The following is a 144,179-nucleotide window of genomic DNA, read 5'->3' on the forward strand; positions in this document are numbered from 1 at the left end:
CCCGACTTCCTGAGTGAAGTCAGATTTGACATTGCAATTCTGAAAATACTACTTTTAGGAAGTTGACATTTTCTTGCTTTAGACATTTGGGCCCATATTTATACTTTTTTAGCTCCGTTTTTGCGCCGCTTTTTGACACAAAAATGGCACAAACTTACAAAATACAATTGTATTTTGTTAGTTTGCACCGCTTTTGCATCAAAAAGTGGTGCACATAAGGCGCTAAAAAAGTATAAATATGGGCCTTGGTGCCTGCAGACTGTCTCTAGTACTTTGACTGGATGTAGTTGGTAGTTGAGCTTTGTGTAATACTCCTAGGCAGCCACACACAATGGGAACTTAGGTGTGACCTAATTGGTCTTCCTGGGCAGGGCAAAATGGGAGGGTGGCGCTAGACACAGCCTCACTTACACCTGCATAGGCTATGTCTTATCCACCCAGCAAGGGCTTAATGACCTTATTTTGTCACTCCATCCAGCTTGGGGCCAAAGCAGGGGAAGAAGGGAATTCCTTATACTTTAAGGCCACTATCTAGAAGCTTCTCCCACCTTTCAGAACCAGGGCACCAACTTATAAATACCTGACCTCAGACACCGCTTCAGGACACTTTTGGACCTGTGGATCCTCTGCCAGGAAAAAGGACTGGTGTGCTGCTGAAGGCCTGCCACTCTACTGGACGTCTGCTTGCTGGATTCCTTCTTCGCTGTGTTGACCTGTACCTGCTGTCTTTTTGCCTGGGAGTGAGAAGGACCGGGCTTGAATCTCCCAGAGCCCAGAGTGACTCCAAGGACTAGTTGGCTGACCGTCTGATGTAAAGTCTTAGGAACATAACAGACTTCCAACCACACTGCACCGGAACTCTGTCAACAATAAGTATGTTCAACCAAGTGATCCCACATCAGTTTGGACATTAGAAGTGGGTCTAAGGAGCTTGCTCCAGTGGAAGCGGTGCATCCTCTGCTGAGGGAGCAGAATCAACGCATTGCATCTGCTGCATGGAGAAAATTGAAGCATCCTCTCTAATGTGTGAGTCAGAAACAGTGCAACCAGAATCTCATCACTGCAGTATCTCACATCTCAAAACCAGGGCATCAACTTTGGAACCAAGCATTTTTCTTGGGGACCAGGTCCTTGCATTCTCATCAACAACAGCCTCGAAGGGGGATGCCAAATTCCTGCATTGCAGCCCCTGTACTCATCACAACTGATGCTTTGTCTAGAAGCTTCTCCCACCTTCTAGAACTAGGGCACCAAACTATAAATCCTGGAGCTCAGAAACCACCACCTCAGTATACTTCTGGACCTGTGAATCCTTTACCGGGAAGAAGGACTGCTGTGCTGCTGAAGGCCTGCCACTCTACTGGACTGCTGTTTGTTGGATTCCTGCTTTGCTGTATTGACTTGAGTGACTCCAAGGACTAGTTGGCTGACCTCCTGATCTGAATTTTCGAGGACACAACCGAATTTCAATCATTGTGCTATTGCACCTGGACTTTGTCATCTGTGGGTGTATCCTGAAAAGTGGTGCCACCCCAGTCCTGAACCTTGGAAGTGGGCCTAAAGTGCTTGCTTCAGCAGATCAACACATTTTCTGCTGAGGGAGCAGAATCAATACATTGTCTCTAGTGCATGGAGAAAATCGATGCATCACCTTTACTGAGTGAGTCAGAACCAACACAACCAGAATCTGATCTCCACTGTACCTGGCATCTTGAAACCAGTGCATCACTTTCGGAACCAACACAGCAATATTTTTCTCAGTGCAAGACCCTCACATACTCATGACGCCAGCCTCAATGGCGATGCCAAGACTGCACATCACAGCCTCTGATGTTATTGGAACTGATGCATCGCCTTGACTGCCTAACTGATCTTGACGTCAAGCGATTGGAAACTCGCACCACACCCTCAATGCATCTCAGAACCGACACACCACCTCTGTTGCATGGATAAAAGTGATACATACCCTTCACTGCACCATTTGGAGCTGACACTTTGCTCTGCAACACGGATTTAAGGCACTTTGGTTCAGCTGTCCCAAATGGGTCCATGTAGCCAAACTGCCCTCCAACACAGTCGGCCTAAATGTTTGACTTTACCACAGTCTGGCGTGATCAGATATCCCCGGTTGGAGCATTGGCTTGTAAGCACTGTTTTTTTCTTGAACAGTTTCTACATCAAGTTCTGCTTATTGGATTTGTGCTGTTTTGGTCTTGTTTCATTTATTAAATTCAAGCTATATTTTTATAGCCTGATGTGTGATCTTTATTGTGTGTTTTCTCACTATTTTGCTGTTTGAAGTGTTTCACAAGTACTTTACATGTTGCCTTCAAGTTAAGTCTAAGCTGCTGTGTGCTAAGCTATCTGAGGATGAACATAGGTTTATTTTGTGGTTTGCTTGTGCCGTACTCTGACAAGAATTATGATTGCTGCTTGACCAGGGTTCACAGTCCGATCAGACAGCAGCCCAATTTCTCAGAGTATTGTTATTGTTACAAAATAGTATATATTCCTCCTATGAAAATCAGACATGGATGAAATAAGGTCAGAGGTGTTTTGATACCTGGGCCCGTATTTATACTCCGTTTGCGCCGAATTAGCGTCGTTTTTTTCGACGCAAATTCGGCGCAAAACTAACGCCATATTTATACTTTGGCGTTAGACGCGTCTAGCGCCAAAGTATGGGCAAATAGCATCATTTTTTTGCGTGAACGCCTTCCTTGCGTTAATGAGATGCAAGGAAGGCGTTCCCGTCTAAAAAAATGACGGCGACGCAAATGCGTCGTATTTATACTCCTGGGCAAAAATCACGCCCGGGAGTTGGCGGGTCAAAAAACCCTGCATTTGCGCCACTATTTAACGCCTGGGTCAGGGTAGGCGTTAAGGGGCCTGTGGGCTCAAAATGAGCCCACAGGTGCCCTCCCCTGCCCCCAGGGACCCCCCCCTGCCACCCCTGCCCACCCCAGGAGGACACCCAAGGATGGAGGGACCCACCCCAGGGACATTCAGGTAAGTTCAGGTAAGTATAATTTTTTATATTTTTAATTTTTTTTGGTGGCATAGGGGGGCCTTATTTGTGCCCCCCTACATGCCACTATGCCCAATGACCATGCCCAGGGGACATAAGTCCCCTGGGCATGGCCATTGGGCAAGGGGGCATGACTCCTGTCTTTACTAAGACAGGAGTCATTTAAATGGCGTCTGGGCGTCGAACAAAATGGCGCAAATCGGGTTGAGGCGATTTTTTTGCCTCAACCTGACTTGCCCCATTTTAAGACGCCCTAACGCCATTTTCCCCCTACGCCGGCGCTGCCTGGTCTACGTGGTTTTTTTCCACGCACACCAGGCAGCGCCGGTCTGCTAGCGCCAGCTAACGCCATTCCATAAATACGGCGCCCGCATGGCGCTTCAGAATGGCGTTAGACGGCGCGAAATTTTTTGACGCTAAACTGCGTTAGCGCAGTTTAGCGTCAAAAAGTATAAATATGGGCCCTGGTATCTAACCACAATATCATCTCATCGGCATGAAGGAATCAATTGCAGGTGCTGTGGACTCTTAATCACTTCAAAACAGCATTTATGTGCCTTTGCTTCACATGAGTAGTGAGAAGAGGGTAAGGAACCATAATGCTGTTAATTATTCAAATGTCCAAGGGGTCGCACTGTGAACATTTACAAATATAACACAACAAAAAGAAATGGGTGGATTGACTGAATTAATCTTAGCCACCGTACTCTGGGCTGCATCACAGATCATTTGTTCCTGCCCCCATCCTACCTTGGACAAGAACCTGAGCCAGGTCTCTTCTGAACCAAAACACAAGCAACTGCAGACTGCAGAGCAGTTGCTTATATTTCCATAAGAAGAGAACTTTGCCTGCTATTTTTACCGGTGTGACTGGATTGAGGTCTTCAGGCTCACTCATGTAAGGTTCTGCTGCTGTTTGCTTACCTCATTCTTGGCCTACATCAAGTTAATACGTAGTGTTCCTCAGTATGTGTGTGTTTTATGCAAATGCTTGTAGAGTGTGTTCTTCTGAATGATACAATACGTTGAAGATTCTCAGTTTCACTACGGGAGACCCAGGGCTGACTGGAGGAGCCTGAAGACAGATTTGTGAATTGCTGCATTCCTGTGAGCTGGGTGGGACACACAAAGGAGAAAGGAATGCTAGGCTGTCCTACTCACTTCAAAGGGTGCTCTTTTATTCAGAGAAAGGTCACTGGAAGGGGGCCAGGGCACTTCTCAGGAAGGAGATGTGGCTAAGAAAAGAATCATAAAGTGTAGGGCCAGGACCCTGCTCTAACCTTTTGACACACATATCACTGTGGCTGACGTACAGGTGCACTTCTAGTTACTCCCATGTTCTGTGATGTGGGACTATCAGATTCAGAGGCACTCTTGCCATGAAAGAATGCTTTCTGGTGGAAGGCATGGCAGAGGAGAGGGCATTTCAAAAGGATTCAGGCCCCCAGTACAAACTTTAAGGACTCACTCTAAATTGCATTTGGGTTCTGATTGAAATGGCTCAAAAGTGTGCAAGCGCAGTTTTGCACCAAAAATAATAGCGCCTTGCTAAGAGATTTCTGAGTGCCATGTTTGCACCAATATGGTACAACATGATGGTAAGAAAAGCTTAGTGCCCCCACAAATGTTGCTAATCTTTGCTACGTGCAGCAAAGGAAATGGCACTATTGCCCAAAAAGTGGCACTAACATGTTTTGGAACATTTTATGTGACGCAAATCACATTTGTTTCACTGTCCAGCTAAAAGAGTCCAGAAAAAGCCTGCAAAACACCAAACAGAAGCCTTCAGCACATCCAAATGGAGAATTCTGGACAGGTGAGACCACAGAGTGACCTCAATGAGCCAGGTACCAGCCAGGATGTCCAAGCAGAATACCAGGAGAAGGAGAAAAGGAAAATGAAGTGTTGCTTCAGTCAGTAGGAAAAAAATATCTTGATCAAAGAGGTGACAGAGCACCACCACCAGCTCTTTGTCACCTCTAAATTGCCATTCGGTAGGAAAGAGGCAATTTGGCAGTCCATAGTAGATAAAGTCAGCACAGTAGCAGAGGTCAGAACCACTGTGGTAGACTGTAAAAAGCACTAGTATGTTTGCAAGCGCAGAACAAAAGAGAAACTGTCCAGCAACCGAAAGACAGCACTACAGACCGGAGGTGAAAGTCACGCACCCCAGGAGCAGGTAGGTGAGCTAGTGGAGATGGTGTCAGCGGCCATCCCTGATGAGTTGGTGGAAGGAGTCCAGGGACACCACAGTGCAGCATCAGAGGAGCAACAACAAACACAGAGTAAGCTGCAGCCGGGACAATGTTGTAACTCACAAATGACATAAGGGGGAGGCACATTGGAGGCACTGTATGCATGTCAGCGGGTTGCATGGGGGCACACCAATGGCTAAACACATGTAATGTGCAGTGACCTCCCCCACATATGCACAGACCATTTTTCAACCCTCACACCTCTCCCTTTACTGTGGCAAATGCACCATCTGACCATGTTAAACTCCCATTGGGCATCATGTACAATGCCTGTTGCGCGGTGGGGGGTACCAAAGGCTGGGATATGCCTGCCTGCACCACTGGGTAAGGTCACTTATGCAACATACTCACAGCAGATGGGGCTTTACTGTTATCATCATCTGTGCTGCTGTGCATTTTGCTGACGTGCCTACAAAATCAGATCTGCACCATACTGCAAGGGGGCCTGTGTTGTGGGGATGATTTTAGTGTTGCGCGAAGGGACCCCTTCATGCATAACATCAGGCACAAGTGATGGTTTATTCCCACTATATGTGATAGACATAGCACCACAAATGGTAACTGTAAGTCAAAGGAACAAGAAATTATGTCAGACTTCCCTGTTACCTTCACATCACCCCTGAGGTGGTGCAATGACATGCAGCAATCCCAGTCATGTACATCTGTGAAGACATCAGAAGCAGGGTAGCCTTCATCTGTGTTTTGTGGAAATGCTCCCAGCAACACAAGTGGAATGCACCGACATGCAGGGCCAAGTGTCATATGTGCACATTACCAGACCAGGAAAAGACAAGCAAGGTGTCTATCTTGGTGTGGCAAATATGGGCTGGCACACTGCACCACTGGAGTGTCATGTAAACACAATGCTCTGGTGGGGCAGTGTGCTATTAATGTGTGGGAGATGTGGGCCATTGTTAACCATGTATGGTGAAATGATTCAGTGCTGTGATGCATCATTTTGAATGTGCAGGGATGCGTAGTTGTCTCCAACATATGCTGCATCCCTGTAGTACCATTGGTGATGGGCCACAAAGTGCTGTCCAACACCAAAACAGGCACACAAGGGGCATGGTGTAGGGGTGCCTCTGTAGCAGGGCCGTTGCAGCTCTGATTCCACATGTGCAGAAAGGGACCTATCCTGCAACAACAACAATCAAGAATTCTGTCTGCCACCTCCAATGTCTTTTGCTGATTGTAACACGCATGGAAGATGCAAAATATAGGACTACAACAATGTCAGTCATGTGTAGCACCACTACATTGCCACCCCTGAGGAAGTGTTGTTATCTGATACATTCATTCATTGACAAGTTTGGGAATGTGTCAGGTCCCTGTGCCACCCCATGTGTGTTGTAAGAGTAATGCAAGGAGGGTAATTGTCCATGTGCATCCTACATATCACCTCTTGTTTAGTGTGCTTCACCCTGCACCACCCATAATAAGAAGCACCCACCTTGTGTGTTTGTGTCAATACAAGGGGGTGTCCCTTCATGCCCAACTACAATCAGCCCAACAATGCATACAACCATACAGCATGGGAGCAAGGCTGCCTAGAATTAATTCTAGATTTAGGGGGAGTGTATTGACAAACATTCAATGGACAATGCAGGTCACATAACTTCATGACACAGAAATATGCATCTAGATTACCTGTGTTATGATGTGTGTCAATGCACAACCAGAGTGCCACGTACCTTACAGAAATTCATCTTGATTTGCTGATGTGACTCCATTGCCAACCAGACAGGAACTTCAGCATATTAGGTACATTATGTCACACATGTCATGCAGTACTGCTGTTCGAGCCACTGTAATTTGTTCAACATGGCCTGCAGAGACATACTATTACCTAAACAATAGACATGATGGAGACTAAGCTGTATGGTTCAACAAGATTTATTTGTCTATAAACTTAACCCTAATAAACCTATCACTAAATAACCTAATTATACGAATCTATCCTACACTAGCTTATCCTAACTAATCACTAATCACTTCATCTAACTTAGCTTATTTTAACCCATCCTAAACATCAGATGCCACAATTAAACATCAACCCACCACCCCCATTAAAACACTTTCATAGACAAGGGCAATAGTGACTACAGCTAGACATTGACTAACTAAGCATATAGGATAAAAAAACATGTACCTTATGTGTATTGTATGACAATATTTATATTTTTTTAATTTCTTTTTATTTGTAATACAACATATGCCTTGAACACCTAAAACCCGCCCCCCACTATACAACTACTATGGCCTAAGACTAGCTACACCATGGTAACTAATCTATCCTAACCTATCTAATAACCCCACATATAAAAACAGTACGTACAAGGGGAAGGGAATAAATGTCAAAAGTGGAAAATGTTCACCTCAACACCTTCTCTGGTCAGCCTGGATATACCTTAGTACCTTGAAAATTTGTTCAAGCCTGTGCTGCACCGGAGCAATTTTGTACTTTTGATCTGCAAGTTCACTCCTGAATTCTTGTACATATGGGGGCTCCACTTATTGCTGGCCTGGCTGGAATCCTCCAGGTGCTGGGTGAACAGAAGGTGACATAGATCCTGTAGATGGTCCTGTTCTCCCTGTCCTGCCTGATGATTGGGTTGTGGAAGTCAATTTACCCCTTGATGGTCCCCAGTGTGGGAATGCCCCCCAGGTCCATGAAGACTTTTCCCTGTCACAAAGGTGCTCCATCAGCCTCTACCCCTTTTTGATGTGCCAGTAGCGTTTGGCACACTGGGGGAACTCATGTTTTGCGGCTGGGGTCTTGTTGACAGCTGCAGGAAAAATAGTACATTAGCCAACTGTCTATTAAGCAAAAGAGCAACAGGCATGCAACAAAAACACTAACTGCAAACCTCAGACATTGCAATGCACAATTCACAATGTTGCACTGATGGCCAAAGTGAATACACATCGGCACATCTTCAGTCATCTCAAAAAGGCATATCTGCAATGTTTTACAGCTATCCACTGTAGCACAATACCAAAACACCATGCTTGAACATCTTCTAATGACCATGACACCATTGACAACTATAGTCATATACATCATTTATGTGACCATGGTATGTTACTATCATCATGTTGCATTGCTCATCTATGTCCCTCAATCATGCGCCATTGACCCATGCTCTGATTGCATGTACCAAAATCATCTAAGCAAGGACCACTACTGAAAGGTAGGACCACAACAGTTTGTGCCTCTATTTGTAAGGATAGGGTCTGAAAACATTGGTATATGGGAAGTGGATGTTACACACATTAAATGTGAGAATGATGGGAACAGCAGTCACCCATGTCACACATAAGTTGGTGACCCAATTCTTATATCCACACAGCTCAGTACCAGGTTAATTGCGCCATAACTGGAGGCAGAGTCCAAGAGTTTCTTGATGTGTGGCACTGTGGTGGTCATTACAACCCTGGCGGACGGTGTTAAAGGTGGGGTAATACCGCAAACAGGCCGGCGGACAAAAAAAGGGAATTATGACCCTGGCGGAAACCGCCAACAAAGACAGCCACTTTAACACACCGCCCGCCACGGCGGTACAGACAAGCAGCACGGCGGTTACCGCCAACAGATAGGCGGCGGACAATGTACCGCCCACACTATTACAACCCGCCAATCTGCCACCTTTTCCGGGGCGGATTCACCGTGGATAAAAACACGGCGGAAACAGTTTCTGCAATGGTAAAAATGCTCACCTTAGCACATCCCACGAGGAAGGAGGACACCATGGAGCCGGAATTACAAATCCTACCTGCCCTTGTTTTTATTCTCCTTTACGACCAACAGCTACGTAGGCGCAGAAGATACTGGTGAGTACTGCATCTACGACATGGGGGAGGGGGAGACAAAAGTCAGGGCGACACCCACCAAACACCCCCACCCTCGCATTATACAACATACACACCAATGCAGTCACAAAAATCACAGTAACAACCCACAATCCCCCCCGGAAGAATGCAAAGACAATGCGAAATTCAGGCAAACATTGTAATGTGGCAATATACATGTCATACAAAAATATACAGATAAATATCTCAAAATCACTCTTATTTACACATACAATCCGAGAAGTAGTGCAGATATGTACACAACAATGTCCGTGCACCAACAGTCCAAAAAAGCATGGGCAAGGCCCACAATAGATACCTGACCAAAATCGGAGAGAACACTGCCGGGGCATCAGATAGAAACACTACAGGCACCTCAGGGGGAAGGGAAGGGGGGCACCTCAGCCAGATGAATGCGAAGCCAGATCCACGACGGGGCTCCATGCCCATTGATGTATCCTGGGGAGTGCAAAGCCACAGTCTCTCAAGTCTCTACAGTGGGTGGGTTGCCCACTGTGCCATCCTGGGGAGTGCAAAGCCACAGTCTCTCAAGTCTCTACAGTGGGTGGCTTGCCCACTGTTCAATCCTGGGGAGTGCAAAGCCACAGTCTCTCAAGTCTCTACAGTGGGTGGTTTGCCCACTGTGCCATCCTGGGGAGTGCAAAGCCACAGTCTCTCAAGTCTCTACAGTGGGTGGGTTGCCCACTGTTCAATCCTGGGGAGTGCAAAGCCACAGTCTCTCAAGTCTCTACAGTGGGTGGGTTGCCCACTGTGCCATCCTGGGGAGTGCAAAGCCACAGTCTTTCAAGTCTCTACAGTGGGTGGGTTGCCCACTGTACCATCCTGGGGAGTGCAAAGCCACAGTCTCTCAAGTCTCTACAGTGGGTGGGTTGCCCACTGTACCATCCTGGGGAGTGCAAAGCCACAGTCTCTCAAGTAGATGCAGGTCTCCTCTGGTTCTGGAGGGGGACTGGTGCCCAGACTGGATGAGTCTCCCCGTGAAAGTACCTGTCCTGTGACTGTCCCAGCTGCACATGGGATAAGGATGCCTGATGTGGCAGTCCATTCAGTCCTACACAGTGCATGCCCTGTTCAGTGGTGCTTTGCCATGGCGGTCTTTGCCCATTTCAGCGGTGCTTTGCCATGGCGGTCTTTGCCCTGTTCAGCGGTGCTTGCCTTTGCTCTGTCTGACCTGTTCAGCGGTGCTTTGCCATGGCGGTCTTTGCGCTGTTCAGCGGTGCTTTGCCATGGCGGTCTTTGCCCTGTTCAGCGGTGCTTGCCTTTGCTCTGTCTGACTTGTTCAGCGGTGCTTTGCCATGGCGGTCTTTGGCCTGTTCAGCGATGCTTGCCTTTGCTCTGTCTGACCTGTTCATCGGTGCTTTGCCATGGCGGTCTTTGGCCTGTTCAGCGGTGCTTGCCTTTGCTCTGTCTGACCTGTTCAGCTGTGCTTTGCCATGGCGGTCTTTGCTCTGTTCAGCGGTGCTTTGCCATGGCGGTCTTTGCCCTGTTCAGCGGTGCTTTGCCATGGCGGTCTCTGCCCAGTTCAGCGGTGCTTGCCTTTGCTCTCTCTGACCTGTTCAGTGGTGCTTTGCCATGGCGGTTCTCATACGGACATTGGTGTGTGGCATGACGATCTTTACACTGGGCATTGGTGTGTGGCATGACGATCTCTACACTGGGCATTGGTGTGTGGCATGACGTTCCATCATTGCCCAGCGGGGTTGTGGCATCCTGGCCCTTTATGGGCTGTGACTCCGGCGGTGGTTTCTGGACCAGTGACGATACTTGTGCCCTCCTGGGCTGTGACTCCGGCGGTGGTCTCTGGACCAGTGATGATACTTGTGCCCTCCTGGGCTGTGACTCCGGTGGTGGTCTTCGGACCAGTGATGATACTTGTGCCCTCCTGGGCTGTGACTCCGGCGGTGGTCTCTGGACCAGTGACGATACTTGTGCCCTCCTGGGCTGTGACTCCGGCGGTGGTCTCCTGACCAGTGACAATACTTGTGCCCTCCTGGGCTGTGACTCCGGCGGTGGTCTCTGGACCAGTGATGATACTTTTGCCCTCCTAGGCTGTGACTCCGGCGGTGGTCTCCTGACCAGTGACGATACTTGTGCCCTCCTGGGCTGTGCTCTGGCGATGGTTTCCGGACCAGTGACGATACTTGTGCCCTCCTGTGCTGTGACTCTGGCGGTGGTTTCCAGACCAGTGACGATACTTGTGCCCTCCTGGGCTGTGACTCTGGCGGCGGTCTCTGGACCAGTGACGACGGTGCTGGCGGTTGGGTCTGGACCGCCGGTAATGATGGCGCACTTCTCCGCCGTGACACTCACAACAGGCTGGGCAGACTTCCTCTGGACCTTCCCCACCTTTGTTGGAGTTACAGCTGACTCACCAATCCCCTTCGATCCCATGTCACTTGTTGTCCCACCAGGAGTCTTAAGACGGTCCCGTCGTCCACTCTCCAATCTCAGAGCCTTTACAGGGGGTGGGCTGCCAGTGCCTTGGCTCCGGGTCATACTGCCTGCCCTGGTGGCCGGTGCACTCCAAAAACCTGGAACACGCACCACTGGTACTGGAGGCTTTTTGGCTGAGGCGCTACAACGGGACTGATGAATTGGAGGGGGGGTGGGGGCAAAAAGGTCAATTTGACATACGGACAGTTTCTGACAGACACTGGGATGGGTAGCTGGAGGGGGTCTGGGAGTGGAGGAAGAGGAGGTGGTTGTAGGAGGTGTCACTTTAGGTGTTTTGGGTGCAGGTGCAGGTACTGGAGGCTGTCGTGAGGTGAATGGATGTTGGGTGAGTGATTGCCGCCGTTTGTGAACTTTGGGAGGGGGCGTCACAGACACACTGGGAGAGGACACAGGGGACGTGTAAATGGCAGTGGAGGTGGTGAGTGCAGGTGAGCGGCTTGTGGTGCTGGGTGTCCTGGTGCGAGTCCTAGTGTCTGTAGATGTGGTGCATGCAGGTGTGTGTGTAGACGACACTGGGAGGGAGGAGGGAGAAGAGGAGGAGGGGGACACAGTGGAGACAGTGGATGTTGCTGTGTCTGTTTGTGGGTGAGGCTTGCGTGAGTGCCTGTGGTGTGTGTGGTGCCTATGTTTGCTTGAGCTACTTGTGTGTGCTGACTTGTGTGCATGCTGGTCTGTAGGTGTGCTTGGGATGGGCTGGGGTACAGGAGATTGGGTCTGGGTGGAGGAAGTTGGAGGGGGGAGGCTAGACACAGGGACAATGGCTGCCATCAGTGCTGAGGCCAGAGATTGCAGGGTTCGCTGAAGGACAGTCTGACCAGAATGAATGCCCTCCAGGAATGCATTACCATGTTGCAACTGTCTTTCTACACCCTGGATGGCATTCACAATGGTAGACTGCCCAACAGTGAGTGACCTGAGGAGGTCAATGGCCTCCTCACTGAGGGCAGCAGAGGTGACTGGGGCAGGGCCTGAGGTGCCTGGGGTGAAGGTGATGCCCACCCTCCTGGGTGAGCGGGCACAGGGGGAACGCTGAGGGGCTGCTGGGAGGGTGGTGCTGGTAGGGGAGGTGGCGGCTGTACCTGTAGAAGTGGGGCGCACAGATGGTGCCGCCACCACAGGGGAGCTCTCATCGGCGGATGAGTCCGTGTCGCTGGTTGGTGATCCGGTGGCCGACGTGAAGCTCCCCTCGCCCTCCGTCCCACTGGTGCATTCAGAGTCTGTGGTGTGGCCCTCCATGGCCATGTGGAATGAAGATCCCTCGTGCCACAGTGCCTCCACCTGATGATGCTGATGTACAAAAGGACAGGTAGAGCAGGAAAAGGGGGGGAGACAGAACAAAGAGAGTTTTAGTGCATGGCATGCCGCTACCGTTGGCGGGCAAGACAGACGCAGCAGCCCCCTCGTGCTCCTGACCTCTGCACATGCAATTTCTGGGAAATGGCCTACATGGCAATGGTGGACATCTGCGCACATGGATGCCACAGGGGCAACTATACCTCAACTTGGCACTCTGCTGAGGTGGGGTTGAGTGCCACATGGCCTACATTACGGAGGGGTCTTGCCTACCTAAGTCGCCCTGGCATAGGGACACCCACAGCCCACCTCCCCCACCAAGACCCCTCCACTGCACGCAAAGTCCGCAGAATGAGGTTGTACTCACCCCCTTGTGTCTGCTGTGATGTCCTCAAGTGCCCATCCAACTCCGGGTAGGCCACCGCCAGGATCCGGAACATCAGGGGGGTCATGGTGCGACGGGAGGCGCCGTCGTCTTCTTGCTGCAGCAGCGAATGTCCTTCCATCTCTTACGGCAGTGGGTGCCCCGTCTCTTGTGGGCCCCCAGGGTCCGGACCTCCTTGGCGATGGCACGTCAAATGTCCCTCTTCTGGTGGGCGCTGACCTACATGACATGCACAAGGGAAGAGGAACAGTCATTACCAACTGCACCGTCAATGTGAGTGGCCCCCTCCCTACTCTGGCCATGTGGCCCATTCATTCTCATGCATTAATGTTCTATGAACTCTAGCCCCTTCCCTCTTCCACCCAGCCCTTTCCACCCAGGCCTAGCTGTAGGAGGCTGGACTGGCTTGTAGTGAGTACCAAGGGGTACTTGCACCTTGCACCAGGCCCAGTTATCCCTTATTAGTGTATAGGGTGTCTAGCAGCTTAGGCTGATAGATAATGGTAGCTTAGCAAAGCAGCTCAGGCTGAACTAGGAGACGTGTGAAGCTACTACAGTACCACTTAGTGTCATATGCACAATATCATAAGAAAACACAATACACAGTTATACTAAAAATAAAGGTACTTTATTTTTATGACAATATGCCAAAGTATCTTAGAGTGTACCCTCAGTGAGAGGATAGGAAATATACACAAGATATATATACACAATAGCAAAAATATGCAGTATAGTCTTAGAAAACAGTGCAAACAATGTATAGTTACAATAGGATGCAATGGGGAAACATAGGGATAGGGGCAACACAAACCATATACTCCAGAAGTGGAATGCGAACCACGAATGGACCCCAAACCTATGTGACCTTGTAGAGGGTCGCTGGGACTATTAGAAAATAGTGAGAGTTAGCAAAATAACCCTCCCCAAGACCCTGAAAAGTGAGTGCAAAGTGCACCAAAGTTCCCCTAAGGACAAAATAGTCGTGTTAGAGGGAGAATGCAAGGAAAACACAAATCAGCAATGCAACAGCGATGGATTCCTGTCTGAGGGTACCTGTGGAACAAGGGGACCAAGTCCAAAAGTCACAAGCAGCTCGTAGCTGGGCAGATGCCCAAGAAATGCCAGCGGTTGGTGCAAAGAAGCTCTTACTAGGCTGAAGAACTGTGAATACTGCAGGAACGACAAGGGCTAGAGACTTCCCCTTTGGAGGATGGATCCTCCACGCCTTGGAGAGTCGTGCAGAAGTGTTTTCCCGCCGGATGGACGCCAACAAGCCTTGCTACACGCAAATCGTGCGTTTGGCGTTTTTGGACGCTACTGGGGCCCAGGAGGGACCAGAAGGTCGCAAATTGGACCTGCAGAGAGAGGGGACGTCGAGCAAGACAAAGAGCCCTCACTGAAGCAGGTAGCACCCAGAGAAGTGCCAGAAACAGGCACTACGAGGATGCGTGAAACGGTGCTCGCCGAAGTTGCACAAAGGAGTCCCACGTCGCCGGAGACCAACTTAGAAAGTCGTGCAATGCAGGTTAGAGTGCCGTGGATCCAGGCTTGGCTGTGCACACAGGATTTCCGCCGGAAGTGCACAGAGGCCGGAGAAGCTTGCAAAGTCGCGGTTCCCAGCAATGCAGCCCAGCGAGGTGAGGCAAGGACTTACCTCCACCAAACTTGGGCTGAAGAGTCACTGGACTGTGGGAGTCACTTGGACGGTGTCGCTGGATTTCGAGGGACCTCGCTCGTCGTGCTGAGAGGAGACCCAAGGGACCGGTAATGCAGCTTTTTGGTGCCTGCGGTTGCAGGGGGAAGATTCCGTCGACCCACGGGAGATTTCTTCGGAGCTTCTGGTGCAGAGAGGAGGCAGACTACCCCCACAGCATGCAAAAGCAGGAAAACAGTCGAGAAGGCGGCAGGATCAGCGTTACAGAGTTGCAGTAGTCGTCTTTGCTACTATGTTGCAGGTTTGCAGGCTTCCAGCGCGGTCAGCGGTCGATTCCTTATCAGAAGGTGAAGAGGGAGATGCAGAGGAACTCGGCTGAGCTCATGCATTCGTTATCTAAAGTTTCCCCAGAGACAGAGACCCTAAATAGCCAAAAAAGAGGGTTTGGCTACCTAGGAGAGAGGAAAGGCTACTAACACCTGAAGGAGCCTATCAGCAGGAGTCTCTGACGTCACCTGGTGGCACTGGCCACTCAGAGCAGTCCAGTGTGCCAGCAGCACCTCTGTTTCCAAGATGGCAGAGGTCTGGAGCACACTGGAGGAGCTCTGGACACCTCCCAGGGGAGGTGCAGGTCAGGGGAGTGGTCACTCCCCTTTCCTTTGTCCAGTTTCGCGCCAGAGCAGGGGCTAAGGGGTCCCTGAACCGGTGTAGACTGGCTTATGCAGAATTGGGCACCTCTGTGCCCAACAAAGCATTTCCAGAGGCTGGGGGAGGCTACTCCTCCCCTGCCTTCACACCATTTTCCAAAGGGAGAGGGTGTCACACCCTCTCTCAGAGGAAGTTCTTTGTTCTGCCATCCTGGGCCAGGCCTGGCTGGACCCCAGGAGGGCAGCTGCCTGTCTGAGGGGTTGGCAGCAGCAGCAGCTACAGTGAAACCCCAGGAAGGGCAGTTTGGCAGTACCAGGGTCTGTGCTACAGACCACTGGGATCATGGGATTGTGCCAACTATGCCAGGATGGCATAGAGGGGGCAATTCCATGATCATAGACATGTTACATGGCCATATTAGGAGTTACCATGGTGAAGCTACATATAGGTAGTGACCTATATGTAGTGCACGCGTGTAATGGTGTCCCCGCACTCACAAAGTTCAGTGAATTGGCTCTGAACAATGTGGGGGCACCTTGGCTAGTGCCAGGGTGCCCACACACTAAGTAACTTTGCACCTAACCTTTACCAGGTAAAGGTTAGACATATAGGTGACTTATAAGTTACTTAAGTGCAGTGTAAAATGGCTGTGAAATAACGTGGACGTTATTTCACTCAGGCTGCAGTGGCAGGCCTGTGTAATAATTGTCAGAGCTCCCTATGGGTGGCAAAAGAAATGCTGCAGCCCATAGGGATCTCCTGGAACCCCAATACCCTGGGTACCTTAGTACCATATACTAGGGAATTATAAGGGTGTTCCAGTAAGCCAATGTAAATTGGTAAAAAATGGTCACTAGCCTGTCAGTGACAATTTGGAAGTAATGAGAGAGCATAACCACTGAGGTTCTGGTTAGCAGAGCCTCAGTGAGACAGTTAGGCACCACACAGGGAACATATACATGCACACCTATGAGCACTGGGGCCCTGTGTGACAGGGTCCCAGTGACACATACATATAGGCCACAAACTTATGAGCACTGGGGTCCTGACCAGCAGGATCCCAGTGACACATAACAAACATACTGAAAACATAGTGTTTTCACTATGAGCACTGAGGCCTGGCTATCAGGATTCCAGTGAGACAGTGAAAACAGTGACAAAACCCTGACATACACTCACAAACAGGCCAAAAGTGGGGGTAACAAGGCTAGAAAGAGGCTACCTTCTCACACAACCCCCCCCCCCAAACGAAGGACAATAAGGCTAACCTTGGCCAGTTGAGACTTTATTGTCTAAGTGGTGATAAGTAGAGAGTAGCTCTGCAATAGACTGGTTACTCCCTTTATCATCCACTATATGGTTACTTCCCTGTGGGGATGTAAACCACCCTGTTTGAAGTTTTTTAGCTAACCAACAATGTGAAGATGTATTTTCAGAGTTTCTATCAGTAAGTTTTAGTTTAGAGCAGTGGGAATTATCCACTGAACCTATTTGTAATGATGGAAATGCCAGACAGGGATGCTGTCTCAGTAAAGCCATAGCTGGGCAAAAACTTTGTCCATTTGGCTGGAAGAGAGAACAGGGATGCTGTTTCTCTTGGGTTGGAGCGGGGCAGGGATGCTGTCCTATCAGCTCCACACTAGGGCAGGGATGCTGTCCTAAGTGTTGTGAGGCAGTGCAGAGTTTCTGCACTAAAGTTTCTCTGGGAGGGTTGGAGGGATGCTCCATGTTAACTAAAATGGTGCTCTTTTTCTCACCAATGTTAGTTATCCCACAGAGAGGTACTTCCACCTCAGGGAGTACAGTTTTGCCAACTGATGATTCCCTTGGAACAGGTGCCACCCCAGGAGAGGTTTCTCCCACCACAGGAATGGTATCCTGAATGGTAGGGTGGTTAGGGGATACTGTGATACCCTTTTTACCTGTTGATGGAGAGGGTTCCTGAGTTTTCAGGCCTTCTCTCCTTTGCTTTTTCATTTCAGTAGAAATGAGAGGGAACAATTCCTCAGGGATGCCCAGCATGGCTGCATGGGCATAAAACTCTACATCAGCCCAACCTGAGGCCTCTAGGTCATTACCTAAGAGACAGTCTACAGGTAAGCTAGGTGATACCACCACCTGCTTAGGGCCAGTAACTCCACCCCAACTAAACTGAATTATAGCTAAGGGAAGAAACTTAGTGGAGTTATGGACATCAATAATCTTATACTGTTGTCCAATGATGTGTTGTTCAGGAGGCACTAGGTTTTCAGTCACCAAAGTGAAACTGGCACCTGTGTCCCTGTAGGCCAAGGCCTCAACACCATTTATTGAAACTGTCTGCCTGTACTTATCCATTGTAAGGGGACAAGCAGCCAGTGTGGCAAGGCCAATGCCACTAGGTGTGACAGAAACTGTCTTGGGACTGATTACATCAGTTTCCACTATGGACCCATAAGTGAACCCAACTACACCCTTTGCTTGACTGTTGCCAGCAGTCCCACCACTAGTACCACTACTGCTAGGGGCACTAGAGCTTGATGTATTAGTGGTGGTAGGCTCAGGGGGTTTACCTGGACAGGACTTATCCCCTGGCCTATGGCCTCTGTTTTTACACACAAAGCACCAAGGCTTTTTAATGTGTGCAGGTTGGGAAGAAGAGGAAGAATTTGTTTTATCCCCACCCTCTGAAGAGTGTTTAAGATTTGAAGTGGGATCTTTGGTTTTACCTTTATCCCCATGCTTATCTTGAGATTTTTCACCATCTTTCTTCTTATTGCCATCTTTGTCACCCCCTGTATGAACTTTTCTGTTCACCCTTGTTCTGACCCATTTGTCTGCCTTCTTTCCCAATTCTTGGGGAGAGGTCAGATCAGAGTCTACCAGGTACTGGTGCAACAAATCAGACACACAATTATTAAGTATATGCTCTCTCAGGATTGTGTTATACAGGCTTTCATAATCAGTAACTTTACTGCCATGTAACCACCCCTCCAAGGCCTTCACTGAATGGTCAATGAAATCAACCCAGTCTTGTGAAGACTCCTTTTTGGTCTCTCTGAACTTTATCCTGTACTGTTCAGTGGTTAAGCCATAACCATCCAGGAGTGCATTCTTAAGAACTTGGAAATTATTAGCATAATTTTCTTTTACAGTAAGGAGCCTATCCCTACCTTTTCCAGTGAATGATAGCCATAGGATAGCAGCCCACTGCTTTTGAGGGACATCCTGTACAGCACAGGCCCTCTCAAGTGCAGCAAACCACTTGTTAATGTCATCCCCCTCCTTGTAAGGGGGAACTATCTTGTGCAGATTCCTGGAATCATGCTCTTTTGCAGGATGACTATGGGGAATACTGCTGCTGCCACCATGGGTATCTAAACCCAACTTCTGTCTTTCCCTCTCTACTTCTAAAGACTGTCTATTCAAATCCAGCTGTTGCTTCTTGAGCTTCAGTCTGGTTTGTTCCACTCTCAATCTATTGAGCTCCCTTTCTAACAATCTGTCATCAGGGTGGGTGGGAGGGACATTTCTAGATACAGAGGTATGATGGGAATGAACAGAAGGAGACCTGTCCCTTACAGAGGGCACCCTAACAGCTTGGCTACCAGTATAATGTGAGAGCACACCATTAGTATGGTGTGATTCAACCTCTGTACCAACTATGCTAGACTGTCTAGTAATGGGCAGGCTGAGAAGTTTCTTTCCTGAACCTTTTCCTGGGGGAGTCCCTGGATCAGATTGAGAACCATTAGCTACTTTTTCTACAGATTGGGCACTTATGGCCTTATCCTGTACTCTAAGCATATTAATTAACAGTTCTAAGGAAGGATTCTTCCCTACACTCAAACCTCTCTCTATGCAGAGACTCCTTGCTCCTTTCCAGCTAAGGTGATCATATGCAAGTTTGGACAGTTCAACATTTTTTCCTGTGCCAGACATTTTTTAGAGAGAGTTAAAGTGATAGAAAAAGAGAAAAAAGTTTTCAGAACTTTTTGGAAAGACAGAAAAAATCTTTTTAAACTTTTAAGAACTTTTTGAAAGTTTTTGAAGTACTTTTCAGCACTTAGAAAAGAGTGAAAAGAGGAAATGCAAAACTTTTTGGCTATGTGTATATACACTGACCTTGTTTTGTATATTTTTCTCTTATGAAAAGTACAATGACAAGAGTGGTAAGTAGTCTCAAGCACTTATCCCACCACTGCACAACCAATGTAGGAGGCTGGACTGGCTTGTAGTGAGTACCAAGGGGTACTTGCACCTTGCACCAGGCCCAGTTATCCCTTATTAGTGTATAGGGTGTCTAGCAGCTTAGGCTGATAGATAATGGTAGCTTAGCAAAGCAGCTCAGGCTGAACTAGGAGACGTGTGAAGCTACTACAGTACCACTTAGTGTCATATGCACAATATCATAAGAAAACACAATACACAGTTATACTAAAAATAAAGGTACTTTATTTTTATGACAATATGCCAAAGTATCTTAGAGTGTACCCTCAGTGAGAGGATAGGAAATATACACAAGATATATATACACAATAGCAAAAATATGCAGTATAGTCTTAGAAAACAGTGCAAACAATGTATAGTTACAATAGGATGCAATGGGGAAACATAGGGATAGGGGCAACACAAACCATATACTCCAGAAGTGGAATGCGAACCACGAATGGACCCCAAACCTATGTGACCTTGTAGAGGGTCGCTGGGACTATTAGAAAATAAAGAGAGTTAGCAAAATAACCCTCCCCAAGACCCTGAAAAGTGAGTGCAAAGTGCACCAAAGTTCCCCTAAGGACAAAATAGTCGTGTTAGAGGGAGAATGCAAGGAAAACACAAATCAGCAATGCAACAGCGATGGATTCCTGTCTGAGGGTACCTGTGGAACAAGGGGACCAAGTCCAAAAGTCACAAGCAGCTCGTAGCTGGGCAGATGCCCAAGAAATGCCAGCGGTTGGTGCAAAGAAGCTCTTACTAGGCTGAAGAACTGTGAATACTGCAGGAACGACAAGGGCTAGAGACTTCCCCTTTGGAGGATGGATCCCCCACGCCTTGGAGAGTCGTGCAGAAGTGTTTTCCCGCCGGATGGACGCCAACAAGCCTTGCTACACGCAAATCGTGCGTTTGGCGTTTTTGGACGCTGCTGGGGCCCAGGAGGGACCAGAAGGTCGCAAATTGGACCTGCAGAGAGAGGGGACGTCGAGCAAGACAAAGAGCCCTCACTGAAGCAGGTAGCACCCGGAGAAGTGCCAGAAACAGGCACTACGAGGATGCGTGAAACGGTGCTCGCCGAAGTTGCACAAAGGAGTCCCACGTCGCCGGAGACCAACTTAGAAAGTCGTGCAATGCAGGTTAGAGTGCCGTGGACCCAGGCTTGGCTGTGCACACAGGATTTCCGCCGGAAGTGCACAGGGGCCGGAGAAGCTTGCAAAGTCGCGGTTCCCAGCAATGCAGCCCAGCGAGGTGAGGCAAGGACTTACCTCCACCAAACTTGGGCTGAAGAGTCACTGGACTGTGGGAGTCACTTGGACGGTGTCGCTGGATTCGAGGGACCTCGCTCGTCGTGCTGAGAGGAGACCCAAGGGACCGGTAATGCAGCTTTTTGGTGCCTGCGGTTGCAGGGGGAAGATTCCGTCGACCCACGGGAGATTTCTTCGGAGCTTCTGGTGCAGAGAGGAGGCAGACTACCCCCACAGCATGCACAAGCAGGAAAACAGTCGAGAAGGCGGCAGGATCAGCGTTACAGAGTTGCAGTAGTCGTCTTTGCTACTATGTTGCAGGTTTGCAGGCTTCCAGCGCGGTCAGCGGTCGATTCCTTATCAGAAGGTGAAGAGGGAGATGCAGAGGAACTCGGCTGAGCTCATGCATTCGTTATCTAAAGTTTCCCCAGAGACAGAGACCCTAAATAGCCAAAAAAGAGGGTTTGGCTACCTAGGAGAGAGGAAAGGCTACTAACACCTGAAGGAGCCTATCAGCAGGAGTCTCTGACGTCACCTGGTGGCACTGGCCACTCAGAGCAGTCCAGTGTGCCAGCAGCACCTCTGTTTCCAAGATGGCAGAGGTCTGGAGCACACTGGAGGAGCTCTGGACACCTCCCAGGGGAGGTGCAGGTCAGGGGAGTGGTCACTCCCCTTTCCTTTGTCCAGTTTCGCGCCAGAGCAGGGGCTAAGGGGTCCCTGAACCGGTGTAGACTGGCTTATGCAGAATTGGGCACCTCTGTGCCCAACAAAGCATTTCCAGAGGCTGGGGGAGGCTACTCCTCCCCTGCCTTCACACCATTTCCCAAAGGGAGAGGGTGTCACACCCTCTCTCAGAGGAAGTTCTTTGTTCTGCCATCCTGGGCCAGGCCTGGCTGGACCCCAGGAGGGCAGCTGCCTGTCTGAGGGGTTGGCAGCAGCAGCAGCTACAGTGAAACCCCAGGAAGGGCAGTTTGGCAGTACCAGGGTCTGTGCTACAGACCACTGGGATCATGGGATTGTGCCAACTATGCCAGGATGGCATAGAGGGGGCAATTCCATGATCATAGACATGTTACATGGCCATATTCGGAGTTACCATGGTGAAGCTACATATAGGTAGTGACCTATATGTAGTGCACGCGTGTAATGGTGTCCCCGCACTCACAAAGTTCAGTGAATTGGCTCTAAACAATGTGGGGGCACCTTGGCTAGTGCCAGGGTGCCCACACACTAAGTAACTTTGCACCTAACCTTTACCAGGTAAAGGTTAGACATATAGGTGACTTATAAGTTACTTAAGTGCAGTGTAAAATGGCTGTGAAATAACGTGGACGTTATTTCACGCAGGCTGCAGTGGCAGGCCTGTGTAATAATTGTCAGAGCTCCCTATGGGTGGCAAAAGAAATGCTGCAGCCCATAGGGATCTCCTGGAACCCCAATACCCTGGGTACCTTAGTACCATATACTAGGGAATTATAAGGGTGTTCCAGTAAGCCAATGTAAATTGGTAAAAAATGGTCACTAGCCTGTCAGTGACAATTTGGAAGTAATGAGAGAGCATAACCACTGAGGTTCTGGTTAGCAGAGCCTCAGTGAGACAGTTAGGCACCACACAGGGAACATATACAAGCACACCTATGAGCACTGGGGCCCTGTGTGACAGGGTCCCAGTGACACATACATATAGGCCACAAACTTATGAGCACTGGGGTCCTGACCAGCAGGATCCCAGTGACACATAACAAACATACTGAAAACATAGTGTTTTCACTATGAGCACTGAGGCCTGGCTATCAGGATCCCAGTGAGACAGTGAAAACAGTGACAAAACCCTGACATACACTCACAAACAGGCCAAAAGTGGGGGTAACAAGGCTAGAAAGAGGCTACCTTCTCACACTAGCCCATACAAAGTGCTCCCTGTGTACTAACCTGTTGGTCTGGAGGACCGTAGAGTAGCATGTACTGGGGGAGGACCCCATCCACAAGTTTCTCCAACTCCTGTGCATTGAAGGCAGAGGCCCTTTCCCCAGAGGCAGCAGCCATCATCGCTTCCAGACCGAGGTCGCAGCAGCACTAGCAGTGTAGGTCCTCTCCTGTCGAAGGTCAGGTATCTAGTGATTGAAGAGATAGAAAATGGCGGTGACGTCCGCGGCGGTGATGTCCGCGGCGGGGCGCATCATCACCGCCAGCGCACCTCTTCATTGGCTCCTGGGACCCATAGGGTCCAATGTTAACCAATGCAGCATTGCGCTGTGGTCTACGACCACCTACCGCGACGGTGTGCAACGCCAGCGCAGTTACCCCACAATCCCATTGTCCCAGTTTAGAGGTCAGGCAGCCGCCATTTCAGGGGCCCACATGGCTTCATTTACTACTGCGTCACACATAGCTAGGCCTATACTCAACACACATACAGGAAGGGTTTATTGTCTGGTGTATTCTTGTGTGTAACTGTGGGTACATACCTGGAGGAATAGTGGCTGGTTCTTCGCTGTTGTCCTTCTTAGGCACCGTCAGCTGGGACATATGAGAAGATGACAGAATCCTCTGGTTTACCGACCGCTGGTGGATCTGTTGACAATGGAAGAAAGACATGTCATCGTCACCTACAGGTTTGACCGTGCCACAATCCAGGAACTATGTACCCAGTTGGAGCCAGACCTGATGTCACCAATCTGCCATCCGACTTGAATCCCCCCTGACGTGCAGGTGCTGTCAGTGCTCCATTTCCTTGCAGGTGGCTCTTTTCAGACAACAGTGGCCATGGCATCAGGAGTGGCCCAGCCTATGTTTTCCAACGTGCTGTCCAGAGTGTTGGCTGCCCTGCTGAAGCACGTAAGGAGATACATCATATTCCCTCAGGTGGACGATTTGCCTACAGTGAAAGGTGACTTCTATGCCCTTGGACGTATCCCCAACATCATAGGTGCCATTGATGGGACCCATGTAGCTCTGCCCCCCCCCCCCACCGAAGTGAACAGGTGTACAGGAACAGGAAGAGTTATCATTCGATGAATGTCCAGATGGTCTGTTTGGCAGACCAGTACATCTCCCAGGTAAATGCTATGTTCCCTGGCTCAGTGCATGACGCCTACATCCTGCGGAATAGCAGCATCCCTGATATGATGGGTCAACTCCAGAGGCACCGTGTATGGCTATTGGGGGACTCTGGTTACCCCAACCTGTCCTGGCTATTGACCCCAGTGAGGAATCCCAGGACCAGGGCAGAGGAACGCTACAATGAGGCCCATGGGCGGACTAGGAGGGTTATTGAACGCAGCTTCGGCCTTCTTAAGGCCAGGTTCAGGTGCCTCCATATGACAGGTGGATCCCTATTCTACTCACGAAGAAGGTGTGCGACATCATCGTCGCCTGCTCCATGCTTCATAATTTGGCATTGCGACGCCAGGTGCCTTTTATGCAGGAGGATGATCCAGATGACGGTGTTGTGGCATCTGTGGAGCCTATGGAGCCTGTGAACAGTGATGAGGATGAAGCTGAGGAAGAAGAAAATGACAACAGGGATTCAGTCATACAGCAATATTTCCAGTGACACACAGGTGAGAACATTTTCAGGTTTAACATTACATTATTTTTCACACGTCTACCTCTATCCTGTACCTCCATTTCACTCACTATTTGTTAATTGAGTTGTACCCTTCCATTTCAGTTTCACAAGTGTGGTAACCTACGTGTCAACTGCTTGCATCCTTGAAGGGATTGTGATGTGTGACATTGGTATGTTAGCCTTACAATGGGTAACCCATTATGACACTGTAATTGATAATCCAAAATTCCAAATAATAGACTGACTGCTGAATTTTTTGTGTTTCAAGGGTGTTTATTTAAGTGCTCAAAAAAGTGAAGGGGGTTTGTAAACTGGGGATGGGTGATGGTGGAGGAATGTCCATGGCAGAGTCCAGTCTATTAGTCTCACAGGTGCACTGCCCATCTGGGCATTGGAAGTGGAGCTGGGGCAGTTGGACAGGGTGACAAAGTGGGACAGTGGGGGGACAATCAGGGTGGTCTCATTTCCTGGCGGGGGTCTTGCCATCTTGCTCTGTCCTGTTCCTGGATCTCAGGGCCCGCTTGCATGGTGGTTGTCCGTCTGCAGGGGGTGGGGTGCTGGTGTGGTGGTCCTGTGGTGGGCGTCCTGTTCACTAGCGCCTGCGGAGGTGGTGGGCAGTTCGTCATCCTGACTAGTGTCAGGGGCCCCTTGGAGTGCCACGGTGTCCCTCAAGGTCTTTTGAATGTCCGTTAGCACCCCTACGATGGTGCCCAGGGCAGAGCCGATGGTCCTGAGCTCCTCCCTGAACCCCAAATACTGCTCCTCCTGCAGACGCAGGGTCTCCTGCAACTTGTCCAGTACCGTCGCCATCGTCTCCTGGGAGTGGTGGTATGCTCCCATGATGGAGGAGAGGGCCTTGTGGAGAGTTGGTTCCCTTGGCCTTTCCTCCCTCTGTTGCACAGCTGCCCTCCCAGTTCCCCGGTGTTCCTGTGCCTCCGTCCCCTGGACCGTGTGCCCACTACCACTGCCCCCAGGTCCCTGTTGTTGTTGGGGTGGTGGGTTACCCTGGGTGCCCTGTAGTGGTGGACACACCGCTGATTGACCTCTCCTGGGTACGGACGTTTGGGCCCGCAGGGTGGGTGCTGTGCTGGTGTTACCAGAGGGTGGCAGCTCGGTGTTGGGCTGTGGTTGGGCAAGGGGAACCGACTGTCCTGAGGCCCACGATGGTCCGGGCTGGTCATCAGGATCCAGTGGGGCAGAGCTGCTGTCGTCACTGTGGGCCTCTTCTGGGGATGGAGTGGTGTTGTCTGGACCCTCTGGTGTTGTGACGTTCCTTCGGGTTCCTGCAGGGGTATAGGAACATGATTATTGCATGTGTGTGTTTCATGGTGTGCAATGGTTGGGTGTGCGTGAACCCCAGTGCAGGCATTCCTGTGTGGGGGCTTGTGTGATGATGGTTTGGGGGGTGTTCTGGGTATGTGCAGTGAGCATGCTTTGGTGAGGGGTGACCATGCTTAGTTGTGTCATGCAGGGCTTGGTGTTGGGATGGGTGGTTGGTGTCATGGGTAGATTAGTGAGGATTTGGGGTGATAGGGGAAGGTGTGAGGGTGGGGGGGTGTGATAGCATGCAGGTAGGGTGGGGGATGTGATAGTTGAGATTTGACTTACCAGTGTCCCATCCTCCACCGACTCAGGATGCATAATGGTCAAGACTTGCTCCTCCCATGTTGTTAGTTGTGGGGGAGGAGGTGGGGGTCCGCCGCCAGTCCGCTGCACCGTGATGTTGTGCCTGGAGACCGTGGAACGCACCTTCCCCCGTAGGTCGTTCCACCTCTTCCTGATGTCCTCCCTATTTCTTGGGTGCTGTCCCACGGCGTTCACCCTGTCGACTATTCTGCGCCATAACTCCATCTTCCTGGCTATTGATGTGTGCTGTACCTGTGAACCAAATAGCTGTGGCTCTACCCGTACGATTTCCTCCACCATGACCCTGAGCTCCTCCTTAGAGAAGCGGGGCTGTCTTTGGAGTGACATGGGGTGGTGTGTGTGATGTGTGGGGTGGTGTATGTGTTGATGAGTGTGGTGAGTGTAGTGGTGTGTGGTGTTTTGTGCGTGGATTTTGTGTGGGTGATGGTGTTGTGTGCCTCTGTGTGATGGGGTTGTCAATAGCTGTGCTCTCTTTCTCGCCTTCTCTCAGAATTTGGACGTCTGCTTGCTGGATTCCTTCTTCGCTGTGTTGACCTGTACCTGCTGTCTTTTTGCCTGGGAGTGAGAAGGACCGGGCTTGAATCTCCCAGAGCCCAGAGTGACTCCAAGGACTAGTTGGCTGACCGTCTGATGTAAAGTCTTAGGAACATAACAGACTTCCAACCACACTGCACCGGAACTCTGTCAACAATAAGTATGTTCAACCAAGTGATCCCACATCAGTTTGGACATTAGAAGTGGGTCTAAGGAGCTTGCTCCAGTGGAAGCGGTGCATCCTCTGCTGAGGGAGCAGAATCAACGCATTGCATCTGCTGCATGGAGAAAATTGAAGCATCCTCTCTAATGTGTGAGTCAGAAACAGTGCAACCAGAATCTCATCACTGCAGTATCTCACATCTCAAAACCAGGGCATCAACTTTGGAACCAAGCATTTTTCTTGGGGACCAGGTCCTTGCATTCTCATCAACAACAGCCTCAAAGGGGGATGCCAAATTCCTGCATTGCAGCCCCTGTACTCATCACAACTGATGCTTTGTCTAGAAGCTTCTCCCACCTTCTAGAACTAGGGCACCAAACTATAAATCCTGGAGCTCAGAAACCACCACCTCAGTATACTTCTGGACCTGTGAATCCTTTACCGGGAAGAAGGACTGCTGTGCTGCTGAAGGCCTGCCACTCTACTGGACTGCTGTTTGTTGGATTCCTGCTTTGCTGTATTGACTTGAGTGACTCCAAGGACTAGTTGGCTGACCTCCTGATCTGAATTTTCGAGGACACAACCGAATTTCAATCATTGTGCTATTGCACCTGGACTTTGTCATCTGTGGGTGTATCCTGAAAAGTGGTGCCACCCCAGTCCTGAACCTTGGAAGTGGGCCTAAAGTGCTTGCTTCAGCAGATCAACACATTTTCTGCTGAGGGAGCAGAATCAATACATTGTCTCTAGTGCATGGAGAAAATCGATGCATCACCTTTACTGAGTGAGTCAGAACCAACACAACCAGAATCTGATCTCCACTGTACCTGGCATCTTGAAACCAGTGCATCACTTTCGGAACCAACACAGCAATATTTTTCTCAGTGCAAGACCCTCACATACTCATGACGGCAGCCTCAATGGCGATGCCAAGACTGCACATCACAGCCTCTGATGTTATTGGAACTGATGCATCGCCTTGACTGCCTAACTGATCTTGACGTCAAGCGATTGGGAACTCGCACCACACCCTCAATGCATCTCAGAACCGACACACCACCTCTGTTGCATGGATAAAAGTGATACATACCCTTCACTGCACCATTTGGAGCTGACACTTTGCTCTGCAACACGGATTTAAGGCACTTTGGTTCAGCTGTCCCAAATGGGTCCATGTAGCCAAACTGCCCTCCAACACAGTCGGCCTAAATGTTTGACTTTACCACAGTCTGGCGTGATCAGATATCCCCGGTTGGAGCATTGGCTTGTAAGCACTGTTTTTTTCTTGAACAGTTTCTACATCAAGTTCTGCTTATTGGATTTGTGCTGTTTTGGTCTTGTTTCATTTATTAAATTCAAGCTATATTTTTATAGCCTGGTGTGTGATCTTTATTGTGTGTTTTCTCACTATTTTGCTGTTTGAAGTGTTTCACAAGTACTTTACATGTTGCCTTCAAGTTAAGTCTAAGCTGCTGTGTGCTAAGCTATCTGAGGATGAACATAGGTTTATTTTGTGGTTTGCTTGTGCCGTACTCTGACAAGAATTATGATTGCTGCTTGACCAGGGTTCACAGTCCAATCAGACAGCAGCCCAATTTCTCAGAGTATTGTTATTGTTACAAAATAGTATATATTCCTCCTATGAAAATCAGACATGGATGAAATAAGGTCAGAGGTGTTTTGATACCTGGGCCCGTATTTATACTCCGTTTGCGCCGAATTAGCGTCGTTTTTTTTTTACGCAAATTTGGCGCAAAACTAACGCCATATTTATACTTTGGCGTTAGACGCGTCTAGCGCCAAAGTATGGGCAAATAGCATCATTTTTTTGCGTGAACGCCTTCCTTGCGTTAATGAGATGCAAGGAAGGCGTTCCCGTCTAAAAAAATGACGGCGACGCAAATGCGTCGTATTTATACTCCTGGGCAAAAATCACGCCCGGGAGTTGGCGGGTCAAAAAACCCTGCATTTGCGCCACTATTTAACGCCTGGGTCAGGGTAGGCGTTAAGGGGCCTGTGGGCTCAAAATGAGCCCACAGGTGCCCTCCCCTGCCCCCAGGGACCCCCCCCTGCCACCCCTGCCCACCCCAGGAGGACACCCAAGGATGGAGGGACCCACCCCAGGGACATTCAGGTAAGTTCAGGTAAGTATAATTTTTTATATTTTTAATTTTTTTGGGTGGCATAGGGGGGCCTTATTTGTGCCCCCCTACATGCCACTATGCCCAATGACCATGCCCAGGGGACATAAGTCCCCTGGGCATGGCCATTGGGCAAGGGGGCATGACTCCTGTCTTTACTAAGACAGGAGTCATTTAAATGGCGTCTGGGCGTCGAAAAAAATGGCGCAAATCGGGTTGAGGCGATTTTTTTGCCTCAACCTGACTTGCCCCATTTTAAGACGCCCTAACGCCATTTTCCCCCTACGCCGGCGCTGCCTGGTCTACGTGTTTTTTTTCCACGCACACCAGGCAGCGCCGGTCTGCTAGCGCCGGCTAACGCCATTCCATAAATACGGCGCCCGCATGGCGCTTCAGAATGGCGTTAGACGGCGCGAAATTTTTTGACGCTAAACTGCGTTAGCGCAGTTTAGCGTCAAAAAGTATAAATATGGGCCCTGGTATCTAACCACAATATCATCTCATCGGCATGAAGGAATCAATTGCAGGTGCTGTGGACTCTTAATCACTTCAAAACAGCATTTATGTGCCTTTGCTTCACATGAGTAGTGAGAAGAGGGTAAGGAACCATAATGCTGTTAATTATTCAAATGTCCAAGGGGTCGCACTGTGAACATTTACAAATATAACACAACAAAAAGAAATGGGTGGATTGACTGAATTAATCTTAGCCACCGTACTCTGGGCTGCATCACAGATCATTTGTTCCTGCCCCCATCCTACCTTGGACAAGAACCTGAGCCAGGTCTCTTCTGAACCAAAACACAAGCAACTGCAGACTGCAGAGCAGTTGCTTATATTTCCATAAGAAGAGAACTTTGCCTGCTATTTTTAGCTGTGTGACTGGATTGAGGTCTTCAGGCTCACTCATGTAAGGTTCTGCTGCTGTGTGCTTACCTCATTCTTGGCCTACATCAAGTTAATACGTAGTGTTCCTCAGTATGTGTGTGTTTTATGCAAATGCTTGTAGAGTGTGTTCTTCTGAATGATACAATACGTTGAAGATTCTCAGTTTCACTACGGGAGACCCAGGGCTGACTGGAGGAGCCTGAAGACAGATTTGTGAATTGCTGCATTCCTGTGAGCTGGGTGGGACACACAAAGGAGAAAGGAATGCTAGGCTGTCCTACTCACTTCAAAGGGTGCTCTTTTATTCAGAGAAAGGTCACTGGAAGGGGGCCAGGGCACTTCTCAGGAAGGAGATGTGGCTAAGAAAAGAATCATAAAGTGTAGGGCCAGGACCCTGCTCTAACCTTTTGACACACATATCACTGTGGCTGACGTACAGGTGCACTTCTAGTTACTCCCATGTTCTGTGATGTGGGACTATCAGATTCAGAGGCACTCTTGCCATGAAAGAATGCTTTCTGGTGGAAGGCATGGCAGAGGAGAGGGCATTTCAAAAGGATTCAGGCCTCCAGTACAAACTTTAAGGACTCACTCTAAATTGCATTTGGGTTCTGATTGAAATGGCTCAAAAGTGTGCAAGCGCAGTTTTGCACCAAAAATAATAGCGCCTTGCTAAGAGATTTCTGAGTGCCATGTTTGCACCAATATGGTACAACATGATGGTAAGAAAAGCTTAGTGCCCCCACAAATGTTGCTAATCTTTGCTACGTGCAGCAAAGGAAATGGCACTATTGCCCAAAAAGTGGCACTAACATGTTTTGGAACATTTTATGTGACGCAAATCACATTTGTTTCACTGTCCAGCTAAAAGAGTCCAGAAAAAGCCTGCAAAACACCAAACAGAAGCCTTCAGCACATCCAAATGGAGAATTCTGGACAGGTGAGACCCCAGAGTGACCTCAATGAGCCACGTACCAGCCAGGATGTCCAAGCAGAATACCAGGAGAAGGAGAAAAGGAAAATGAAGTGTTGCTTCAGTCAGTAGGAAAAAAATATCTTGATCAAAGAGGTGACAGAGCACCACCACCAGCTCTTTGTCACCTCTAAATTGCCATTCGGTAGGAAAGAGGCAATTTGGCAGTCCATAGTAGATAAAGTCAGCACAGTAGCAGAGGTCAGAACCACTGTGGTAGACTGTAAAAAGCACTAGTATGTTTGCAAGCGCAGAACAAAAGAGAAACTGTCCAGCAACCGAAAGACAGCACTACAGACCGGAGGTGAAAGTCACGCACCCCAGGAGCAGGTAGGTGAGCTAGTGGAGATGGTGTCAGCGGCCATCCCTGATGAGTTGGTGGAAGGAGTCCAGGGACACCACAGTGCAGCATCAGAGGAGCAACAACAAACACAGAGTAAGCTGCAGCCGGGACAATGTTGTAACTCACAAATGACATAAGGGGGAGGCACATTGGAGGCACTGTATGCATGTCAGCGGGTTGCATGGGGGCACACCAATGGCTAAACACATGTAATGTGTAGTGACCTCCCCCCCATATGCACAGACCATTTTTCAACCCTCACACCTCTCCCTTTACTGTGGCAAATGCACCATCTGACCATGTTAAACTCCCATTGGGCATCATGTACAAGGCCTGTTGCGCGGTGGGGGGTACCAAAGGCTGGGATATGCCTGCCTGCACCACTGGGTAAGGGCACTTATGCAACATACTCACAGCAGATGGGGCTTTACTGTTATCATCATCTGTGCTGCTGTGCATTTTGCTGACATGTGCCTACAAAATCAGATCTGCACCATACTGCAAGGGGGCCTGTGTTGTGGGGATGATTTTAGTGTTGCGCGAAGGGACCCCTTCATGCATAACATCAGGCACAAGTGATGGTTTATTCCCACTATATGTGATAGACATAGCACCACAAATGGTAACTGTAAGTCAAAGGAACAAGAAATTATGTCAGACTTCCCTGTTACCTTCACATCACCCCTGAGGTGGTGCAATGACATGCAGCAATCCCAGTCATGTACATCTGTGAAGACATCAGAAGTAGGGTAGCCTTCATCTGTGTTTTGTGGAAATGCTCCCAGCAACACAAGTGGAATGCACCGACATGCAGGGCCAAGTGTCATATGTGCACATTACCAGACCAGGAAAAGACAAGCAAGGTGTCTATCTTGGTGTGGCAAATATGGGCTGGCACACTGCACCACTGGAGTGTCATGTAAACACAATGCTCTGGTGGGGCAGTGTGCTATTAATGTGTGGGAGATGTGGGCCATTGTTAACCATGTATGGTGAAATGATTCAGTGCTGTGATGCATCATTTTGAATGTGCAGGGATGCGTAGTTGTCTCAAACATATGCTGCATCCCTGTAGTACCATTGGTGATGGGCCACAAAGTGCTGTCCAACACCAAAACAGGCACACAAGGGGCATGGTGTAGGGGTGCCTCTGTAGCAGGGCCGTTGCAGCTCTGATTCCACATGTGCAGAAAGGGACCTATCCTGCAACAACAACAATCAAGAATTCTGTCTGCCACCTCCAATGTCTTTTGCTGATTGTAACACGCATGGAAGATGCAAAATATAGGACTACAACAATGTCAGTCATGTGTAGCACCACTACATTGCCACCCCTGAGGAAGTCTTGTTATCTGATACATTCATTCATTGACAAGTTTGGGAATGTGTCAGGTCCCTGTGCCACCCCATGTGTGTTGTAAGAGTAATGCAAGGAGGGTAATTGTCCATGTGCATCCTACATATCACCTCTTGTTTAGTGTGCTTCACCCTGCACCACCCATAATAAGAAGCACCCACCTTGTGTGTTTGTGTCAATACAAGGGGGTGTCCCTTCATGCCCAACTACAATCAGCCCAACAATGCATACAACCATACAGCATGGGAGCAAGGCTGCCTAGAATTAATTCTAGATTTAGGGGGAGTGTATTGACAAACATTCAATGGACAATGCAGGTCACATAACTTCATGACACAGAAATATGCATCTAGATTACCTGTGTTATGATGTGTGTCAATGCAAAACCAGAGTGCCACGTACCTTACAGAAATTCATCTTGATTTGCTGATGTGACACCATTGCCAACCAGACAGGAACTTCAGCATATTAGGTACATTATGTCACACATGTCATGCAGTACTGCTGTTCGAGCCACTGTAATTTGTTCAACATGGCCTGCAGAGACATACTATTACCTAAACAATAGACATGATGGAGACTAAGCTGTATGGTTCAACAAGATTTATTTGTCTATAAACTTAACCCTAATAAACCTATCACTAAATAACCTAATTATACGAATCTATCCTACACTAGCTTATCCTAACTAATCACTAATCACTTCATCTAACTTAGCTTATTTTAACCCATCCTAAACATCAGATGCCACAATTAAACATCAACCCACCACCCCCATTAAAACACTTTCATAGACAAGGGCAATAGTGACTACAGCTAGACATTGACTAACTAAGCATATAGGATAAAAAAACATGTACCTTATGTGTATTGTATGACAATATTTATATTTTTTTAATTTCTTTTTATTTGTAATATAACATATGCCTTGAACACCTAAAACCCGCCCCCCACTATACAACTACTATGGCCTAAGACTAGCTACACCATGGGAACTAATCTATCCTAACCTATCTAATAACCCCACATATAAAAACAGTACGTACAAGGGGAAGGGAATAAATGTCCAAAGAGGAAAATGTTCACCTCAACGCCTTCTCTGGTCAGCCTGGATATACCTTAGTACCTTGAAAATTTGTTCAAGCCTGTGCTGCACCGGAGCAATTTTGTACTTTTGATCTGCAAGTTCACTCCTGAATTCTTGTACATATGGGGGCTCCACTTATTGCTGGCCTGGCTGGAATCCTCCAGGTGCTGGGTGAACAGAAGGTGACATAGGTCCTGTAGATGGTCCTGTTCTCCCTGTCCTGCCTGATGATTGGGTGGTGGAAGTCAATTCACCCCTTGATGGTCCCCAGTGTGGGAATGCCCCCCAGGTCCATGAAGACTTTTCCCTGTCACAAAGGTGCTCCATCAGCCTCTACCCCTTTTTGATGTGCCAGTAGCGTTTGGCACACTGGGGGAACTCATGTTTTGCGGCTGGGGTCTTGTTGACAGCTGCAGGAAAAATAGTACATTAGCCAACTGCCTATTAGGCAAAAGAGCAACAGGCATGCAACAAAAACACTAACTGCAAACCTCAGACATTGCAATGCACAATTCACAATGTTGCACTGATGGCCAAAGTGAATACACATCGGCACATCTTCAGTCATCTCAAAAAGGCATATCTGCAATGTTTTACAGCTATCCACTGTAGCACAATACCAAAACACCATGCTTGAACATCTTCTAATGACCATGACACCATTGACAACTATAGTCATATACATCATTTATGTGACCATGGTATGTTACTATCATCATGTTGCATTGCTCATCTATGTCCCTCAATCATGCGCCATTGACCCATGCTCTGATTGCATGTACCAAAATCATCTAAGCAAGGACCACTACTGAAAGGTAGGACCACAACAGTTTGTGCCTCTATTTGTAAGGATAGGGTCTGAAAACATTGGTATATGGGAAGTGGATGTTACACACATTAAATGTGAGAATGATGGGAACAGCAGTCACCCATGTCACACATAAGTTGGTGACCCAATTCTTATATCCACACAGCTCAGTACCAGGTTAATTGCGCCATAACTGGAGGCAGAGTCCAAGAGTTTCTTGATGTGTGGCACTGTGGTGGTCATTACAACCCTGGCGGACGGTGTTAAAGGTGCGGTAATACCGCAAACAGGCCGGCGGACAAAAAAAGGGAATTATGACCCTGGCGGAAACCGCCAACAAAGACAGCCACTTTAACACACCGCCCGCCACGGCGGTACAGACAAGCAGCACGGCGGTTACCGCCAACAGATAGGCGGCGGACAATGTACCGCCCACACTATTACAACCCGCCAATCTGCCACCTTTTCCGGGGCGGATTCACCGTGGATAAAAACACGGCGGAAACAGTTTCTGCAATGGTAAAAACGCTCACCTTAGCACATCCCACGAGGAAGGAGGACACCATGGAGCCGGAATTACAAATCCTACCTGCCCTTGTTTTTATTCTCCTTTACGACCAACAGCTACGTAGGCGCAGAAGATACTGGTGAGTACTGCATCTACGACATGGGGGAGGGGGAGACAAAAGTCAGGGGGACACCCACCAAACACCCCCACCCCCACCCTCGCATTATACAACATACACACCAATGCAGTCACAAAAATCACAGTAACAACCCACAATCCCCCCCGGAAGAATGCAAAGACAATGCGAAATTCAGGCAAACATTGTAATGTGGCAATATACATGTCATACAAAAATATACAGATAAATATCTCAAAATCACTCTTATTTACACATACAATCCGAGAAGTAGTGCAGATATGTACACAACAATGTCCGTGCACCAACAGTCCAAAAAAGCATGGGCAAGGCCCACAATAGATAAGCAAAACACAAACGCTGTGGGATAGCGTAACTGGATGGACGGAATGCGGAACCAATCAAACATTCACCCCCAGTCACAGATCTGGGTTTAATCCATCCATTATTTTGCTCACCATGCCACCCCAGTTTGAACCCAGCCATATGCAAATCAGTCTTGACCCTGTTCCTCATGGGAACAGTCCAGCCCGAACTGCCAGGCCAGGTTCTCCCTGGACCAGAAACAAGCATCCTGGGACCGGTTTCGGGGTTTCACCCCTCATCAGCCAGGCTAGCTTGAATCCAGTGGCACAGTGAGCCCGGGACCCACGTCTGGGCATACCCGGCGCACTTAGGGCGGCAAAAGCAAAGCAAAACACAAACGCTGTGGGATAGCGTAACTGGATGGACGGAATGCGGAACCAATCAAACATTCACCCCCAGTCACAGATCTGGGTTTAATCCATCCATTATTTTGCTCACCATGCCACCCCAGTTTGAACCCAGCCATATGCAAATCAGTCTTGACCCTGTTCCTCATGGGAACAGTCCAGCCCGAACTGCCAGGCCAGGTTCTCCCTGGACCAGAAACAAGCATCCTGGGACCGGTTTCGGGGTTTCACCCCTCATCAGCCAGGCTAGCTTGAATCCAGTGGCACAGTGAGCCCGGGACCCACGTCTGGGCATACCCGGCGCACTTAGGGCGGCAAAAGCAAAGCAAAACACAAACGCTGTGGGATAGCGTAACTGGATGGACGGAATGCGGAACCAATCAAACATTCACCCCCAGTCACAGATCTGGGTTTAATCCATCCATTATTTTGCTCACCATGCCACCCCAGTTTGAACCCAGCCATATGCAAATCAGTCTTGACCCTGTTCCTCATGGGAACAGTCCAGCCCGAACTGCCAGGCCAGGTTCTCCCTGGACCAGAAACAAGCATCCTGGGACCGGTTTCGGGGTTTCACCCCTCATCAGCCAGGCTAGCTTGAATCCAGTGGCACAGTGAGCCCGGGACCCACGTCTGGGCATACCCGGCGCACTTAGGGCGGCAAAAGCAAAGCAAAACACAAACGCTGTGGGATAGCGTAACTGGATGGACGGAATGCGGAACCAATCAAACATTCACCCCCAGTCACAGATCTGGGTTTAATCCATCCATTATTTTGCTCACCATGCCACCCCAGTTTGAACCCAGCCATATGCAAATCAGTCTTGACCCTGTTCCTCATGGGAACAGTCCAGCCCGAACTGCCAGGCCAGGTTCTCCCTGGACCAGAAACAAGGCCCACAATAGATACCTGACCAAAATCGGAGAGAACACTGCCGGGGCATCAGATAGAAACACTACAGGCACCTCAGGGGGAAGGGAAGGGGGGCACCTCAGCCAGATGAATGCGAAGCCAGATCCACGACGGGGCTCCATGCCCATTAATGTATCCTGGGGAGTGCAAAGCCACAGTCTCTCAAGTCTCTACAGTGGGTGGGTTGCCCACTGTGCCATCCTGGGGAGTGCAAAGCCACAGTCTCTCAAGTCTCTACAGTGGGTGGCTTGCCACTGTTCAATCCTGGGGAGTGCAAAGCCACAGTCTCTCAAGTCTCTACAGTGGGTGGGTTGCCCACTGTGCCATCCTGGGGAGTGCAAAGCCACAGTCTCTCAAGTCTCTACAGTGGGTGGGTTGCCCACTGTTCAATCCTGGGGAGTGCAAAGCCACAGTCTCTCAAGTCTCTACAGTGGGTGGGTTGCCCACTGTGCCATCCTGGGGAGTGCAAAGCCACAGTCTTTCAAGTCTCTACAGTGGGTGGGTTGCCCACTGTACCATCCTGGGGAGTGCAAAGCCACAGTCTCTCAAGTCTCTACAGTGGGTGGGTTGCCCACTGTACCATCCTGGGGAGTGCAAAGCCACAGTCTCTCAAGTAGATGCAGGTCTCTTCTGGTTCTGGAGGGGGACTGGTGCCCAGACTGGATGAGTCTCCCCGTGAAAGTACCTGTCCTGTGACTGTCCCAGCTGCACATGGGATAAGGATGCCTGATGTGGCGGTCCATTCAGTCCTACACAGTGCATGCCCTGTTCAGTGGTGCTTTGCCATGGCGGTCTTTGCCCATTTCAGCGGTGCTTTGCCATGGCGGTCTTTGCCCTGTTCAGCGGTGCTTGCCTTTGCTCTGTCTGACCTGTTCAGCGGTGCTTTGCCATGGCGGTCTTTGCGCTGTTCAGCGGTGCTTTGCCATGGCGGTCTTTGCCCTGTTCAGCGGTGCTTGCCTTTGCTCTGTCTGACCTGTTCAGCGGTGCTTTGCCATGGCGGTCTTTGGCCTGTTCAGCGATGCTTGCCTTTGCTCTGTCTGACCTGTTCAGCGGTGCTTTGCCATGGCGGTCTTTGGCCTGTTCAGCGGTGCTTGCCTTTGCTCTGTCTGACCTGTTCAGCTGTGCTTTGCCATGGCGGTCTTTGCTCTGTTCAGCGGTGCTTTGCCATGGCGGTCTTTGCCCTGTTCAGCGGTGCTTTGCCATGGCGGTCTCTGCCCAGTTCAGCGGTGCTTGCCTTTGCTCTCTCTGACCTGTTCAGCGGTGCTTTGCCATGGCGGTTCTCATACGGACATTGGTGTGTGGCATGACGATCTTTACACTGGGCATTGGTGTGTGGCATGACGATCTCTACACTGGGCATTGGTGTGTGGCATGACGTTCCATCATTGCCCAGCGGGGTTGTGGCATCCTGGCCCTTTATGGGCTGTGACTCCGGCGGTGGTTTCTGGACCAGTGACGATACTTGTGCCCTCCTGGGCTGTGACTCCGGCGGTGGTCTCTGGACCAGTGATGATACTTGTGCCCTCCTGGGCTGTGACTCCGGCGGTGGTCTTCGGTCCAGTGATGATACTTGTGCCCTCCTGGGCTGTGACTCTGGCGGTGGTCTCTGGACCAGTGACAATACTTGTGCCCTCCTGGGCTGTGACTCCGGCGGTGGTCTCCTGACCAGTGACAATACTTGTGCCCTCCTGGGCTGTGACTCCGGCGGTGGTCTCTGGACCAGTGATGATACTTTTGCCCTCCTAGGCTGTGACTCCGGCGGTGGTCTCCTGACCAGTGACGATACTTGTGCCCTCCTGGGCTGTGACTCTGGCGATGGTTTCCGGACCAGTGACGATACTTGTGCCCTCCTGTGCTGTGACTCTGGCGGTGGTTTCCAGACTAGTGACGATACTTGTGCCCTTCTTGGCTGTGACTCTGGCGGCGGTCTCTGGACCAGTGACGACGGTGCTGGCGGTTGTGTCTGGACCGCCGGTAATGATGGCGCACTTCTCCGCCGTGACACTCACAACAGGCTGGGCAGACTTCCTCTGGACCTTCCCCACCTTTGTTGGAGTTACAGCTGACTCACCAATCCCCTTCGATCCCATGTCACTTGTTGTCCCACCAGGAGTCTTAAGACGGTCCCGTCGTCCACTCTCCAATCTCAGAGCCTTTACAGGGGGTGGGCTGCCAGTGCCTTGGCTCCGGGTCATACTGCCTGCCCTGGTGGCCGGTGCACTCCAAAAACCTGGAACACGCACCACTGGTACTGGAGGTTTTTTGGCTGAGGCGCTACAACGGGACTGATGAATTGGAGGGGGGGTGGGGGCAAAAAGGTCAATTTGACACACGGACAGTTTCTGACAGACACTGGGATGGGTAGCTGGAGGGGGTCTGGGAGTGGAGGAAGAGGAGGTGGTTGTAGGAGGTGTCACTTTAGGTGTTTTGGGTGCAGGTGCAGGTACTGGAGGCTGTCGTGAGGTGAATGGATGTTGGGTGAGTGATTGCCGCCGTTTGTGAACTTTGGGAGGGGGCGTCACAGACACACTGGGAGAGGACACAGGGGACGTGTAAATGGCAGTGGAGGTGGTGAGTGCAGGTGAGCGGCTTGTGGTGCTGGGTGTCCTGGTGCGAGTCCTAGTGTCTGTAGATGTGGTGCATGCAGGTGTGTGTGTAGACGACACTGGGAGGGAGGAGGGAGAAGAGGAGGAGGGGGACACAGTGGAGACAGTGGATGTTGCTGTGTCTGTTTGTGGGTGAGGCTTGCGTGAGTGCCTGTGGTGTGTGGTGCCTATGTTTGCTTGAGCTACTTGTGTGTGCTGACTTGTGTGCATGCTGGTCTGTAGGTGTGCTTGGGATGGGCTGGGGTACAGGAGATTGGGTCTGGGTGGAGGAAGTTGGAGGGGGGAGGCTAGACACAGGGACAATGGCTGCCATCAGTGCTGAGGCCAGAGATTGCAGGGTTCGCTGAAGGACAGTCTGACCAGAATGAATGCCCTCCAGGAATGCATTACCATGTTGCAACTGTCTTTCTACACCCTGGATGGCATTCACAATGGTAGACTGCCCAACAGTGAGTGACCTGAGGAGGTCAATGGCCTCCTCACTGAGGGCAGCAGAGGTGACTGGGGCAGGGCCTGAGGTGCCTGGGGTGAAGGTGATGCCCACTCTCCTGGGTGAGCGGGCACAGGGGGAACGCTGAGGGGCTGATGGGAGGGTGGTGCTGGTAGGGGAGGTGGCGGCTGTACCTGTAGAAGTGGGGCGCACAGATGGTGCCGCCACCACAGGGGAGCTCTCATCGGTGGATGAGTCCGTGTCGCTGGTTGGTGATCCGGTGGCCGACGTGAAGCTCCCCTCGCCCTCCGTCCCACTGGTGCATTCAGAGTCTGTGGTGTGGCCCTCCATGGCCATGTGGAATGCAGATCCCTCGTGCCACAGTGCCTCCACCTGATGATGCTGATGTACAAAAGGACAGGTAGAGCAGGAAAAGGGGGGGAGACAGAACAAAGAGAGTTTTAGTGCATGGCATGCCGCTACCGTTGGCGGGCAAGACAGACGCAGCAGCCCCCTCGTGCTCCTGACCTCTGCACATGCAATTTCTGGGAAATGGCCTACATGGCAATGGTGGACATCTGCGCACATGGATGCCACAGGGGCAACTATACCTCAACTTGGCACTCTGCTGAGGTGGGGTTGAGTGCCACATGGCCTACATTACGGAGGGGTCTTGCCTACCTAAGTCGCCCTGGCATAGGGACACCCACAGCCCACCTCCCCCACCAAGACCCCTCCACTGCACGCAAAGTCCGCAGAATGAGGTTGTACTCACCCCCTTGTGTCTGCTGTGATGTCCTCAAGTGCCCATCCAACTCCGGGTAGGCCACCGCCAGGATCCAGAACATCAGGGGGGTCATGGTGCGACGGGAGGCGCCGTCGTCTTCTTGCTGCAGCAGCGAATGTCCTTCCATCTCTTACGGCAGTGGGTGCCCCGTCTCTTGTGGGCCCCCAGGGTCCGAACCTCCTTGGTGATGGCACGTCAAATGTCCCTCTTCTGGTGGGCGCTGACCTACATGACATGCACAAGGGAAGAGGAACAGTCATTACCAACTGCACCGTCAATGTGAGTGGCCCCCTCCCTACTCTGGCCATGTGGCCCATTCATTCTCATGCATTAATGTTCTATGAACTCTAGCCCCTTCCCTCTTCCACCCAGCCCTCTCCACCCAGGCCTAGCCCATACAAAGTGCTCCCTGTGTACTAACCTGTTGGTCTGGAGGACCGTAGAGTAGCATGTACTGGGGGAGGACCCCATCCACAAGTTTCTCCAACTCCTGTGCATTGAAGGCAGGGGCCCTTTCCCCAGAGGCAGCAGCCATCGTCGCTTCCAGACCGAGGTCGCAGCAGCACTAGCAGTGTAGGTCCTCTCCTGTCGAAGGTCAGGTATCTAGTGATTGAAGAGATAGAAAATGGCGGTGACGTCCGCGGCGGTGATGTCCGCGGCGGGGCGCATCATCACCGCCAGCGCACCTCTTCATTGGCTCCTGGGACCCATAGGGTCCAATGTTAACCAATGCAGCATTGCGCTGTGGTCTACGACCACCTACCGCGACGGTGTGCAACGCCAGCGCAGTTACCCCACAATCCCATTGTCCCAGTTTAGAGGTCAGGCAGCCGCCATTTCAGGGGCCCACATGGCTTCATTTACTACTGCGTCACACATAGCTAGGCCTATACTCAACACACATACAGGAAGGGTTTATTGTCTGGTGTATTCTTGTGTGTAACTGTGGGTACATACCTGAAGGAATAGTGGCTGGTTCTTCGCTGTTGTCCTTCTTAGGCACCGTCAGCTGGGACATATGAGAAGATGACAGAATCCTCTGGTTTACCGACCGCTGGTGGATCTGTTGACAATGGAAGAAAGACATGTCATCGTCACCTACAGGTTTGACCGTGCCACAATCCAGGAACTATGTACCCAGTTGGAGCCAGACCTGATGTCACCAATCTGCCATCCGACTTGAATCCCCCCTGACGTGCAGGTGCTGTCAGTGCTCCATTTCCTTGCAGGTGGCTCTTTTCAGACAACAGTGGCCATGGCATCAGGAGTTGCCCAGCCTATGTTTTCCAACGTGCTGTCCAGAGTGTTGGCTGCCCTGCTGAAGCACGTAAGGAGATACATCATATTCCCTCAGGTGGACGATTTGCCTACAGTGAAAGGTGACTTCTATGCCCTTGGACGTATCCCCAACATCATAGGTGCCATTGATGGGACCCATGTAGCTCTGCCCCCCCCCCCCCACAGAAGTGAACAGGTGTACAGGAACAGGAAGAGTTATCATTCGATGAATGTCCAGATGGTCTGTTTGGCAGACCAGTACATCTCCCAGGTAAATGCTATGTTCCCTGGCTCAGTGCATGACGCCTACATCCTGCGGAATAGCAGCATCCCTGATATGATGGGTCAACTCCAGAGGCACCGTGTATGGCTATTGGGGGACTCTGGTTACCCCAACCTGTCCTGGCTATTGACCCCAGTGAGGAATCCCAGGACCAGGGCAGAGGAACGCTACAATGAGGCCCATGGGCGGACTAGGAGGGTTATTGAACGCAGCTTCGGCCTTCTTAAGGCCAGGTTCAGGTGCCTCCATATGACAGGTGGATCCCTATTCTACTCACGAAGAAGGTGTGCGACATCATCGTCGCCTGCTCCATGCTTCATAATTTGGCATTGCGACGCCAGGTGCCTTTTCTGCAGGAGGATGATCCAGATGACGGTGTTGTGGCATCTGTGGAGCCTATGGAGCCTGTGGACAGTGATGAGGATGAAGCTGAGGAAGAAGAAAACGACAACAGGGATTCAGTCATACAGCAATATTTCCAGTGACACACAGGTGAGAACATTTTCAGGTTTAACATTACATTAACTTTCACACGTCTACCTCTATCCTGTACCTCCATTTCACTCACTATTTGTTAATTGAGTTGTACCCTTCCATTTCAGTTTCACAAGTGTGGTAACCTACGTGTCAACTGCTTGCATCCTTGAAGGGATTGTGATGTGTGACATTGGTATGTTAGCCTTACAATGGGTAACCCATTATGACACTGTAATTGATAATCCAAAGTTCCAAATAATAGACTGACTGCTGAATTTTTTGTGTTTCAAGGGTGTTTATTTAAGTGCTCAAAAAAGTGAAGGGGGTTTGTAAACTGGGGATGGGTGATGGTGGAAGAATGTCCATGGCAGAGTCCAGTCTATTAGTCTCACAGGTGCACTGCCCATCTGGGCATTGGAATTGGAGCTGGGGCAGTTGGACAGGGTGACAAAGTGGGACAGTGGGGGGACAATCAGGGTGGTCTCATTTCCTGGCGGGGGTCTTGCCATCTTGCTCTGTCCTGTTCCTGGATCTCAGGGCCCGCTTGCATGGTGGTTGTCCGTCTGCAGGGGGTGGGGTGCTGGTGTGGTGGTCCTGTGGCGGACGTCCTGTTCACTAGCGCCCGCAGAGGTGGTGGGCAGTTCGTCATCCTGACTAGTGTCAGGGGCCCCTTGGAGTGCCACGGTGTCCCTCAAGGTCTTTTGAATGTCCGTCAGCACCCCTACGATGGTGCCCAGGGCAGAGCCGATGGTCCTGAGCTCCTCCCTGAACCCCAAATATTGCTCCTCCTGCAGACGCAGGGTCTCCTGCAACTTGTCCAGTACCGTCGCCATCGTCTCCTGGGAGTGGTGGTATGCTCCCATGATGGAGGAGAGGGCCTTGTGGAGAGTTGGTTCCCTTGGCCTTTCCTCCCTCTGTTGCACAGCTGCCCTCCCAGTTCCCCGGTGTTCCTGTGCCTCCGTCCCCTGGACCGTGTGCCCACTACCACTGCCCCCAGGTCCCTGTTGTTGTTGGGGTGGTGGGTTACCCTGGGTGCCCTGTAGTGGTGGACACACCGCTGATTGACCTCTCCTGGGTACGGACGTTTGGGCCCGCAGGGTGGGTGCTGTGCTGGTGTTACCAGAGGGTGGCAGCTCGGTGTTGGGCTGTGGTTGGGCAAGGGGAACCGACTGTCCTGAGGCCCACGATGGTCCGGGCTGGTCATCAGGATCCAGTGGGGCAGAGCTGCTGTCGTCACTGTGGGCCTCTTCTGGGGATGGATTGGTGTTGTCTGGACCCTCTGGTGTTGTGACGTTCCTTCGGGTTCCTGCAGGGGTATAGAAACATGATTATTGCATGTGTGTGTTTCATGGTGTGCAATGGTTGGGTGTGCGTGAACCCCAGTGCAGGCATTCCTGTGTGGGGGCTTGTGTGATGATGGTTTGGGGGGGTGTTCTGGGTATGTGCAGTGAGCATGCTTTGGTGAGGGGTGACCATGCTTAGTTGTGTCATGCAGGGCTTGGTGTTGGGATGGGTGGTTGGTGTCATGGGTAGATTAGTGAGGATTTGGGGTGATAGGGGAAGGTGTGAGGGTGGGGGGGTGTGATAGCATGCAGGTAGGGTGGGGGATGTGATAGTTGAGATTTGACTTACCAGTGTCCCATCCTCCACCGACTCAGGATGCATAATGGTCAAGACTTGCTCCTCCCATGTTGTTAGTTGTGGGGGAGGAGGTGGGGGTCCGCCGCCAGTCCGCTGCACCGTGATGTTGTGCCTGGAGACCGTGGAACGCACCTTCCCCCGTAGGTCGTTCCACCTCTTCCTGATGTCCTCCCTATTTCTTGGGTGCTGTCCCACGGCGTTCACCCTGTCGACTATTCTGCGCCATAACTCCATCTTCCTGGCTATTGATGTGTGCTGTACCTGTGAGCCAAATAGCTGTGGCTCTACCCGTACGATTTCCTCCACCATGACCCTGAGCTCCTCCTTAGAGAAGCGGGGCTGGCTTTGGAGTGACATGGGGTGGTGTGTGTGATGTGTGGGGTGGTGTATGTGTTGATGAGTGTGGTGAGTGTAGTGGTGTGTGGTGTTTTGTGCGTGGATTTTGTGTGGGTAATGGTGTTGTGTGCCTCTGTGTGATGGGGTTGTCAATAGCTGTGCTCTCTTTCTCGCCTTCTCTCAGAATTTGTGGTTGTAGGAGTTTGTGGGTGCTGTGGGTGTGTATTTTATATTGTGTTGGGTGTGTGGGAGTGGTGTGTGTATGTGTATCAGGTGTGTGTATTTTGAATTGTCCAATGTGGCGGTGTTTTGGAGATGTGTGTGTATTTTAGGCACGACGGTGTGTACCGCCAAAGGAATACCGCGGTTGAAAGACCACTGCGTGGATTCGTGGGTCGTAATAGCATGGGCGTGTTTCTGTTGGTGTAGAGGATTTGTTTCGCATGTTTATCGCTGACCTTTGTTGTGCGGAGTTGTGTGGGTGTCTGAATTTCGGCGGATTCCGTGATGTGTGTGTCATAATAGCTGTGGCGGTCTACCACGGCCGCGGCGGTGTATTAGCGGTCTTCTGCACGGCGGAAAGCGCCTTATACCGCCAATGTTGTAATGACCCCCTATGTTGCCCTTAGTCTGTATACATGTCAAGAACGTATGTGTTGCATGTAGCACTACAGCACACAGCACCACCATCTCAGAAGTGAGCAGGTGTACAGGAACAGGAAGAGTTATCATTCGATGAATGTCCAGATGGTCTGTTTGGCAGACCAGTACATCTCCCAGGTAAATGCTATGTTCCCTGGCTCAGTGCATGACGCCTACATCCTGCAGAATAGCAGCATCCCTGATATGATGGGTCAACTCCAGAGGCACCGTGTATGGCTATTGGGGGACTCTGGTTACCCCAACCTGTCCTGGCTATTGACCCCAGTGAGGAATCCCAGGACCAGGGCAGAGGAACGCTACAATGAGGCCCATGGGCGGACTAGGAGGGTTATTGAACGCAGCTTCGGCCTTCTTAAGGCCAGGTTCAGGTGCCTCCATATGACAGGTGGATCCCTATTCTACTCACGAAGAAGGTGTGCGACATCATCGTCGCCTGCTCCATGCTTCATAATTTGGCATTGCGACGCCAGGTGCCTTTTCTGCAGGAGGATGATCCAGATGACGGTGTTGTGGCATCTGTGGAGCCTATGGAGCCTGTGGACAGTGATGAGGATGAAGCTGAGGAAGAAGAAAACGACAACAGGGATTCAGTCATACAGCAATATTTCCAGTGACACACAGGTGAGAACATTTTCAGGTTTAACATTACATTAACTTTCACACGTCTACCTCTATCCTGTACCTCCATTTCACTCACTATTTGTTAATTGAGTTGTACCCTTCCATTTCAGTTTCACAAGTGTGGTAACCTACGTGTCAACTGCTTGCATCCTTGAAGGGATTGTGATGTGTGACATTGGTATGTTAGCCTTACAATGGGTAACCCATTATGACACTGTAATTGATAATCCAAAGTTCCAAATAATAGACTGACTGCTGAATTTTTTGTGTTTCAAGGGTGTTTATTTAAGTGCTCAAAAAAGTGAAGGGGGTTTGTAAACTGGGGATGGGTGATGGTGGAGGAATGTCCATGGCAGAGTCCAGTCTATTAGTCTCACAGGTGCACTGCCCATCTGGGCATTGGAAGTGGAGCTGGGGCAGTTGAACAGGGTGACAAAGTGGGACAGTGGGGGGACAATCAGGGTGGTCTCATTTCCTGGCGGGGGTCTTGCCATCTTGCTCTGTCCTGTTCCTGGATCTCAGGGCCCGCTTGCATGGTGGTTGTCCGTCTGCAGGGGGTGGGGTGCTGGTGTGGTGGTCCTGTGGCGGGCGTCCTGTTCACTAGCGCCCGCGGAGGTGGTGGGCAGTTCGTCATCCTGACTAGTGTCAGGGGCCCTTTGGAGTGCCACGGTGTCCCTCAAGGTCTTTTGAATGTCCGTCAGCACCCCTACGATGGTGCCCAGGGCAGAGCCGATGGTCCTGAGCTCCTCCCTGAACCCCAAATACTGCTCCTCCTGCAGACGCAGGGTCTCCTGCAACTTGTCCAGTACCGTCGCCATCGTCTCCTGGGAGTGGTGGTATGCTCCCATGATGGAGGAGAGGGCCTTGTGGAGAGTTGGTTCCCTTGGCCTTTCCTCCCTCTGTTGCACAGCTGCCCTCCCAGTTCCCCGGTGTTCCTGTGCCTCCGTCCCCTGGACCGTGTGCCCACTACCACTGCCCCCAGGTCCCTGTTGTTGTTGGGGTGGTGGGTTACCCTGGGTGCCCTGTAGTGGTGTACACACTGCTGATTGACCTCTCCTGGGTACGGACGTTTGGGCCCGCAGGGTGGGTGCTGTGCTGGTGTTACCAGAGGGTGGCAGCTCGGTGTTGGGCTGTGGTTGGGCAAGGGGAACCGACTGTCCTGAGGCCCACGATGGTCCGGGCTGGTCATCAGGATCCAGTGGGGCAGAGCTGCTGTCGTCACTGTGGGCCTCTTCTGGGGATGGAGTGGTGTTGTCTGGACCCTCTGGTGTTGTGACGTTCCTTCGGGTTCCTGCAGGGGTATAGGAACATGATTATTGCATGTGTGTGTTTCATGGTGTGCAATGGTTGGGTGTGCGTGAACCCCAGTGCAGGCATTCCTGTGTGGGGCTTGTGTGATGATGGTTTGGGGGGTGTTCTGGGTATGTGCAGTGAGCATGCTTTGGTGAGGGGTGACCATGCTTAGTTGTGTCATGCAGGGCTTGGTGTTGGGATGGGTGGTTGGTGTCATGGGTAGATTAGTGAGGATTTGGGGTGATAGGGGAAGGTGTGAGGGTGGGGGGGTGTGATAGCATGCAGGTAGGGTGGGGGATGTGATAGTTGAGATTTGACTTACCAGTGTCCCATCCTCCACCGACTCAGGATGCATAATGGTCAAGACTTGCTCCTCCCATGTTGTTAGTTGTGGGAGAGGAGGTGGGGGTCCGCCGCCAGTCCGCTGCACCGTGATGTTGTGCCTGGAGACCGTGGAACGCACCTTCCCCCGTAGGTCGTTCCACATCTTCCTGATGTCCTCCCTATTTCTTGGGTGCTGTCCCACGGCGTTCACCCTGTCGACTATTCTGCGCCATAACTCCATCTTCCTGGCTATTGATGTGTGCTGTACCTGTGAGCCAAATAGCTGTGGCTCTACCCGTACGATTTCCTCCACCATGACCCTGAGCTCCTCCTTAGAGAAGCGGGGCTGTCTTTGGAGTGACATGGGGTGGTGTGTGTGATGTGTGGGGTGGTGTATGTGTTGATGAGTGTGGTGAGTGTAGTGGTGTGTGGTGTTTTGTGCGTGGATTTTGTGTGGGTGATGGTGTTGTGTGCCTCTGTGTGATGGGGTTGTCAATAGCTGTGCTCTCTTTCTCGCCTTCTCTCAGAATTTGTGGTTGTAGGAGTTTGTGGGTGCTGTGGGTGTGTATTTTATATTGTGTTGGGTGTGTGGGAGTGGTGTGTGTATGTGTATCAGGTGTGTGTATTTTGAATTGTCCAATGTGGCGGTGTTTTGGAGATGTGTGTGTATTTTAGGCACGACGGTGTGTACCGCCAAAGGAATACCGCGGTTGAAAGACCACTGCGTGGATTCGTGGGTCGTAATAGCATGGGCGTGTTTCTGTTGGTGTAGAGGATTTGTTTTGCAAGTTTATCGCTGACCTTTGTGGTGCGGAGTTGTGTGGGTGTCTGAATTTCGGCGGATTCCGTGATGTGTGTGTCATAATAGCTGTGGCGGTCTACCACGGCCGCGGCGGTGTATTAGCGGTCTTCTGCACGGCGGTAAGCGCCTTATACCGCCAATGTTGTAATGACCCCCTATGTTGCCCTTAGTCTGTATACATGTCAAGAACGTATGTGTTGCATGTAGCACTACAGCACACAGCACCACCATCTCATATGTGGGTGCATACATGCCAAACACCTAATCTGCGCAAGGAATTTGGAGCAGCACTGACTAATGGTGTGAATCTGTTTGCATCACATCATGGTCACTATCAGGACCACCCCAATCTGAGGATGTTTGGAATGATGGCATGTCATCTGACAATGTAGGATGGACATCCCTCAGCCCATACACACATATCAAGATCTTTGACGATGGCCTGGGTTGGCAATGTAATGACTCATGACACAGAATATGGAATATAACACCTCCATGATGGTTAAGCTGTAAGCATTTCTCAATTGCTGTAGATTCTTCACTACACAGCATATAGAAGAAAGTAATTACTTTGTAACAGATCTCACCATGACCTGAGTTGACTTGTGCTACATGGGATGCACAGTGTAGTCACATGTTTAGCAACATTTTCACAAAGTCTATGCATATGTTTGAACCTCTAGCAAATTCCCCAACTATCAACACTGTTTTTGGACTCACATGTTATGTCAAATATCTACAAGGCTCTTTCTGTACATGTTGACACCAGGGTATTGTTTACTTGGGATTCACATCCTAAACATGTGCAACAATCCATCCACGTCCATATATAGCATATGAGGACTGTAAAGGCACACATGCAATTGTTACATGACATCACACATAACCATACCACATCTCACACCATACTTGCACCATATATTATGTATACAGATTGATACTCACTGGGAGTTTAGGGGTTGGCAAAAGTGGACACCTCATTGATGGTTTAAGGAAGGAGTCTACCTACAAGAAAAAACATGTGACATTGCAATGTGAATGTTGAACAATGAACAGCATGGATATGTTTTGCACATCACACTCATGTTAGTGATTACTTAAAAAGGCCAGTCTTTGTGACATACACTGGTAGGCCAGCTTGACATGTTGACTTGTGTGCTGGGACAATACATACATGTCTCAGCAACATTGTTCACACATTGCAAATTACTCACTACTGTATCCTTTTTTGAGCAAATGTTGTAAGTCAGTAGCGATTAGATTAAGCATTAGCAGAAGACATCTTGTATTTAGCAACTATTGTGAACATTTCGCGGAATCCATTTTGTATTCATGGCAGCCATTTTCTCTGCCATGTGCTCGCCATGTGCTCTGTCCTACCTTTCTGTTAACTACTCTTGAAAATCTGTCTAGTGACAAGTTATATTTGGCATCTCCCACTTTCGCACATGCCCAGTCAGATCTGCAGCTGTTAGTAATCAGTAACAGACAGTAATGTGTCAACTAGTCCTTAAAAACTGTTAGCCCCTCCTACCTGTCGACTGTGCATTTCCATATGACCTTATATGTATCTAAGTCTTGCTTCTATAATTGTACCACCTTCTTTTAGCCCCTGCGTGGGTATAAAAGGACCATGCTCTCTTAGTTCAGTGTGCTACTTCAAACATTACCAAAGTTTGAACTGTTGTACCACCTCATGAGATTTAATAAACTTTGTCTTTTATTTCAGTTTCTGTGCCAACTTCTTCCGATATGGTCTGAGGACTTTGTGCAGAGAAGGGCGAACCCCTTGCACTAGTAGGCCTTGCTGAGGCTTACTTTGACAAATTGGCGCCCGAACAGGGACTCATCGGCGACTCGGACACCCGACGGATTGGTCGCAACGAAGGATTGGGATCTCGCTGTGGACGATCAATGCCTGAGGAAGCCCGAGTCTTGGCAACCACTGCGTTTTTCCCTTCCTTCTGATTTGACCATCCAGGTAGCGCCGGTCCTCGACTGAGATCCTTTTTGTTCATTCGTCATGCAGTGACCATTTGGTCGATTTTAGAACTTGGTAGTTGGAACCTGGACGCCCTGTGATTGGTAAGAGCTGTTTTATGGCACTTGCTGTGGGTTTTGATGCCTTTGTTAGCCCAATGAAGTTTAGCACCACTTACTCTGGCTCTCGTGTTTTGGGTGACTAGTCAATTTGTGTCCTTTCAATTGATATATAAATAGCAATTTATATAGGCAGGTAATGAGGAGAATTTTCTCCAATTTAATTTTGATTTGAACGGCACCCTAAGTGCTACTTTGATTATAATATTGCATATTCTGCACTTTTTTTGGCATGCCTGTTTTTAGCGCATTTCGTAGGATGTGTTGCTTTTGTAATGGTACCAATTTGAGACTGGAAGAATCGCAACCGGCACCCCCGGGCAGGACGCCCAATAGAGATATGTATGTTAAACATGGTCTTTCTTCTATAATGTACAGCAGATTATGGAATAAATACACTCATGCGGATCCTGAGTTACGTTGGCCTATGCATGGGTCATTTGATTTGCGAACAATCGAGTATGTGGAACAATGTATGTGTAAGCGACGGTCTTGGCAAGAGATGTTTGACAATGTACAAATGTGGGAGAAAGAAGTGCATGGGCGAGTGAAGCGTGAGCAAGCCTTGCTTGACAAAGAGCAGCGGAAGAATGTATATGTGAAAGCATTGGAAATGAGAAAGAAAGAAATGAATGACTTAAAGGAGCTAGAAGAGAAAGAACGTAAATAACAGGTAACTGGCCAATACACTGTTAGGCAACCTCTCTATCCTATCCATAATAAACCACACGATGATTTTTTGTCACTAGATCGCCCTCCACCTCTGTATGTTGTTCCTTCTGCCCCTCATGAGTTAGCTGAGGTCTCTGGTTCGGACCAACAGAAGATACGAGATAGTCGCTCTATGTTGCCTGCTGACCGTGCGCCTGAGCTTAGATCTATTGCTCGTAAAACAATTTGTAGCGTTGTCTCTGCTTCTGAACTTTTAGACAACATGAAAGGGTGGACGGAAAAGGAGCAGCTATATTTTACTGAGGCATTTGGCACAGAAATTATTGAACTATTTAAGAAATATTCTGATAATTTAGAGACCAACGATGTAGCAGCTGATCATCAGCAAATGCGTGATGGTCTTTTTGTTTTCTCCCAGGTGGCTGATGCAATCAGGCGTTTGGTGAAATTATGTGTTGTGGCAGTCCGTTTGCAAGAGGAGAAAAGGACCATGGACGTAGTTGCGCGGACATCTCAGACCGGCGGGGTGCAAGCTTCCATCTTCGGAACAGATAAGACTATGATAGTTCACGCGAAACCAATGCAGGAGGCCGCACCTTTGTATGTTCCTCCTAAAGGATTGGGTACAAGTGATGATAAAACTTCTGTTGGTGCTAAGGGTTATTTTATTTATAATTGGGTGTATACTCCTTGGAATAGGGCAGATGTAATGGCACTTAAAACAGCATTACCTGACCCGCGGAAAAATTCAGCCGCCTTTTATGAGGAAGTTGAGGGAGCTATTAGTTCTTGTACTATGACTTTGGCTGACATTGATTTATTTTTCGGATTGATATTACCGCCAGATATGTGGAGAAGTGTTCGTAAAGTTGATGATCGTGTAGTTTTTGGGGCATCATGGAAAGAATTAGAACAGATGGACGGGGATAGGGAACCTGCAAAAAAACCATATCAGTTGATTCTAGATCTTCCCGCAGCCATATCAGTTAAGTTAAAAACGATTAGTCCCCCTAAAAAGATAGATTGGACTGTTTTAGCGTCTTGTAAGCAAAAGGCAGATGAATCGGTCTCTGATTTCTTTATACGCTTTGAAGAAGCATTTCATGATTTTAGCGGCCAGTTATTGTCAGATGATACGGGCAGACATTTGTTTGTCGATAAATATGTCGCAAATCTGTTACCAGGAATAGCTAGTCATCTAAAAGCTAGTGAAAGTTCATGGACTACCTCTACTCCGGTTTCTCTTTTGACTATGGCTCAGTATTATGAACGTCAGGAATTAGAAGCAAAAGGTAGCGAGGATAAAAAGATTAAAGAATTAAAGACAAAGGTTATGTTGGCTCAAGCTTATGGTCTGCCTTTTAGAGGTAGTGATAGAGTGGACGTGGATCTTATGGTTCTTCTTACACTCCTTCAAATTTATCTGTTGATCAGTGTGAGTATTGTGAGAAATTTGGGCATAGGGCAGCCGATTGTCCAGCACTACGTGTTCAGCAGTGTTCACGTGGTCGGGGACAAATGAGAAATCGCTAGGGTTGATGCTAATGTACGAGGGAAGGATGGGTTTAACACTTTTGATAGACGGAACCAATACCAGAAGTCTAACTATGTGCAGCCTGATTTCCAAGATTCTGCTTATGCATAGGATTGCCTAGGATGGGGTAAGGAATCAGTTGAAGTTTCAGTAGATGAGAGGGGTCCCTATGTTACAGCACATGTTTTGGGTTCTACTGATCAGTTTCTGGTTGATACAGGAGCTACTTGTAGCGCCTTGTCTAAACAATTGATTCCAATGGCTCCCCTGTCTGGCTTAACCATTACATCGATAGGTTTAGATGGAACACCTTCCCCTAGCCCATTGTCACAACGACGTGCATTCCATGTTGTGATAAATTTGCTGCTCCATGGCCATTTTTGCTTTCTCCAAATACACCAGACCATATTGTGGGTCTTGATATGCTCAAGTATTTCAGGGCTACAATACGATGCTCTCCTGAAGGGGTGCATGTTATTTTGAATGATAATCATCCTGTGGTGGAAAGAGTTTGTCTTGTTAACCCCTTAGCTGCTGGGCCTTTCCCCCCCCAGTGCTGAGCCCTTTTTTGGCTATTTGAGGTAGTTCGCGCTTAGGGCTTCATAACTTTTTGTCCACATAAGCTAACCACGCCAAATTTGCGTCCTTTTTTTCCAACATCCTAGGGATTCTAATGGTACCCAGAGTTGGTGGTTTCCCCTGGAGGAGACCAAGAAAATAGCCAAAATACAGTGAAAATTTATTTTTTTCCAAACAAATTGGAAAAAAGGGCTGCCGAAGAAGGCTTGTGGTTTTTTCCCTGAAAATGCCATCAACAAAGGGTTTCTGGTGCTGAAATCACTATCTTCCCACCTTTCAGGAACGGGCAGACTTGAATCAGAAAACCAAATTTTTCAACACAAATTTGGCATTTTACTGGGACATACCCCATTTCTACTATATTTGGTGCTTTCAGCCTCCTTCCAGTTAGTGACAGGAATGGGTGTGAAACCAATACTGGATCCCGGAATGCTAAACATTTCTGAAAACTAGACAAAATTCTGAATTCAGAAAGGGGTCATTTGTGTAGATCCTACAAGGTTTTCCTACAGAAAATAACAGCTGAAATAAAAAAATATTGAAATTGAGCTGAAAACAACAGCCATTTTTCTTTATGTTTTACTCTGTAACTTTTTCCTGCGATGTCAGATTTCTGAAAGCAATATACCGTTTTGTCTGCTGGACTCTTCTGGTTGCGGGGATATAAAGGGCTTGTAGGTTCATCAAGAACCCTAGGTACCCAGAGCCAATAAATGAGCTGCACCCTGCAGTTGGTTTTCATTCTATACTGGGTATACAGCAATTCATTTGCTGAAATATGAAGAGTGAAAAAGAGGTATCAAGAAAACCTTTGCATTTCCAAAATGGGATCAAGATAAGGTTTTGAGGAGCAGTGGTTATTTGCACATCGCTGAATTCCGAGGTGCCCATACTAGCATGTGAATTGCAGGGCATTTCTCAAATAGACGTCTTTTTTACACACTCTCTTATATTTGGAAGGAAAAAATGTAGAGAAAGATAAGGGGCAATAACACTTGTTTTGCTATTCTGTGTTCCCCCAAGTCTCCCGATAAAAATGATACCTCACTTGTGTGGGTAGGCCTAGTGCCCGCGACAGGAAATGCCCCAAAACACAACATGGACACATCCTATTTTTTTTATAGAAAACACAGCTGTTTTTTCCAAAGTGCCTACCTGTAGATTTTGGCCTCTAGCTCAGCCGGCACATAGGGAAACCTACCAAACCTGTGCATTTCTGAAAACTAGAGACCTAGGGGAATCCAAGGAGGGGTGACTTGCGGGGCTCGGACCAGGTTCTGTTACCCAGAATCCTTTGCAAACCTCAAAAAGTGGCTAAAAAAACAAGTTTGCCTCACATTTCGGTGACAGAAAGTTCTGGAATCTGAGAGGAGCCACAAATTTCCTTCCACCCGGCGTTCCCCCAAGTCTCCCGATAAAAATGATACCTCACTTGTGTGGGTAGGCCTAGCGCCCGCGACAGGAAACGCCCCAAAGCGCAACGTGGACACATCAAAATTTTTGGAAGAAAACAGAGGTGTTTTTTGAGAAGTGCCTACCTGTAGATTTTGGCCTCTAGCTCAGCCGGCACCTAGGGAAACCTACCAAACCTGTGCATTTCTGAAAACTAGACACCTAGGGCAATCCAAGGAGGGGTGACTCGCGGGGCTCGGACCAGGTTCTGTTACCCAGAATCCTTTGCAAACCTCAAAAAGTGGCTAAAAAAACAAGTTTTCCTCACATTTCGGTGACAGAAAGTTCTGGAATCTGAGAGGAGCCACAAATTTCCTTCCACCTGGCGTTCCCCCAAGTCTCCCGATAAAAATGATACCTCACTTGTGTGGGTAGGCCTAGCGCCCGCGACAGGAAACGCCCCAAAGCGCAACGTGGACACATCAAAATTTTTGGAAGAAAACAGAGGTGTTTTTTGAGAAGTGCCTACCTGTAGATTTTGGCCTCTAGCTCAGCCGGCACCTAGGGAAACCTACCAAACCTGTGCATTTCTGAAAACTTGAGACCTAGGGCAATCCAAGGAGGGGTGACTCGCGGGGCTCGGACCAGGTTCTGTTACCCAGAATCCTTTGCAAACCTCAAAAAGTGGCTAAAAAAACAAGTTTTCCTCACATTTCGGTGACAGAAAGTTCTGGAATCTGAGAGGAGCCACAAATTTTCTTTCACCCAGCGTTCCCCCAAGTCTCCCGATAAAAATGATACCTCACTTGTGTGGGTAGGCCTAGCGCCCGCGACAGGAAACGCCCCAAAGCGCAACGTGGACACATCCACATTTTTGGAAGAAAACAGAGGTGTTTTTTGCGAAGTGCCTACCTGTAGGTTTTGGCCTCTAGCTCAGCCGGCACATAGGGAAACCTACCAATCCTGTGCATTTCTGAAAACTAGAGACCTAGGGGAATCCAAGGAGGGGTGACTTGCGGGGCTCGGACCAGGTTCTGTTACCCAGAATCCTTTGCAAACCTCAAAAAGTGGCCAAAAAAACAAGTTTTCCTCACATTTCGGTGACAGAAAGTTCTGGAATCTGAGAGGAGCCACAAATGTCCTTCCACCCGGCGTTCCCCTAAGTCTCCCGATAAAAATGATACCTCACTTGTGTGGGTAGGCCTAGAGCCCGCGACAGGAAATGCCCCAAAACAGAACGTGTACACATCAAATTTTTTCATAGAAAACAGTGCCTACCTGTGGATTTTGGCCTCTAGCTCAGCCGGCACCTGGGGAAACCTAGCAAACCAGCACATTTTTGAAAACTAGAAACCCAGGGGAATCCAAGATGAGGTGACTTGTGGGGCTCGGACCAGGTTCTGTTACCCAGAATCCTTTGCAAACCTCAAAATGTGGGTAAAATACCACGTTTTCCACACATTTCGGTGACAGAAAGTTCTGGAATCTGAGGGGAGCCACAAATTTCCTTCCACCCAGCGTTCCCCCAAGTCTCCCGATAAATATGATACCTCACTTGTGTGGTTAGGCCTGGTGCCTGCGACAGGAATAGATCACACAACGGTCAATGTTGGTCCTTACGTGAGGCAGCTGTTGACCCTGGGGTGATCCATTCCTGACACAGGCACTAGGTGTAGGCACTCAAGTGGGGTAGTGTTTTTATCAGGACAGGTGAGGAGTCACTGGGTGGTAGGAATGTTGTGGATCCCAGCATATTCCTGTAGTTTGTGTGACAGAAATGCGAGAAAAATAGAGTTTTTTTTCAACATTTCAGCTTTGCAGGGTATTCTGGGTAAGAAAACTTTGGGGAATCCACACAAGTCACACCTCTGTGGACTCCCCCGAATGTCTAGTTTCCAGAAATGTTTGGGTTTAGTGTGTTTCTCTATTTGGCCGCCGAATCCAGGACCAAAAACACAGGTGCCTGCCTTACAAAACCAGTTTGTTTTGCCATAGACAATTTTGATGTCTCCACAATATGATTTGGGTGGTGGAATTTGGGGCTGAACTAAATTGGTGAGCTCCCAAGAGAGCACTCTCTCTCTGCTTGCCGCTGCATTCACCTGCTCTCTGGGTTGGCCTAACCCACTATTACCCAGTTGCACGAACAGCTTGCGAAGGGACAGCAGGACTGTCCTCATCACCTCCCTCATAATGTACTGGAAGAGGAGTTTTCGAATGGGACTCCTCTGACTGAAAAATCACTCCCAGAGTCTGCGCCATTGTCCTATCCCTCAGATGCTGTCTCAGTATCTGATGTCTCAGTCTCTGATCCTATGTCAGAGCGGTCCTCTATAACCCGAGTGCAGGCAGCAGTCATCCATCAAGATGTCATCTCTGCTATTGGCTAAACTGTTGCTCTAAAACACTAGCCTACGTAGACAGTCACAAAATCGATGGTGTGTGTGAGATACGTGCAACAGTAGAGGCCACCTTACCTGCGCTTCTTCCCTCAATCAGCACGTACTTTCAAGACACTCAAAAAACACCTTGTCACATACCATTCGTCACAGTCTTTAGCACCTCCTGCGCCCAGTCCAACAATCATTATTGGTGCTCCCACTCCCTCCTCCTCGGATTCCCTCATTACCACCCAGCAAAAGTGCCCTTCATCTCTCCATAGACTTTACTAATGTACTCAGCTATTTACATAAAATACAGATGTGCTCTTTGCAGTAGGCATATAAACCTTCTGCGCTTCTTTATGGCACTATAACTGCCACTAGACAAGTCGGACCCTTTTCCCCCCAGGGAAACCACACACATATTGACAAAAGTGATGTATATATGACAGCCAACCACCTGAAACTCAACTGAAGCAAAACTGAAATAATCCTCTTTGGCCCTCACCAAAAAAACCTGGGACCCCCCATGGTGGCCCACCACGCTAGGCCCTGCACCCACCCCCGCCAACTACGCACGCAACCTCAGCATCATCCTAGACTCCTCCCTCTCTATGACCCAACAAATCAACGCTCTTACCTCCTCATGCTTCAACAAACTCCGTATACTGAAAAACATTCAAATGGATCCCCACAGAGACCAGAAAAACTGTCACTCACGCACTCATCAGCAGCAGGCTTGATTACAGAAACGCCCTCTACGCCGGCACCAATCTAAAACTCAAGTGCAAACTACACGCATCCAGAACTCAGCAGCACGACTCATCCTTGACCTCCACCGACACGAACACATCTCTCCACACCTCAAATCCCTCCACTGGCTCCCCATTGACAAAAGGATCACCTTCAAGATCCTCATCCTCACACACAAATCACTCCACAACACAGGCCCTGCCTACCTCAACGAGAGTCACCTTCCACACCCCCACACGAAACGTCCGTTCAGCTGACCTCTCTCTCGCCTCTGACCCCCGCATCAAACACACCACCACTGGGGGCAGATCCTTCTCCTACATTGCACCCAAAACATGGAACGCACTCACAACCCACATTCGCAAGACCCAAAACCTACTTCTTTTCAGGAAGGGCCTCAAAACCTGGCTTTTTTAACAGTGAACCTCCTAGCCCCTTTCCCTCCCCCCCGCCCCCCACCCAGCGCCTTGAGACCCTCACAGGTGAGTAGCGCGCTTTATAAATCTCTTTGATACAGATCTACCTATATATATATATATATATATAAATATATATCTACATAGATATATCTATAGATATATCCATGTACCTAGATATATCTATCTACATAGATATATATATATAGATATATACACATATTTTTTTTTAGTTGTTGTATGGTTTCCTTGGGGACCAAAATGGCCCCCAGGGAAACCCTACAACATCTAAAAAAAAAATTGCCCCCACAGGGGGTCACCCTGCCCACGGGCGACCCCCTGTCATTTCATTTTTTTTTTTTGTATTTTTTTTTTTTGAAAAAAAAAAAATCCCCTGGGGGCACCTACCTTTTTTTTTTTTAAAGAAAATTATGCCGGGAGGGGGGGCGGCCCGTTTTCCGGGGGGGGGCCGCCCCCCAAAAGTGAAATCCCTGGTGTCTAGTGGGGTTTCCTTGCCCCCGATCGCAGCTGTGCTGCGATCGGGGGCCAGGAAACCGTTTCAGAAGGCCTCATAAGAAAGGGGAGACTCTCCCCTTTCTTACGAGGCCTTCTGAAACTGGGGGCCAGAAACAGTTTCAGAAGGCCTCGTAAGAAAGGGGAGAGTCTCCCCTTTCTTACGAGGCCTTTTCAAAATGTTTCCTGACCCCCCCGATCGCAGCTGTGCTGCGATCGGGGGAGCCAGGAAACCTGAAAGTGTTTCCTGGCCCCCGATCGCAGCACAGCTGCGACCGGGGGCCAGGAAACACTTTCAGGAAGGTCTCGTAAGAAAGGGGAGTGTCTCCCCTTTCTTACGAGGCCTTCCTGAAAGTGTTTCCTGGCCCCCGATCGCAGCTGTGCTGCGATCGGGGGCCAGGAAACACTTTCAGTAAGGCCTCGTAAGAAAGGGGAGACTCTCCCCTTTCTTACGAGGCCTTCCCGAACGTGTAAAAGGCCATTTTCCCCATGAAAGCAGGAAGCGGCCGCAAGGCTGCTTCCTGCTTTCATGGGGAAAACACCTTTGCAACGTCAGCGCGCCTCGCGGCGCGCTGACGTCACAAAGGGGCGGGTGGGGGGCGGGGGGAGACACGGTAGCTTCCGTGTCTCCCGGGGGGGAAAAAAAAATTAAAAAAAAATCCTCGGGTGCGACGCACCCGAGGATTTATTAATGCCCTTCCTGGTGTCGGCCACTGGTCGTGACCCGCACCAGGGAGGGTGTGTGGGCGTCGGCCACTGGCCGACGCCCGCACTTAAGAGGTTAAAGAGGATATTGCATTAGCTTCACTCCATAGTACTTTGTGGGCTACTTCAGATACTGATGGGGGACAAATGATTATTCCACCTGTACATATTAGTGTCAAGGAGGGAGCTGTATTGCCACGTTTGCCTCAATACAAAATTTCACAGGAGGGCGAAGAAGCACTCACAAGAATTGTGCATGATCTTATTGCAGTTGGAGTTGTTGAGGAAGTTCTGTATAAAGTTTGTAACAGTCCGATTCTTCCTATTCTGAAAAAGGATACTGATACTAGGATTTACCGATTCAGTATTGATTTACGAGAAGTCAATAAGATTGTGGTACCACAATATCCTGTGGTATCTGACATCACATCACTTCTTACTTTGGTTCCCCCGACAGCAACTACGTTCTCTGTGATAGACTTGAAGAATGCTTTCTTTTCAATCTGTATTCATCCTGACAGCCGATATTTGTTTGGTTTTACTTTGAATAAACGATCATATAGATTTTGCAGAGTTCCTCAAGGCTATACTGAGAGTCCTAGTATTTATAGTCAAGTGTTAAAATGACAACTTGATTCTTTTGTTTTGCCTGAAGGTGTGGCTCTCATACAATATGTTGATGATATTTTGTTGGCAGGTGATACCCATGAGCAATGTGAAAAGTGCACTTTGTCCTTACTTTCTTTTCTTGCTTCACACCATCATAAAGTGTCACGAAAGAAATTGCAATATTGTAGACCAAAGGTAACCTATTTAGGTCACCTTTTAAGGAGGACCGTGCACTTACATCAGATCGTATTCAATCAATTTTAGACACACCAGTACCCTCTACTCAGAAATATGTTTGTGCATTCCTTGGTCTTGCTTCTTTTTGTAGGCAATGGATATTAGGGTTTTCACACATTGTCAAACCTTTGCTAGCACTTTTGACTAAAGATACTCCAATGCCCTCCCATGGACAGATGAATGTGAGACTGCTTTCCGGCAGCTATGACAAGCCCTTTGTTCAGCACCAGTGTTATGTACTCCAGATTACACGAAGCCTTTGAACTTTATGTACATGAAAAAGATGGATGTGCATTGTCAGTTTTAGTACAGACACATGGCGATAAGCAGCGTCCCTGTGCATACTTTTCAGCAGTACTTGATCCTGTCGCTCAAGCGTTGCCTGGGTGTTTTCGTTCAGTTGCCGCAACAGCTGTGTCAATACGTCAGAGTGAAGGGATAGTTTTGTCACATAAGCTGTTGGTGTTAATACCCCATGCGGTTGATACTCTTTTAAATCAAACAAAGACACAACATTTAACTAGCGCTCGCCTGACAGGATATGAATTGACATTGCTGGCTACTCACATTACACTGAAGAGATGTGCAACACTAAATCCAGCCACTTTGTTGCCATATCAGGTGACTCAGCCTCAGTCACAAGAAACACATGATTGTATATTCCTTACCAAAGAACAGACAAAGGGTCGTATTGATTAACAAGATACGCCCCTTCCAAATGTAGACGGGGAATTGTGGGTTGATGGGTCTTGTTTGAAGTTGCCAGATGGTACGACCTCAGCTGCATATGCAACTACCACAATACACACGGTAGTGGAGACAGCTCGTATACCACAGAAGTCAGCTCAAGCAGCTGAACTAATAGCTTTGATACGAGAATGTGAGCTTACTACTGACTTATGTGTGAACATTTATACAGACAGCCGCTATGCTTTTGGAGTGGCTCATGATTTTGGTTTGGTTTGGAAGGAGAAAGGCTTTCTCACATTCCAAGGGATGCAGATAATGCACGGAGAATTAATGCATAACCTCTTCACTGCATTGACATATGCAAAGAAACTAGCTATTGTGAATTGTAGTGCACACAAGAAAGTGACCGATAACATAGGGCAAGGTAATGCCCTTACGGACTGCGTAGCACGTGAGACTGCGATGCAGCGAAGTACTACTTCTATGTATGTAGTGAAGTCACAAGCTGAACATTGGCATAATGCTAGACAAGACGTATTAGATATACAGAAATCTGCTTCTGTGAAAGAACGGGAGCAATGATCTGAAGAAGGAGAATTGGATGATGAGGGCTGTTGGCGGAATAAGCAGATGGATAAACGGAAATTGCCTATAGCTTTTGTACAACCTATGGTTCAGATGGCACATGGGCTGGCACATGTTGGAGCTTCAACAATAACGAAGTTTCTTACTCAAGTTTGGGAGCATCCAGAAATTTCCAGTACAGCTAAGAGAGTAGTGCAGTCTTGTTTGATCTGTTTACAATACAATCCTGGAAAAGGGACACAAACTCCTGCAGGAGGGTTTGCTACACCAACTGCACCTTTTGAAGTTTTACAAATAGATTATATTCAGCTTGAACGCTGCAACAATTTAAAGTATGTCTTGGTGGTGGTATGTGCCTTCAGTAAATGGATAGAGGCGTACCCCACAAAGGATAATACTGCCATTACCACAGCGAAGGTGCTTTTAAAATAATTTTTTTCTAGGTTTGGTGTTTGCAGACTTTTATGGAATGATAACGGACCTCATTTTGTTGGGGAAGTTATTAAGTATGTCCTGAAAGGATTAGGGATCAAACAGAAGTTCCATGCGGTTTTCCACCCACAATCAGCAGGGTTGGTGGAAAGGTATAATGCTACTTTGAAGCTGAAGTTAGCGAAGATACAGGCTTCCACATCTTTAACTTGGCCGGATGCATTACCGTTGGCATTATTGTCTATTAGGTCAGTGCCACACTCTCGAATAGGCCTTAACCCCTATGAAAAAGTATTTGGAAGGCCAATGAACATTTGGGGAGTTCCTAAGCCAAATTCTGTATATGATGTACCTTGTGTCCTGATGAATGATTATTTGGCACAGTTAACCAACAATTCGGTTTCTATTCATCAACAGGTTTGAGAAGCACTTCCTGACAGATCTACAGGTCAAGGCCATGAACTCCGACCTGGTGACCAGGTGATGATTAAGTCCTTTGAAAGATCAAGCAGCTTGGAACCAAGGTGGCGAGGCCCAGAGCAGGTGTTCCTTGCGACAAGGACAGCAGTTCGAGTGACGAACCGAAATAATTGGGTCCATAGTACTCACTGCAGGAGAGTGCTACCTACCTTGGTGGAACCTGCTGTGCTGACCGATCATCAAGAGATTTCGACTACGGAGAAAGGCTGTGCTATATCACCTGACGAATCTGCAGAGTTCTTCCCGGACCATACGATTTCTAGAGTGTCGCAATATAATTTGAGACCGAGGAAAGACCCTGTAGTGCTGGAGAAAACTGGTTGAGCTACCGCCCTGGGTTAGTGAAACGGAGAACCAATGTGGCAAGGGTGGGGATCAGCCATGCATTAGAGTAGTGACACCCGTCTTGGCCTGTGGTGAAGAAATAAGCAGCTACCCAGGAATAAGAGCTCCAACTATTGTTTTTAATTAATTTCTGAAAGGGTTGATTATCACTGTTGCTAAAATGAATAACAAACTGATCATTAGTACAATGGGGTTAGTTGTTGTTTTGGTGGTTATAGCAATAATCACCTGGTTTGTTGAAAAGAAGGCTCCTGCTCATGAGTTTTTTGTTGCCACTACTCCAGTACCAGAGGATCACTATTACTTTACGCTTCCCTATCAGGAGCAGAAGCACCGTCAATCGTACTTCAATAATACTTTCATTCAGATTTTGCATCACACTCATAATGCTACAAATACTATTAACTGTTGGGTATGTGGAATGATACCTGTGCATCAAAATAAAGGAGGAACACCTTTCATTCCTCTTCCTTTTTCACACAATGGTTCTTGTCAAGCTTGGTATACGCTTTTGTTTGCATCTGGAAAACGTACAGAGGGCGGACTTCTTTTTCGCCTTAATAAAGTATGCTACCAAGACAAAGATGGGTATCCCCAAGCCAAAGGAACTAAATGGGAATGGGAAGAGTATCAACCGGACAATGTTTCAATACCATATGTCTTCATAAATATAAGAGACTCTGACAAGAAAAAACAATTTGTGATTTCTGTTAAAAAAACTAAAGCAGATTTATGTATACGTAGCATTGGGCGAATTCCAGTGGGGATAAGTGATTGTACCTTGATTTTAACTATTGAGGGTGTAAATAATAGTAGTTTTACAGCTTCACATAATACATATTTTGTTTGTGGTAACTATGGATATTACCAACTACATGTTGGGTGGTCAGGTGTGTGTTATGTATCTTTTCTGTTACCCCCTGTGTTTTTGCCCCCTGCATCATATCACCGAGATTTTAAACTGTTCAATGACATCATTAAAAATAGATATAAAAGGACAATAAGTACAACTGAGGTAGACCAAACGGACACTAGCCTGCAACAATATGTTGATTTTAATTTAGGGTTGTTCTCCTTTGTGGGTGCTGCGTTAAACAGTAGGAAAGTGAGACGATTGACTAGGGTTGTGGAAGCTGTTACCAATCAGGCAGCTCTGGCACTTGTCAATATTACAGAGGAGCTCCAAATTGCGAGGATTGTAGCGCTCCAAAATCGTATGGTACTAGATGTGATATTAGCTGATCGAGGTGGTGCATCTTGCATCATTGGTAGTAGTTGCTGCATTTTCATTCCAGATCACTCACCTTCAGTATATGATGCAATATCTAAATTGCATAAAATTGCTGCAGAAATCCATGGACTTTTTCTGGATGGTTTTGGGCTCTTGTTTCTGCTTGGGGCTGTAAACTACTGAGTATCCTGTGTGTAATGATTGCAATATTTTTCACATGCTGTATCTGTATTCAGTGTGGTCCAGTGTTCTGTTCCATGTGTATCACTGCTTGTATGCCTACCAAAATAAATATTACAGAAATGAAAGCACAACACATGTTAGATAAGGAAATAGCTGAAATGATGAGCATAAATATACAAGATGAATATTTAGGTTATCCCAGAAAGACGAATGTCTTCAGCTAATGCTGAAACGGTCATCTGTTGTAAGTCAGTAGCGATTAGATTAAGCATTAGCAGAAGACATCTTGTATTTAGCAACTATTGTGAACATTTCGCAGAATCCATTTTGTATTCATGGCAGCCATTTTCTCTGCCATGTGCTCTGTCCTACCTTTCTGTTAACTACTCTTGAAAATCTGTCTAGTGACAAGTTATATTTAGCATCTCCCACTTTTGCACATGCACAGTAAGATCTGCAGCTGTTAGTAATCAGTAACAGACAGTAATGTGTCAACTAGTCCTTGAAAACTGTTAACACCTCCTACCTATCGACTGTGCATTTCCATATGACCTTATATGTATGTAAGTCTTGCTTCTATAATTGTACCACCTTCTTTTAGCCCCTGTGTGGGTATAAAAGGACCATGCTCTCTTAGTTCAGTGTGCTACTTCAAACATTACCGAAGGGTGCTGTTTGAACTGTAGTACCACCTCATGAGGTTTAATAAACTTTGTCTTTTATTTCAGTTTCTGTGCCAACTTCTTCCTATATGGTCTGAGGACTTTGAGCAGAGAAGGGCGAACCCCTTGCACTAGTAGGCCTTGCTGAGCCTTACTTCGACACAAAGACAATTGTTATCTCACTCTGCAAATACATGACTCACAGAACACACATAGGCATAATTCCTTTACTCCTGCATCACTTCTGTCATCACATGTACATGACTAAGCAACATATGACATCTGTCAATCCCTTAGCTGACATGGACATATCTTAATTTGAAATGTTTTCAATAGAACCATGACACAGTTGTAACAACATTGCTGCACATCATGGCCCGTATTTATACTTTTTGACGCTAAACTGCGCTAACGCAGTTTAGCGTCAAAAAATTTTGCGCCGGCTAACGCCATTCTGAAGCGCCATGCGGGCGCCATATTTATTGAATGGCGTTAGCCGGCGCAAGCAGACCGGCGCTGCCTGGTGTGCGTGGAAAAAAACCACGTACACCAGGCAGCGCCGGCGTAGGGAAAAATGGCGCTAGGGCGTCTTAAAAATGGTGCAAGTCAGGTTGACGCAAAAAATCGCCTACACCCGATTTGCGCCATTTTTAACGACGCCCAGACGCCATTTACATGACTCCTGTCTTAGTAAAGACAGGAGTCATGCCCCCTTGCCGAATGGCCATGCCCAGGGGACTTATGTCCCCTGGGCATGGTCATTGGGCATTGAGGCATGTAGGGGGGCACAAATCAAACCCCCTATGCCACAAAAAAAAAAAAAAAAAAAATATATTTATACTTACCTGAACTTACCTGAATGTCCCTGGGGTGGGTCCCTCCATCCTTGGGTGTCCTCCTGGGGTGGGCAAGGGTGGCAGGGGGGGTCCCTGGGGGCATGGGAGGGCAGCTGTGGGCTCATTTTGAGCCCACAAGTCCCTTAACGCCTGCCCTGACCCAGGCGTTAAAAAGTGGCGCAAATGCAGGGTTTTCTGCCCCGCCAACTCCCGGGCGTGATTTTTGCCCGGGAGTATAAATACGACGCATTTGCGTCGCAGTCATTTTTTTGGACGGGAACGCCTACCTTGCATCTCATTAACGCAAGGAAGGCGTTCACGCTAAAAAATGACGCTCTTTACTCATACTTTGGCGCTAGACGCGTCTAGCGCCAAAGTATAAATATGGCGTTAGTTTTGCGCCGAATTTGCGTCGAAAAAAACGATGCTAATTCGGCGCAAACGGAGTATAAATATGCCCCCATATTTCTGTCAAAAAACATACTATAGTGGGCATATTGTGAGGAATGTGCTATTTGTATTCAGTGTGGTTCTTTACTGGCCTTTTCATGGATGTGTTTTTGCAATTACAGACTACCCACTAGCCTGTCCTGAAACTTCACTTTGTAAATGCGGGCCTATGTCATATAGACATGAACTTCAATTTGCACAACAGGAGTGACCCGCAAAGATTTTGTACTCACAAACAGTTGTGCTGGCCACGATATCGAGAAAGTCTAGCAGGTCTCTCGCCCATGCAATTAGATCTGCCCAATGATGTTTATGTTGCCGGACAGTCCTCTTCACCTTTTAGTTCCTATTCATGTAGTTAAGGATCTTGCCCCAATTCAGCTTTCTAGCATTGGTTCTGTACCTTTGAATGACCCTCCCACCCATGGCAACCATGTGGTGAGGTAGTGCATTATCAACCAAATTCAACCCCCACCTCCTCCGGTCCTACCCTTCCTCAACATCCTAATATCCCAAACCACAGTAAACTCCCCCCAAAAAACCCTGAACTAACCACAACCAACCCAACTACCTTACTACCCCAATGATAGACACCCCACAATACAATGACCAAACAATACAGTAAACAATTATTAAACACAAAATAGACACAACGGACAGTACAGGGTCACAAGACAGCATAATACACCACTCCACAAGCACTCCAAGTCACATCTCTAACCAACACAATCTTTTACCAAGACAGAAAAAAGTGTGTGGTTTGAATGAGATTTGAATGTAAACAAAATAAATGTAACTTTGTTCTTCTTGGTTTGCAGTATGGCATATCCATTACCTCATTTCCTGTGCACATGAAGCACGTTTTTGGCAAAGAGTTTTTGTTTTTTTGCTGCTATGCTCTAAAGTGTCATTGGTCTATGTTGCCCCAATATCAAAACATGGGGCCGATCACATGCATTGCATGGTTTGCACCATTTTTTTAGGCACAACAACAAAAAAAAGTTTTTTTGCCATGCATCATTTTTTAAATTCAAATGAGTGTAATATGTGTTTGAGGATTTATGGAGTCATGTTTTACACATGTTAACATTTTACGACACAGGGGAGGGGGGAGGCAAAAGTTAGGGGGACACCCACGAAATACCCCCACCCCCACCCTCGCATATTACAACATACACACCAATGCATTCCCAAAAATCAGAGTAACAACCCACAATCCCCCCGGAAGAATGAAAAGACAAAGCGAAATTCGATCAAACATTGTAATGTGGCAATATTCATGTCATACAAAAATATACAGATATATATGAAAATCAGTCATAATTATATACAATACAAGAAGTAGTGCAGATATGTACATAACAATGTCCGTGCACCAACAGTCCAAAAAAGCATGGGCGAGGCCCACAAAGGATACCTGACCACAATCGGAGAGAACACTGCCGGGGCATCAGATAGAAATACTACAGGCATCTCAGGGGGAAGGGAAGGTGGCACCTCAGCCGGATGACTGCAAAGCCAGATCCACGACGGGGCTCCATGCCCATTGATGTATCCTGGGGAGTGCAAAGCCACAGTCTCTCAAGTCTCTACAGTGGGTGGCTTGCCCCCTGTGCCATCCTGGTGAGTGCAAAGCCACAGTCTCTCAAGTCTCTACAGTGGGTGGCTTGCCCACTGTGCCATCCTGGGGAGTGCAAAGCCACAGTCTCTCAAGTCTCTACAGTGGGTGGGTTGCCCACTGTGCCATCCTGGGGAGTGCAAAGCCACAGTCTCTCAAGTAGATGCAGGTCTCCACTGGTACTGGGGGGGACTGGTGCCCAGACTGGATGAGTCTCCCCGTGAAAGTTCCTGTCCTGTCACTGTCCCAGCTGCACATGGGATAAGGATGCCTGATGTGGCGGTCCATTCATTCCTACCCGGTGCTTGCCCTGTTCAGCTGTGTTTTGCCATGGTGGTTCAGGACTGTTCAGCGGTGCTTTGCCATGGCGGTCTTTGACCTGTCAGCGGTGCTTTGCCATGGCGGTCTTTGACCTGTTCAGCGGTGCTTTGACATGGCGGTTCAGGACTGTTCAGCGGTGCTTTGCCATGGCGGTCTTTGCCCTGTTCAGCAGTGTTCTGCCATGGCGGTTCAGGACTGTTCAGCGGTGCTTTACCATGGTGGTCTTTGCCATGTTCAGCGGTGCTTTGCCATGGCGGTTCAGGACTGTTCAGCGGTGCTTTGCCATGGGGCTCTTTGCCCTGTTCAGCGGTGCTTTGACATGGCGGTTCAGGACTGTTCAGCAGTGATTTGCCATGGCGGTCTTTGTCCTGTTCAGCGGTGCTTTGACATGGCGGTTCAGGACTGTTCAGCGGTGCTTTGCCATGGTGGTCTTTGCCCTGTTCAGCGGTGCTTTGACATGGCGGTTCAGGACTGTTCAGCGGTGCTTTGCCATGGCGGTCTTTGCCCTGTTCAGCGGTGCTTTGACATGGCGGTTCAGGACTGTTCAGCGGTGCTTTGCCATGGCGGTCTTTGCCCTGTTCAGCGGTGCTTTGACATGGCGGTTCAGGACTGTTCAGCGGTGCTTTGCCATGGCGGTCTTTGCCCTGTTCAGCGGTGCTTTGACATGGCGGTTCAGGACTGTTCAGCTGTGCTTTGCCATGGCGGCCTTTGACGTGTTCAGCGGTGCTTTGACATGGCGGTTCAGGACTGTTCAGCGGTGCTTTGCCATGGCGGTCTTTGACCTGTTCAGCGGTGCTTTGCCATGGCGGTCTTTGCCCTGTTCAGCAGTGTTTTGCCATGGCGGTTCAGGACTGTTCAGCGGTGCTTTGCCATGGTGGTCTTTGCCCTGTTCAGCGGTGCTTTGACATGGCGGTTTCAGAACTGTTCAGCGGTGCTTTGCCATGGGGCTCTTTGCCCTGTTCAGCGGTGCTTTGACATGGCGGTTCAGGACTGTTCAGCGGTGATTTGCCATGGCGGTCTTTGTCCTGTTCAGCGGTGCTTTGACATGGCGGTTCAGGACTGTTCAGCGGTGCTTTGCCATGGCGGTCTTTGCCCTGTTCAGCGGTGCTTTGACATGGCGGTTCAGGACTGTTCAGCGGTGCTTTGCCATGGCGGTCTTTGCCCTGTTCAGCGGTGCTTTGACATGGCGGTTCAGCCCTGTTCAGCGGTGCTTTGACATGGCGGTTCAGGACTGTTCAGCAGTGCATTGCCATGGCGGTCTTTGCCCTGTTCAGCGGTGCTTTGACATGGCGGTTCTGGTACGGACATTGGTGTGTGGCATGACGTTCCCTATACCGGGCATTGGTGTGTGGCATGACGTTCTCTACACTGGGCATTGGTGTGTGGCATGACGTTCTCTACAATGGGCATTGGCGTTCCATCATTGCCCAGCGGGGCTTTGGCAGCCGGGGCCCTCCAGGGCACTGACTCCGGCGGTGGCGGTGGTCTCCTGACCAGTGACGATACTTGTGCCCTCCTGGGCTGTGACTCCGGCGGTGATCTCCTGACCAGTGACGATACTTGTGCCCTCCTGGGCTGTGACTCCGGCGGTGGTCTCCTGACCACTGAGGATACTTGGGCTCTCCTGGGCTGTGACTCCGGTGGTGGTCTCCTGACCAGTGAGGATACTTGGGCCCTCCTGGGCTGTGACTCCGGCAGTGGTCTCCTGACCAGTGACAATACTTGGGCCCTCCTGGGCTGTGACTCCGGCGGTGGTCTCCTGACCAGTGACGATACTTGGGCCCTCCTGGGCTGTGACTCGTGACGATACTAGGGCCCTCCTGGGCTGTGACTCTGGCGGTGGTCTACTGACCAGTGACGATACTTGGGCCCTCCTGCGCAATGACTCCGGCGGTGGTCTCTGGACCAGTGACATCGGTGCTGGAGGTTGTGTCTCGACCGCCGGAAATGATGGCGCACTTCTCAACTGTGACATTCACAACAGGCTGGGCAGACTTCCTCTGGCCCTTCCCCACCTTTGGTGGAGTCACAGCTGACTCTCCAATCCCCTTGGAACCCATGTGAGTTGTTTTCCCACCAGAAGTCTTCACACGGTCCCGTCGTCCACTCTCCAATTTTAGAGCCTTTACAGGGGGTGGGCTGCCAGTGCCTTGGCTCCGGGTCACACTGCCTGCCCTGGTGGCTGGTGCACTCCACAAACCTTGAACAGGCACCACTGGTACTGGAGGCTTTTTGGCTGAGGCGCTACGACGGGACTGATGAATTGGAGGGGGGGTGGGGGCAAAAAGGTCAACTTTACAGAGGGACAGTTTCTGACGAACACTGGGATGGGTAGTTGGAGGGGGCCTGGGAGTGGAGAAAGAGGAGGTGGTTGTCGGATGTGTCACTTTAGCTGTTTTGGGTGCAGGTGCAGGTACTGGAGGCTGTCGTGAGGTGGATGGATGTTGGGTGAGGGATTGCCGGCGTTTGTGTACTTTGGGAGGGGGCGTCACAGACACACTGGGAGAGGACACAGGGGACGTGTAAACGGCAGTGGAGGTGGTGAGTGCAGGTGAGCGGCTTGTGGTGCTGGGTGTCCTTGTGCGATTCATGGTGCCTGTAGATGTGGTGCATGCAGGTGTGTGTGTAGACGAGACTGGGAGGGAGAAGAGGAGGAGGGGGACACAGTGGAGGCAGTGGATGTTGCTGTGTCTGTACGTGGGTGAGGCTTGCGTGAGTGCCTGGTGTGTGTGTGGTGCCTATGTTTGCTTGAGCTACTTGTGTGTGCTGACTTGTGTGCATGCTGGTCTGTAGGCGTGCTTGGGATGGGCTGGGGTACAGGAGATTGGGTCTGGGTGGAGGAAGTTGGAGGGGGGAGGCTAGACACAGGGACAATGGCTGCCATCAGTGCTGAGGCCAGAGATTGCAGGGTTCGCTGAAGGACAGCCTGACCAGAATGAATGCCCTCCAGGAATGCATTACCGTGTTGCAACTCTCGTTCTATACCCTGGATGGCATTCACAATGGTAGACTGCCCAACAGTGAGTGACCTGAGGAGGTCAATGGCCTCCTCACTGAGGGCAGCAGGGGTGACTGGGGCAGGGCCTGAGGTGCCTGGGGCGAAGGTGATGCCCACCCTCCTGGGTGAGCGGGCACGGGGGAACGCTGAGGGGCTGCTGGGAGGGTGGTGCTGGTAGGGGAGGTGGCGGCTGTACCTGTAGAAGTGGGGCGCACAGATGGTGCCGCCACCACAGGGGAGCTCTCATCGGCGGACGAGTCCGTGACGCTGGTTGGTGATCCGGTGGCCGACGTGAAGCTCCCCTCGCCCTCCGTCCCACTGGTGCATTCAGAGTCTGTGGTGTGGCCCTCCATGGCCATGTGGAATGCAGCTCCCTCGTGCTCTGGTGCCACAGTGCCTCCACCTGATGATGCTGATATACAAAAGGACAGGCAGAGCAGGAAAAGGGGGGTGAGACAGAAGAAAGAGAGGTTTAGTGCATGGCATACCGCTACAGTTGGCGGACAAGACAGACACAGAAGCCCCCTGCATTATGCCATGCTCCTGCCCTCTGCACATGTAATTTCTGGGATATGGCCTACATGGCAATGGTGGACATCTGCGCACATGGATTCCACAGGGACAACTGTACCTCGACTTGGCACTCTGCTGAGGTGGGGTAGAGTGCCACATGGCCTACATTACGGAGGGGCCTTGCCTACTGAACTCGCCCTGGCATAGGGACACCCACAGCCCACCTCCCCCACCCAGACACCTCCACTGCACGCAAAGTCAGCAGAATGAGAGTGTACTCACCTCCTTGTGTCTGCTGTGATGCCCTCAAGCACGCATCTAACTCCGGGTAGGCCACCGCCAGGATCTGGAACATCAGGGGGGTCATGGTGCGATGGGCACCCCTCCCACGTTGGGAGGCCATCCCCAGCTGAGCCTCCGCCGTCTTCTTGCTGCAGCGGCGAATGTCCTCCCATCTCTTACGGCAGTGGTGCCCCGTCTCTGGTGGGCCCCCAGGGTCCGGACCTCCTTGGTGATGGCACGCCAAATGTCCCTCTTCTGGTGGGCGCTGACCTACATGACATGCACAAGGAAAGAGGAACAGTCATTACCAACTGCACCGTCGTTGTGAGTGGCCCCCTCCCTACTCTGGCCATGTGGCCCATTCATTCTCATGCATTAATGTTCTATGAACTCTGCCCCCTTCCGTCTTCCAACCAGCCCTCTCCACCCAGGCCTAGCCCATACAACGTGCTCCCTGTGTACTAACCTGTTGGTCTGGAGGACCGTAGAGTAGCGTGTACTGGGGGAGGACCCCGTCTACCAGTTTCTCCAACTCCTGTGCAATGAAGGCAGGGGCCCTTTCCCCAGACGCAGCAGCCATCGTCGCTTCCAGACCGAGGTCACAGCAGCACTTGCAGTGTAGGTCCTCTCCTGTCGAAGGTCAGGTATCTAGTGATTGAACAGATAGAAAATGGTGGTGACGTCCGCGGCAGTGACGTCCGCGGCGGTGCGCATCATCACCGCCAGCGCACCTGTTCATTGGCTCCTGGGACCCATAGGGTCCAATGTTCTCCAATGCAGCATTGTGCCGCGGTCTATTACCGCCTACCGTGCCGGTGTGCAACGCCAGCGCAGTTACCCCACAATCCCATTGTCCCAGTTTAGAGGTCAGACAGCCACATGGCTTAATTTACCTCTGCGTCACACATAGCTAGGCCTTCACTCAACACACATACAGGAAGGGTTTTGTGAGTGGTGTAGTCTTCTGTGTAACTGTGGGTACATCCCTGGAGGAATAATGACTGATTCTTCCCTGTTGTCCTACGTAGGCACCGTCAGCTGGGACATGTGAGAAGATGGCGGAATCCTCTGGTGTACCGACCGCTGGTGGACCTGTTGACAATGGAAGAGAGACATGTCATCGTCACCTACCGGTTTGACGGTGCCACAATCCAGGAACTATTTACCCAGTTGGAGCCAGACCTGATGTCACCAATCCGCCATCCGACTGGAATACCCCCTGACATGCAGGTGCTATCAGTGCTCCATTTCCTTGCAAGTGGGTCTTTTCAGACAACAGTGGCCATGGCATCAGGGGTGTCCCAGCCTATGTTTTCCAGCGTCTTGTCCAGAGTGTTGTCTGCCCTGCTGAAACACGTAAGGAGATACATAATTTTCCCTGAGGTGGCAGATTTGCCTACAGTGAAAGGTGACTTCTATGCCCTTGGACATATCCCCAACATCATAGGTGCCATTGATGGGACCCATGTAGCTCTGGTCCCCCCCCACAGGAGTGAACAGGTGTACAGGAACAGGAAGAGTTATCATTCAATGAATGTCCAGATGGTCTGTTTGGCAGACCAGTACATCTCCCAGGTAAATGCTATGTTCCCTGGCTCAGTGCATGACGCCTACATCCTGCGGAATAGCAGCATCCCTGATATGATGGGTCAACTCCAGAGGCACCGTGTATGGCTATTGGGGGACTCTGGTTACCCCAACCTTTCCTGGCTATTGACCCCAGTGAGGAATCCCAGGACCAGGGCAGAGGAACGGTACAATGAGGCCCATGGGTAGACTAGGAGGGTGATCGAACGCACCTTCGGCCTCCTGAAGGCCAGGTTTAGGTGCCTCCATATGACTGGTGGATCCCTATACATCTCACCGAAGAAGGTGTGCGAGATCATCATCGCCTGCTCCATGCTTCATAATTTGGCTTTGCGACGCCAGGTGCCTTTTCTGCAGGAGGATGATCCAGATGACGGTTTTGTAGCAGCTGTGGAGTCTGTGGAGCCTGTGGACAGTGATGAGGAGGAAGCTGAGGAAGAAGACAACGACAACAGGGAGTCAGTCATACAGCAATATTTCCAGTGAGACACAGGTGAGAACATTTTCATGTTTAACATTACATTAACTTTCATACGTCTACCTCTATCCTGTTTGTCGATTTCAATCACTATTTGGTAACTGAGTTGTACCCTTCCATTACGGTTTCACAGGTGTGGTTACCAACGTGTCATCTGCTTGCATCCTTCAAGGACTTGTGATGTGTGACATAGGTATGTTAGCCTTACAATGGGAAACCCATTATGACACTGTCATTGATAATAGATATTTACTAAATCACAGACTGACTCCAGATTGTTTTGTGTTTCAAGGGTGTTTATTGAAGTGCTCAGAAATGTGAGGGGTTTGTAAAATGAGGATGGGTGATGGTGGAGGAATGTCCATGGCAGAGTCCAGTCTATTAGTCTCACAGTTGCACTGCCCCTCTGGGCATAGGAAGTGGAGCTGGGGCAGTTTAAGTATGGACATGGTAACAAGGTGGTACAGTGGGAGGATAAACAGGGTGGTCTCATTTCCTGGCGGGGGTCTTGCCATCTTGCTCTGTCCTGTTCCTGGATCTCAGGGACCGCTTGCGTGGTGGTTTTCCGTCTGCAGGGGGTGGGGTGCTGGTGTGTTGGTCCTGTGGCGGGCGGCCTGTCCACTAGCACCGGCGGAGGTGGTGGGAAGTTCATCGTCCTGGCTAGTGTCAGGGGCCCCTTGGAGTGCCACGGTGTCCCTCATGGTGTGCTGTATGTCCTTCAGCACCCCTACGATGGTGCCCAAGGCAGAGCTGATGGTCCTGAGCTCCTCCCTGAACCCCAAATACTGTTCCTCCTGCAGGCGCAGGGTCTCCTGCAACTTGTCCAGGACCGTCACCATCATCTCCTGGGAGTGGTGGTATCCTCCCATGATGGAGGATAGGGCCTCGTGGAGAGTGGGTTCCCTTGGCCTGTCCGCCCCCTGTCGCACAGCAGCCCTCCCAGTTCCCCTGTGTTCCTGTGCCTCCGTCCCCTGGACCGTGTGCCCACTACCACTGCCCCCAGGTCCCTGTTGTTGTTGGGGTGGTGGGTTACCCTGGGTTGCCTGTAGGGGTGGACACACTGCTGATTGACCTGTCCTGGGTAGGGAGGTTTGGGCCCGCTGGGTGGGTGCTGTGCTGGTGTTACCAGAGGGTGGAAGGTCAGCGTTGGGCTGTGCCTGTGCAAGGGGAACCGAATGTCCCGAGGCCCACGATGGTCCGGGCTGGTCATCAGGATCCAGTAGGGCAGAGCTGCTATCGTCACTGTGGGCCTCTTCTGGGGGTGGAGTGGTGTTGTCTGGACCCTCTGGTGTGGTGATGGTCCTTCGGGTTCCTGCAGGGGCATAAGAGCATGATTATTGCATGTGTGTGTGTAATGGTGTGCAATGGGTGGGTGTTTGTGTACACCAGTGCAAGCATTCCTGTGTGTGGGTTTGTGTGATGATGGTTGTTGGGTGTTCTGGGTATGTGCAGTGGGCATGCTTTAGTGAGGGGTGCCCATGCTTAGTTGTGTCATGCAGGGCTTGGTGTTGGGATGGGTGGTTTGTGTTATGGGTACATTAGTGAGGATTTGGAGTGATAGGGGAGGGTGTGAGGGTGGGGATGTGTGAGATCATGCAGGTAGGGTGGGGGATATGATAGTTAAGATTTGACTTACCAGTGTCCCATCCTCCGTCGACTCCTCCGAGGCCCTCAGGATGCATGATGGTCAAGACTTGCTCCTCCCAAGTTGTGAGGGAGGAGGTGGGGGTCCGCCGCCAGTCTGCTGCACCGCAATGTTGTGCCTGGAGACCGTTGAACGCACCTTCCCCCGTAGGTCGTTCCACCTCTTCCTGATGTCCTCCCTATTTCTTGGGTGCTGTCCCACGGCGTTCACCCTGTCGACTATTCTGCACCATAACTCCATCTTCCTTGCTATTGATGTGTGCTGTACCTGTGAGCCAAATAGCTGTGGCTCTACCCAGATTATTTCCTCCACCATGACCCTGAGCTCCTCCTCGGAGAAGATGTCGTGTCTTTGGCGTGACATGGGGTGGTGTGTGTGATGTGTGGGGTGGGGTATGTGGTGATGAGTGTGGTGAGTGGAATATGACACTAAACCACTACTACCTAAACAACTACTACTTAAACAACGACTTCCCACACTGAAAAAACCTATAAAACGAATTATTTTACAACGAAGTCTAAACAATGAAAAAAAACATTAACTAAATTATTCCTAAACAACGAACACCTATTTAACGACTACGAAAACCACTAAATCACGAATCTTCCATTAAACGCCTACTATTTAAACCACGACTACCTAAACAACGACTCCACAAATAACTACTACCTAAACAACGACTATCCAAAAAACAAAATTACCTAAATAACGACTCCCCAAATAACTAATAACCAAACAAACTACTACCCAAACAAGGAATACTTAAACAACGTATCCTAAAATAACTACTACCCAAACAAACGACTAGCCAAACAACGAATACACAAACAAATACTAACCAACACCGAAAACGCCTAAACACCGAATATATTTAAAACGAACTCCAAACAACGAAAAATATTAATAATTAATACCACAACTAAACAATAACCATTAATAAATAAAATATTAAAACCACTACAGTACTACGTAAAAAAAAAAACGAAATCGAAAATAATATATTTCCTACATACAAAAACACAAAACATCACAAAAATCCAAAATATATAAACACCGTTTTAAAACAAAATAAATAATACTTAAATAATTATAAAACAAACACTAAAAAAAAAACTACATAAAACGACAGTTCTACAACACTTTCTACATGATCCAGGAAGTACTTCCTCTACTGAACAAACGAGAACGAACATAAAACAAAATACAAACTACAAAACAAATACACTCCACAATTATATAAATCTTACATCACAAATGAATTCACAATAAAAAAACACATTCAACTTACAAATAAAACGATAGTTACAAAAACACATATAAATACCAACTACCTCCATTTTCTACTCATCACTACACCGAACAACTTACAGAGAAGACGAGCATATCACTACGGAAAAGAATTAAAGTATAATTTATCCAACATCGCCATCTACTGAGATAACAAGATAAAATATCCATAAATAAATATAAAGAAATTTACTAACCTATACCACAGCTAAAATAATATATAATTAACATACCTTTCGTACTATTTTGTTACAGGCATAAATATCAAGAATCTGACCAAAAAAATAAACACAAAACCTTCATCATCAAAGGTAAACCATTACCATTATTCAAAAACAATTTCACTAAACCATAAACAATTGCATTAAAAAAATTGTTAAATAACGAATACCATAATATAATTGAAATATATATATTAAATATAAAAACTACAAATTAGTTTAAAAAAAGAAATAATTCACCTAATAAATTTAACCAAAAACCAAATATTATTCACCAAATTTGAAACCTACTAAAAAAATTACTTCTAAATCAAAATAACGAAATAATTAATAAAACAAAAGAATAAACTAAATAATACACTTTTTTTTATTTCTTACAGACTCCAAGAACCCAACAAAACACCAGAAGACATAAAAAATTGAAAGAAATCATTTTTTTTTAAATAACATCTGAAATAAGAAAAAAACACTCAAAGTAAGTATAATATTTTCATTATAACATACAACCAGATTTTCTAGTTTAATAAAACTAAAGAAACATTCTTATTCAAATACCCCTTAACATAACACCAAACACACATAAATTCTATAAAATTAGAAACACTTCACAAACACAGTACAAATATTATATAAAACAAATAACTATAACAACTCCACCAAACACCTACCTCTAAACAGCTGCTTCACAATAAACATAAATAAATTTTACAACAAAACACAAACTTCCAAAACAACTAGACCCTTAACAACAAGGACAGACTACCAACCTTCTTCTTACTACTAACAAACTTACCACAAATACCTTAACAACAATATTTCATTCTAAAACCATACTTGAATTTTTTTTTACTAATAAGCACCATTCACCCTACATCCCTCACACCACCCCCCAACCACACCCCAAAACCTAAAACACCCTGACCCCCCACCCCCTCCCCAAAACCAAAAACGTCCCACCCCCCAACCCCACCCCAAAACCTAAAACCCCCTAACCCCGCACCTCCTCCCCAAAACCAAAAACGCCCAACCCCCCAAAACCCACCCAAAAACCTAAAACCCATTGACCCACCACCCCCTCCCCAAAACCAAAAACACCCCACCCCCAACCCCAAAACCTAAAACCCCTCACCCCAACCCCCTCCCCAAAACCAAAAACGCCCCACCCCCCAACCCCACCACAAAACCAAAAACCCACTACCCCCTCCCCAAAACTAAAAACGCACCACCCCCAACCCAACCCCAAAACCTAAAATCCCCTGACCCCACACCCACTCCCCAAAACCAAAAACGCCCCACCACCCAACCCCACCCCAAAACCTAAAACCCCCTAACCCCGCACCTCCTCCCCAAAACCAAAAATGCCCCACCCCCCCAAACCCACCCAAAAACCTAAAACCCACTGACCCACCACCGCCTCCCCAAAACCAAAAACACCCCAACCCCACCCCAAAACTTAAAACCCCCACACCCCAACCCCCTCCTCAAACGCCCCACCCTCCAACCCCACCACAAAACCAAAAAACCCCTACCCCCACCCCTCCCCAAAACTAAAAACGCAAAACCCCCCAACCCCACCCCAAAACCTAAAATCCCCTGGCCCCACACCCACTCCCCAAAACCAAAAACGCCCCACACCCCAACCCCACCCCAAAACCTTAAACCACCTCACCCTCCACCACTTCCCCAAAACCAAAAACGCCCCACCCCCCCAACCCTACCCCAAAACCTAAAACCCCCTGACCCTCCACCCCCTCCCCAAAACCAAAACACTCCACCCCCCAAACCCACCCCAAAACCTAAAACCCCCTGACCCTCCACCCCTTCCCCAAAACCAAAAACACTCCACCCCCCCAAACCCAACCCAAAACCTAAAACCCCCTAACCCCCACCTTCTCGCCAACAACCTAAAACCCCACACTAACCTAATTAAACCCCTTGTCATCTACATCGTCCGCCTTCACCAACTCCCTTCTTTATACCTTAACCACACATATTCATAATTCAATACATACATACTTAAGTCACAAAATAACATATTCATTGTTAAAAAAAAACATTGTTACACTTTCATTAAACACAACTTCGTAAATAAAACATCATAATAAATGATGTTTCCCAAAATTTACTATAACAACTCCACCACATACTTACGTCACAGCAGCTGCTACACAGTAAATAGGACTAAAATTACTATTCCTACTCCACCAAGTACTTACCTCATATAACATTACAAATACTCAAAACATTATAAAATAATCAAAGCAACTTCACTAGATACTTACATTAACATAAGTGCTACAGAATAATTATTAAATAATATACTATAACAACTCCACCAACTACTTACCTCATAACAAAAACTATGAACACAATAGACCCACAAATACAAATCTAAAAGCAAAAATGACGTACCTCAATAAATAACACACAATCACCAAATATAAAAGATAACATACCAACTACACCAAATACTTACAAATAGAATACATTATATATTAATTAGCTTACTAAATGGTAAACTAAATTCACCACAAATTTACTAATAAAAACTGCATACTTCTTTTAACCTATTTATTTTATATTATTTACAGATATTTCACCAATGGCATCGCAAGGAGAAGCAAGTTACATAACCTCAAGAACCGGAAACCAGCTACTAAAGTATAAAGGTTATCTTTATTGCAGAGACAAGGTTGTCAACCTCAGGAGCCATTGGAGATGTGTACAATACTACTCTTCACATTGCAGAGGCAGAGCTGTAACACTAGAAAACACTGTTGTTAAGACAACAGTTCACAACCACTCTGCCTCTGCAATAGAAATTGAAATAAGAGAAAACATACAAAAAATAAAAGACATTGCACATACCTCCAATGACTCCTGCGGACAGGTTATAAGGGAGGTAGTACAAAATATTCCAATACAGATTTCCGGTAGCATGCCTTCTGTACCAAACCTTAGGAGAATATTTCAACGAGAAAGACTGGCAAGTAATCCCCAACATATAACACCACAAACCTATGAAGACATTAACATCCCCCCAGAACTAACAATTACCTTCTCCAAAGAAACTTTCCTCATTCACGACAACGAAAACCCTCAAAAAAGAATACTAATATTCAGCACAACATCCAACTTACTAATCCTACATAATAGTGAAATTTGGATGATGGATGGAACCTTTAAATCTACACCCCATCCATTCACTCAAATTTACACCATACATGCCACAAACAATAACAATACAATCCCCCTAGTGTGTGCATTACTGCCTGATAAAAATTCCTCTACTTACAGTGAATTTTTATCAACAATCAAAAACAAAACATTAAATAAAACACCGAGAAAAGTAATACTAGATTTCGAATTATCAATGATAAATACAATACTAAAAATATATCCACAAACCCAAATTCAAGGATGCTTTTTCCACTTTTCACAAGCATATTGGCGTAGAATACAAAAATCATCTCTAAGTAGAGAATATTTCTCAGATTGCATACTACAATTTGAATTAAAAAAACTCACAGCATTATGCTTTGTACCACCTACAAAAGTAGATGAGTATTACACCACAATAACAGAGTCTAACTATTATACACAAAATGAAGACAAATTAGAACCCTTACTAAATTATTTTGAAGAAACCTGGATTGGACACCTAAACAGATCTGGTCGCAGGTGAAAGCCTAGATTTCCAATCGAATGGTGGAACTGCTACCAAACCTGTTTAGAAGGTGGTGGGAAAGACTAATAATGCTATAGAAGGATGGCACAACACCTTCAATAAAGTAATAGGTAAACCCCACCCAAACCTGTATCATTTCATCGAAATTTTGAAAAAGGAACAAAGTTTCCATGAAATGAGACTTGCTCAATCACTGTCAGGTAGCCTGAATCCACGCACAAGTAAAAAAAGCAAAGAAATGACCGAAAGAATTTTGGCAAAAATACAACAATTTGATACAATAACACCATCAGACTACCTCAACAGACTAGCATATATTCTACATTACTAACAACAACTAACCTACTGAATAAATTACTTGCCAGTTAAAAAAAAATCAAACACCATGAATTAAATTGCCATTTTTCAAATTTTTTTACACTAAATTTGCACAACAAAAATTATTCCTACCTTTGAAGTTTTCATGTCTTTATCCAAACACATGACACTGAATAAATCTTCTTCATTAATTAGAAAGAAGCGTCTCATACTGAAAAGAAAAAAAAAAACATTAATCATCCAAAAACAATTAAAAAATATTCATATTAAATGGATGATAAAAAAACCCAACTCTATATACTATAATAACAATCAAAGAAATAAAATATAATACTTTACCAAACCCAAAATTTGAAAATTATATAAAAAACGTAAAATACCAAATATAGTTTTTTTTTACCCAAAAAATTAAAAAAATTCATCACACACTAACCAAAGCCACATCATTAATTAAAACATTAACTATCAAGAAAAAGACATGAAATCGATAAAAAGGATGCTACTAACACAAAAAAATAATAATCACAAAACCTATTACTATTAACTAAAAAAAAAAATCATAAACCGAACAACTGACTCCCTCAAAAATCCCAAAACTAAATTTATCAAAAAAATATTCAATTCTTTCCAACTACTACAAAAGCAGTATAATCATTTATAAGATATAGCACTTCTAAACAAATTTGTTTACTTTTACAAAACCACTATTGTATACAAAAATATACGGAAAGAAATAATTAAAGATAACAAACATAACAAACACCGAAAATCTACCGCCTACCTTATAACTACCTCCGACAACTATTTCTGTAATAAAAATACCCGACTACATACTATCAAAAAAATTATAATCCCACTTACCTGAACGAGGTCTCCGCTTCCGTCCTATCTTGACCCCGACACTCCTTCGACTGAATACAGAAGACGTGAAACAACGCAAACATGGAAGAGCACTAAAAATAGAAAACGGACTATTTCGCACATGGACTATAATAGGGAAAATAAGAAAATAACACAAAAAATAGATAAAGAAATATAAATAAATAAGTAAAAAAAATCTATAAATATGTAAATATCAAATAATACTTTAAAAAAATTTATTTTGCATTTTTTAAACTTGCTTATGTTCAAAATAAAAAATATTTTTAAAAAAATGAATGGTATTTTTTAAAAAAAATATATATATTTGCATGAGAAAATAACATAATTGCAAAGGCAAAAATTTGTAACACCTAAAAAAAAAAAAAAACATTTCTATATATAATCTACAAATAATTATTTAACTAATTAATTTTTAGAAATAATATTAAGACTAATTAATATATATAAAAAATTATACATCCTAAAAAATAATTAAAAAATATGAAGAATATTAATTACATCACATCAAAAAAAAAAAAAAAAAAAACATTTTAAAAATCACACAAAAAAAGGAAAATCTAATAAATATTACAAATAGAAAAATGTAAAATTATTATATTACAAAATCTACTATACCAACTACTATACTATTAAAAAATCAAATATAAATTTTTAAACATAACTATTTTTAAACTAATTTATTTTTACACCTTCAATAACAACAACAAAAAAATACAAAACCTAAAAATATAACACAAAAAAATAATTCACCCATAATAACAAATTATAAACTATCAATACATGTCCAAAACATAATCTACCAATAAAGCAAATTGCATCCCAAAAAAAAAATAACATACATTTAAAAAAACTCATAGAAAAAAAAAAACTTAATCATAAAAACAATACCCCAGCCATAAACCCTACATCCCCTATATCCCACCCCTGATTCTAAATACACTTTCAATAAAAATAAATAAACAATTAATCAAATACAATAAATAATACCAAACCACTAATATACTGCCAACCAATAACTCCTAGATCCCATATATCTCACCCCTAAACCCACAAAATAAAAGCCAAATTTTAATAAAATACAACTACTTAAATTAATACTCAAATATTAATACACTTCCCCACCTATAACCCCTACATCCCATATATACCACACCAAAACCCACATCAAAATTTACAACAAATAAAAAAACACAAGTACTTAAATTAATACCTGAGTATTAATACACTTCCCCACCCATAACCCCTACATCCCACATATCCCGCCCCTATACCCACAACATAAATTACAAGATATAAAAAAACACAAGTACTTAAATGAATACCTGAGTATTAATGCACTTCCCCACCCACAACCCCTACATCCCACATATCCCGCCCCTAAACCCACAACAAAAATTACAACATACAAAAAGACACAAGTACATAAATTAATACCTAATTATTAAAACACTTCCCCACCCATAACCCCTACATCCCACATATCCCGCCCCTAAACCCACAACAAAAATTACAACATATAAAAAAACACAAATACTTAAATTAATACCTAATTATTAAAACACTTTCCCACCCATAACCCATACATCCCAAATATCCCACCCCTAAACCCACAACATAAATTACAACATATAAAAAGACACAAGTACATAAATGAATACCTGAGTATTAATACACTTCCCCACCCATAACCCCCTACATCCCATATATCCCACCCCTAAACCCACAACATAAATTACAACATAGAAAAAAAACACAAGTACTTAAATTAATACCTGAGTATTAATACACTTCCCCACCCATAACCCCAACATCCCATATATCCCACACCTAAACCCACAACATAAATTACAACATATACAAAAACACATGTACTTAAATTAATACCTGAGTATTGATACACTTCCCCACCCATAACCCCTACATCCCATATATCCCACACCTAAACCCACAACATAAATTACAACATATACAAAAACACAAGTACTTAAATTAATACCTGAGTATTGATACACTTCCCCACCCATAACCCCTACATCCCATATATCCCGCCCCTAAACCCACAACATAAATTACAACATATAAAAAAACACAAGTACTTAAATTAATTCCTGAGTATTAATACACTTCCCCACCCATAACCCCAACATCCCATATATCCCACACCTAAACCCACAACATAAATTACAACATATACAAAAACACATGTACTTAAATTAATACCTGAGTATTAATACACTTCCCCACCCATAACCCCTACATCCCATATATCCCACACCTAAACCCACAACATAAATTACAACATATACAAAAACACAAGTACTTAAATTAATACCTGAGTATTAATACACTTCCCCACCCATAACCCCTACATCCCACATATCCCGCCCCTATACCCACAACATAAATTACAAGATATAAAAAAACACAAGTACTTAAATGAATACCTGAGTATAAATACACTTCCCCACCCATAAACCCTACAACCCACATATCCCACCCCTAAACCCACAACATAAATTACAACATACAAAAAAACACAAATACTTAAATTAATACCTGAGTATTAATGCACTTCCCCACCCATAACCCCTACATCCCACATATCCCGCCCCTAAACCCACAACAAAAATTACAACATACAAAAAGACACACGTACATAAATTAATACCTAATTATTAAAACACCTCCCCACCCATAACCCCTACATCCCACATATCCCGCCCCTAAACCCACAACAAAAATTACAACATAGAAAAAAACACAAGTACTTAAATTAATACCTGAGTATTAATACACTTCCCCACCCATAACCCCAACATCCCATATATCCACACCTAAACCCACAACATAAATTACAACATATAAAAAAATACAACTACTTAAATTAATACCTGAGTATTAATACACTTCCCCACCCATAACACCAACACCCCATATATCCCACCCCGCCCCTAAACCCACAACATAAATTACCACATAAAAAAAAAACACAAGTACTCAAATTAATTCCTGAGTATTAATACACTTCCCCACCCATAACCCCAACATCCCATATATCCCACACCTAAACCCACAACATAAATTACAACATATACAAAAACACAAGTACTTAAATTAATACCTGAGTATTGATACACTTCCCCACCCATAACCCCTACATCCCATATATCCCGCCCCTAAACCCACAACATAAATTACAAGATATAAAAAAACACAAGTACTTAAATTAATACCTGAGTATTAATACACTTCCCCACCCATAACCCCTACATCCCATATATCCCACACCTAAACCCACAACATAAATTACAACATATAAAAAAACAAAACTACTTAAAATAATACCTAAGTATTAATACAATACCCAACCCACAACACCCACAACCCATAAAATCCATTACTTAATCCGCACAATATACTTAAAAAAATTGAACATATAATAATTAAACCCTAAACAAATAAAAAACAAAACACAAAACTCACCTTAAAATTCATCAAAAAATAATTCACTTACCTTAAAATGAGTTGTTCTGGCATTAGTTGTTAAAGTAAAATCGTTGTTAAACCAGTAGTTGTTCAAAACTTCGTTGTAAAGACCCAGTAGTTCTTCAAGATTCGTTGTTAAAGCAAGTAGTAATTCAAACGTAGTTGTTCATGTTGTTTCCCTGGTGAGTGTAGTGGTGTGTGGTGTTTTGTGCGTGGATGTTGTGTGGGTGATGGTGTTGTGTGCCTCTGTGTGATGGGGTTGTCTATTCTGTGCTCTCTCTCTGGCCTTCGTTCGTGATGTTTTGGTCGTAGGGGTTTGTGGGTGTGTGTTTTATATAGTATTGGGTGTGTGGGAGTGGTGTGTGTACGTGTATCAGGTGTGTGTATTTTGAAATGTCCAATGTGGCGGTGTTTTGTAGAAGTGTGTGTATTTTGAGCGCGGCAGTGTGTACCGCCAATGGAATACCGCGGTTGAAAGACCGCTGCATGGATTCGTGGGTCGTAATAGCATGGACATGTTTCTGTTGGCGTGGAGGTGGAGGTTTTGTTATCGCCAGTTTATCACTGACCTTTGGTGTGGCGGAGTTGTGTGGGTGTCTGAATTTTGGCGGATTCCGAGATGTGTGTCATAATAGCTGTGGCGGAATTCCGCGGCGGTGTATTGGCGGTCTTCTGCACGGCAGTAGGCGCCTTTTACCGCCAATGTTGTAATGACCCCCTTTGATTCATCTACAGGAACATACCTGTTTGCTGTGGCATATCCATTGTATGCAGGATTAGTGGCTGACTCCCACACATTTACAGACTTCAGAAACAACACTTGTACAGTCTGTGAGTGACCTCCTCAAAGTGGCTGGGCCATTTGAGTACAGGAGTGTTGCAGACGTTCTTCAAATGAATGCGTTTCACATGAATCCTCACTCACAGCTGTAGCCAACATTCTTTGTCAGATGCACAAGTGTGGGTTAATTGTATGAAATGTTCTACCAGTTATGAATACAACATGCCTGTGTTAATATGCCTGTGTCATGATTACCATATTTTTTTTCCAAGGTTTTGAGACATGCTAAGTCATTGATAGACATACATGCAAGATGACAACTGATTTGAATGAGATAGCCCTAGACAGAAAGGTGAAGTGTCCTCTGTAATCCACTCCCTCTTTGTCATACATGTGAGTATCACTGAGGGGTGTGTAGATAGTTTTCACCTGTGATTGTGCCAGTCAGACATTGACTTGTCACACAGCTCACACCGACCTACTGATGCAAGCACTGCTTACTGCTGTCCTACCTATGCCTAACCTATGGATGGCAGTCATCAATCGGATATTAATTGTGTCTGCTGTCATATTTCATTCTGACAGACTTGTGTGATATGAGTGTTGCTATGTGAGATGTAAGTACCACTGGCAATGCACATGTTTCACCTGCACATTCCTTTATCATGCATTGTGTGTGGTTGTTAAGACTTCTAAGATGTGTTAATAATTGTAATCCAACTGTTGCGGTCTAGTCATGGTTTAATAAATGTAGTTGATTTGCTGTCCCATCCGCATGTGAGAGATACTCCAAGACAGATGTTCGATTAAGTGATTATTTTCAACAATGGTGCACAGGGGGGGAAAAAGAGATCATTGTTAATGTAAAAAAAGGTATTATATTGGCTCTTCTACATGCTCCAGCAGTAGTACTGAGCAGTCCTCTTTCATCTGATTGGCCACCATTGTCCTCATCCTCCCCACTGGGGGCCTCCACCTGTTCATACAAGGGGACATGGGTCCTCACACAAATGTTGTGCACTATAGCAGAGACAAGGATGATCTTGCACAAATGGGATGGATAATATAACAGTGTTCCACCAGATAAATTAAGGCATCTGAACTGGGCCTTGAGAATTCCAAATGTCCTTTCAACCACGTTCCTGGTCTTTTTCAGTGCCTCATTATATGCCTTCTCTGGGTCAGTCTGTGAGTTTGCAATTGGTGTCTTCACCTTGGCTGAATGCCATATCTTTGGTCCTCTGCAATTGAAAAGGAGAGACAGTGTCAGCTTGTCCTTGTGTATCTTTTCGACTGGCCTGGCACAGTATATGTCTTTGAAGTAAGAATTCAGACTTTTATGTTGTGCTGTGGGGGTTCCTGTTTATATGCATGAATATATTGGTGTATTGTGGCACACCTTCAGACAAGTGTGCAGCCTCAGGGGCATGGTGATTGTATGATTTGAATTGCAAAACAGTTCACCCGTGAAGGATATGTGTGTGATGTTGATACATGTGGAAGGAATTCCTTGTAACACATGACCTGCCAAAGAACCATGTTTTGTGAGTATGATCCTTCTTTATGTGTTCTGTGTCATGATATAGGTGTTGTGCCCTATGTGTTGCCTATACACCACCCCAAACAGGATGATACCCCTCCCTTGTACACATGGCTATTTGACTGGAAATCATATATTGGTACAATTGAATATATTTTGCATTGTGAGCTTGTGCTCTCCCCCTTGTGAGAAACCTTGGACTACTTGACATGTGCTACCACTGAGAGGCAAGTGCTGAAGCGGTACTTGGCCCAGTTGCTCAAAGCCCATAGTATGTCCGGCCCCTTGACTCCAGGAGTAAAAGTCCTCAATCCTCACAGTTGGACTCCCTAGCCCCTGCTTATTCTGTGATGCTCTGCATGTGTTTAGGCGTGTTGCATTTTTCCAGAACTGTATTCTTGACACTGGCTAACTATGTTGAAATCACTGAAGTTTAGTTATTTCTGCCTCACAAACAGAGCCTTTCACAGAAATGGATTTGCACTCACACGTTTAGGCCCTCATTACAACCCTGGCAGTCAGTGATAAAGTGGCGGTAATACAGCCAACAAGCTGGCGGTAACTACCACCAAATTATGACCATAATGAGTGAGAACTCCCATAGAAAGCCACTTCACCACACTGATCGACAGGGCGGAAACAACAGGCACCACGGCGGTAGCCGTCTACTGCCAGGCTGTAGTCAATGTTCTGCCCACCATATTAAAACCCTTCAATCCGCCACTTTTTCCAGGGCGGTACCAACAACATCAAAAGCCTGGCGGAAACATACCTCAGAAGGGAAAGGACTCACGTTTGGAGACACAGGGAACAACCACGCTGCCATGGAGCCCAAACTTCAGATCTTACCAATAATTCTCTACGTCCTGCTCCACCATGAACACCAACGACAGCGAAGACGACCACGGTGAGTACAGCCGCCTAGCACACAGGGGAGGGAGGGAGGAAAAAGAGAGTAACACACACACGTACAACACACACCCCCAACACCATACACACAATCAGATGTAGAAATAAAACATATTTACCTCGTACCCCTTAGGAATAATGCAAGGACAGCAGGAATGTGATAAAGTGAGTGTAATAATATAAATACAGTAGAAATACAAAAATTAATTTGACTGGTATATACATAAATTCTAATTAAATGTGGGTGTACTTCTTTGGGAGAACAAAAAGGCGCTCTGGGTAATCAGGTAATTGGTTATGAAAAATAATATCTTATAATGGTGCACCCTTGAAAGACCCCACCCCTAGGTCTAAATAAGTGTTAAACACTCGAAAAAGGCAGTTAATTACAAGAGGCACACAAGATAAATTTCAATCTTTTCTTTTCTTTTACAGTAATATAAAAATGTACTCATGATTGAATGATTACTTGTGTATGAGCACTGTTGTATTTGAATCTATAACTATTGTATAAGTACGGAAGACCGTTCTATGTGTGCCTCTTGTAATTAACTGGTATATACATATGTACAGTTCAAGGGACACTGCCCAGTCCTCAATGTGCGTGGGCTACAGGGCCACAGACCAAAGTCCAAGGCCCCACTTTTCATCTGCAACAACACAGAGAGAACACTGCAGGGGGATCAGTTGGAAAATAGGCAGGCACCTCAGGGGGACGGGGAATGGGAATGGGGTACACCTCAGCTGGCAGATGGAACAACACCACTGGTCCTGGAGGGGGCAACATGCCCTGTGCTTGGTCCTGGGGAGTGCAAGGCCACAGTCTCTCAAGTGGGTGACTTGCCCACATGCTCTGGAAGGGGCAACATGCCCTGTGCCTGGTCCTGGGGAGTGCAAGGCCACAGTCTCTCAAGCGGTTGACTTGCCCACATGCTCTGGAGGGGGCAACATGCCCTGTGCTTGGTCCTGGGGAGTGCAAGGCCACAGTCTCTCAGGTGGGGGTCTTCCCAACTGGTTCTGGAGGGGGCATTGTGCCCTGTACTTCTGATCCTGGGGAGTGCAAGGTCACTGTCTCTCATCTGGGTGTCATTCCCACAAGATTTGCAGGGGCCGGGCTGCACAGCAACCCATGGAGGCAGGACCACATACAGTCCACCACCGGAGATGGCTGGTCAGTGGTGGTGCTGCTGCTAGTTGTGGTGGGAGGAGGCTCCATCCCATCCCCTGCAGCCTCGGACGGCTGCCTACTGACGGTAGTGGTGCTGCTGCTGCGGCTGGTGGGGTGGGGGGAGGCTCCAGCCCATCTCCTGTAGCCTTGGACAGCTGACCACTGGTGGTAGTGGTGCTGCTGCTGGTGGTGATGGTGGGAGGCTCCAGCCAATCCCCTGCAGCCTTGGACGGCTGTCCACTGGTGGTAGTGGTGCTGCTGCTGATGATTGGGGGAGGCAACAGCCCATCCCCTGCAGCCTCGGATGGCTGCACAACCATGGTTGGTGGTAGGGGCTCCGACTGAGTCCCTGCACCAGGCCCCTTGTCCTTCCTGCCTGCTGGTGCAGGCCTCTTGCCCTTCCTGGCAGCAGCTGGTGATGGCTCCTTGCCCTTTCTGGCAGCAATTGGTGCAGGCTCCTTGCCCTTCCGTGCAGCACTTGGAGCAGGCTCCTTGCCTTTCTGGGCAGCAGCTGGGGTTGGCTCCTTGCCCTTCCTGGCAGCACTTGGTGCAGGCACCCTTTCCTTGAGGCTTTGTGGTGCCCTGGATCCTTTCCCACCACAAGTGGGTGTGGAGACTTCTGGGCCCGTAGATTGGGTGGCTGAGGTGCTTGCCTGGGTTTTTGCCACCCTGCCCAGATGTGAAGGGCGGGCGGGAGGGGTAGGGATGAGATCAATGGTGGATAGGAAAAGCTTCTTAGGAACATTGGGGTGGGAAGAGGGAGAAGGTTGGGGAGAGGCAGAAGAGGGAGTGGTTGTGGGAGGTGTCTATTTACTGATTTTGGGTGCAGGTGCATGGGCTGGATGCTGTTGTGAGGTGGATGGCTGTTGGGTGTCTGGTTGCTTGCTTTTGTGTACCTCGGGATGGGGGGACAGACACAGTGGGAGAGGACACAGGGGACATGTGCATAGCTGTTGTGGTGGTGTCTGACAGTGAGGTGTGTACTCTGCTAGGTGTGGTGGTGATGCTGGTAGTGGATGAGGATGTAGTGCATGCAGGTGTGAGTGTAGATGCAACCAGGAGGGAGGTGAGGCAGAGGAGGAGGGGGCCACAGTGGAGGAAGTGGATGTTGGTATGTCTGCATCTGGATGGTGTTTGTCTGAGTGCCTGTGGGATGATGTGTGGTGCTTGTGTTTGCCTGTGCCATTCTTGTGTGTTGTCCTGTGTGCATGCTCGTCTGTCTTTGTGCTTGGGATAAATTGGGGTTGAGGGGAATGGGATTGGGAAGAGGAAGTTGGAGGGTGGAAACAGGGACAATGGCTGCCATCAGATAGGAGGCCATCTCTGTTGGGCCACCAAGCCAGTGTGAATGCCCTCAAGGAGTGCATTAGTCTGTTGCATTTGGGCTGCCAGCCCCTGGATGGCCATCACAATGGTTGACTTCCTTACAGAGATGGATCACAGAAGGTCAATAGCCTCCTCACTCAGGGTATCAGGGCTCACTGGGGCAGGGCCCAAGGTGCCTAGGGCAAAGGAGATGCCCACCCTCTGGGGTGAGCAGGCACAAGCAACTCGCTGATTTGCTGGTGGGAGGGCGGTGCTGGCACGGGGGTGGTGCCTGTACCTGTAGCCGGGGTTGTCACAGAAGTGTCCGCCACCACCAGGGAGCTCCCACTGGAGGAGGTATCTGTTTCTGAACTGTCCCCTCCAGTCTCCGCCTTGGTTCTCCCCTCGCCCTCTGTCCCATTGGTGTCCTCAGCGTCGGTGGACCTTGCCTCCTGGGTCCTGTGGCATGCAGCTCCCTCCGTTGCCAAGGACTCTGCTCCTCCACCAGATGATGCTAATGCACACAAGGACAGGATGACAAAACAAAACAAAAAGGGGGGGAGACACTGGGGGGGAGACACTGGGTCAATGGCTGCACCAACACCACTGTTGGCATACACAGCACACTCACACACAGTGAACAGCCCTACACACTATGCAATGCACTACCAGTAATAATGCTAGTCAATAGGGCATGGACCTACTCTGCAATGTCAGGTGTGGCCTAGTGGCAACCACTGACACATAACCCCCCACCCGGGTACCACCCTACCAAGCGTAAGTTGTAATGATGGGAACTGTACTCACCCCCTTGTTCCTGCTGTGATGCCCTCAAGCGCCCATCCAGCTCTGGATAGGCCACCACCAGTATGCAGGCCATCAGAGGGGTCAGGTTTCGACGAGCACCCATTCCTCGTTGGGAGGCCATCCCCAGCTGGCCCTCTGCCATCTTCTATGCCCAGCGTTTCAGGTCCTCCCACCGTTTCCGTGCGTGCTCCACCTGCCATAGACCCCCAGGGTCCACACGTCCTTGGCGATGGCACGCCATATACCCTTCTTTTGATGGACGCTGACCTTCAGAGAAATACACACAGGAAAAGGTATAAGTCAGACAGTCTTGCCTGTTACACTTATGCCCAACCATACCCCTTCACCTCGCCATTTGCACACACAGGGCCCAGCACACAAGCTGCACGTCACCCAGGGGACACCCACCAACCCCTCCACACATGGCCTTCACGCACACTACTCCATGCATTCATGCCCCATGCATCATGTTCACAGTGTACTCACCTGTTGGTCTGGAGGCCGATACAGCAGTCTGTACTGGGGTAGGACCCCATCCACCAGTCGCTCCAACTCCGCTGAGGTGAAGCCCTGGGCCCTTTCCCCAGTCACATGAGCCATGGTAGGTTCCAGACACAGGTCACAGCAGCACTTGCAGTGTAGGTCCTCTCCTGTTGAAAGTCAGGTAGCAAGTGGGTGACACAGGACAGGCGGACAACATTTTGGGGGGTAGGCCCTGGATAACAACAGCGTCACAGTTCATAATTGGGCATACAGGACACATACCACTTATACATTAAAATTAACATCATGCATTGTACTGCTGTGGCTATCATGTTCAGTTTATGACTGGCTCCTCACTATTTTGCACCATAGATTGCTACTGCTGCGAATGAATAGGAGATGGAGACATACCCCTGTGCACAGACCCTTGGTGGACTTGGGAACAATGGAGGACAGGCACATTATCCTCACCTATAGACTTGAAAGGGCCACAATCATGGAGCTGTGTGCCCAATTGGAGTCTGACCTAATATCTGCTTCCATCACCCCACTGGGATCCCCCCTCTTGTTCAAGTCCTATCTGTGGTCCATTTCTTGGCAACTGGTTCTTTCCAAGTGACAGTGGGCTTGGCATCTGGAATGTCACAGCCAATGTTCTCAATAGTGCTGAACAGAGTGTTGTGTGCCCTGATTAAACACATGTGCAGCTGCATTGTTTTTCCCCAGGTGGAGGATTTGGCCACTGTGAAAGCTGACTTCTATGCAATGGGACATATTCCCAACATAATTGGGGCAATAGGTGGAACACATATTGCATTTGCCCCCCCTGGCAAAATGAACAGGTGTTCAGAAATTGAAAGAGTTGTTACTTCATGAATGTGCAGATGGTGTGCTTGCCGGACCAGTATATCTTCCATGTCAATGCTAAGTATCCTGGGTCGGTGCATGATGCCTTTATCCTGAGGAACAGAAGCATCCCAAATGTGATGTCCCAACTACAGAGGCACAGGGTGTGGCTAATAGGTGAGCCCTGGTTCCCACCCTGTATATGTTGGTTTATGGGTATGGTGTGGGCCATATGGGATAGTTTGTGCCTAAATGTTGTACCTCAATATTTGCAGGTTACTCAGGTTACCCCAACCTATCATGTCTACTGACCCCTGTGAGGAATCCCAGGACAAGGGCAGAGGAACATAACAATGAGGCACATGGGCGAACAAGAAGGATTATCATATGTAAATTTGGCCTCCTGAAGGCCAGATTTCGGGGCCTCCATCTGACAGGTGGATCACTGTGCTACTCACCCAAGACCGTCTGCCAGATAGGCGTGGCATGATGCATGTTGCACAACCTTGCCTTGAGGCTCCATGTGCCTTTTCTGCAGGAGGAAGAGGCTGGAGATGGCCGTGTGGCCCCAGTGGACCCTGTGGACAGTGAGGATGAGGAGGCAGAGGAGGAGGACAACAGAACTGCAGTGATTCAACAGTACTTCCAGACAGTGTTACTTCACATTTCATTGTAATTTTTTGGTTTATCTTTGTCACTGGCATGCTGTTATTTCCCACTTCTATGCCCACTCACTGTTCCCTTTGGCAACTCATTTTACAGATGTTGGCACCCCACTATCACTCCTGGTGTGATCACTGCAGCCAAAGACAGGTCTTTCCTATGTGAACTTTACTGTACAGTTGAATTGCAATGTTTGAACCTGGTTAAAACGAATACATCCTCAAAACATTTGACATACTCCATACTTTTATTTTTTCAAAAGGCATTTATTGAAGTGCTATGAAGGAGAGGGGGCAAGTGCATTGGGGCGGGGTGATGATAGAGGAAAGTCCAGGGTAGTGTTCCAGTCTATTTGTAGCATAGGTGCATTATCCAAGGGGACAAAGGAAGTGGAGAAATGGCAGTTCAAGTTGGACAGGGTGACAGAGTGGGACACAAGGGTGACAATAAGGAGAGTCTCATTTCCTGGTGGGGGTCGTGGCAATAGTCTATGGCTTCTGCCTGGATCACAGGGAATGTTTGCATGGTGATTCTCCTTCTGCAGGGGGAGGGGTTCTAGTGGCCTGTTGGTCCTGTGGCAGGGCCTCCAGTCCACTAGCGACAGTGGAGGTGGAATGCAGTTCAGGTGTCTGGCTAGTGGCAGGGGCCTTCTGTTGTAAGACTGCCTCCCTCGTAATATTGGCCAAGTCTGCCAGCACCCCTGCTTTGAGACCAGGGTGGTGTTAATGGCCTGCAAGTCCTCCCTGATCCCCTGGTACTGTCCCTCCTGCAGCCACCTGTTGTCCTGTAACTTGGTCAGGATCTGGCCCAGTGTATCCTGGGAATGCTGGTATGCTCCCAGGATCTCAGTAAGTGCCTGCTGGAGAGTTGGTTCCCTGGGCCTGTTCTCCCCCTGGCGCACAGCAGTCCTCATAGTGTCCCTGTTGTCCTGTGCCTCTGTTCCCTGAACTGTGTACCCACTGCCACTGACCCCAGGTCCCTGATTGTCTTGGGGGTGTGGTGTGCCCTGGGGTCCCTGTAGTGGTGGACTCACTGGGTGAGTGCTGTGGTGTTGTTTCCAGATGGGGAGGCTCTGTGGTTGTCTGTGACTGTGCCTGGGTAACTGACTGTCCAGAGGTCCCTGATGGGCCATGTTAGTCATCCAGATCCAGCCGACCAGAGTTGCTATCATCACTGTAGGCCTCTTCTGTGGGGGAACTGGATACTGCTGGCACCTCCTATCCACTGACATTGGCTGGGGTACCTGTGGGGATGTAAATGCAGTGTTATTGTTTCTCTGTGTGACATATTGTGCATCGGTCGGTTGCGCTCTTTGGTTGTATTTGCCCTGGCAGCTTTCACTTGTGTATGTTGGTGTGTGGTTGGATGTATAGTTCTCTTTTGTGTGCATGCTTTGGTGATAGGTGTCCATGCAGATCTGTGAGTGGTATCCATGCATTGGTATGGCATTCAGGGATTGGCATTGGGAGGAGTGATATCTGATGATGAGGTGTGTGGGAGGTGGTGGAGTGATGAGAGTGAGGGTGAGGGTTGGGGTATGTGATGGCATCTAGGTAGCAGGGATGATAGTAATAGTGAGTTGACTTACCAGAGTCCAGTCCTCCTGCTACTCCTGCCAGGCCCTCAGGATGCAGTATTGCCAAGACCTACTCTTCCCATGTTATTAGTTGTGGGGGCAAGGTGGGGGTCCACTGCCAGTCCTCTGTACAGCGAGTTGGTGTCTTGCTGCAATGGAACGTACCTTCCCCTGTAGGTCCTTCCACCTCTTCCTGAAGTCATCCCCAGTTCTGGGTGCTGTCCCACGGCTTTGACCCTGTCCACGATCCTCTACCATAGCTCCATCTTCCTAGCAATGGATATCTGCTGCACCTGTGCTGCAAATAGCAGTGGATCTACTCTGATGATTTCCTCCACCATGACCTTTAGCTCCACCTCTGAGAATCGGGGGTGTCTTTGTGTTGCCATGGGTGTTGTGTGAGTTGTGCAGGTGAGGGTGTGTAGGGTGATGTGTTGGGGTGTGTGATGTGGGGTGCATGAGTGGTGTATGGGTGTGAGTGGTGTGGCTCAGTTCTTGTCTGTGGTTGTGGTGTCTGTTTCTTGCCAATTGTTTGTAATGGTAAAGGATTGTGGGTAATGTGGGTGTGTGTTATATAGTGGTGTGAGTGTGTGGATGTGGTGTATGTATGGGTGTCAGGTGTGTGTTGTTTGAATTGTACAATGTGGTGTTGTTTTGTTTGTGTGTGTCCATTTCGAGCGCTGCAGTATGTACCACCAATATTTTACCATTGTTGAATGTCCGCCGTGGTGATTCGTGGGTCATAATGTGGTGGGTGTTGTTCTGTTGGCGTAATGGTATAGGTTTGGATACCGCCAGTTTATCACTGACCTTTGGTGTGGCGGACTTGTGTGTGTGGCTGAATAGCAACAGACTGGTGTGTGTGTGTTTCATAATATGGTGAATGGATATCCTCTGTGGCGGCGGTATGTTGTCGGCCGTCAGAGTGGCGGTAAGTGGGATTTACCACCAATGTCATAATGAGGGCCTTAATCATTATGTCAAAGGCATACCAATATTCAGTAAACTCTAACTAAATTTAACACTAATTAAGTAAGACTTAACATTTTCACCAGTCATTAGCTAGTGTGCTAATTAAAAAAGTAGCTGCCTTGCCACCAGCCACTGAGAAAGTCACAGGGCCACATAAAGCAACGAAATAAGGGAAGTCTGCCTGGCTCTTCCTAAGGGGATGACTAAGGTGTGACCTATTCTTAACTTGCATTCACTAACTAAAAATTCTCTGAACTGGCCATTTAGAAAGTCCTCCAATAGCCTAAGAAAATGTTGAAAATGGCTCTGGAAGTGTGTAAACTCCAGGTAGCACTTTGGGAGTGGACTGCACAGTGGAAAATGTACTGGAATGAAATTGTGCCCAATAAGCCTTCTCTGGAACTTTAGTAGCTGGAATAGAGACCAGGACGACATTGTCAGTACTTATGGAAAAGCAAGCCTTACTGAATTTTGAATCCTGGATAAGCACAAAAAGAAGCACTGGATACCCAAGAAAGCCATGTCCTTGAAAGGCAAGGCACACTATGAGTTTTTTTTTGCCAATTTCAGTTGGACATCATAGCAAACATCTAACCTTGTCTTGTTCTGCTGGTGGAAACCCTGCAGTTATCTACCCCGTATTGGGACAAGGAAACCATAGGTTTGGTTTATATGGGCATTTATTTTGTTGATTAGTGCACCACTTCCATTCACCTTTATGTTTTGCCCCAAGACCCAAGGTAAAACAGTTAACCAGACTGTCCCCCTATTACTACCCAAACACAGTCTATTGTGGTCATCCTGAAATCATATCTAGGTCCCAGCTCACCACAGAAAATGTCTTGTGTTGGTGCTTCATGATTTTATGTAGGTTTTTGAGGGATTCTAAAAAACATTTCTCAGGTTTCCTATATCCGTATTTGACAATTTTGATGCAAATTGGCAGGAAACTCCCTCATTCAAACCTTAGCCATGTTTAAAAATGTCAAGTACATTGGCATTTACAATGTTAATAGCACTGCAACTTCCTTTCGACTTGCTGCCAGCACCCCTTTGCGGGTCCAGTGATACCGCTGTTATTTTTGGTAGTTAAGTATGCCTTAGATGAACCCAAAATGTCCCCACCAATCATGACCTCACCCATCACAGGCCAGCATAGTTCACTACTATCCGGGCCCCCCACCATACTGTGGGTGTTGACACAACTATGCAAGCAAATACTCATTCCCTTCCTTTGACAAGTGGGCCCCATCCTACAAGAAAAAATGTTCACCTTTGAAGCACTCATGAGGTATAAATGACAACCAACTCACCCTAAATAACTTACCAACCTTTCTGTGCAACCGATTAACAGAGTTGTTGAGGGCTCTGGCTGCCTTACCACCTCTCCAATACAACTTGGGATCAATATTGGACCACAGGATCACAGTCTCAGGAAATCTTTATGCGAGCCAACCAATCTTGGAGACAACCAGTTCAAAAAGTCCTACCTTCCGAGCTCATTCAAATAATTGCCTCCCAGATACATGATTATAATCCCTGGGAGGGGACCCCCCCGAGGCAAGATTTTGTCCAATGTAATCCTCAAGCGGGCCAAATGCAGCTCTCTTTGACAACAGAAAGAGAACTGATATCCTGCTTTCCTTGCTGCATAATCATCTGTGGAACTGAAATCCTTTGTACACCTCACGTAAGAGTTACCCAAACCAGCTCTTCTGTAACGCGATGACAGGAGATGATGAAGTATCAAATGGGCGCATCAACTCCGCATGTCCTCCACCTGCATTAACAGGAGAATACAGGAAAGTAATGAAAAATTAGTGGCAGAAGATCTACAACAGGTTCAATCTCACATAGTTCTTCTAGCAGTCAGCTTTCCACCCGCCTATGCTTGGCACTGCTTGTCCCACCAGCCAATATCTGCAGCAGCGGTGGTTGCCCCAATCCTAAATTAATGTGAGCTGTACTCAGCAGAGTTCACCCTTGCTGCCCCCAGGACACAGCTAAACACTCTAGAAAATTAAAGCCTTGTGAGTGGTGTCCCGTCCTCATAAATCAAAAGGAGGCCAATAGCCCCTTGTGGCTGATGGGCCTGAAAGGCTTCCAAATACCTTAGCAGACAGCACTCATTCCTCGGGGCCATGGGCAGCAATATGTGGTCGCCCCTACCCAGTTGGACAGTCTTAGAACAGGTAATAGTAATTGTCAAGGAGCCATTTGGCCACTGAATAGCTGTTTGTTGCATACCACCACTTTTATATACTATTCCTGTCAACCAGATAACCTACCCTTAATGCACTGCAAAATGCCAGGGAAAAAGCTGCCCAGAGAAGTCAGACCTCAACCTGCGATCTACAAGTGATCTCCAAGCTGGCCATGATAGCTCCTAGCTTTACTGCATCTATAGGATTCCTAGAGCCTGACCTGCCTCCCTCCAACCGCCACCAACCTTTCAGTGCCCTCTGAACCAGGAAAGTTTTTGCCCCATCTGTGTACCTCAGTATGTTTGAAAAGAAGGATATAGCAGCAACATGGCGCTTTATGTAGGAGACTGGTCATCCCTACTCCCTCAAGGATCCCAGAAATACTATTACCAACTCGGGCAACAACCATTTCCTGATGCCAGTGCTCTCCTGAAACTTGCAATATGTGCAATATGCCCGTTTGTAGGAATGCTTTGTCCTGAGCGTTAAACTGGAAGCCATGGGTTCTGGTAGACTGGGGCACCAAGCCGCCACAGTTGCTCCAAGAACAGTGTGGGGAACTCTGCTGTTTCTGGGTGAAGGTACCTAAAGGCCTTCTTAAAATGAGACAAAGCATCTGCTGCATAGTTCAATAAACCAGGCACATGTTTGGATTTAAAAATGACTTTAAACACAGAAGTGTAATTTCTTTTAACAGCTCAGGATCATTTTGCAGTTGTCTGTTTGCTGCCTGCTGCATTCTACCACATTGTCAGAGGGGGATTGGTCACCTAAAGATGTATGGATGTATGAGGAGGGGCTTCTGACGTCACCTGCTGGCACTGGCCACTCAGATGGTTCCAGAGTTGGATGACCATCCTGAAAACAAGATGGCAGAACCCAGGGCACTCTGAAGGAGCTTAGGGCACCAGGGTGGTGACTGACAGGGGAGTGGTCACTCCCCTTTCCTTTGTCCAGTTCCGTGCAAGAGCAGGGACTGGGGGTCCCGGGGTAGACTGGATTATGCAAGGAGGGCACTATCTGTGCCATTCAAAGCACTTACAGAGGCTCTGGGAGGAAACCCCTCCCATGCCGGTAACACCTAATTCCAAAGGGAGAGGGTGTAACACCCCTCTCCTAAAGGAAATGCATTGTTCTGCCTTCCAGGGATTGAGCTGCTCAAGCCGAGGAGGTCAGTAGTCTTTCTGTGATGTGGAAGCAGCTGGGGCTGCAGTGAAAACCTCAGAAGTCTGGTATGGTCCATGGTGGAGCCCCCAGAGTGCATGGAACCCCCCCCCCCCAATACCAGAATCAGATTGGGGGTAAAATTTCTCAATCCTAGACACCTCTCATGGCCATATTCAGAGTTATCTTTGTGAAGCTACATATATGAATTGACCTATATGTAGTGCACACTTTTAATGCCATCCCGCACTCACAAAGTCCGGGAAAATGGTCCTGGACAATGTGTGGCACCTCTTCTAGTGCAGGGGTGCCCTCACACACAGTAACTTTACACCTAGCCTTTAGGAACTGATGGTTAGGCATATAGGTGACTTATGAGTTACCTGGTGCAGTGAAAATGGCTGTGAAATAGTGCTTGCACTATTTAACTCAGGCTGCACTGGCAGTCCTGAAGAAGTGTTTGTATGAGCTCCTTATAGGTGGCAAAAGAAATGCTGCAGCCCATAAGGATCTCCTGGAACCCCAGTGCCCTGGATACCTAGGTACCATATACTAGGGATTGATAAGGGGGGTCAATTTGAAGTGGAATACTGGGTTACCAGTAGGTAAGGTCAAATTTGGAATCATAGAGAGCGTAAGTACTGAAGTTCTGGTTAGCAGGACTCCAGTGATATCGTCAAGCATACTGCCAAAACAGTAAAACATACTGACATGTAGGCCACAAACTATGAGCACTGGGGTCAATACTAGCAGGATCACAGTGAGACAGTAAAAGCTGACAAACAACCCAAAAATGTGGGTTACCATGCTAGAAAGAGGCTACTTTCTCACATGACCCTCCCCCCAAAACGAAGGACAACAAGGCTAACCTTGGCCAGATGAGATTTTATTGTCTAAGTGGTGATAAGTGGAGAGTAGATCTGCAATAGAATGGTTACTCCCTTTATCATCCACTGTATGGTTACTTACCTGTGGGGATGTAAACCTCACTGTTTGGAGATTTTTACCTGGAAAACAGTGCAAGTGCATATTCTCGGATTCTCTATTTTTAAGGTTTAAAGTGGGGCAGTGGGACTGTTCTACTGTTCTATGTCAAGACAGGGCTGCTGTCTTAAGGATGAGAATGCTAGACAGGGATGCTGTCTCAGCAAGGCCATAGCTGGCAAAACGTTTGTCCAAGTGACTGAAAGAGAGAACAGGGTTGCTGTTTCTCTTGGGTTCAAGCAGGACAGGGCCTACTGTCCTATAGGCTCCACACAAGGACAGGGCTGCTGTCCTATGTTGTTAAAGGTAGTGCAGGGCTGCTGCACTAAAGTTTCTCTGGGAGGGCTGGAGGGTTGCTCGACATTTACAAAAATAGTACAGTTTTGCTTATTGGGTTTAGTGGTTCCATAGAGGGGGAAGTTTACCTCTGGGAGTTCAGCTGTGCAGCTGTGGGCTCCCTTTGTAGATGTTTCACCCCAGGAGAGGTTTTTCCTACCACAGGAATGGTATCCTTAGTAGCAGAGTGGGGAAGGGATACTTTGGTACCCTTTTTACCAGTGGGATGAAAAGGATCCTGAGGCTTCAGGGCTCCTTTTCTTCTTTACTTTTTCATTTCACTGGAAATGAGCGGAAGCAATTCCTCAGGGATTCCCATCACGGATGCATGGGTCCTAAACTCTACCTCAACCCAACCTGAGGTCTCTAGGTCATAACCTAAGAGACAGTCTACAGGTAAGCTAGGTGATACCACCAACTGCTTTCGGCCAGTAACTTCACCCCAACTAAGGTGCACTACAGCCAAAGGGAGAGACTGAATGGAGTTATCAGTAACCTTGTACTTCTGTCCAAGGAGGCGGTGGGCAGGTGACACCAGGTTTTCATTCGCCTCAACACAATTTATTAGAATTGACTTCTCGTACTTGTACTTGTCCATGTTAAGGGGACAAGCAGCCAAGGTGGCAAGGCCAATGCCACCAGATTTGAAAGAAACTGTCTTTGAAGTTTTTATACCTACCCCAGTTTCCATAATGGACCCAAAAGTGAACCCAACTACACCTTTTGTTTGACTTTTGCCAGAAGTCCCATCACTATTACTACTACTTCTAGGGGCAGTAGAGTTTGAAGTGGATGTATTAGTGGTGGTAGGCTCAGTGGCTTTGCCTGGGCAGAATGTATCCCCTGGCCTATGGCCTTTACCTCTGCATAAATAGCACCAGGGCTTTTTATTGTGTGCAAAGTGTGTAGAAGAGGAAGATGATTTATTCCCACCCCCAAAGGAGTGTTTTAGACCTGAAGAAGGTTCTTTATGTTTATTTTTATCCCTATGTTTATCCTGAGATTTTTCATCATCTTTCTTCTTTTCTTTGCCACTGCCTGTATGAGCTTTTCTGCTCACCAGTGTTCTGACCCATTTGTCTGCCTTCTTTCCCAATTCTTAGGGAGAGGTCAGATCTGAGTCCACAAGATACTGGTATAACAAATCAGACACAAAATTGTTAAGAATATGCTCTCTCAAGATTTTATAAGCTTTCATAATCAGACACCTTCTAAAGCCTTCACTGAACTGTCCACAAAGTCTATCCAATCTTCTGAAGACTTTTTTCTGGTTCCTCTGAAGTTAATCCTATATTGTTCAGTGGTTAAGCCAAATCCATCCAAGAGTGCTGTCTTCAAAACATTGTATTATCTCACTCATTTTCTCTGACAGTAAGGAGTCTACCTCTCCCCTTACCAGAGAAGGAAAACCACAGAATAGCAGCCCACTGTACCTGATGGACCCGCTGAACTTTACAGGCCCTCTCAAGTGCAGCAAACCACTTATAGATGTCATCCCCTTCATTGTAAGGGGGAACAATTTTATGCAGGTTTCTAGAATCAAAAGTATGTTCTTTGACATTGTAACTTCTAAAACTGCTGTTGCTGGTGCCACCATGGGGAACTAACCACAAACCCTTCCTTTCCCTTTCGCACAGCTGGGAATTCCCTATCTTAGGCCAAGTGTTGCTGCTGTAGTCTCAGTATGGCCTCCTCCAACCTCAGCTTTCTGAGTTCCCTATCTAGGGCCTGGTCTTCAGGATTGGATGCGTGGGACACTTCTGACACAGAAGTGACATGAGAGTGGGCAGAGGTTGATCTTTCCCTAACTTGTGTAACCCTAGTGACCTTGCCTCTAGGTGTGAAGGGTGTCCTACTTATGTGTGACCCCTTCCCTCTACCAGCTACACTAGGAGCTTTGTTAAGAAAAAGATCTGTGGAAGGGCCCTCCCCTGCATCTTCAGGATCCTCCCCTGAATCTACCTAGTCAGATTCCCCCTCTACATCCCCCTCTGGTTGTACGTGACCTTCAGAACACTCCTGGTCATCTTGAAAGAGGAGATTTAAGAGGAAATCCTTCCTGGAGTTCTTCCCAATCCCTAAGCTTCTTTCTAAGCAGAGCCCCCTCAAGCTTTTAAAGTTAAGGTTCTCATAGGTTGTTGTTAGAAATGGGGTCTTTGGATGGCAGTCAGGTTACCCCCTCTCAAAGCAAGGACCCTCAATCTAGTCAGGGTAAAAGAGAATCACCCTCAGCTAACCCCTGCTCACCCCCTAGGTAGCTTGCACGAGCAATAGGCTTAACTTCATAGTGCTAGGTGTAAAGTATTTGTACCAACACACACAGTGGGGGTGATTCTTACCTTGGCGGGCGGCGGAGGCCGCCCGCCAAAGTACCCCCGCCAGAACACCGCACCGCGGTCGTCAGACCGCTGCAGTGATTCTGGGATTTCCACTGGGCTGGCGGGCGACCGCCAAAAGGCCGCCCGCCAGCCCAGTGGAAATCAACCTTCCCACGAGGACGCTGGCTCTGAATGGAGCCGGCGGAGTGGGAAGGTGCGACGGATGCTGTTGCACCCGTCGCGTATTTCAGTGTCTGCAAAGCAGACAGTGAAATACAAAGTGGGGCCCTCTTACGGGGGACCCTGCAGTGCCCATGCCATTGGCATGGGCACTGCAGGGGCCCCCAGGGGCCCCAAGACACCCCATACCGCCATCCTGTTCCTGGCGGGAGAAACGCCAGGAACAGGATGGCGGTATGGGCTGTTAGATTCTCCATGGCGGCGTAGCTTGCTGCGCCGCCATGGAGGATCCATTTGGGCAGCGGAAAACCGGCGGGAGACCGCCGGTTTTCCGCATCTGACCGCGGCCAAACCACCGCGGTCAGAATGCCCTGCGGGGCACCGCCAGCCTATTGGCGCTGCTCCCGCCAACCCTGGCCCCGGCGGTCCATGACCGCCGGGGTCAGAATGACCCCCAGTAACTTAATTTAATCACTATAAAATGACACATCATAAGTTTAGAAAAATAGAGAATATTTATCTAAATAAAACAAGACCAAAACGCCAAAAATCAACAATACACAAGTCAAGTTATCAATTAAAGAGCAAAAAGAGTCTTTATGTAGTTTAAAACACACACTAACACTGTTAGCGTGAAAATGTACCTTGGGTGCGTCAAAAATAACCCTTCATGGGTGAGTGTGCGTCAAAAAGGGCTTGCGATTCATCGTTTCGACTCATGAGCGAGACCTTGCTTTGTTTCTCCTTTCATCGGGTCGGCGCATTGTTCCGTCTCTCTGCAAGAGAGCGATGCCTCGATCCGGTCAGCACTCTTGAGTCCGGGCAGGCCTTGCATTGTTTCTACACGCCCAGCGGTGCTTGCGTCAGAAATCCAGGTGCACGATGATCCGAAAACAACGCAGCGCGGGTTACGATCTCCCAGCCTCCATCAGCGGTGCTGTGCTTTGTTTCTCCTGCTCTTTGAGTCGATTCTTCGGTCGCGTTTCCGCTGAGTGTCAATTTTCAGCTGCAGAGTCGGCAGCACAACAATTCTTCAGCCGCAGATCAGAGTTGCGTTGATCTTTTGCCTGCACGGCGCTCTGTGCATGGATTTCCTGTTCTTAGGCTGCCAGCTTCTCCTTTAAGGGTCCCAGGAACTGGATGGGCACCACAGGGCAGAGTAGGAGTCTCTCCAGAGACTCCAGGTGCTGACAGAGAGAAGTGTTTGCTGTCCCTGAGACTTCAAACAACAGGAGGCAAGCTCTAAATCAAGACCTTGGAGATCTTCACAAGATGGAAGGCACACAAAGTCCAGTCTTTGCCCTCTTGCTCAGGCAGAAGCAGCAACTGCAGGATAGCTCCACAAAGCACAGTCACAGGCAGGGCAGCTCTTCTTCCTCAGCTCTTCTGCTCTTCTCCAGGCAGAGGTTCCTCTTGGTTTCGAGAAGTGTTCTAAAGTTTACGGTTTTGGGTGCACTTCTTATACCCAATTTCTCCTTTGAAGTAGGCCTACTCTTTTGAAAGTGAAATTCTGCCTTGCCCAGGCCAGGCCCCTGAGACTCATGAGGGGGTTGGAGACTGCATTGTATGAGGGCAAGCACAGCCCTTTCAGGTGTGAGTGACCACTCCTCCCCTCCCTCCTAACACAGATGGTTCATCAGGAAATGCAGACTACGCCCCAGCTCCCTTCTTGTCACTGTCTAGTGTGAGGTGCAACCAGCCCAACTGTCAAACTGACCCAGACAGGGAATCCACAAACAGGCAGAGTCACAGAAATGGTATAAGCAAGAAAATGCTCAATTTCTAAAAGTGACATTTTCAAACACAATCTCAAAATAAACTCTACTAAAAGATTTTTAAATTGTGAGCTCATAGACCCCATACTCCACATATCCATCTGCTCCCAAAGGGAATCTACACTTTAATCAGATTTAAAGGTAGCCCCCATGTTAACCTATGAGAGGGATAGGTCTTGCAGCAGTGAAAAACAAATTTAGTGATATTTCACTGTCAGGACATATAAAACACATTACTATGGGGGTCATTACAACCATGGCGGTGAAAAGACCGCCAGGGCTGTTTTGGCGATTGCACCGCCAACAGGCTGGCGGTGCAATCTTGTGGTTTCCCGCCACATTTGTCCCGGCGGTAGTAAAATGCCTGGGCAGCGCTGCTTGCAGCGCTGCCCAGGGGATTACGAGTCCCCAACCGCCAGCCTTTTCCTGGCGGTTTGAACTACCAGGAAAAGGCTGGCAGTACGGGGAGTCACGGGGCCCCTGGGGGCCCCATGCAGCTTTTTACTGTCTGCTATGCAGACTGTGAAAAGTGCGATGGGTGCAACTGCACCCGTCACATGGGCGCAACACCATCGGCTCCATTTGGAGCCGGCTCCTGTGTTGCGACCGAGATCCCCACTGGGCCGGTGGGTGGAAACCAGGTTTCTGCCCACCGGCCCAGCGGGGATCTCATAATGACCGCGGCAGGAGTGCAGTCGCATTGGCGGCCGCCCGGCAGTCAGATCTTGGTGGGCGGCTGTAGCCGCCGCCAAGGTTATAATGAGGGCCTATATGTCCTACCTTAACCATACACTGCGCCCCGCTCTTGGAGCTACCTAGGGCCTACCTTAGGTGTGTCTGACACGTAAGAAAAGGGAAGGTTTAGGCCTGGCAAGTGGGGCCAAGTTGAATTTACATTTAAAACTGCACACACAGACACTGCAGTGGCAGGTCTGAGACATGATTACAGAGCTACTCATGTGGGTGGCACAACCAGTGCTGCAGGCCCACTAGTAGCATTTGATTTACAGGCCCTGGCACCTCTAGTGCACTTTACTAGGGACTTATTAGTAAATCAAATATGCCAATCATGGACAAACCAATCAACAATACAATTTACACAGAGACCATATGCACTTAAGCACTGGTTAACAGTGGTAAAGTGCTCAGAGTTCAAAAACCAATAGCAACAGGTCAGAAAAAATAGAAGACAGGAGGCAAAAAGATTGGGGATGACCCTGCATACGCCAAAAAAAGTCCAACATTTGTCTTGATAACCCTGGGGGTAGGCTCAATAGAAGACATAGCAATAGAAAAGTTAGGGTGAAGAGTAAGAAGTAAGCAAAACTATTTCACCTTACTTTTTAGAGAGAAAGGAAAATATTTGGAAAACAATTTCTTTAGAGTGATAGGAAGGCTGCTAGGTCTAATTGTATTTAGCTCTAAGTATCAGAGTACACTTTCTTGTGAAAAGCACAAGTGACAAAGTGATAAGGCAATTGCAAGTACTTATCCCACCGTTGCACCACCAATGTAGGAGGCTGGCCTGGTTTGTAATGGGTACCACAGGTTCTTACACCTTATACCAGGCCCAGTTATCCCTTATTAGTGAAATGTAGTCAGTGTGTTGAAGCTAGGCTGTATAGAGGTAGCTGTGGGCAGAGCAGCCAAGGCTGAACTACGAGACATGCAAAGCTCTTGCCATACCAATTTAGTCACACAGTATTTACACACAAAAAAGACAATACTTAGTGTTACCAAAAATAAAGGTACTTTATTTTAGTGACACACGGCCAAAAATATCTTAGAGGCTATACTTCCTTAGGAGGTAAGTATTATACATAAAATATATACTAAAAACCAAAATCAGGTAAGTAAACAGTCATACAATAGTGCAAATAGTGAAAATCACAATAGTTTGAGATGGGCCTAGGGGGCACACAAACCATGTACTAAAATAGTGGAATGTGAAAATTGGTTTCAAACCTAGGCAAAAGTAGTGTGTAGTGAAGTACTGGGCTTTTCAGAACCCAGTGGTGCCAGGGAACACACCCTAAGACTTCGAGTCCTTCCTGTTTCAGACTACAGAAACACAGAGTCTTCTTGGTCAAGTCAAAGATCTTGTTTATTGGCTGCAGCCAGTAACAGGTATCCTAGAAGTACAACACGGTGTATATTCTCAGGAGACTGCTTCACTTGCAAAGCTAACCTTCTCTTTTATACAAAATATTATGCTTTAGGCAAACATTCCTTATTTTACAGTTGACCATTCACATATTTTCACTACAAAGAAATAGCAGGGTTATGATGACAAGCCCATATTTCAGTTTGTCCAGCCCTCAATCAATTACCCGGCAAGGCTTGGTACTTTCATCAGATATCGACGGACCCCCAATATAAACGGGCACCTCCTCCTTGTAAAGCAAGTCATAAAGAAAGAAACAGGGACAGGTGTGTGTAAGATTAGGCATGGTTTGTGTGTAATGAAAGGTTTATGATGTGTTGTGCCTTGATACTAATCTCATTCGGCCACTGGGAAAGAAACTGGCCGAACAGGTTTGGCTTCAGGCAGTGGAGTCAGCTTGCTCAGGTCACAGAGGAGTCAGCAAAGGTGTACGTGTCCTTCAGACTCGTTTTCAGCATTAGACATTGGCCTATGTGAGGGCAATCATAAAATGGCTGTCATTTAAATGGAACACGAGGGTTCAGGACGGAAACTCTGATATTCGGGTGAATTTGTTACCCGAATATGAATACAATGCTTGTGCATACTATTCTAATCATTCCCGGTCTGCTGATGCCAAAATCGTTGTGATACGACGACGTTTATAACACGGGTCCAGAATTTTCAGTACCACAGACCCTCCTTTTGCCCTTACATAGGCAATAACCTATACTCACGCTAATCTGAGTCCAGGTCTATATTCATAAAGTCGTTGAGATGTTGCTGTAGCATCATCCTATTACTTAGCTCGTCCCTTGATACAGGTTTCCTTACACACGATGTAGCACAGAGGCCACATATTGCAGGAGCACACTGTACACACAGACAGGACAGGAAAAGAATGGCTAAGATCATCCCAATGACTACCAGAGTCTTCCATGCCCAGGCGGATATCAGCTCCCAGAACCACCCCATCAATGACCAATCTCCTTTATCCACGTGAATAGACTCAGAGATCTTATGCAGTTTGGAAATGGCCTGGTAGACTGTCGGAGCGTTATCTGGGATGAAAACACAACAACTTGATTGGATCACTTTACATACCCCACCTCGGTCTGCAAGTATGACGTCTAATGCGACCCTGTTCTGAAGAGTCATAAGGCGATCCGACTGGAGCTCAGCAGTCAAATTACCAAGGGCACCGGCGGTTTCAACTACTGTGGATTCAACCACCTTTGTCAATTGCCTTATGTTCCTGCTGTTAACCATAGGGCCCCAAAACGGCAGAAAACCCTTTACGAAATCTCCAAATTCTTGTCCTGTAGTGTCTTCTTTACTTATGACACCTCTAACTATCCTTGTCTTATGGTAATCTGCCGCGGCCGTATAGGTGGGAGGTAACAGGAACGAAACAAAACATGTGCCTGAGAAGTCAGGGGGCAACCATGTATAGGCTCTATTATGGCAGATGAAATAGGTACCCTTAGCTGCTAAGAACGAAGGAGAAGTCTGAGACGCAAAAACATATGTTTCAGTGCAGATACTTTTCCATAACTGAGCTCTGGGATTCTTGCCATTACCTTGCAGACATAGGTGACCCTGATGGGGTACAATCCAAATCGGGGAGGATCTCTTTGCTCGCTGGTTCCCACTCAGAGTAACTCCATATCCTGTTACGTTCCATCCAATATATGCTAGTGTCTCATCTCTCGGGATAGTCTCATAGGAAATATCTTCCCTAATCATATCTACTATACCCTTAGCTAGAGCACTATTCTTAGCATTATCTTTCACAGAACGTAGGGGGTTGGCTTCATACGCGTATATGAACACCGTTCTATATGCCCATACAGAACCATTATGGCTGAAAGGCAGGACCAGATAAGGGATACCTTTATCAGTAGTATGGGGCATAAGACCACACACCCAACAGTTAGTTGTGTTCACTACTAATTGGTGTTGGTGTAGAAGCTGAATGAATGAATTGTTGACAAATTCTAATCTTCTGGCAGACTCGTGTTCAGGCAGGGGGTGAAAAGAATGCGAAGAAACAGTAGAAGGAGGTATGGGCTGTGTAATGGGTGCAAATGTCACTTGAAAAGAGAATAAAACATATCCTATTAAAAACGTCATTACACTGAGCAACATGAAAATACATAATATCAAAAATCGTTTCTTTGTCATTATTATAGACATTCTGGCTTTAAAATCCATCTGTTTGGCAGGTCTCTCATTCTTGAAAAACTCCATCCTCTCTAATTGCTGCTCGTGGTGGTAGGGTGTTCTATGCTTGGGAATGCTTCTGTCAGTCCAGGGCAACTCCCTTAGACCGACCAGAACTGTCGACCTAACGTCTTCAGCTGCACTCCAAAGACTTGGGCAACCACGACCCTACAGCTGAACCCGGATGGCGGTTCGAAAAGAAAAAAATTAAAATAAGAAAGTTTCTCAGATGAGAGAGCCGCACTTTAAAAAAAAATTGCAAAGGAACGGGAAAAAAATTATTTGTCCTTAGTTCTTGGTCTCAAATTATAACGGCTTTTTCCAGGTACTGTCTGGTTCTGGAACAGGAGTTCAGGCTCTGTAGTGTTCAATCGAATTGACGGTGGCACAGCTTCTTGCAAATTATTGTCACTTTCTCGTTCAGAAATTGTTCCTTTTACATGTGCATCGCTAAATGGCAAAAAACGAGGCACAGTCTCAGTCTCAGAGTCAGCGATCCCCTCCTGGACCCACCGGTCGTATGGTAGAGGAAAAGGGACCTTCTTGCAGTGTACGCCGTGTATCCAGTTCTTTTTCCCTTCCACTCGAACAGCTGATCTTGTTGAGAGAAGGACGAGGTAGGGGCCGGTCCAACGGGGCTGGTCATTCTTTGTACGCTGGAAGTTCTTGACCAGTACCCATGATCCAGGATCGATAAGATGTCCTGGAGCTTCAGAGACCTGAGGCAGAGTATCGTGAACCTGTTGGTGTAGAACACGCAATTTAGCCGTCAATTCATACAAATAATCAAGCAGTACACGGTGTTCGATCTCACTGAATTTTGTTGGTCTTGGCACTCCCCATATGTTGGCCGGGCGGCCAAACACAATTTCATAGGGACTAAGTCCCACTCGCGAATGCATAGTCATTCTTGTTGATAGGAGTGCTAGAGGCAGAGCGTCAGGCCATTTAAGACCAGAGCTCGCTTGTATCTTTGCCAACTTCAGTTTTAGCGTGCCATTATAGCACTCTACTAGTCCAGCTGATTGGGGGTGATTTGCAGCGTGGAATTTTTGCTGGATACCTAGCCCTTCACATACTTTTTTCATCACTCGACCCACAAATTCACTCCCATTATCACTCCAGACCATTCTCGGCATTCCAAACCTAGGGAAGAATTCTTTGACAAGGGCTTTAGCTGTGGATAAGGCAGTGTTGTCTTTTAAGGGATATGCTTCTACCCATCTTGAAAAAGCACAAACAACAACGAGTACGTATTTCAGATTGTTGCACCTTTCCATGTGGATGAAATCTAGCTGCAAAACCTCGAACGGATACGTTGGAGGCGCAAAATGACCAGCTGGAGTTGGGGTTCCCCTACCAGGATTGTATTTCAGACACACCATGCAATTCTTGACCACATTCTCTGCACATTTAGGAATTCCAGCATTTTGCCATACTGGAGCCAACAACTTACAAATCCCTTTCACACTGATATGGGCCATTCCATGAGCCATTGTCACCACTGCAAGCACATACGCATTGGGTAACAACCATCGCTGATGTTCTGACAAGTCAACCCAACAACCATTTTCATCCAATTTACCCATACTTTCTTTCCACACACTCAACTCTTTCTCTGAAGCTTCAGATTGAATAGACTTCACACCCTCTATCGTATCTTCACATATTCCAACGTCACCAACCCATCTTGCGGGGCCTGCAACATACATTCGATTCATCACATCTTTTGCTGTTTCTTTTGCGATTTCGTCAGCAAATGCATTGCCACGACCGACATCATCAGTAACCTTCTTGTGTGCACTGCATTTCACAATCGCTACTTGTAATGGCAAGGTCAGTGACTCAAGAAGCTCATTCACCAACTGACCATGCTGAATTTTAGCTCCATGCGAAGTCAGGAACCCACGTTCTTTTCACAATCGTCCAAAACTATGGGCCACACCAAACGCATACTGGCTGTCGGTATATATGGTCACTTTCATTCCTTTCGATAGCACACACGCTCTCGTAAGTGCAATCAGCTCTGCTGCTTGAGCTGAATTATGTGGTATACGTGCAGCTTCAACAATCGTATGCAAAGTTGTGACAGCATATGCTGCAGTCGTATCACCATTCGGAAGCTTGAAGCATGAACCATCCACCCATAAGGTACCATCACACTTTACAAGAGGAGTATCTTTAAGATCTACTCTCCCTTTCGTTTCTTCTTCTGTCCTAAGAAAACAATCATGTTGTTCAACATCATCTGTTTCTACTGAAATTGGCAATAACGTGGCTGGATTCAACGTATTGCACCTCTTTATGTGCACATGACTCGCTAACAGTGTCAACTCGTAACCTGACAATCGTGCACTAGTTAAATGCTGTGTCTTGGTCCTGTTTAACAACGTGTCCACTGCATGTGGAACCATCACAATCAACATATTATTCATCACTAACCCAGCAGACTGTCGAATAGAAACAGCTGCTGCCGCTGTGGCTCTCAAGTAAGCGGAAACTTCGGCCTCCTAAACTGAATCCAAAAATATCCCTGCTCTCCTCTGCAATCGGGATGCTGAAGAAAGCATTCTTTAAGTCAATCACCGAAAACCAGGTGGCGGAAGCTGGAATCATAGTCAATATGGCAGTGATATCAGGAACAACTGGAAACTGTGGCACAACTATTTTATTTACTTCTCTAAGATCAATCACGAGCCTGTAAACAGGTGGCTTAGAGGGGTCAGTACGTTTCAAAACAGGCAGAACAGGACTATTACAAACGTTGCCTCTTGTCTATTCAATTACATCTTTTTCAATTAAATCATAAATGATCGCTAGCAACGCCTTTTCACCTTCACTAGAGATCTTGTATTGTTGAATGCGTGGTAATTTAACATTGGCTTTCAATGTCACAACATAAGGCGGTATTTCCAACAGACCCACGTCATTAGGACCAGTAGCCCAAATGATATCAGGAAGAAACGACAATTCGGTCGGAAGTTTATCCTTTGACAAATACATTGGAGAGACCATTTTCCTACCCAGTGTAAGTTGTACTCCCGAAGGAGAACAATATAATGTTGCATACAATCTTTTCAACAAATCCAATCCTAACAAGTTTTCACCACAACCTGTCGTCAGAATAAGGGGTGCTTCCAATTCATAAGGTCCAACAGAAAGGGACATAGGACTAGAAATCGGGTTCCTAACCGGGGCGCCAGAAAAACCTACTGAAACATTAATCTCGCCAGAAACAAAGGTGCGCCAGGGAGTTTTGAGTGCATAATAGAACTCTTTGTAGCACCAGTATCTAACAGAAAAGGCTCCGACACGCCTGATGTAATCACCTTAACATAGGGTCCATTCTGATCCACTAGAACTAAAAAATCTCCCTCTCTTCGTCTATGGCTGTCCTAGCAATTATTACCTTCCAAGTTCTCATCTTCAGCATAGTAGTCATCAGCATAGTACTGAGCCGTCCTACCAGACTCGTTATGTTGCTGGTCAAAACTATTCATTGAGTTTTGAGACGGAAAGGAACGCGTGTTCTGGGGGAAACTTCCACGTCCTCTACCTCTAGGAGCTTGTTGAACACCTCGACCTCTTGCGCCAGAAGCACCATTCGTACGCTGTAACAAAATAGGACAACTATACTTGAAATGCCCCTCTTCTTTACAATATGAACACTGATTGGGACCTACAGGAACACGTGGTTGAGAAAACTTGAACTCGAACCTTTGCGAGTTTCTCTGGAACTGTTGAGGTAGCTGATAGTTACTCTGACCACCACGTGGCGGATACGCCTGTTGTAAAAGAACCTTCGTCTTTAATTCTTTAGTTTTCTTGTCTGCTCTATCCTTCTCATCTTTATCTCTATTTCCGTAGTACTGTGCAGTAGCCAATATTTGTGCTGAAGAGGAAACGGCCCATGAACTCTCTGAATCCTTCAATTTCTTACACAGCTCGGCAAGCAAATTGTGCACAAACTTGTCGACGAACAACCGTTGACCACCTTCTGTACTCATATCTTGACCACTGTGGTCGATAAACGTTTCCTCAAACCTGGTGAAGAAATCAGACACTGTTTCATCTTTCTTCTGCTTACACGCAGACAATTTATCCCAATTCACATGCATCGCAGGCATTAAAGTCTTCATGTAAGTAATGATCCTAGCAGGCAGTTCTGCTACCAAAGGCTCAGGCTTGGCACCACCAACTTGTCTATCATTTGCAGCACTAATATTAGCCCATGAGTCACCTAACTCTTGTGCATGATCTGTATGGCGAATCAATCCCCACAAAGGCTGTGGAACAACATTCCCAAATAACATGTCTATGTCGGCTAAATTCATAATGCATGAGTCTGCAGTCTGTGATAATTCCTTATAATACCCTGCAGGGTTTTTACGGGGATCAGGCAAAGTCTGCTTAAGGGCTAAAACTTCAGCTCGCTTCCACGGAACATGTACCCAAACACGCTGAAAATGGGCTGGGACAGCATCAATTTGATTAGCAGCATCAGCCGCAACGGCGTCCTTCCATACCGGAGGGACTTCTCTCATTGGGTACTGTCGCACCTTTTTTTTAACAGAAGAGTCATGTTGGAACAATGACTGAGAAGGATCCTTATTCCTAAAGGACAACAACGTCGCAACTGCTGTCTCAACATCGGGACCCACAATCGTGCCCTTTGCAAACTCAAACCGTACACGGCACAAATCAGGCGGATTTGTTTCCAAATCATTATCCTCTAATTCCTCACAAAGGAAAGCACACATTTTCTCAAAAACGTATCTTTGTTTTGGTGATTCCCATTGACGGAAGACATCCATAACAGACTCTACATAGTATCTTAAAGGGTAAACAACCCATTACGTGCCATACGGTCAAACATTTCTCTCTCTTGAGAATTAGGCAGTTGACTACGCGACTGTTTACGCTACGAATCTGGGGTCACACCAGACGACCCAAAGAGAGGAAATATAAGGCTGGCAACAGTATCTGTCATTCTCTGCCGGACAGAAGGAGAAGTTGATGAAAGAACAGGAGGGAAAACAGAGGGAGGCAAGGCAGACGCAGAGGCAGACTCAGAGGCAGTATCAGGAAGAACACCAGAAGAGGCAGTCGATGTAGTACATAAAGTCGTAGGAGGTACAGATGGAGCAGGTAGCGAAGTCGGCGGCCCTTGAAGGGGCTGCGCCATAGTAGTAGGAGCCAACTGAAGAGGAGCTGGCGGCTGTGGAAGAACCTGAGGCACAATAACCGGAGGTTGCACAGCTAAAGGTTGCGGAGGTGCTGTAGCATTCTGCGCATAAGGGGGTGGCGAACTCAACAAGTGTGACATTAAAGGATCTTTCTCAAGTTCTTTTGCTGCATCTTGCTGAAGAAGCGGAAAAACTGGATAACATTTATCGGTCACCAATTTACGTTGCCTGTGCAACTGCTCATTTATCTGTTCTTCTTCATCATCTTTAAACTGCATGGCAGCTTGCATTATCGAGATACCCTCTTCCCTCTTATTTCTCTTTGCTAATTTAATTTCCTTCTGTTTGGCTTCCTTACGCCATAGGCGGAAAGAGTCAAACATCGCCGGCCGGGCTTTCTTTTTAAAAAGTTTAACCTCCAGATTATTCAGAATCTCTGTGTCAAAACTACCATATTGGGGCCATTTTAAAACACCATCTTTCCTGGTGTATCGGATCCATACTTCATTATATGTGAGGGGGCCTATGCCATGTTTCACATATAGTTCATAGGTTGGAGTTCCAATCGGAGGAACCGGACACGAGTCCTCCAATCGGGAATCCCTATTATAACCAAGACAAAACAAATTTCCATATCTGCTAAGACCAGGCATCTTCTCTCTCTAGTCTAGCTTCAAACTTCAAAGGATTATCGAATACGATAGTCTCGTGAATACACGAATCCCTTGGCTTTGGTACTTGCAAGTTCCAAATCAAAGATCCCAAGGGGATACCAAACTAAGAACCAAACTAAGGACTGGGAGACGCTCCACTTATACTTAACTGAGGTATTGATGACGTCTGCAGAAGACTCGTTTATCGTTTCGCTCTACCAAATCATCAAGGGTCCAAAACAGGGCGATAGTCAGGGCAGCAGTCCTTCGTAGCCGTCGGAAAGTGGGGAACCTCGCAGCAAAGACTTTCGGACCACGTAGACATACAGGGGTCGATGAAGTGGCGGCCTTCCTCCAGAATTTTCACACGAAGCTCCTCACGAACCTCTGGCTTGGACTGGTACCGCTGAAATCGCCCCACGTTGGGCGCCAACTGAAGTACTGGGTTTTTCAGAACCCAGTGGTGCCAGGGAACACACCCTAAGACTTCGAGTCCTTCTTGTTTCAGACTACAGAAACACAGAGTATTCTTGATGAAGTCAAAGATCTTGTTTATTGGCTTCAGCCAGTAACAGGTATCCTAGAAGTACAACACGGTGTATATTCTCAGGAGACTGCTTCCCTTACAAAGCTAACCTTCTCTTTTATACAAAATATTATGCTTTAGGCAAACATTCCTTATTTTACAGTTGACCATTCACATATTTTCACTACAAAGAAATAGCAGGGTTTTCAGCATTAGACATTGGCCTATGTGAGGGCAATCATAAAATGGCTGTCGTTTAAATGGAACACAAGGGTTCAGGACGGAAACTCTGATATTCGGGTGAATTTGTTACCCGAATATGAATACAATGCTTGTGCATACTATTCTAATCATTCCCGGTCTGCTGATGCCAAAATCGTTGTGATACGACGACGTTTATAACACGGGTCCAGACTTTTCAGTACCACAATAGAGGGGCATTCGGAGTTTAAGAAAACACAAAAAGTATATGAAATACCCCACCCCAGAACCCAGGAAAGCAGAAGTAAAACACAGTAAGTTTCCTAAAACACACTAGAAGTCGTGATAGAAGATAATGCAAGAACCAGAAGAGACTGCAAGACACCAATGATGGATTCCCGGATTTGAAGACCTGTGGAAGAAGAGGACCAAGTCCTAGAAGCACTGAGGAGTCCAGGGAGAACAGGAGGTCCTGCTAACGTGGATGAAGGTGCAAAAGAGGAACCACTGGTGAGAAGACAAAGTCAGTATTGCACCAAAGAGACAGATACGGGTTCCTGGTTGGTGCAGAAGATGTCACACGCCTGATGGATGAATGCAGTCTGGATTGCATGACAGGATTCTGCCAACATCCTTGGTAAACGCACAGATTGTATTTTGTGAAAAATGGCACTGCCTTGGCACAGGAAGGGCCAGGTCGACTCTACCCAGGAGTGGGGAACAGAGGGGGCTCTCAGCAACTCAGAGAGCCCTCGGAAGACCAGGTAGCATGCACAGGAGTCCCACAGCACGAAGACAAAGGAGTTGCAAATGGCAGTTGTTGCAGCACTACACAAAGCGATCCCATGCTGCCGGGGAACAACTCACAGAGCTGAGCATCACAGGATAGAGTGCTGGGGATGTGGGCTACGCTGTGCATGAAGGATTTCTTGCTGAAGCACACAGAAGCCTCAGGAGCTGCATAAAACTTAGTTCACCGGGTTACTGTCTGGCACGGGGAGGCTAGCTCTTACCTCCACCAAATTTGGACAGTTGAACCTTCGGACAGTCAGGATCACTTCGGTCACCCACCTGTGTTCCAGGCATCAGGCTGGTCAACAGGAGAGGAGTCCCAGAGTACTGGTTATCGCTGCAGAGAGGTCCCTGCTGAAGCAGGGAAGTGACTCTGTCACTCCGTGGGAGATTCCTTCGGTCCTTCTAGTGCAGGATGAAGACAGGAAGTCCTCAGAGCATGCACAACCTTGAAACTGTTGTAGTTGCTGGCAGGAGCTGAAGTTACAGAGTTACAGTAGCATTATTGGATACTTTGTTGCAGTTGTAGAGTTCCTGGAGCAGTTCAGCGGTTCATCCGATGGTAGAAGGTGAAGCAGAGGTTTCAGATGAGTCTTTCTGGAATCTTGCAAAACCAAATCTGAGGAAACACCCAGAGGAGAGACACTAAATAGCCCTGAGAGGGAGATCGGTCAGCTAATCAGGTAAGCACCTAGCAGGAGGGGTCTCTGACATCAACTGCTGGCACTGCTACTCAGATGCTCCCAGAGTTCCCAGGCCATCCTGAAAACAAGATGGTAGAACATAGGCACACTTTAGAGGAGCTCTGGGTACCACCCCTGGGGTGGTGATGGACAGGGGAGCGATCACTCCCCTTTCCTTTGCCCAGTTTCGCACCAGAGCAGGGACTGGGGGTCCCTGAACCGGTGTAGACTGGATTGTGTAAGGAGAGCACCATTTTTGCCCTTCAGAGCATTTCCAGAGGCTCTGGGAGGATACCCCTCCCATGCCGGTAACACCTATATCCAATGGGAGAGGGTGTAACCCCCCCTCTCCTAAAGGAAATGCATTGTTCTGCCTTCCTGGGAATGAGCTGCTTGAGCCATAGGAGGGCAGAAGCCTGTCTGTGAGGTGGAAGCAGATGGGGCTGCAGTGAAAACCTCAGAAGACTGGTATGGCAGTACTGAGGGTCCATGGTGGAGCCCCCAGGGTGAATGGAATTTGCTCCCAATTCCAGAATCATATTGGGGGTACAATTTCTCAGTCCTAGACACCTCACATGGCCATATTCGGAGTTACCACTGTGAGGCTACATATATGTGTTGACCTATATGAAGTGCACACTTATAATGGTGTCCCCTCATTCACAAAGTCTTGGAAAATGGCCCGGATGATGTGGGGGCACCTCTGCTAGTGCAGGGGTGCCCTCACACACAGTAACTTTGCACCTAGCCTTCAAGGACTGAAAGTTAGATATATAGGTGATTTATAAGTTACCTGGTGCAGTGAAAATGGCTGTGCTTACACTATTTCACTCGGGTTGCAATGGCAGTCTTGAAGAAGTGTTTGTATGAGCTCCTTATGGGTGGCAAAAGAAATGCTGCAGACAGTATGCTAATTTGGAGTGGAATACTGGGCTACCAGTATGTAAGTACAAATTTGGAATCAGAGAGAGCATAAGCACTGGAGTTCTGGTTAGCAGGACTCCAGTAACACAGTCAAGCATCCTGACAAAACAGTAAAACATACTGATGTATCGGCCATAAACTACGAGCACTGGGGTCCTGACTATCAGGATCCCAGTGAGGCAGTAAAAACTCACTGACAAACACTGATGAACAGGCCAAAAATGGGGATAACAATGCTAAAAGAAAGCCACCTTCCTACACCATGGCCCTCATTATGACATTGGCAATGAGTGATAAAGTGGTGGAAATACATCTAACAGGCCAGCGGTAATTACAGCCAAATTATGACCATGGCAGTTAGTACTCCCATAGACAGCCAATGTACCACACCATCCGCCAGGGCGTTAACACCACACACCACGGCGGTCGCCATCAACAGCCAGGTGGAAGACAAAGTACTGCCCACCATATCATGACACAGCACAACGCCATGATTTCCGGGGCAGTGCCAACGACATCAAAAGCCTGGCAGAAACCGAACACAGAAAATGAAAGACTCACTAACAAGTACACAGAGGACTCCGCCACTGCCATGGAACTGAAACTGCAAGTCTTCCCGATGCTCTTCAATGCCATGCTCCACCTGGAACACCAATGCCGACAAAGATGACGACGGTGAGTGCAGGCGCACAGCACACAAGGGAGAGAGGGAGGAAATGGAAAGAGACACACACACGCAAAACACACACCATACACACACACACCATACACACAAGCAGCTGCACATGTAAACCAATTACACACAATACACTGCACAATGAAACATGGACCAGATTACGTTAGTTCTGAAAATGTATTAGCAAGGGAAAAGCCACCACAAGAACATGATATGTACAATTGTCCAGAAATGGCCAATGCCCAGTCCAAAGTACAAAGAAGCCACAAAGCCACAGGGCACAGTCCAAGGCCCAACCTGTCTCCTGACATCAACTACATAGAACTCTGCAGGGGCATCATATTGTAAGTGGTCAGGCACCTCTGTGATAAAGGGGTGGGGGGCACCTCAGCTGAGTTGGGGCACTTTCCCACTGGTTCTGGATGGGGCTTCATGCCCGTTTCTCTGTGCTGAGGAGTGCAAGGCCACAGTCTATCAGGTGGGTGACTTGCCCACTGGTTCTGAAGGGGGCTCCATGCCCACTTCTCTGTGCTGGGGAGTGCAAGGCCACAGTCTCTCAGGTGGGTGACTTGCCCACTGGTTCTGGAAGGGGATCCATGCCCATTTCTCTGGGCTGGGGAGTGCAAGGACACAGTCTCTGGAGTGGATAACTTGCCCACTAGTCCTGGAGGTGGCTCCATGCCCATTTCTCTGTGCTGGGGAGTGCAAGGTCACAGTCTCTCAGGTGGGTGACTTGCCCACTGATTCTGGAGGGGGCTCCTTGTACAGCAGTCCCAATAGGGTGGCCTATATGTCCTCTACTGGATGTGAGGTCTACACTGTCTCATCTGGAGGTGAGCGCTGCACTGTGTCAGCAGGTGAAAGTGCCTCTTGGACAGCCTCTGCTGGAAGTGAGGGCTTCACTGTCTCATCTGGAGGTGAGGGCTGCACTGTCTCAGCAGGTTAAGGTGCAGCCTCTGCAGGAGGAGTGGGCTGCACTGCCTTAGCTGGAGGTGAGGGCTCAGTGACCACTGGTGGTGGTTGTGTCATCCTGACAGCCTCTGCTGAAAGTGAGAGCTGCACTGTGTCAGCAGGTGAAGGTGCCTCCTGGGCAGCCTCTGCAGGAGGTGAGGGCTGTACTGTCTCAGCAGGTGAAGGTGCAGCCTCTTCAGGAGGAATGGGCTGCAGTGCCTCAGCTGGAGATGGGGACTCCTTGACTAATGGTGGTGGTGTCTCCCCACCAGCCTCTGCTGATATCGAGGTCTTCTTCCCCTTCATGGCAGACGTCAAGGGCTTCTTCACCTTCATGGCAGGAGGTGCGGGCTCCTTCCCCTTCATGGCAGGACTTGAGGGCTCCTTCCCCTTCATGGAAGGACCCAAGGGCTTTTTGCCCTTCGTTCCAGTGGCTGTGGGATCCTTAAGCTTCCTGGCTGGTGGAGTGGGAGCCACCACCGTCTTGCCTCCATGACTAGGAGGCACCTCCACTGTCCGCGTGGACTGTTTTGCTGAGGTGCTGTGCTGGGTAGTTGGGACCTTGCTCTTAAGGGCAGGACGGGGGAAGGGGGAGGGAAGTGGTCAAGTTGGGCAAGGAAAAGCTTTTTAGGGATGGTGGGGTGGGAAGAGGGAGGAGGGATGGGAGTGGAGGTTGAGGGACTGTTTTTTGGAGAAGTATTTCTACTGGACTTGGGTGCAGGTGCATGGGGAGTGTGCTGGTGTGAGGTGGATGTCTGTTGGGTGTCTGAGTGCTTGTGTTTGTGTGTTTTCGGAGGGGGCAGACAGACTTGGAGAGGACACAGGGGACGCGTGCATGGATGTTGTGGAGGTGTCTGCTAGTGAGGTGTGTGTGCTGCTTGGTATGGTGATGCTGGTGGAAGTTTTTGAAGCAGTGCATGCATGTGTGAGTGTGGACATGACTGTGAGGGAGGTGGAAGAGGGGGATAAGGGGCAGACAGTGTGGGCAGTGGAGGTGGTTGTGTCTCCCAATGTCTGGTGTTTGAGTACATGCTTCTGTGTTTGACTGTGCTACTCTTATGTGTTGTCTTGTGTGCATGCTCATCTGTATGTGTGCATGTGATGGTTTGGAGTTGAGGAGACTGGGACCGGGAAGTGGTAGATGGAGGGGGGACAGTAGGAACAGGGACAATGGCTGCCATCAGAAAGGAGGTGAGAGCCTGAATCGATCTCTGTTGGGCCACAAATCCACTGTGGATGCCCTCCAGGAATGTATTGCATTGCTGTATCTGGGATGCCAGCCCCTGGATGGCATTCACAATGGTTCACTGCCCTACAGAGATGGATCTCTCGAGTCAATAACCTTCTCACTCAGGGCAGCAGGGGCGAAGGAGATGCCCACCCTCCTGGGTGAGCAGGCACAGCCAACTCGCTGAGTGGATACTGGGGGTGGTGGCTGTACCTGCAGCTGGGGTGGTCACAGAGGTGTCTGCCACCACCAGGGAGCTTCCATCGGAGGAGGTATCTAAGTCTGTGTTGTCAACTCCTGTCTCTGCCATGGTGCTCCCCTCACCCTCAGTCCCACTGGTTCACTCGGGCGGTGGACTCTGTCTCCTGGGTCCTGTAGGATGCAGCTCCCTCTGTCACCTGTGCCCCTGCTCCTCTGCCAGATGATACACACATGGACAGGATGACAGGGAAAAAGGGGTGGAGAGAAAGAGAACACAGGGTCAATTACGGCACCAACACCACTGTTGGTATACACAGCACCGTCACACACAGGGATCAGGATTGAGCACTATGCATTGCACTCTCATTGATTTGGCTAGATGCCGCAGCAAGATGAGGGCCAAACACAGCCAACTGCATGCCTCCTGGGATCCACTAAGCCCTGTCTGACATGGAAAGCAACCTAGCTATGTAACCTTTTTTCCCTTTCAACCGTTGCCCTTGAGCTGGATCACGCAGCAATATCTGGCCTCGCATTAAGGGGCACCCACTAACTGACACCCATCACCCGGATCCCATGACACCTACCAATTATTGTGGTAATGCCCACTGTTCTCACCCCCTTGTGGCTGCTGTGATGCCCTCAAGCGCCCATCCTGCTCTGGGTAGGTCACCGCCAGTATGCGGGCAATCAGGGGGGTCAGGTTCCAACGGTCACCTCTTCCTCGTTGGGAGGCCATCCACAGCTGGGCCTCCACGGTCTTCCATGCCCAGCGTCTCAGGTCCTCCCAACGTTTCTGACAGTGGATGCTCTGCCTGCCATAGACCCCCAGAGTCCGTACGACCTCAGCGATGGCACACCATAATCCCTTCTTTTGATGGGCGCTGACCTGCAGAGGCTATGCAGACGGGAGGACACCATTACACATACAATCCAGCGTATCCCACATATGGCCACCAATCCTGTTTCCGTCACCATTGGCACACACATCGGCCAGCGCACACCATGTACACCACCACATTACATCCCCCCAAGACACAATGCTTTCACACACATCTCCATGCATCCTTCCCACATGCATTGTGCCCAAGGTCCACTCAACTGTTGGTCTGGAGGCCCATACAGCAGTCCGTACTGGGGTAGGACCCCATCCACCAATCCCTCCAACTCCTCTGAAGTGAAGGCAGGGGCCCTTTCCCTGGTCACATGGGCCATGGTAGGTTCCAGACACTGATCACAGCAGCCCACGCAGTGTAGGTGTTCTCTTGTTGAAGGTCATGAAACAAGTGAGGAATCAGATAGAAAATGGTGGTCACGTCCACGGCGGTGTACACCGTCACCGCTGGTGCTGATCCCCATTGGCCACTGTACTCCATTGAGACCCATATTATCCAATGAGGAATTGCACAGCAGTGCAAGACTGCCTTCTGCCACAACGCCCAATGTCTGCAGAATTACCTCACTTTCACCAGTCCCTACATACAGGACAGGTGGACGCCATGTCATGAAGATGGACAACCTTTACTGTTTTACTGCCTTGATTTGCACATACCTGTCATTCCCACTGTCCCATCACATAAATGCAACATGTACATTGAGGTTTTGGTTCCATTATTCAAATTGTGACAGCCTACTCACTCTTGTGACCCTTAGATACCTACCACTGTGGATCAATAGGAGAGGATGAGCCCCCATGTACAGACACCTTGCCGACTTTGCTACACTGGAGGACAGGCACATTATACTCACCTATAGACTGGACAGGGCCACAATCACAGAGCTGTGTGCTCAATTGGAGCCTGACCTGATATCAGCTATCTGTCATCCCACCGTGATCACCCCTCTTGTGCAAGTGCTATCAGTGCCTCAATTCCTGGGAACTGGCTCTTTCCAAGTGACAGTGGGATTAGCAGCTGGAATGTCACAGCCAATGTTTTCTATTGTGCTGGCAAGGGTCTTGTCTGCCCTGGTGAAACACATGTGCAGCTACATTGCTTCCCCCAAGTGGACGATTTGGCCACTGTAAAGGAAGGATGGTATGCAAAGGCCATATCCCCAATATAATTGGTGTGATTGATGGCACACATATTGCATTAGTCCCCACCCACCAGAATGAACAGGTGTTCAGGAATCGGAAGAGTTTCCACATACTGAATATGAAAATGGTTTTCCTGGTGGAACAGTACATCTCCCGCGTCACTGCCAAGTATCCTGAGTTGGTGCATGATGCCTTTGTCCTGAGGAATAGCAGCATCCCAAATGTGATGGGCAACTACAGAGGCACAGGGTGTGGCTAATAGGTGAGCCAGATCCCCCACCCACTGTATGCCAGTGTATGCCTTCAGGTGTTCTCCCCATAGGATTGTGTAAGGCTAAATGTTGTCCCTCAATACTTGCAGATGACTCTGGCTACCCAAAGCTATCGTGGCTGCTGATCCCTGTGAGGAATGCCAGGACAGGGGCTGAGGAACGTTATAATGAGGCACATGGGCAAACCAGTAAAATTATTGAAAGGACCTTCGGCCTCCAGAAAGCCAGGTTCAGGTGCCTCCATCTGACAGCTGGATCCCTGTGCTACTCACCCGGAAAGGTCTGCCAGATAGTAGTGGCATGCTGCATGTTGCACATCCTGGCCCTCAGATGACATGTGCCTTTTCTGCAGGAGGAGGGGACTGAAGATGACCCTGTGGCAGCAGTGGACCCTGAGGACAGTGAGGATGAGGAGGCAGAGGATGGGGATGAGGACAACAGAACATCAGTTACACATCAATACTTCCAATGACACACAGGTGAGACAGTGGTACTTAACATTACTCTGACCATTGATTTCTCTGTGTGCCTGTGGGCATGATGGCATTCACTTCCTTTGCATCTCAACTTACAGTCACCTATGGATTCTCATTTTCCAGAGGTTGATGATATGACAACATTGTCCTGATGTGCTCACTAAAGTCTGGTCCAGGTCATTATCTGTTTGCTATCACAGTGTTCAGATCATTTGCACTCAATGTGACAGTTACCACATTAAAGACACATAAAACAGTGTTACTCAAATTGTGTTCAAGGGTGTTTATTGTAGTGATATATAACTGTGGGTAAAGTGCAATGGAATGGGGTAATGGTGAAGGAAAGTCCAGGGTATTGTTCCAGTCAGTTTAAAGCACAGGTACAGTGTCCAAGGGGCCATAGGAAGGGGAGCAAATGTAGTTAAAAGTTGAAAAGGTGACAGGATGGGACACAATGGGGACAATCAGGAGAGTCTCATTTCCTGGCAGTGGTCTTGGTCTTGGCAAGTGTCTCTGGCTTCTCTCTGGTTCACAGGGAATGTTTGCTGGGTGGTTTAGCTTCTGCAGGGGGAGGGGTGCTGGTGGCCTGTGGGTCCTGTGGCAGGGCCTCCTCTCCACTAGCTGCATCGGAAGTGGAGGGCTGGTCAATAGACTGGCTAGTGGTAGGGGCCCGCTGGTGTGCTGTCCATTCCCTCATGATGTTGGCTTTGTCTGCCAGCACCCCTGCTATGGAGATCATGGTGATGTTGAGTGCCTGCAAGTCCTCCCTGATCTCCTCATGGTGTTCCTCCTGCAAGCGCTTGTTCTCCTGCATGTTGTTCAGGATCTGGCCCATCGTGTCCTTGGATTGTTGGTAGGTACCCAGGACATTGGTGAGTGCCTCGTGGAGAGTCGGTTCCCTGGCCTATCCTCCCCCTGGCACACAGCGGTCCTCTCAGTGTCCCCGTTGCCCTTTGCCCTTGTCCCCTGAATGGTATGCCCACTGCTACTGACCCCAGGTCTCTGTTTGTCTTGGGTATGAGGTGTGGACTGGAGTCCCTGTACAGATGGGCACACTCCTGATTGACGTGTCCTGAGGACAGAGGTGTGGGGATGCTGGGTGGGTGCTGTGGTGTTGGTAACTGATAGGGGAGGTGCTGTGGTAGACAGTGAGTGGGCTGGGGTGACCGACTGTCCAGTGGTCCCTGATGGGTCAGGATGTTGATCCAGATCCTGAAGTCCAGAGTTACTGTTATCACTGGGCGCATCTTATGTTGGGGGTCTAGATAGTCATGGCACCCCCTCTCCACTTAGATTGGCTGAGGCACCTGTGGGTATGTAAGAGATGTATTATGTTTCATAGCTGTGACATGTTGTACATCCCTATCCTCCCCTGTATGGTTGTTTTTGCCCTGCCACCTTTGATTGTGAATGGTGATGTGTTGTGGGATTGTTAGTTCCCTTATGCTGTGCATGTTTTGGTGATGGTTGTCCATGCTGGGTTGGAAGTACTGTCTATGCATTGGTATGGCATGCAGGGCTTGGCTTTGGGGTTAGTCATCTGCATTGGTGCAGTGTGTGGAATGGAGTGGAGTGATAGGAGTGGGGGTGAGGGTGTGAGATGCCATGCAGGTATGGGGGGGTGATAAGTGATAAATGTTGACTTACCAGTGTCTAGTCGTCCAGCTACTCCGGCCAGCCCTCAGTATGGAGTAATGCCAAGACTTGCTCCTCCCATGCTGTGAGCTGTGGAGGTCCACTGCCAGTCCTCTGTATGGCGAGCTGGTGCCTTGCTGCCAATGAATGTACCTTCCCATTTAGGTCATTCCACGTCTTCCTGATGTCGTCCTTTGTTCTTGGATGCTGTCCCACGGCGTTCACCCTGTCCACAATTCTCCGCCATAGCTCCATCTTCCTTGCAATGGATATCTGCTGGACCTGTGCTCCAAACAGCTGTGGCTCTACCCTGACTATTTTCTCCAACATGACCCGCAACTCCTCATCTGTGAAACGGGGCTATGGGTGTTGTCTGATGTGTTTGAGTTGTGGGTGTTGGGTGGTCTGATTGGGTGTGCATAGTGGAGTGCGTGAGGGAGGTATGGGTGTGTGTGTATTTATCACAGTGGTCTTGAAGTCTGTCTGGTGGCAAGGATTTGTATACGTAAAGGGTTGTGGGTAATGTGGGTGTGTGTTTTATAGTGGTGTGAGTGGGTGGGTGTGGTGTGTGTATGGGGGTCAGGTGTGTGATGTCTGAATTGGCCAATGTTGTGTAGTTTAGAGTTTGGGTGTCCATTCTGAGCACGGCGGTGTGTACCGCCAATGGTTTACCACAGTTGAATGTCCGCCATGGTGATTCGTGGGTCATGATGCAGTGGGCGTTGTTCTGTTGGTGTAGCGGTATGGTATGGGTGTTGGGACTGCCACTTTATTAATGACTTTTGGTCTGGTGGATTTGTGTATGTGGCTGTATTTTGACGGATTGGTGTGTGTGTTGTAATATGCAGATTGGTTATCCGCCACAACGGTGGTATGTTGGCGGCCGTCAGCATGGCGGAAAGGGGGATTTACCGCCAATTTCATGATGAGGGTCCATGTGTTTTATGTGTACTGCATAACTGATACACATTACTTACAGTATTTCACAATATGTGTTACATACACATTTAGCCATAGGTTTACATGTGTCTCTTCTTCTCTCTATAATAACACATGAAAAGCATGGGCTGATACATGGGACACTTTATATTCTGACTCTTATGCTTATCCAATAGCTTTGTGTGATGGGTATTTAGAGATGTTCATGATCTCTCTATGTTATGTGCACTAAATGTGTAAAGTGACAGACTATAGATCAGAGTTTTGGACAGTTGGTCATCTGTAGGTAGATAGTGACATTGCCAACATGTTTTACACTCACACATACATATGTCCATGAAAAACCACTAATGTAATTGGTGGCCTACATGACATTGACACAGCTGTTTAATAGTTGACTTACTTTAACATGTGGTTTTGGTGTATGCATGTGGTGTGGTGCATACATGTAACATGGATTGTTAAACAATTTATTGCCAGTCTTCAGCTATTGTTTTTGATAGAGAAGTGGTTATGGTGCACTTTGATTGACACATATGTCTTGCAATGTGGGCCATCTTTATGTGGGACACATTGATGTTGTTACAAGTAGCTGCCTGCTACAAACCTAGACACAATACATTTGTTTTTAACATGTATATGAATGACTCTAACTAAAAGGGGAATCCATGCTTCTGTGCCTTTACTCTGTCATCCTTCCTGTGACTAGCGAATGTGGAAATTGGTATTTCATTTGGGCAACTTGCATGACAAACAGGTGAACTATCACATTGCTTAAATATGTCAATGTGGTTTAACACCTATTTATATGAGTGTACCTAGACTGTCAGTATGGGTGAGGCATATGTGTGTTTTGTACTGTTGGTCTCACAATGCTACACAAGATTGACATTTAAACCTTTCTGGGTCCTACTCACATATTGAATGCCACACATAGATTTTGCATATACTCTCCCAGTGTTGGTCCTATAACGTTGGACAGCATACAACTACACTTGCATGTGTGACACAATTATTAATTACCACAGTATTTGTTATCACACATACAAACTGTGGACCTTTGACCTATGCCAAGAGTAGATACACCACTGAGGATACACTCATCTCACATGTACCTATTGTGTATCTGTAGCACTCATATGGACTTGTCTGACATGCACATGCTTTTTGACCTGATTTATTGACCAGTACAGATGATGTGGTTTGGTTTATTCACACAGAGTGTAGGGAAACATTCCTGTTCATCGATGTTCTGTAGCTATAGACATTTACAGGTTAGTGTTGGAATGTCAGAATCTGAAATCACTGGCTACATGTTGCAGTATGTTGTTCCAATTATATACACATGACAGTGGAGTCCAACTGTTTACGAAGATGACACAGTGCAGCACATCAACTCACCTATCTACACTGCACTGTGTTACTGGCAGTAACTGGCAGTGCTACACAATATTTTGGCCAAAAGGGGCATTCCTGTCCTTTCATGCTGCACTAGCACACAATGGGCTGCCTAGCACAAATGTAAGTGCCTTTTGCCCTGCTGCATGGTGCCTGTGTTGCATGCAGATTCATTTTTGGCAAGAAGGGACACATTCCTGCACATAAATAAGCCTTAGAGGCATAGTCAACTGTGTGTGTGTTTACTGGAATGCAGCACACATTGGAAGTGGAAGTGAAAGCCTCAAATATAGAAACAATGCATATGTATTTCCCCTTGCTCTTCTTGTTTTTAGAATTAGGTGTGGGAACCGTATGGACAATAAAGAGTCCGGGTTTACTGTTTATTAGAAATTGTGGATTCCATGGTAAGTTCCATGGACAGTAGAAGTTTACAACTAATTGCACACTACATCTCTCCTATGAATTTTATCACATCATACAGTATGCATGATAATTCGATACTGCATGAGTTGTATGAAATGGACTATTTATTATTAATTTTTATTATTGTTTTTTATTAGATTATTCACATATTTATGATGGTATGCACTTATAATGGTGATACTTAATGAATTTTAATAGAGTGGATGACTAATATTGGACACCATTTTTGTTCAGTTTTATGGAAAACAGCTACTGCATCATTCCTGCCTGTATTACTGATGTGCAGACATTTTGGCACATTTGAGGCTTTGCAAGCCGCATCTGTGTGGCACACCACGTATTTCCAAAGCCATAAATATCACTGCATTGGTGTAATGTTATCTGTATATAGCCACTGGCTACACCTTGACAACTGACTCCATTTTGTGCTTAGCTTAGCTTCAAACACCACCACATTGATGGCACAGGTATTTTTCGGCTCACAGCTTGTTAACATGTTTTAGCTCTCACCAAAGACGAGAACATAACATACTGGAAGATTTGTAGATATAAGGATGTATCAAGCTGAGAATGTTTATGACAGAGCAGGGTGCAGCTCGGTCTTGGAAGTACACTTTGGGATCTAGCCAGTCTCTAGTGTGTTCTTTCAAACCTGACCTTTGAAGACCAGGGTTTGAACAACAACTTACTAATGGGAGTGAGATTTCTAGAACCTTCCTCTTATGTTTCTTTAAAGTATATAAGGTGGGAAAGCTTGACAACTGGGGAAGGAAGGAACTCATCTGGGAGTGGATGCCCTGCCCAGAAAATAAATCCCATTGTGGTTGGTTTCCCTCTTGTTTCAGTTGTCCAGGTTTCCACAACCTAAAGTTGACAGACAAAGGGATGAAGTTGGTGTCAAACCCCATGGTGATGCATTTTTAATTCTTATTCTTAGTTTTATGGTGTGCATGCATAAATATCTAGTCACTGTATATATTGTATTCATTGTTAAAGTATTGCCTTTGTTTCTGTGATTATTATTATTTTACTGCTGTAATTATTTTCAGAATTGCACGTATGTCGCAGCATTTGAAACAAAAGCTCATGTTAATTTTTTGGTTTATGAAACTTGGAAAGTGCCTTAATAAATTAATTACTCAGACTAAGAGTGCTGCATTCTTTGCATTCGTTTCATTTTGTTTCCTCTCAGTCTGAAGCTGGGCAGAAAAAAATGCTTTAGTTCGGCAGTACGGGGGATGAAGGTTGTAAAGTGTAAGATTTAAAAGTGAAAAATGTTCGGCAAGAAGTCAAAAGCAGCTTCACAGGAAAGTTTTCAGGTTGCACATGAGATTCCTGGGTGGGAGAAAGAACCTTATGATGTTTTGGTGAAAGAATGGGGTTTTGCTACTGGTTTGTGTGAGGGATGGGACGGATGTCTTAGGGATGCTGAACCAAAAAATGTGTTAATGTGTTTACAGAAAGTACCTCTTGAATGGAGTTGTGATTCATCTGTTTTAGGCCGAAGAGGATGGATTTTATTATCTGATGATAGAAAAACGTATGAAAAATGTAAGCAGCTGGAACAAGAAAGCCAGAAATTAGAAAGGCAGCTGGGTGTAACTGAAAATAATGTAACCATGCTGTCTTGTCAGAATAAGCTATTGCAAGATAAAGTTGATAAGCATCAGTCTGTTGCAGAAAAGACAGCTGTTAAAGTCGTTCAAAACAGGTATCAGAAATGAAGGGGTAAAATCAATCAAAAGAAAGTGAATTTAGCTATTGTTAAAGCAGGGTTAGACTGGGACCCTGAAAAATGGGAAATTTATATTTGGGAGAGTACTGAATTTTCAAAATCCAGTGATGAACAGGTTAAAAAAGGTGGGGGCCAGTTTGAGCCAGACAAGAGGAATGTTGTTCGTGCACAGCCAATATTTAGACGAAAAATACAGGACACTTCACGGAAACCATCAGGTATTGAGACGAACTCCTTAGAAGAGTACACCCAGCAAGAAGTTAAGTATATTACAGATAGATTCAAGCAGACTGCTGGGGAAACATTTCTCACATGGATGGTGCAATTATTTGACACTGGAGCCTCTGGAGTAATGTTAGATATTGGAGATGCTCCTAAGTGTTTTAGCACTGACTCCATCATACAGGAGCATTTCAAGAGTTATCATCATAACCAACAGGTCACCCTACTGCAGCTAGGCAGCTAGCAGTCGTGGGGTGCAACCATAAGTATCCTGCAGAATTGGATTGACCACCAAATGTCAAACCCTGGTACACTTTAGGAGATGCAATGCAGAGAATTAAGGACGAGGGAATGAAAACTGCTATTTTCCTGGGTGATGCTCACTGTCTGTTAGACGGACCGCTCTCTGTGTCAGTGCCAAATAAAGTCATTTGCCTTGCACCTCCAGTCTACAAGCAAGTAATAATGATTCTCTTAATTAATAAGATAGGGCAGGCAATTAAATATGCCTCGAGATCTGAGGGTCGCACAGATAATCTAAATAACAGAGAATTGAGGAGAGACTTGTTTATGGCATGACTGAAGGATGATGTCAACAAGGAGCAGATTGTGGAATAGATAGTAAAAGCTTGTAGGAGATGTGCCTTAAGAGAGGGTTGGACCAGAAGGAAGGTAGCAGAAAGACTAACAAGCAAGATAATAAACGAGTGAATCAGGGCCAGCCACAGATGTCGGAGGATGGAAAAGAATGGGAAAGAAATGTTTCTTCATGAGGGAAAGAGGAGGAAAATTTGGACAGTGAGTGGTTAATTAACGAGAGCCAGGAAGGAGAGGAATCTGCTTGTACATATGAAAGCATATGTCCAGATCTGACAGGGCAAAAGTTGACATGTTTAGATCAGATTAGGAAACAGACCAAGCTCTGGTACAAGGATGAGCTCATACAGATAACAGACAGACCCCATGTTGATTTAGAAATACACTGGAAACACAAAAATGTTCAAAGAATCCGGGCAATAGTTTACACCAAAGCGGAGGACTCCTTAATTTATGGAAATCAAGAAAAGTTTACCGGTCAGCACTATATCATCACAGGGCTGGGTAGAAAACAAACCCCTGCCATGAAGACTACTGATCAGATGAAAATAAAATGAAAGCCAAAAAGAGAATATATTGTTTTGATTGTGCTCCTCCTGGAATATATACTGGGAATTGAGATTCTAAAGGGGATGACTTTGTATTTAGATGATGGTTGCTATCAATTTGTATCAAAGAGATACATTTCAGTGGTAGCCATGAGGGTGGGACATTTGAAGATACCCCCGGTAAAGGTGTCACCAGCAACCACGGTAATCCCCTTAAAACAATACTGCATTCCAGGAGGGCATGAGGAAATAAGTAAAACTACACAAGAATTGAATGAGGCTAGTGTGGTAGCTCCAACCACCACTGAATAAAATAATACTCGTTGGCCTGTACTCAAACCTGACTGACGCTATAGAATGACAGTTGATTACAGCAAGCTGAATAAACAGTCACTGCCTTTGACGGCTGCGATTCCCGACACCATCACTTTGATTGAAAGACCACAGAAATATAAAGGAACCTGGTATGCAACCATTGATATTGCTAATACTTTCTTTTCTATACCATTAGCCCCTGAGTGTCAAGAGCAATTCAGCTTCTCACATTGTATCAGACAATTTAAGATGTTCTCTTTGCCTATGGGGTAGAGACATAGCCCCATCATCTGTCACTGGCTGGTGACAGAGCACCTGGATAATGTATTTGTCATTCCAGGGGTGCAATTTACCCATTACATTGATGTTGTGATGATTTAAGGAGAGACACAAGAACAGATGCAGAATCAGTTGTAGTGGATTTTGGAACTCTTGCAGAGTAAAGAGTGGATGATTAATCCAGACAAGACACAGGGACCCTCTCAAATGTGAAGTTTCTAGGAATTCAGTGGAATCAGGGACATAGAGAGGTGTTCCGGTAGGCAAAAGAAAAGATTTTAGAGTTTGCCAGTCCCCGCACTAAGCAGGAGACACAGTGATTTATTGGATTGTTCGGTTTTTGGAGACAGCACATCCCTCACTTGAGTCAGATTTTGGCCCTTTTGTACGAAGTGACACAAAAGAAACGTGAGTTTGAATGGGGTAAACAACAGCAGTGTGTGTTTGACTTGGCAGCGGGAACAATTTAACAGGCTTTAGACTTTTGACCAATACAGGAATGTGACATTGAGTTGCATGTAACCGTTCAGGGGCAATATGAAAACTGGAGCATGTGGCAAAAGCAAGGAAGAACAAGGGTGCCCCTTGGTTTCTGGAATAAAAAGCTACCTAATACTGGAGAACTATATATTCCTTTTGAGAAACAGTTACTTGCTTGATACTCGGCTCTAGTGTATAGTGAGCAATTGACCCTAGGCCATAATGTGATTTTGAGACCTGAGATTTCAATAATGCAGTGGGTGATGAGTTCCCCTCTTCACATAGGATATACACAAGAAGCTAGTATCATCTGGTGGAAATGGTACGCACAGGATATGGCCAGAGTGGGACCAGCAAGGACAGCCGCTCTACATGAACAGGTGTCACAAAACCATGTGCACTATGAGGAGAGGGTGCAAGAGGTGCCGCAAATAAAAGAGTCACCAGTGAGGTGGGGTGAGCCATTTGAATCCTTGTCCCCTAATGATAGGAAGCATGTGTGGTTTACCGGTTGTTCATCCTAGTATATGGGGGCTAAGAGACATTGGAATGCAGAGTCTTATAACCCAGTCACCAAGACATGTTAGCTACTACAGGAGAAGGTAGGAGTTGTCAATATGCAAAATTGTACACTCTGTATCAGGTACTGAAACAAGAATTACCTGGTACTTGTCACATTTATACTGATTCTTGGTCCACCTTCAATCGGTTAGTCACCTGGCTTCTCACATTGCATGCACATAACTGGCACATACATCCGAAGGAGGTGTGGGGCAAAGAGTTGTGACAAGAAAGTTGGGAAATGTTAGAGCAAAGTAGTGCTACTGGGTATCATGTTGTTGCCCGCTGTCCCACTGATTCACTAGAACAATGGTTCAATTCCCTTGCATATGACAAAGCCAAAATCTCAGAGGCAGAATTGACAACAAAGGATTCTGACTTGGTGGGGATGGCTAAGTGGGCGCACCAAAAATGTAGACATCTGAGAGAGAAAGCCACATATAGGTAGGCAGAGATTAGAGAGATGCACATTCCCCTACACTTGAGGAAAACTATGATCATGCAGTATCCTACTTGTCAACACACACAAGAGATCTATCTCTCAGTCAAAGGCCAGTTGGGGAGAGGGAAATTACCAGGACAGATATAGCAAATTGCTTACATCGGACTACTACAGATTAGTCGCACATGTCAATACGCTTGCACAGTAGTGGACACTTATTCTGGTTACATGATTGCCGTCCCTTTCAAACGTGCCACCCAACATAACACCATAAAGACTCTGGACTTGTTAATTTTATATTACGGAGCCCTACTCCAAGTTGAAAGCAACAGCAGGTCACATTTCAAGGGAAAATTGGTACACGACTATTGTTTACAACACAATATTGAGTGGATTTATCACATTCCATAATATCCACGAACTGCAGGACTGATTGAGAGAATGAACAGCTTGCTAAAAAGCCCAGTTGCAAAAACTATCAGACAGAACTTTGAAAAACATGAGAGAGCATTTAAACAAAGCCCTCCAAATTTTGAATAACATACCATTGATGAATGCAGAGACTCCACTAATGTGGATGTTACCCCAGCATTACAGATACGACCTTATATAGCGACCAACACCATAATGTGTTGGGAAATTAAAGCAGGAGCGTTAGCTTCTTACCGAACCACACCAGAATCCGTGGGTCTTGATCTACATGCCTTAAAAGCTTACACATTGAAACCAAGAGACATGGCACTCTGTGAAATAGGTCTTGGAATACAGATTCCCCCAGAAAATTTCAGATTGATAGCTCCTCAGTTGGGGTTGGCACTCAAAGGTATTCAGGTTTTGGGGGACTGATCAATGTAGACTAACTACCAAGGAGAAATCAAAACTATTCTCTTGAATAGTGGAGACACTGACTTGATAATACAATCTGGAGACCGCATTACTCAGGTTGTGATTATCCCAGTATATGGAGGAATATTGAAAAAGGGGACTGCCCCAGTCCATCCTGCAGTGTGTGGGGAGGGAGGTTTTGGTTCAACTGACACAAACCCTGGTGCTAAAGTATGGGTAAAATCCCCAAATCATCCTCCTGAACCAGCAGAAATAATTGCAAAGGGGAATGACGATGTTTTACTAGTCACAAAACCAGGAAATAAAAAGTAGGGATATATGGCAGCTGACAAATGTTATTTGCGAGAATGATTATAGTTGTTTCTTTTACACATCATACTACGAGGTGTCTGTGTGGTAGCTATGCTAATTGGTCTCTCTTTGGGTGTGTGCGTGTGGGGTGGGAGGGACTGAAATCCCCAGCTCCTAAATGATTGGTCAACCACACCGATCAACACCTTTATTGCACTTGACGGAAAATGTTTGGACACATTTGGCATGAGTCGCATTCAACAGATCATATTTTTGTATGACTCCCATGCAAAGTACGGTGAACGTTATATCCACCTGTCTGGTGGCCATATCAATGCCTGCAAAAGTTTTTCTGATAATTTTTAACAACACTAACAAAGATAGAGATGCACAAGAAAGTGATGTATTATCCCATTTTAGTCCCTAGGAGTAGTACTGTACGTTTTACTATGAAACAAAGACTGAAAAGTTGGGCATAGCTTGACCCAAGTGATTACTTACAACATTACCGCCAGAGATGTATGTCATTCCATGACCTGAGATTCTCACAAAATTGAAAATGTGCTTAACTGTGCCTAGAGGAAACAACTGGGTCTCCTCAAGAGTTCCTGTGGTAAAAACAAATCCTATGTTACTATCAAACCAATAAACAGTGCAAAAGTGTAGACAATGATACATCTTGTTTTAACATTGTGACTGCTACTAGTCAGATCAGGCAAGTCCATTTACCTGTGGGATGGTTATTCTCTTGTGGGAATACCACATATTACATATATTCCTGCTAATATAACTGGTGGACCATGTGCTGTTTGCACGATTAGGACACAGTCAGTCAGTCAAGAGAACTTTATTTCGGCCACAGGGGCCATAAAAGCACATAGCAGCAATAAATAAATACACAAGTTTGTGTAACATATGTACAGTATATATAACTAAATAAAAATAATAAAATGAAGTGCACTCCCAGAGTGAATTGATACATTCTTACTAAAACCATTATACAGATAAAGTTTTCCTCTGACAATCCAACTGGCCCCAACGAACTTGCCAAAAGCAATCACTAACATCAAGCAAGTATCTGATCTGGGAATTCAAAGGGCTATGTCGGACGTGTGGACTCCCAGGAGTCTACAAGCCGGGCCAACCATTTCCTACGAGAGGCAGCGTATGCAGGGCAGACAAATAAAACATGAGGGAGGTTTTCAAAAGGTGCTTTGCAAGCTGGGCCGATGGTTGTTTCTTCAGAAGACCATCGACTGGTAAGTGATCTTAGTGGCAAGGTGCCAATGCAGAACTGGAAGTACAATTTCCTCTCTTCAGGCACCATGGTTATGTCCCAGAAGGCCTTGTATTTGGACGTCTCTTTTTGGTTGGAAAATTCACATGATAATGTGAAGTGAAGGGCAACCCCCAGATCTTCAGAGTCTACCATTTGCCAATACAATTTTTTTAAGTCGATTTTTGATGGAAAGGGGGAAGTAGCTGGAGAGTCGCAGAGTTCTCTAAGCCCAACGAATAAAGTAACCCCTTGATGTGTCTGAGCCAGGGGATACTATGAGAATGGTCAGCTTCTAAAATGACCTGCAGGGCTACAGTAAATGAAGCACGCTCTGGAGTAGTCCAAAGACGCCACCAGTACAAGAGGGGATGTAATAAATAAGAGAGAGGGTGATATAATGAGTGAAAGGCGCTCCTACCCTCAAATCGAACAACCTATATATAATATACACACGGTGCCAAACACTAGGGCTTCACCCCCAAAACAGCCCACACGATAACTCAACTGGTTATCCAATAATGACAGTAAGTAATGGCACACTTATTGAAATAAACGATTTTCTGAACTTGAGAAAGGACAATTTTTTGGATATAATATTAATTTTGATTTACCATATGTTTGTTTGATATATTATATGTACTGTTACATTTTATTTTAATACGTGTGCCATTACTTACTGTCAAGAGGGGATGTAGGTGGGCCTTGTGGCAAATACGTTTCATGCCTAGGTCCTTAAAAAGGGATTGTTATTTCTTGGGCATTGGCATAGCCCCATAGTTCAGCCCCATAAAGAGCAGAGCTCATAGCCTTGGCTCTATATATCTGGATTGGAGGGCATATTGGTTTGGTGTGCGAGAGATTAAAACCTTTATCAAATCCCCAGTTGTTTGCTTTAGTTTTACTGCCTGCTTTGCAATATGTGATTTCCAAGACATTTTTTTCAGTTAACATTAGGCCCAGGTAACTAAATGTGCCCACCTTTTCAAATGGGTACCCTTGAGGATATACTTCCCACTGAAGGATCTGTTTTAGATTAAGCGTCATAAATTTCGTTTTGGGTCCCTGGTATAATCAATAGCCCATCCAGGGAAATATACTTGAGTACAAGGAAAAAGAAAATGAGCTACAATACATATTCAACATTATCACAATAATATACAAAACAGAACAATGATAATATAAATTCAAAATTGATATATATTACATGTGTATGTACAAAAAAATAAACAAAAATATCTAAATTATCTAAATATTCAAATATTACACAGGGAAGTACACATATACAGATCTAAATAATCTATATACACAAAAACATATAAAAACACTTATTGACAAAAACAAAGTGCCACACAAGACAAATCAGTGAGATGATAAAACCATAACAATTAACAGACATACAACTCTAAATTTCATAAATACATATCAATTCAATCAAATATGCACAAATTCTCTTTTGGTTACTGCTGTGTTACAATTCAAAATACTGTCATCCTATTATTCCAATAGCAATTAATTCTTAATCTTATTTAATAGTGGCTTCAAAGAAAGGAGAAGATCTGACATCATAAAGTTCATAAATCATCCTCAAAGACAGAAGTAGGAACCAAGCCTACGTGCGTTTCGGCGGTAATCCTCTGATTTATGAGGCCGCCTTCAAGGCAGTTCCTTTTTCCATAATTTAAGATATAACATGCCGCAGATTTGATAAATTCTATTGTACTTCCCAATGATACACGTCCTAATACAAGTAAAATACAACAAATATGATCAATTTAATCCAAGCTCTTGAGGTACGATAGTCCACCAGTGCTACACCCGAACAAGCAACATCATAGCCCAAAAATAAAAGAAATTCAAAATTAAAATTAAAAAGTGAAAAAAACTAAAACATTAATAGAAAAATAGTGCACAAAAAAAAAAAAATCTCAAATTTGTGTTAAAAGAATACATGCATACATGCGAACACCACGTGGACACAGGCACCCAACATTCACTTTACTAGGAGTAAATACCTGCAGCCCAGGCACAGATGTGGATAAGTTCCCAAGAAACGAACAGATCTCAATATTCAAATTCCAATGTTGATTCACAGATATTCCTTATGCCAAAACAGAACCGAATATCCAAAAATGACCCTTTCACATTTTTACAAAAAGACTGAAACATTAAATGATCACAGTTCAACCATCGCTAGAGAAGAGGGTATAAAACACATTCTCATATCCCTGAGAGCAATAACTTCCTACTTCATCTACCGCAGGGACTCATGTAGAAGGGGATATATCAAGGCATCTTCTGTTTAATTTTCATTTATCACAGCCCTTCCATCTATAAAAAGAAGAGGAGAGACAGCATAGAAAAAACATAATCAATAGAACCTTACTTCCAATAACATTTTTACAAAATATCTATTTGACCACCTTCTTTTCAATCAGGTAGTCTACACCACTTAAATAGATGCCATTTTTCAGAATGTTACTGCCACCATAGCTTCACAGTTAGCGAATGTAGTAATAAGACTATGGCTTAAAAGAACCTCATAAAAGGACTTCAACCAACTCACAGCGAAATGTGCCCAAAATGCAGTAATAATAGTATTTTATAATATCATAATGGCATAACACGCGAGCGGGTCAAATCTATTGACACAAACAACTCTATTAGAAACGTAACTTGCAGTAAATACAAATTACCGTCCATCAAAGCGTGTTATCAACAGACTAACTCTCCACTTTAAAGTCATCTCGCGCGCATTTGCAGAAAGCATAACTAATCTTACAACCATGAAGAACCCCCCCTTGTCTATTTTTTAAGGATCGTTACCTTGTCATTGACAGAGGTTCTCCAGACTAGAGTCCCAAAATACAAACCAAATATTGTTCATTCCAAGACTCCCCATTTTAAAGTCAGGCATCCTGCCCTATTCCGTGATCAAAAGATCGCAAGATCTCTTTCATTCACATGAGATCTCAGTTCCAAGCTGAAGAAAACTCGCTGTCGGCCATGATGAGTGGTCGAAGCCTCCTAACTGCGATGTGCAAAACGAAGAAGAAGAAGGGGGATATTAACTAAACCGATATCCAAACCTACTATGTGACCACTTCAACCCACCAAAAATCTACCTCGAACAGAGATTCATTCCAAAATAATAAAATATCTTGTCTCATCTGGATTTTAATACTGGTATCTCATAATTCGCGCAATCTCAACAAAGAGGCAGAAACTTACTGTCGGCCATCTTGGAGTGCTCAAAACAATCGACCACAATATAGAAAAAGAGGGAGGGGATATCATTAACTGATATCTAAAAATATTGAGAGAAACCATTCAACCAAAATAGGTATATACAAAATCATGGATTCATTCCAAAATACACTACCTATCTCATTCCATCTAGGATTTCAAATTAGAAACCTGTCCACTCCATTTCAACAGGTAACTGGAGGAATGGACCATGAAAGCTCATGGTACACTCACTTAGTTTAAAAAATAAAGATACCTAGAGCCATTGACTCAAACCAAGCATGTGGTGACATTTAAACTAGGGCATTTTCACAAGGAATGTGCTCATTTAATTCACTACAATATGTCTCCAAAGTGAAAATCCAAAACACTTCTAGTTTTTTTCTTATTTTTTCCACTTCTTCACTTTGAACGTCCCTAATTTTTTCCACGATCGTCCAGGAAAGGCATTGATTTCAAGTCCATGCATGGAACAAAATACCTCAAAGCACGTGAGGAGTTTCCGTAATCCGCTTGGGGTATTGGATATCAGGAGTGCATCATCAGCAAAGAGCAAGACCGGAATTTTTTGTGTGCCTTATGATCGTGCATCAGCCTCCACTCTGAGTAGAGAAGAGACAATGGCCCTCATTTCAACCCTGGCGGTCTCTGACCGCCAGGGCGGAGGGCAGCGGAAGCACCGCCAACAGGCTGGCGGTGCTACCAGGGCTATTCTGACCGCGGCGGTAAAGCCACGGTCAGAAAAGGGTAACCGGCGGTTTCCCGCCAGTTTTCCCCTTGCCCAGGGAATCCTCCATGGCGGCGCTGCTTGCAGCGCCGCCATGGGGATTCCGACCCCCTTCCCGCCAGCCTGTTTCTGGCGGTTTTCACCGCCAGAACCAGGATGGCGGGAACGGGTGTTGTGGGGCCCCTGGGGGCCCCTGCACTGCCCATGCCACTGGCATGGGCAGTGCAGGGGCCCCCTAACAGGGCCCCATACAGATTTTCACTGTCTGCTTTGCAGACAGTGAAAATCGCGACGGGTGCCACTGCACCCGTCGCACCCCTGCAACTCCGCCGGCTCCATTCGGAGCCGGCTTCCTCGTTGCAGGGCCTTTCCCCCTGGGCCAGCGGGCGATCTTCTGGCGATCGCCCGCCGGCCCAGCGGGAAAGTCAAAATGACCCCCGCGGTCTTATGACCGCGGTGCGGTCTTTCGGCGGTTTCCGACCGGCGGGCGGTGCCCGCCGCCCGCCGAAGTCGGAATGAGGGCCAATATCTTTAATGTACAAAGAGAACAAGGTTGGGGCAAGGACACAACCCTGCCGTACACCCCTTGACACCTGCCCCTTGTCATCCCACCTGACACGTGCATAATTACCCTCATGAAGCTGAATTAATAGTGCAAGAATGTGCTCAGGGATTCCCATTAGGGAAAGATCTTCCCACCGCTTGTTATGGGGCATTAGATCAATGCGGATTTCAGCTCCACAAAAGCAACATACAAATTCCCTTTCCCAATAAAAACTGTCTTCCAGTATAAAAGCAAAAACCTGAGGGCTTGCTTAATGGTGGATATTTATTTACGAAAACCTGCCAGAAGAGGACTAAGAGTGTTGTGTTCAGCCATCCAGTCTTGAATCTTGCTAAAAAGGCAGTGACAAAACACTTTCTGCACACAGTATATTAAGCTAATTGGCCTATAATTACAGACAAGGGCTCTGTCACCCTTGTTTAAAATCTGGACTACAATGGCACCCTTCCAGGACTCAGGGATTGGCGCCCCACATGCTATTGCATTCAATATGATAGTGATATATCGTGACCAGATTTCAATGTCAGTTAAGAATAGGTCTGCTGGAACACCATCCGAGCCAGGTGCCCTACCATGCTTGAGAGTACCTAAGAAATATGCCATATTCGCAGGGGAGAACAATTGCTGCACTGGAGGGGTGGGTGTTAGAATGATATTTGAGCAAGAGTCCTTATATCCAGAGGTTATACTATCATGGTCATAGGAGTACATCCCACTAAAATGGTCTACCCAGTCCTTTGGAGCAATATTAGTTGTAATGTATGTATGAATATAATGTTCAGTGCACTATTTCCTGGGCTGCGGGCTGCCAAGGATCAGAACTCACTACAGTTCCTCTCTCATACAGCGTCATTAAGTGCAGGCCACCACATGTCATCTTGTTCACGCTTGGCTTTGCAGAGAGCTGATTTGAAAGACTTTATAGCTGAGCGAATGGCATTTACATCCTTAAATTTAATAGTTTAGATTAAATGCTTGTTTGAGGACCAACATTCTTTATTAAACCAGTGATGCCTACCCTTAAGCCTCTTTCCATCAGGAACTATATCTACTGAGAAGTGGGCCGCAATGCCCTCGAAGCATGAGGTGTGAGTTAAGCTTATTTTCTCGTTGAGGATTGCGGAACCTACCTCTAAACCCATCAATGTGGTCTTTAAGGTGTAGTTGGCAGCATTGATGAGCGTTGGTCGAGCCAAAACCTTATTCCACTATAGGTGACATTTGACATTAACCAGGATAATTCACTCATGATGTTTCCATTTCGTTCTGTACATATCCATGGGAAATAGCTCCATTAAGCGAGGATTGTGATTCTGAAATTCTATTATTATCTAAACCAGAATATATAAACTCAAGTCTTTCTATTGTGGGAGTTCTAGTATTAGCTGTTGATAATACTCAATTATTAACAAATCTGCATGTCTAATGGTGAAGAACATCAACCATTCTTCCACTGCTTTAGCTGAGTTATTAGACAAACTAAGTACTAGAAAAGCTGCATTGCAGAACAGGGCCGCTATTGATTGTTTACTGTTAAAGCACAAACATGGTTGCTCAGAATTTGAAGGTTTATGTTGTTCTAATCTGTCAGACTACTCTAAATCCATTCAGCCTCATATTGACTCTTTACATTAATTGGTGAAAGGAGTAAAACAGGATGCAGACAAAGGGTGGTGAGACTGGTTGTTTGGTTGGCTGCCCGATTTTTGGGAATTGCGCAATATTTTAGGTGGGATACTTGTAGTCATTTGTATTATATTAATGCTATCCTGCTGTGTACAATGAATACCTAATGTTTAAACAAAAAATTATTAATTTTATACCAGTATGTTAGGAGAGTCACTGGTTAAAGGGAAGAGTGTAATGCTATCTGTATTTAACCACCGGTTACATCTTGACCACTGACACAATTTTTTGTTTAGCGTAGCTTCAAACACCACCACATTGGTGGCGCAGGTATTTTCCCATGCATGGCTTGTTAACGTGTTTTAACTATTTCTCATCAAAGACGGGAACATAACATGGAGAAGCAGTAGAGATATGACGTACCAGGCTGAGAATGCGTATGGTAGAGCAGGATACAGCTCGGTCTTGGAAGTACACCTTGGGACCTGACCAGTCTTTATCGTGTTCTTTCACCACTGACCTGGTACGGCCAGCGTTTGAACAACAACTTTCTTGAGTGGAGGGGGTTTCTAGAACCTTCCTCTTATGTTTGTGTAAAGTATATAAAGTGGGTAAGCTTGACAACTGGGGGAAGAAGGAACTCATCTGGGAGTGGACGCACTGCCCAGAAAATAAATCCCATTGAGGTCGGTGTCCCTCTTGTTTCGGTTGTCCAGGGTTCCACAACCTGAAGTTGGCAGACAAAGGGATGAAGTCGGTGACAAGCACCATGGTGATGCATTTTTAATTCTTATTCTTAGCTTTGCGGTGTGCATGCATGAATACATATTCACTATATATGTATATATACATATACATGCATTGTTGAAGTATTGCATTTTCTTTGTTTCTGTGATCATTTTTATTTTACTGCAGTGATAATTTTCAGAATTGCACATGTTGCTGCATTTGAAATAAAAGCTCACATTATTCTTCATTTTTTAAACTTGGGAACTGCCTTAATTAATTCATTATTCAGAGTAAGAATGTTGCATTCTTTGCATTCCTTCCATTTTGTTTACTCTCAGTCTGAAGCCAAGTGGAACAATTTATTTTCCATGACTTTTTGCGGGGTGAAGTCTACTTTGCATATATTTATTTCTGAGTGGTGCAGCTGGTTGAGGCACAACTTTTGGACAATGCAAATCTGAAAAAACAACGATTTGGTCAAATGTGTCGTCCCGTAGATTTGCAGTAGCGCTTACACTGCTGATGGTTCAAAACCTTTCATGCAATGATGATGATGCCTCTCATCATTATGCCCCTTAGAGTCTAAAAGGATGTATTAAAACATAATTTAAATCAATCATTAGTTCAAGCATTTACATTTTAGTCATCATTA

This window comes from Pleurodeles waltl, chromosome 7, assembly GCF_031143425.1.
Source record: "Pleurodeles waltl isolate 20211129_DDA chromosome 7, aPleWal1.hap1.20221129, whole genome shotgun sequence".
Lineage (NCBI taxonomy): Eukaryota > Metazoa > Chordata > Amphibia > Caudata > Salamandridae > Pleurodeles > Pleurodeles waltl.